Source organism: Microtus pennsylvanicus, chromosome 5, assembly GCF_037038515.1.
Source record: "Microtus pennsylvanicus isolate mMicPen1 chromosome 5, mMicPen1.hap1, whole genome shotgun sequence".
Taxonomy (NCBI): Eukaryota; Metazoa; Chordata; class Mammalia; order Rodentia; family Cricetidae; genus Microtus; species Microtus pennsylvanicus.
Genome location: NC_134583.1, coordinates 51714725 through 51858903, shown reverse-complemented (window position 1 = coordinate 51858903; position 144179 = coordinate 51714725). Strand labels below are relative to the sequence as shown.

At 47.5% G+C, this 144179-nt stretch overlaps 1 protein-coding gene across 4 annotated transcripts; it reads left to right on the top strand.

Moving 5' to 3' along the window:
- Window positions 1-26757: 26757 nt before the first annotated feature.
- Irag1 (inositol 1,4,5-triphosphate receptor associated 1) lies at window positions 26758-137244 on the top strand. 4 transcript variants are annotated; one of them, XM_075971895.1, is made up of 21 exons: window positions 26758-27304; window positions 67720-67868; window positions 80769-80869; window positions 82580-82650; window positions 84656-84829; window positions 85859-85936; window positions 86542-86594; window positions 86789-86836; window positions 87251-87862; window positions 90137-90215; window positions 104204-104327; window positions 107279-107309; window positions 109806-109946; window positions 110701-110832; window positions 114067-114208; window positions 119556-119605; window positions 120100-120207; window positions 122609-122673; window positions 129357-129476; window positions 130623-130754; window positions 135260-137244. In XM_075971895.1, exons 2-21 carry the CDS (start codon window positions 67809-67811, stop codon window positions 135501-135503), a joined length of 2565 nt encoding a protein of 854 aa, XP_075828010.1. In that variant the 5' UTR covers window positions 26758-27304; window positions 67720-67808; the 3' UTR covers window positions 135504-137244. The 4 variants fall into 4 exon arrangements, with proteins under 4 accessions (XP_075828010.1, XP_075828011.1, XP_075828012.1 ...); XM_075971897.1 differs by having other exon boundaries at window positions 27247-27304; window positions 80785-80869; XM_075971894.1 differs by lacking the exon at window positions 26758-27304 and adding an exon at window positions 55907-56111.
- The last annotated feature ends 6935 nt before the right edge of the window (window positions 137245-144179 follow it).

Below are 144179 nucleotides of genomic sequence, written 5' to 3'. Positions count from 1 at the left end.
CTTTGCATGTTTTTTTAACCTTTCAGAAGAACTTTGGAGTCCTCATTTGGACAAAAAGAACAAATAAAAGTACCAAATAATTTTTTGAGTTAATGTAAAGACAAATATAAAGATAATTAACATAAATAAACCTGATTTAAGAGAAAAAACCTTAATGTAGCACTAGTCTGTTAAGATTGCTGTTACGAAGTGCCCAGGCTGACTGGTTTAAACAGTAGAAATCCATTAGCTTTTGAATCTAAAGACTGGAATGAAAGCACTCCAGGGCTGCATCCTCCTGAGGGAAGGCTGTTTCAGCAGACTTCTCTTTCTGTCTCACTCTGAGGTGCTGTTCTCCCTATGAGGGACTCAGTGCCCACATTTCCTTTTCTTTTTTAAACTAATAGTTATTGTTAGGAATAGTTTCTAACAGAGCCTCTCTGCTGGCGCAAAGAATTCCATTCAGACCAGATTCAACCAAATTAAATGCCTGTGTTTCATAGGGTGGTCCCTGGTGGCCAGAGGCATGGCAGGGGAAAGACAGAGGAAGCACATACACAAACCCAAAACTATGTGTTCCTTCTCTGGGCCTGCCTAAATACCCTGTGGGAGGGGTCAGTGCTTGGCAGGCTGGGAGTTGGAGTCCAAGCGCTTGGCAGGCTGGGAGTTGGAGTCCGGACCAACATTTCTATTGGACCAGGGCCCACTCTAATGATCTCATCTTAACCAATTACATCTACAACTATAACAACCTTATTTCCAAATAAGGTCACATTCTGAGGTTCTGGGGACTAGGACTTGCACATGTGAATTTTGGGGTAACAGCCCAACTCATAACAGTGATTAGCATGCTCAGAAGGTTTACTGAAGCTTTGGTCACTGAAGGGACTTTTGTGGACCCCCCATCAGAAAGCCCTTCTGTTGAGCTACATGCTTGGCACCCCTCGTAGGAGCAGCTCATGCAGAAGCAGAGTATGGAGAGGGTCTTCTGTTCTATTTGTTCTGTTTTTCTCCTGACCCAAGCAGTGACAGCAGGAATGGTGATAAAGACAGGGTAGCATCCAGGGTCATGAAGGCCACACCTGAGCCAGATGTCCACGTTGGACCTCTAGAGCTGCAGGCCACCATGGTCACTTTGTGCTGTGTTGGGAATTAGAGCAGAATTTCATCATGCCAACTAAACACTCTACTACTACCTGAGCTACAGCCCTGGTCCCTCAGTATATCCTCATGCCATTAGCTAGAGCCTAATGTCATGGTTGCTTTTCCAAGGGAAGCCATCACTCTGAAAGGCAGGGATGAGAAATTTAAATTTGAAATGTTCACGATGACATCAGTAGCCAGGTGACGGGCCTTTTGGACAGTTGTTATGTGCGCCTCTTGTCAGGTCAAAGATCTGTCTGTGAACATTGCAACAATGCCCTGGCTGTTCAGACCCCTGGCTGGTGGCCCTAGGGGATTGTTAGTGAGCCTTTGGGTGTAGCCCAGCCTGGAAGGCTGTGACTTAGCCTGCACCTTCTCACCTTCACTCTTAAGTCTGTGTTGACTTTGTGGAGGACTTGGGATAAAGCTCTATCCTTTAGGGATCCAATAATTTATCGTTTAACCAAACTCAGAGTCAGCAAGTATTTATTGGCTATATCTGTCTTAGTGTTTCTGTTGCTGTAAAGAGACACCATGACCAAGAAAATTCCTATAAAGGAAAACATTTAATTGGGGCTGGCTTATAGTTTCAGAGGTTTAGTCTGTTATCATTATGGCAGGAAACATGGTGGCATGCAGGCAGACATGGTGCTGGAGAAGGAGCTGGGAGTTCTACACCTTGACAACACAAAGAGAGACTGTATACTGGGTGTAGCTTGAGCATACAAGACCTCAAAGCCCAACCCCCACAGTGACACACTTCCTTCATCAAGGGCACACCTCCTCCAAGAAGGTCACACCCCCTAATAGTGCCACTCCCTATAGGCCCATGAGTCTATGGGGGTCATACCTACTCAAACCACCACACTACCCAAGTTGTGTCAGTAAGTACACACATGTAAGACCATTATACACGATCCTGACTTGGAGTCCACATCCACCAGGGTGAAAAGTGATGTGGGAAAGGCACACGGAAGTACAGGCAGAGAGTGACAGTGATGGCCGTGTGGAGGAAAGCCAGTGTTGAGAAGCAGAGAGAAGAAATGGGGGAGATGACTCCGTCAGTAAAGTAACTTTTGTGTAAGTGTAAAGACCTGAGTTCAATTCCCAGAACCCAAGCATTGTGGCACACACTTGTAATCCCTGTGCTGAGGAGGCAGAGACACGCAGGTCCCTGGGGCTCACTGGCCAGGGATTCAGCTGAGCTGAATGGGTGAGCCCCAGGCCAGTGCAAGATCCAGGCTCGAAAACAAGATGAACACTTTAAAGCTGACCTTTGGCCTCCACTTGTACACACATGCATGTGTACCTGCCCACATATATACATGAACACATATACACACGTACCCACACGCATGCATGTGTGCCTGCCCACATGCATACATGAACACATATACACATGTACCCACACGCATGCATGTGTGCCTGCCCACATATATACATGAACACATATACACACGTACCCACACACATGTGTACCTGCCCACATATATACATGAACACATATACACACGTACCCACATGCATACATGAACACATATACACACGTACCCACACGCATGCATGTGTGCCTGCCCACATATATACATGAACACATATACACACGTACCCACACACATGTGTACCTGCCCACATATATACATGAACACATATACACACGTACCCACACACATGTGTACCTGCCCACGTACATACATGAACACATATACACACGTACCCACACGCATGCATGTGTACCTGCCCACATATATACATGAACACATATACACACATACCCACACACATGTGTACCTGCCCACGTACATACATGAACACATATACACACGTACCCACACGCATGCATGTGTACCTGCCCACATATATACATGAACACATATACACACGTACCCACACACATGTGTACCTGCCCACATATATACATGAACACATATACACACGTACCCACACGCATGTGTACCTGCCCACATACATACATGAACACATATACACACATACCCATACACATGCATGTGTGCCTGCCCACATATATACGTGAACACATATACACACGCACCCACACGCATGTGTACCTGCCCACATACATACATGAACACATATACACACGTACCCACACGCATGCATGTGTACCTGCCCACATATATACATGAACACATATACACACGTACCCGCACGCATGCACAAGAGGCAGTGAGAAGCAAGCACTTATTTTCAGCCGAGGTTTTATGGAAGAGATGTTTATTAGACTGGTGTGTGAAGACTGGATGGGATTGGAGGAGTGTGAAGAGCAGGCAAGCAAAGACAGGAAGCCAGAACCTTTAGGGATTCAGGTGAGGCAGTATTGAGGTGCTGCTTGAGCATGGGGTGGCGGCAGGCTTCCGGGAGGGATAAAGTGGGAGATGAAATCATAAAGATGGCCTGGATTGTGCAGGATCTTATCTTGAGGGGTTTAAATTTTATTCAGTAAACAATGTGGATGGCATTTAAAAAGGAATTCGTGCTATGTGGACAGTCTGATCACAACTGTGTCTTAAGGGGCCTGGAGAGATGGCGCAGGAGTTAAGTGTGCGCACTCCTCTTGCAGAGGACCCGTTCTGGTTCCCAGCACCCAGATCTGGCTTACGCACATCTCCTTGTGTGTAACTCTAGCTCTAGAAGGATCTGCTGCCTAAAGCAATGTTTCTCTGGCACCTGCACTCACGTACACCTACCCAGAAGCAGGTATACACACATATGCAGAATTAAAACTAGTAAAATCCTGTGTTTTTAAGATTAATCAGGGCAAAGGAGATGGCTCAGTTGGTAAGAGAGGTGTGGACTTAAGTTCAGATGCCCTGTCAGGCATGGCCGCATGTGCGTACACCCTGCACTGGGATCATGAGGGTAGAGCTAGGAAGACACTGAGACTTTCAGACCAGCCAGCCGAGGCAAAAATCAGTCGAGCTTCAGGTTCAGTGAGAGCCCCTGTCTCACAGGTTTAAGGTGCAACATGATAGAGCAGGAAATCTGATGTCTTCGTCTGGCGCCTACATGTGTATGTGCATATGTACACACACACACACACACACACACACACACACACACACACGTTGATTATCTAGGTTTTTCTCTTTTTTTTTCCAAGGCAGGGCTGAGGAGTGAGTGGCAACCTGTGTCTGACGGGGCTATTGCAACAGCCTCCACTCTGGTTCCCTGCATTGCACACCACACACACACACACACACACACACACACACACACACACACACACACACCTAGATATTGGGGCCTGGTGTGGTGGTGCATGTCTTTAATCCCAGCACTCAGGAGGCAGGAACAGGTGGATTTGCATGAGTTCAAGGCCAGCCTGGTCTACAGAGCGAGATCTAGGACAGCCCCAGTAAGTTCTTAGAGCTGCCAGTTAGTGAGGACACCTGCTGAACCTGAATGCTCCTGTCTCTATGTGGTCCTCCCACCTCTGAGCATCCTCCAATGGAAAGGAAGTGTTCTTGTCCTTGTTCCCCTATTTAGAACATTGTAGTAGTCTTCTGCAAGTAATTACGTGGAGTGTCTTTTGAGAGAAATTACAGCCTTCATTTTACATGAGCTCCTTAGTCGTTATTTTTGGCTTTCATGAATTGGGACCGACTTTAGATTTCAGTGGAATGCTTCTCAGAAGCCTTGTGAGAGATGACAGATGTCCATGCCCCTCCCAGCCTCCAGTTTGAAGTAGAATCCCCGAATGGCACTTAGAGCATGCGTCACAGGGGGACACAGTGACACACATTGCTGCCGAAGACATGGAATTTTCGACCTTTCCTCGATAAGATGGTGAAGGGTAGAGTTTCAGTGTGGTCTCTACAAGGGATTTGCTCAATGCAAACCAAATACAATTCCTCAATGATGGGAATTTTAGACTTCTGAGAGAATTTTTTTCGTTAAGTCTGTTAACAGCTCAATGAGGAGGGAACACACCCCACCCCCTCTCCTTAGCCTGTTTTCCTGATCTGTTCATATGCAATAGTTAGAGTTTGTTTGTCAGGCTCCAAGGGCTGAACTGCCTAAAGTCTTGACCAGTCTGGGCTGAGAAAGGACCTGGGCACTTGTGTGCCTCAATGTTTGTAGACTTGGAGGTGGTCTTTGCTTAATAGCTTTGTTTCCTGCGGAAATGGGGCCTCTTCTTCAAGCAATGCAAAGTTAATGCTATACCACCCACTCAGGACTCTGCTTCTGAGAAACTACTCCTGCCTCCTTTTTCCCCAGCCAGTCTCTCTCTCTCTCTCTCTCTCTCTCTCTCTCTCTCTCTCTCTCTCAGTCAGAGGTGGCCTCACAGGGGAGGTGGCCATTTTGACCAGTGAGGGAGGGGCACGGAGTCAGTAGTATCATAGTAGACCTCACTCATGGTTTTCCTGGCAAAACAGCTGCCATCTCCCTCGGCCGAGCTTTGGTTCTTACGAGAGTCCACCCATCAAGCCTGTGGATGTTGACATTCCGTCACAGAAGTAAGGGCAGAGGCAGTCCTTGGTTCTTCATTTGAGATTTGAGCTGCTCCTCTCAGCCATTTTGTACAATTCTGCCCTAATCTCACGTGGTGCTCTCGGGGTGGGGGTGGGGGCTAGAGCATGTGTAAGCTGAGGCGAGATCTTCATCTATGCAGCTTTAGAGAAGCCATCATCTGTGTGAAAGACTCCCCAGTGTGGCTACTCTGGGCTTCCCTACATCCCACCAGTAGCTGTTGTTAATTAATTAATTCCTGGCTACAAGGTAAAAGGCGAAGGCGGTTACGCGAGGAAAAGACACAGGCACGCGGCGGTCCCACGTGGGTGCACTTTAATGGGGGGGAGGGGCAACAGGCAGGTGAAGGAGTGTGATACACTAGGAAAAGCGGAAGAGGAAGGGCCGAACTCGGAAAGACCTTCGCTTTTAACGGGGAATGCAAAGGCTTCTGGGAAATGTCCGTATCCAGGAGAATGCTGGGAACTGTAGTTCGGCAAAAGAACAACAGTAGCCCCTTACCATGCCCTGTAAGAAAGCCCATTCATTTGATGCCCAAGTTGAGCTTCGTAGTGATCACGATGAGATTTGTAACTGGGACCTTATTATGAGGGGGTACTTCAGAGTCTACCCCAGAGCATCCTTGACCACTGGAGCTGGGCTGCTACTGGTGATTTGTTTGGTTTTCTTTTGAGTCCGGGTCTCACTATGTAGCTCTAGGGTAGCCTGGAACTTGCTATGGAGACCAGGGAGGCTTTGAACTCAGAGATTCACCTGCTTCTGCCTCCCGAGTGTTGTGATTAGAGATGTGTGCCACCATGCCTGGCCTTTTGTTGTTGTTGGTTGGATTTGTTTTTTAAAGCAGGTGTTTGGATTTTCAGGTCTAAAGATGGAGATGGGGTGTAGCAGCAGAAGCAGGCTTTAAGAAGGAAATGGATTAAAATGTGAAAGGGGGGGTGTCGAGGACAGAGTCCTTTCTATGGCTGGCAACTGGGCCCCTCTGCCACATGGCATGAAAGGAAGAGGCATGTAACAGCATCTCTTGAACGAATGAGCAAATGAAGGAGTCCTGAGCTGTGGATATTATTATTAAGCTGTGGTTTTGGATCCGACCAATTCTCTAAGAACAGTGGTGACTCTTTAGATCCCTGGAGAAGCAAAACCAGTCTCCTTTTAAGATCTTGTATCCCCCACTCTTCTGACTTCTATATAGTGACATAGGATCTCTAGGCCAGGCTGACCTCGACCTGTGAGTGCCGGCAGTACAGGCACGTGCTGCTAAGTCTGTTTTGTTTTGTTTTGTTTCTGTGCTAGGGACTTAACCCAGGGCTTCGTGCACGCTAGACAACACTGCACCCGCTGAACTCCATCCCTGCTGTCTGTTCTGGTGTGTGTTCTCTGGTTCCGTCAGCAGCTGATGCTACGTCCAGTTCTATGCTTCGTGAACTCCACCTCTCCAGCTCTTGTAGTTTGCACAGTCCCTCACAACCTCTTTGGCTTATATCATTTTTAGCCTACTAGCACCAACGCCTCTTATACTCTACATCTAAACTCAGGTAATCTCTGGGCCATAGGATGGCAGCTCACATGCAGAACCATGGTACTGCCAAAGGGACAGTGTTGGTTAGTTTCTGTCAACTTGAGATGAATTAGAGTCACCTTGCAGGAGAGAACTCCAGCTGAGAAAATGCCTCCATCAGATTGGCCTGTAGGCAAGTTGTGGGGCATTGTCTTAATTAATGATTGTTGTGGAAGGGCCCAAGTCACCGTGGGAGGTGCCATGCTTGGGCAGGTGATCCTGGGAGGTGTAAGAAAAGTAGACGAATGTGAATGTAAGCAAGCTGGTGAGCAGCATCCCCCACGGTCTCTGCTTTGAGTCCCTGCCTCTAGGTTCCTGCCCAGACTTCCTTCAAAGGTGGACTGGGATATAAAGTGTAAGTTAAAGGAACCTTTGCTTCTCCAAGTTGTTCTCGGTCTCTCATCCCAGCAACGGGGACCAGATCAGGACACACTAGGACTCGTTCTTCCTGTGGGCCCATGGTCCAAATGCCTATCTCGGGGTCTTGTGTTGTAGTGTTTCAATACCAAGATGTTTTCAACATCCAGAAAAGCACACCAGGCATTTGCTCAGCCTGGGAGACCTGAGCGGAGCCCTAGCTGTCACTGGGAGAATTCAGCCCAGGCTCAGAGGCACTAAGAAATTTGCCCTTTATCCAGAGAAAGGAAGGAAGATCACAAAGGAAGGCTCTGGTCCAAAGAATTCTTTGTCTGGTACATGGTCTATTTTGAATGTGAAAGTTCAAGGTTATGAAAGCAAACAGTTTGCCTGTGTGTTTGTGAGTCCTGGGACAGAGCTATTTCTCCATGTGTGGAGGACATGCTCAGATAATTGTGTGGTTTTTGGGCATTGCTGAAATAAAAGAGGCGCTGAGGCTACAGACCATGGCACGCAGAGCGGCGACCCTGGTTGGCACTGCCTCCACGGGACTCCAGAAGGGGCCAACACTTGTACATACCACGTCGTTAGTGTTTATATTTGAACTGTGCCCCTCATGCTCCTTTTTGAATTCTTACTCCCCAAATGCTGATGCTATTTGGGAGGCGGGGAGCCTTTAGCAGATGGGACTAGCTGGCATGTGTAGTCTCTAGGGGCTGGTTTTTAAGGGTATGGTCCTGTCCCAGTGCTTTCTGGTCCCTGGTCTGCCACACGCTCCTGCAGCCAGGAACTCTGCCATGCCTCCCGAGAGCGGTTGATCGCTCCCTCCAGAATAAGCCTTCCCCTCGTAAATCACCTCAGGTATTCCGGTCTAACTAACGTGAAAATAACTGGCAGACAGCTGGCTCAATCGAGTAAAAGGACTGGGAAGCTTCTGCCAAGAACAGAACACGTGGGCCGCCTTCTTCTACCCTTGTCGGCTCAGCCTGACTTCCTTATAACCTCCTTTTATTAACTTGAATTTAGATGGCATTGACTCCTTCAGGCATCTTTTTAAAAATCTGTTTCCCAGGGATTGAGGTCGGTCTTGCACTCTGCTTCAGCCATGAAAACTAGGCCTTCCTTTTCTTTGAAGGAGAGAGCACAGACCTTGGGATGTTTAGGCTTAGTTCTGCCACAGAGCAGCCGTGTGACATTGCATAAGGCATTTCATTTCTCTAAGCTTCAGTCTCTTAACCGGAAGCCATGCACCAAACACTTTTAGGCGTGCACTCTGAGGTGAGTTCTGTTCGGTGTGCAATGAGTCTTAACTCCTGGGTGTTTGCTTATGTCTCCTCTGCTCCCCTCCCCACTTCCCTTTCAACATCTCTAATTTCCTTCCTTCCAAGATCTGGGTTCACATGTTGTCTTTTCACACCTAAGAGATCTTTGAGTGTGAGATGACTCTTGTGTAGGTGCGAGTCAGAATACAATAGTACTCAGTGGATTCGCAGTTCTTCCATCCATTCATCCTGGAAGTTAGACAGTTCCTGAGTGTGCACCTCCCTCGGCCTTCTAAGTTAGTCAAACACGATATAAACATCCTCCAGGCGCTGTCGAAGGCACTGGGACCTGACTGATGACAAGAGGAGCTGAATATGCAGCATTTTAGTGGTGTAAGTGGAAAGAAAGCAATGGGCGGGGGCGGGGGGATGGAGAGCCACAGGGCAGAAGAGGCAGCTCTAGAAGAGACTCTCAGCCAACTTGGCTGGGGAAGGCCACGGTACAGCAGCGAGCACAGCGGGGGACAGGAAGCTGGAGGACCCATGAGGTCAGCGTATTAGTCGATTCTCTAGAGTAACTGAACTTGCAGAATGACTCCCCCCCCCTCATTATGCAGGTCCTCTTTAGGGAACCATATTGTTGAGATTTCATGGGGCAGCTTCCCTGTTACTGCTGGAGGACAGTCTCACAGTAGGCGCCCTGGTTTTCTGGCTCTTACAACGTTTCCAGCCCACCTCAAAAGAGATGTTCCTGAGCCTTAGGTGTAGATGCACTGAAGATGTGTCAGTTAGGGCTGGGCATCCCATGTTTATTTATTCTCTGCATTTTGGTCAGTTGTGGATCTCTGTAATAGTTGCAAAACTCATAATTTTTTTTTGAGGTGAAGTTTTACTATGTGGTCCAGAATTGTTCACAACTCACGCTCCTCCATCCTTGGTCTCTGGAATACTGGGATTACAGGCATGTACCAACACGTATGGCCTCACATTAGCTTTTTATGCTGAATACATGGGAAGCCATTGGAGCATTACAAGAGTGACAGGATCTAACACAATCGCATTGATCCACTCATTCTGCACTGTGGGGCAAGAGGGCAGTTAGGGGAACTGAGCTGGTCACACTCCAGGAAAGGATAGTCAGTGGTTTAGACAGGGGTGGAGTGAGGGAAGTTGTAAGAAATGGCTGTAACAATCTTACCAAAAGCAATCTACAGATTCAGTGCAATGCCCAGCAAAATTCTTCACAGACCTTGAAAGAACAATACTCAACTTTATATGGAAAAGCAAAAAACCTACGATAGCCAAAACAATCCTGTACAAAAAAGGAACTTATAGAGGCATCACAATCCCTGACTTCAAACTCTACTACAGAGCTACAGTACTAAAATAACCTGGTATTGGCATAAAAATGGACAGGAGGACCAATGGAACTGAATAGAGGACCTGGATATTAATCCACACATCTTTGAACACCTGATTTTTTAAAATTATTTATTTATTTATTACAGATTTTTGTCTCCTCCCCACCACCGCCTCCCTTTTCCCTCCCCCTTCCCCAATCAACTCCCCCCCCATCAGCCCGAAGAGCAGTCAGGGTTCCCTGACCTGTGGGGAGTCCAAGGACCTCCCACCTCCTTCCAGGTCTAGTAAGGTGAGCATCCAAACTGCCTAGGCTCCCACAAAGCCAGTACGTGCAGTAGGATCAAAAACCCAGTGCCATTGTTCTTGAGTTCTCAGTAGTCCTCATTGTTCGCTATGTTCAGCGAGTCCGGTTTTATCCCTTGCTTTTTCAGACCCAGGCCAGCTGGCCTTGGTGAGTTCCCGATAGAACATCCCCATTGTCTCAGTGTGTGGGTGCACCCCTCGCGGTCCTGAGTTCCTTGCTCGTGCTCTCTCTCCTTCTGCTCCTGATTTGGACCTTGGGGTTTCAGTACGGTGCTCCAATGTAGGACTCTGTCTCTGTCTCTTTTCATCCCCTGATGAAGGTTAATATTCAGGAGGATGCCTATATGTTTTTCTTTGGGTTCACCTTCTTATTTAACTTCTCTAGGATCACAAATTATAGGCTCAATGTCCTTTATTTATGGCTAGAAACCAATTATGAGTGAGTACATCCCATGTTCATCTTTTTGGGTCTGGCTTACCTCACTCTGGATAGTGTTTTCTATTTCCATCCATTTGCATGCAAAATTCAAGAAGTCATTGTTTTTTTACTGCTGAGTAGTACTCTAATATGTATATATTCCATACTTTCTTCATCCATTCTTCCATTGAAGGGCATCTAGGTTGTTTCCAGGTTCTGGCTATTACAAACAATGCTGCTATGAACATAGTTGAGCATATACTTTTGTTGTATGATAGGGCATCTCTTGGGTATATTCCCAAGAGTGGTATTGCTGGATCCAGGGGTAGGTTAATCCCGAATTTCCTGAGAAACCGCCACACTGCTTTCCAAAGTGGTTGCACAAGTTTGCATTCCCACCAGAAATGGATGAGTGTACCCCTTACTCCACAACCTCTCCAGCAAAGGCTATCATTGGTGTTTTTGATTTTAGCCATTCTGACAGGTGTAAGATGGTATCTTAAAGTTGTCTTGATTTGCATTTCCCTGATGGTTAAGGAAGTTGAGCATGACCTTAAGTGTCTTTTGGCCATTTGAACTTCTTCTGTTGAGAATTCTCTGTTCAGTTCAGTGCCCCATTTTTTAATTGGGTTAATTAGCATTTTAAAGTCTAGTTTCTTGAGTTCTCTATATATTTTGGAGATCAGACCTTTGTCAGTTGCTGGGTTGGTGAAGATCTTCTCCCAGTCAGTAGGTTGCCTTTTTGTCTTAGTGACAGTGTCCTTTGCTTTACAGAAGCTTCTCAGTTTTAGTAGGTCCCATTTATTCAATGTTGCCCTTAATGTCTGTGCTGCTGGGGTTATACATAGGAAGCGATCTCCTGTGCCCATCTGTTGTAGGGTACTTCCCACTTTCTCGTCTATCAGGTTCAGTGTGTTTGGACTGATATTGAGGTCTTTGATCCATTTGGACTTGAGTTTTGTGCATGGTGATAGATATGGGTCTATTTTCATTCTTCTACAGATTGACATCCAGTTTTGCCAGCACAATTTGTTGAAGATGCTCTCTTTTTTCCATTGTATACTTTTAGCTCCTTTATCGAAAATCAGGTGAACATCTGATTTTTGACAAAGAAGCTAAAACTATACAATGGAAAAAAGAAAGCATCTTCAGCAAATGGTGCTGGCATAATTGGATATCAACATGTCGAAGAATGAAATTAGATCCATATCTATTGCCTTGCACAAAATTCAAATACAAATGGATCAAAGACCTCAATATAAAACCAACCACACTGAACCTTATAGAAGAGAAAGTGGGAGTACACTTGAACGCATTGGCACAGGAGATCACTTCCTAAATATAACCCCAGCAGCACAGACACTGAGAGAAATAATTAATAAATGGGACCTCCTAAAACTGAAAAGCTTCTGTAAGCAAAGGACACAACCAACAAGACAAAATGGCAGCCTTCAGAATGGGAAAAGATCTTCACCAACCCCATATCTGACAGAGGGCTGATTTCCAAAATATACAAAAAACTCAAGAAATTTGACATCAAAAGAACAAATAACCTCTAAAATAAATTTTAGAGGAATCTAAAATGGCTGAAAGACACTTAAGGAAATGTTCAACATCCTTAGCCTTCAGAGAAATGCAAATCAAAACAACTCTATCTTACACCTGTAAGAATGGCCAAGATCAAAAACACTGATGACAACTTTTGCTGGAGAGGATGTGGGATAAAGTGAACACTTCTGCATTGCTGGTGGGCATGCAAACTGGCACAACCCCTTTGGATATCAGTATGGCGATTTCTCAGAAAATTAAGAAACAACCTTCCTCAAGAACCAGCAATACCACTTTTGGGTATATACCCAAAAGATGCTCAATTGTACCACAAGGACATGTGCTTGACTATGTTCATAGCAGCATTGTTTGTCATAGCCAGAACTTGGAAACAGCCTAAATGCCTCTTGACCAAAGAATGGATAAGGAAAATGTGGTACATTTACACAATGGAATACTATAGAGCAGAAAAAATAATGACATCTTGAAATTTACGGACAAATAGATGGATCTAGAAAATATCACAATGAGTGAGGTAATCCAGATCTAGAAAGACAAACACCATATGTATTCCCTCATAAGTGACTTTTAGACAAAAAGCAAAAAAAAGCAACTCCCCCCAAACATACAAACCAAAAAAAAAAAAAAAACCAGTCTATAATTCACTTCCCAGAGAACCTAGACAACAAAGAGAACCCTAAGAGAGACATACAAAGACAAGATCTCTTGATTAAATTGGGAGTATGGGGACCATGGGAGAGGGTAGGAGGGGAAGGGAGAGGAAGGGAGGGCAGCAGAAAAAATATAAAGCTCAATAAAAACAATTTAAAATAAAAAAAGAAATGGCCATATTCTGGCCACATGAAGATAAGGCTGGCAGAGTTTTTGGATGGGTTTCCTGAGGGGCGTGTCGTAAACAAGACACATATGGGCAGTGTTTACTTTTGCACTTGAGAACTTGGAGGATGGATTGGCTGCTTGCTGAGACTGAGACAAGGGGAGAACAGGGACTCAGGCTGAGCTTGTTTAATTTGATCCTGAGACATCCAAGAAGAGGCATTAAGTGAAAGTTGGAAGTTTGACATGGGGGTCTGAGGGACAGATTCAGGCTGGATGAAACATTCACAGAGTGTAGTGCCTAGAGAGATGGCCCAGTTGCTCAAGCGCTTTCTGTGCAAGCATGAGGACCTAAGCTCTAGACCCAGAACTCATGAGAAGCTGGGCATGGCGACAAGCAAGGATAATTCTTTCACTGAGGAGACAGGCAGATCTCTGGCACTCACTGGCCATCTAGGTTAGCCGAATCTGCAAGCCAAATTAGTGAGAGTCTTTCTTTCTTTCTTTCTTTCTTTCTTTCTTTCTTTCTTTCTTTCTTTCTTTCTTTCTTTCTCTCTCTCTCTCTCTCTTTCTTTCTTTTTCTTTCTTCCTTTCCTCTCTCTCTCTCTTTCTTTGTCTATCTTTCTTTCTTTTTCCATTCAAAAATTTCCACTTCCTCTCCTCCTCCCATTCCCCTCCTGCTCCCCCACTCACCCTCCTCCCTCTCCCTCCCTCCTTCAGAGAGGACAGGGAACCCTGCCCTGTGGGAAATCCAAGGCTCTCCCCACTACATCCAGGGCTAGGGAGCTGAGCATCCATATAGACTAGGGTCCCAAAAAGCCAGTACATGCAGTAGAAACAAGTCCCAGTGCCTTTATCAATGTCTTCTCAGTCAGCCCCCATTGTCAGCCACATTCAGAGAGTCCGGTTTGTTATCACCATAGAATCTTTGTCTGGCGATAGATGGAGATAGAGACAGAGACTCTCATCAGAGCAACGGACTGAGCTCTCAAGGTCCAGTTGAAGAGCAGAAGGAGGGAGAAGATGAACAAGGAAGTCAGGACCGCGAGGGGCTGGTCCACCCACTGAGGCAGTGTGCCTGTTCTAATGAGAGCTCACCAAATCCAGCTGGACCGGGACTGAACGAGCTTGTGAGAGACCTATTCTTAAACAAGATGGGCATCTCCTGAGGAAACAGGCCTGAGGATGACCTCTGGCATGCACATATATGTGATTCTACATACACTTGCACACACATGAACACATATGTGATTCTACATACACTTGCACACACATGAACAGGTACACATACATTTTCACAATATGGAAAAACTGTCTTCAGTGTGTAGATGACTTTTAAAATCTTGAGTTTGGATAAGGTACTCTTAACGATGAGTATATACAGAAGAAAATCTAGGTCTCAGGACTGAGTCTGAGGTGGTTCAGTATTGCTCACCAGGGAGATAGGCAGGAACAAGTTCATTCTCCCAATCTCTCTTCTTTCTCTATTTATCGTTATGAAAACAACTATGCTATTTAATTCCGTTAGCATTCACTTGAAGAAAGGTGCTTACAAAACATCTCCAGGGTTTGCTCTTAAAAAGTAATACGTGCTCTTTGCGACTTCAAAGGATTTTCAAAAGACAGCTCCTTACCCCAGGCTGGGGAAGAAGGCCGCGTGATGCAGGCAGTGACCCAGGAAGGCCAGCGCATCCCTTTCAGGATTAGTGAAGTGAGGCCTTCGTTAGTGTTCATCCTGGTGGAATGTCAGCTCGGAAACCTCAAGAATCTTCTGCTTCACATCTCTTTCACTTTTCCATCCAACAGAAGAACTATGTGAAGCCAGGAGGGAGAATCTGAGAAAGGTTGGATTGTTCCTGCGGTGAGATAAGCAATCTGTTGTGTCATGAGACCAATTTAGAAGCTACGGGAAGCAGCAAGCTTGCTCTCCGGCAGAATTTGAGTAGGGAGGTGAGCCACTGCTAACTGAGGGTGCTTGAGGAGGGCAATGGAGGAGCTGGGGAGGGGTCTGTACACTCTAGCCAAATTTATGTGATACATGGGTTATCTGGCAGCAGACTCCACAGTTTTTGTCAGATTTGCAGAGGTATGAGGCCCTAAAAGGTGCTAAGAGAGGGCTGTCTTAGCACAGCAAGCACATGGCGGCTGTAAAGACCTCTGTGGTCATTTTACACTAAGTGCTGTGGTCTTCACAGGCTCTGACATAGCAAGTTCCCGAGCAGAATGTTCCTGAAGGAAGGATGTGGACTTTGTACTTGGGCAAGCTTCTATTTACATTCTCAGCAGCTGCCTTCTACCTTTGCGATCCCAGATGCGTGCTTAACTTCCTCTAAACTTAATCCCTCCATTTGTAGAATAGGAATAATAAAATCTACCTCACTTTGTAATGTGGCTTCAGGCCGCCCAGTAAACATTTGGCATGTGGCAAGAGTTTGGGAAATGTGAAGTCCTTCCGCAAATCCTTTTCAGTGGCGTCACAGCCTAGGAAATTGGTCCACAATGCTTACTTAGATCATGGCCTCAGGTATCATGTGAACTCTTAGGGTTAGCTGCCCCCAAGGCAGCTCATGTTGTATGAGACCTGACTAAGCACATGCTGGCAGGTGAGATCTGTCCTGCCAGTTTGAAAGAAGAATTAGACAAGCCTGGAGCAGTGAGGCTGTTATGATCATAGCCAGATGGGTGTGCAGCTAAAAAGGGGGCAAAGAGAGGAGGGGTTGGGGAAGATAGCATCGTTTCTGGGAGTCAGCAATGGCCAGGGTTCTGCTTCCGTAGGGTCTGTGTGCTCTTCCTCTCCTGTCCTTGGGCCTTTGGAGTTTGATTTATCCTTGGCACAAGCTTTCTTTCCACTTGAGCTAGCCAGAGCTGGTTTCTGGAACTTCAAGAAGCCTTTGTGGTGTGGTGGCATCTGTTCTGGCCATTAGGCCCTGCACAGTCTTCTCACTCAGATGCCCCCCTCCCCGCCCCCCAGCACCTCCACAGGCCATTTCTCACTGCCCCAGACCCGGGAGCTGTCTCTTTCCTCTGGACTTTGGCAGTTTTTCTGGTCTTCCTATGCCGGCTCCTTCTTCCCATGGTTAGGCCAGGAAGATGGCTGTAAGGAGAAGGAACTGTTGAAGGTTATTCCCTGCCTGGCCTGGTGTAGAATCGGGTGAATTAGTTTACCCCAGATCCCCAAACTGGGCTTTGTTTCCCTCCCTCCCTCCCTCCCTCCCTCCCTCCCTCCCTCCCTCCCTCCCTCCCTCCCTCCATCTCTCCCTCCCTCCCTCCCTCCCTCCCTCCCTCCCTCCCTCCCTCCCTCCTCCGTCCCTCCCTTCCTCCCTCCATCTCTCCCTCCTTCCCTCCCTCCCTCCCTCCCTCCCTCCTACCTTCCTATGTGCACATGTGTGCTTGTGCACGCAGAGGCCAGCTGTTGACGACAGGTGTCTCAGTCCCTCTCACCCTTATTTGTTGATACAGGGTCTCTCGCTGAACTAGAGTTTGCTAACTTGGCTACACTGGCTGGCCAGCAAACCCCAAACCCCAGAAATCCTCCTGTACTATGATGACAACCACATCGGGCCTTTCTCGTGGGTACGGGGACCTGAACTCAGGTCCTCCTGCTTGTGCAACGAACATTTTATCACCCGAGTCATCATCTCCCTAGCCCCATGGGTCTCTCTTCTTTCTTAGCAAGGAAGTGGTTTTAATTTTGAATTCCAAATTGTTCTGGCTGCCCCGAATCCCCTTGCCATTGCTGATCTTCTCTGGGCTCCTTCACCTCCACCTCCTCCTCTTGTTTGCTCGTCTCCAGTAAGTCACTTCTGGAACAGTAGCAATAATTATTGTATACTCTTTACCTGGATACTCAGTGTTTGAAATATTTAGTTGGGGGCCCCATCCCAGGCCCTGGCAGGCATCTTTGGAATACTGGGCAGGAAACTCCATTTCAAGCCCCCTTTCCTGGGAGTTGCCTTAGTCCAAACTCCACCTCCAAGAAAGCCTGCCAAACTGTGACCCCTTCCAAGGGAGGGTCAAGACCACTCCCAAAGGCTTCTTAAACTGCCCCCAGAGAGTGAACACGTGGTCTCCCCTTTTCTCTCTTTTCCTCTATGCTTTCCTGGGACCACCAGGGGGCATTGCATTGAACATGGGTTGGGTGTCTTTTAATTTGGTTTAATTTGGTCTGATTGGAATTATTTGCATTGGCGGAGAGGCTCGTCAAACAAATATTCCAAATATTTGGAGGTTCCATGGCGGGGGAGGGGGCTGTCTTTCCCACGGGCCCAGAGCCACGTGTTGGAAAAAAACGCTCTTCTCTGCGTACTCTCCGCCAGGCTAAGACTGGTTTTGTCTCGGTGAGTCCCCCTTTTTACTTCATGCCGCTAGGGCTATGGGACCCATTTGCATTTATCTTTGTCGATTTTTGGGCTTTTCCGTTAGAGGCACAATTGTGCCAAAAGCCCCATCCAAACAGCAGCAAAGCCAGGCTTCGCTGAGGTGAGATTGTGTGTATCAGAGACATCTGCCACTCATTTCTCATGACCCCCGTTTTTGACTCAAGAGTTCTGTCCCCGTAGACACACTGTGACAGACTCGAGCCCCAGAATTTGGCATAGACTTTTAAAGGGGTTCTTGCGATTCAAAGTTGAATCCTCAAATGCCCTTGGGCTGCCTTCTACAAAAATCTTTTGAAATTGGGGCTATCTAACACCTAACATAAAAACAAGACTCAAAAAACTCTTGGTTTCTAGATTCGTGCTTCTACTCTCCTTCCTTCCCCGCCCCCCCCCCCCCCATGCTTCTCTAGCTGTTTGTCTTATTCTGGGATTCTCTAAAACGGATCTGTTTCCCCAGTCCTTCCACTCCAAAACTTTGTAGCTCTTCTGTCCTTAGGTTTCTACAGCGTCTGCTAATCAGGTCCTTAACGGGACCACCTCTGTGCTTCCCTGGCTTCTGCCGCCTGCCTACACCGGGATTTTAAGTTGGTCGCTGACACAGATCCTTGTCTCTCACTGTTTGTTCTCTGCAATGGATCCAAATCTGTTTCCCCTGTCCTTCCATTCTAAAACCGTATAGTTCCTCCTTCCTTTTGTTCTTGCTTCCCCTTGCAGTGTCTGCTAATCTGGTCCTTAATGGGACCACCTCTGTGCTTCCCTGGCTTCTGCCACCAGCCTGCACCAGGATTTTTAAGTTGACAGCTGACACAGGTTCCTAAGTGTTTTATTTATCTGTCTGTTAGAATAATGTGGCCACAGTATGTCTGTGTGTGTATGTGGGTGCGTTTTCATAGTATGCTTGCTTTATGTCTTTATGTGTGTATGTGTGCATGTTTTAAAATCTGTAAAACTTGTAACTCCAGATTACAACAGCTCTGGAAAAATACAAACACGTGGGTAACCCCCATTTTGACCTCAACATCATCTTGGGTAAGAGTACCCACATGTGCTAGTATTTTTTTACTTATTAAAATATTCCTTTTAATCTTTTTACATTTGCTAGTATTGATAAGCTGTAACTATTGGGTACAAGAGATGACTAATTTAACTAACAGGTAATAGTACCCAATTCTCAAGTGCCTCTACAGATCTGTGAGTATGGCATTTAACAAAAGAGTTTCTAACACAGAGACATGCCAGCTCCCAAAGCACCCTATGTTCCTCCAAGAAGTTACATGGTTGCAAAAGACCTTCTGCCTCCAGGCTTGCCTTTGGCTTTGGTAAAGCCACCCACACAGCAAAAAGTAGCCTTCCACTTCTTCAGCTTCCTGGATGCCACCTGGGGAATCCATCTTCTCATCCTGCTGAGACAGGTAGACTAAATTTTACCCCCTCACAGGAAAATATTTGGGCCTCTTGTATTTAACAGCTAGCTTCTAGGCTGGTGTTCTCCAAAGGCTAAGGAGAGACTTGGGATTCCTGTGCAGCTAAAAAAGCTGTCTCATTTCTGCTCATTTATTCCCTTAGATCTGTCTAATGGCATTTGATGACTTAAGGTACTGGGAGCTCATTACTTCATTTGTTAAGTTTCCTGCTAAAATACAGGCAGGTGTGCCCCTTTAACAGGCTTCATAGTCCAGGACTAACAGGTTTCAGGTGTATCTTAAAAATCCAGAGTTTCCAATTCCCTTTAATTGTCTTCTAAAATGTTCATACCTTTTAGCCTAAAGCAATAGCCTTTTGTTATGACACCAAGATGTAAATCTGTTCCAGTTGCCTTACAGATACCTACAGGTTCCTGGGAAAAAGTTCTGCTGCTGTATCAAAAATCAGGTCTGGTAAAAACTAACAGTCTCCAGAGCCTATTTTAATTCCATCCAGTTTCAAGCATATTTTACAGGTCACCCCTGCTGTCTGGGCCAAGACCAACTTACAAAGTGCTCTCCAGACAATGTCAACACCTGCAGCAACTCCTGAGACGTCACCATTGGTACCAACTGTCCTGGATCAAGGACACTTACCAACTAAAATCTGGTTTTATCTGCTATTGTGTCCCAATTATACACCTGAGCCTCACCTGTAAAACCAGGGCACTGCTCTGTCCCATTCTTTCTGGCAGTTAATCACTTCCCATGGCTAGCCCCATTCATAGGGTGAATAATAATATTTTTTTCTCCTAACCACTTGCCTTTTCATCTCCCTCAAGAAACAGCTGCCTGAGGACTCCAGGATGACAGTAAACCAGATGCTGCTCCAGCCACACCTCTTGCTGAGCGTGAGCCCACCAACTCCCAGCTTTCCCCTTGCCCACATCACCCCATGCCTGCAGGAAGCAGCCAGACTTGAGCTGATGCCCCTTTATCCAAGGTGTCTAAAATGTTTGGTTGAGGGGCTTCACCTCAGCTTGCTGGCACCTCCTTATACAAAAATCCTGGAATGTTTGAAATATTTAGGTAGGAGCTTCATCCCAGGCCCTGGCATCCATCTTTGGAATACTGGGCAGGAAACTCCATTTCAAGCCCCCTCCCCTGGGAGTTGCCTTAGTTCAAACTCCACCTCCGAGAAAGCCCCGTGACCCCTCCCCAGGGAGGGTAAAAAAGGCATGCCAAATGGTAACCCCTCCCCAGGGAAGGTCAAGACCACTCCCACAGGCTGCTTAAACTGCCCCCTCAGAGAATGAACATGTGGTCTCCAGGTTTTGCGTGGTCTTCCCTTTTCTCTCTCTTTTCCTCTCCATGGCTTCCCTGGTGCCACCCGGGAATGCTGCATTAGACATGGGTGTCTTTTATTTGGTCTGATTGGAATTATTTGTGTCGGCGGAGAGGCTTGTTTTTAAGAGAAACCCAACACTAATATCTTGTCATAGTTGCCCAGTCATTGATCCCATGTCTATGCATGCATGGGTGATCTACCCATCCATGGTCTGTTTATTTAGCATTTCTCTTTCCCCCTGGAACTGTCTGCAGACTTTATCTGGATTTTGCCACATGTCCCAGGAAGATCCCAGACCATTTGTTGTGTTCAGCCGCTAGGACTCTTGGGCCCCCTTTCCTGTGGAGGCTCCACATCTTTGGCGGTAACATGGTGGAAGCAGTGCTGTGGAGTGCCTATGTCGGTCTCTCCCGCTACAGGGGCTGCTGATTGTGTTCATGTGGCTCTGCCACCTTTCTCCGCGTGGAGCTTCTTAATTAGCAAGGCATGGCGGAAACACTTTGAGACTATGCAAAAATCTGTGAGTCTTAAACCTTCAACCAGGAATTTTAATATTCATTAGTGTCCCCTCCCCATTATAAAAATAACATGACTGCCAGATCACGGTTGTCTAGTTTTTACATTCTTCTACATTTATAAGAGATTTTGTTCCACTGCAAAGTAGAACTTCCCTTTCTCTTTGGTTTGTCTTTATCAGCATGAACTCATAATTTTTATTTTATTCAGTGGCCAATAACCCTTTACTAGCATTAGTTATTTGGCTGTCCTTTGTCTTAGTTAGCTTTCTATTGCCGTGATAAGATACCATGACCAAAAGCAGCTTGGGGAAGAGAGGGTTTATTTCAGCTTCTATTTCACGTCACCGTCTGTCGACTGTCACTGAAGGCAATCAGAGCAGGGGCTGGAGGCAGGAACTTAAGCAGAGGATATCTATGAACGAATGCTGCTTATTGGCTTGCTCCTCATGGTTTGCTCATCTTGCTTTCTTATAGCACCTAGGTCTACTTTCCTGGGGTATCCAAAGTGATCTGGGCCCTTCTGTATCATCACTCAGGAAAATGCCCCGTCGGCTTGTCCACAGGCCAATCTGGTGAGAGCATTTTCTCCATGGAGCTTCCCTCTTCCCAAATGGCTCCAGCTTGTGTCAAGTTGACTTAAACTAGCCAGCACACTCATGCTGTCTCAGATGTGGGCAGTTGGAACCTCTTCAAGAAGCTCTACATATTTTTGACATCTTGATACTGTTTGCTTTGTGACATAAGAAACTCTAGTTTCAACCTCACATTTTCCCTGTTCTAGCCCCCATCAAAAAAGTCAGGATGGTAGTAATCCCAGTACTGGGGAGCAGAAGCGGAGGCGGGGGGGGGGACTCCCTGGGGCTTGCTGGCAGCCAGTGTAGCCAAATCGGTAAATTCTATGTTCAGTGGGAGAGACAGTGACTAAGGAAGGGACACTCGGTATCCACCTCTACCCCCAGCACGCACATGCACATACATGCCACCTCTTTTCTGGCCATCTCATGGCTGGCCTTGTCACACCTGAACCTCACAGTCTCAGAGAAGATATGAGCTCCTTCTTGGATCTGGAAGCCCTTTTCTCCATATGGTGTGGAGCTCAGCTTCCATGTCCTGTTTGGTCAGCACTAGTACTCCAGTATTATTCTCTTGCAAACTTGCAGAAATGTTCACTCATGTCCCTTCCCTCCCTTTATCTTTTCCTTCCTTACCTTATTTTCTCTCTCTATTTACTTATTGTTTAAGGCAGCATCTTTCTTTCTTTCTTTTTTTAGATTTATTTATTATGTGTACAGTATTCTCAGCATTCTGTTTGGATGTATGCCTGCAGGCCAGGCATACTATCATCCTGGAAGAGGGACAGAGATTGGGATCTTGTGTTTGCGGTCTGTGGTCTTGGGTTGGTCACTTGGGGACTCTAGAGTTAGACTGGAGTTTGCAAACTGCGAGGTGGTGGCAAGGTTCCTCACTCTCCACGTCACATTTTCCACCTAGGAATCGGGGTGGGAAGCTACACATCATGTTATTTGACAATGGTGGCAGCATTAGACCTCGTGTGCACAGAGCCGGGCATGGTGCCTGACCCCGACGTCACTGAATGACACCTGTTGGTGGCCATGCCTGCTACTGAGTTGGCCTCTCATCATCCATTCATTCAGGATCTGCTAAGTACTGGGCCTTCCCAGAGCCCCTGAGTTAACAGGGCAGGGAAGTCAAGCTCCCAGAGAAGCTGTCCAGCAATCAACCCCAGAGCGGGCTGCATTCTTGGCCAGAAGCCAAGTCTCCTCCCTTGGCGTCCCTCTGTCCCAGGATGAGCTTTTGTTTTCCGGGCCTTAAAACTTCTTCCCAGCCAGAGGTCAGATGGGCCGGTCGTGCCTCCCTGAGCCGTGGGGTCGTGCCTCCCTGAGCCGTGGGCCAGTATGCCTCTGTTGGCCATCGCTTCTGTGCCGAGGACACACGGTGGCTGCTGATGGGATGAGTGATGAGCTGGAGATTTTGGTAGAGTGAGGCCAAATCCCTGTGTGGCTCCAGGAGCACGGATAAATATAGCCAGAGTAATTGCTTATGTTCTTTTAAGGATTAAAAGTCAGCTTTCGGGCAAGCTGTGAAGCTCCGTGACCAGGACAGCGAGGGACACAGTTCCTTTTTTAGAGCTGTGGTCAGCACTCCTTGTCCACTGCTGGATCCTAGGTCTTAGTGACACTACCGTCACATGACTTTGGGGGGGTCATTAAGAGGGCACAGATAGGTCACAGATGATCCTACCAACACATTCCATGACCAGCCATGGTCAGCTCACCACAGGTACTCAGTCAACAAGGTTATTTATTTATTTATTTCTGAGGCAAGGTTTCTCTGTGTAGCTCTGACTGTTCTGGAACTTGCTTTGCAGACCAGGCTGGCCTTGAACTCACAGAGATTTGCCTGCCTCTGCCTCCTGGGTGCTGAGATTAAAGGCATGCACCGCCATCGCCTGGCTTTATGGTTATTTTAATCATGTGTAGATGCGTGTGTCTGTACATGTGAGTGCAGGTGCTCATGGAGGTCAGAGGGGCTGTTGGATCCCCTGGAGCTGGAGTCACAGCCTTGTGAGCCACTCAACCTGCATGCTGGAAACTGTAGGTAGGGTCCTCCGTCGTCATAGCAACGCAGGCTCTTACCCATCTCTGCAGCCCCAACAATGAACATTTTAAGTGCATGAATGAGAAGATTACATTAAAAAAAATAGAGCATCTAGTTAACAGTAGCATCCTGATGTTGGTTGTCCAGTTCTGAAATACATTCCTGCGATATAAGTACCACCACTGAGAGAGGCTGATGAAGGAGCACTTGGTTCTCTGCTATTTTTATAACTTCCTGTATGCCTGTAATTGTTCCAAAACAAAAGTTAAAAAAAACCCACCAATAACCTTTAGTCAGAATCTTCCCGGCACTCTAGATGGTCGGAGGAGGCGGTGCTGGAAGACAAATGAGTTAAATCTCTGCTCAGAGCAATGCTTTTGTTTAGTTATTACTGTTATTGACTGTAAACACATGACTTAGTCATGTGGCCCAAGACCTTAAATGAATAAGTAAGACAGAGAGAATACATGTTAGTATTTAACGTGTTTTACTCCATTTTTATCTTGTATGTATGCATGTAGGCATGTGCATATTATAGTAGGCACGAAGAGGTCAGAGGACAGCTCGTTGGAGTCAATTCTCTCCTTCTGCCACGTGGGTCCTGGTGGGCAGGCTTGCTGGCAGGCACCTTGACCCTGTGAGCGGTCTCACTGGCCCCAGGGGTTCACTTATTCCACAACTCAGATTCCTTTCCCAGGGATAATGTTTTAATATTGTTGACTCTTGTGCCAGCTTTCGTGTGCATTGAGTGTGAGTGTATATGAATGGATACAAGTGTCTTCGCATGTGTCTAAATCTATGTCCGCATGTACTTTCCCACCCATGTGGTAGAAGGTGTTCTTAGCTAGCTCCCCATGTACCACTATATCAGTCTTCCTTATACTGTGGCCCTTTAATGCGGTTCCTCATGTTATGGTGACCCCAACCATAAAATGGTTTCTTTGCTACTGCATAACTGTAATTTTGCTACTGTTATGGGTTATAATGTAAATACCTGATATGCGACTCTGTGGAGTCACGGCCCAGAGGTTGAGAACCACTGTCTTAGTGGCTTTTTCCCATGGTTAGAGCAATAGCTCCCTCCTCCTTTGTTATGGCTGCACCCCATCTTCTTTTATGGCCCCCAAGTAGTGCTCATTTATGTCACTCCTAATCCCCTAGCTTGTATAAACAATGCTGCAGTGAGTAATCACATACATCTGTCATTTCCCAAGTGTGGGAGTTGTTTATAAAATAAATTCCTAGAAGTAGAACTGGGTCAAAGGGCACGAACCTCACAACCTTGACGGTGCTGATGTGTTCGCTCTAGACTCATTCTGTGTTGCACACCCACCAAGTGATGTTTTACAAAATGCTTGTAATTGAAGTGAGTTTGAAAAAGTCACTCGGTGACTGCTTTGGAGTCCGGTGAAAGCGTTGGGCCTCTACCAAGAGAAACAGGAATTGAGCGTTGGCTCCGAGACTCACAAGTCCATCCAGGCCCCTGGCGGAAGAGCCATGGTGGAAGGGATGGCAGATGGCGAAGAGGAAGGAGTTGAAGCTGGAACACCTCAGCTCACATCTGGGCCCTGGCACCCAAGGCGGCAGAGCATCCGAAGGTTGTTCCATTTCTTTGAGCCTCAGTTTTCTTTGCGGAAGTTTGTTAAGACGCTTGCGAAATAGACACGTGCTTTCACGAAAAGTATTTCATGAACAATTAGGAATACAGCGGGTGTTTACTAAGTGGCTTACACACATACAAGCGTGTGCACACACTCAGAAGCACACAAAGCCTTAGGCTCCATTTTTAGCCTCTGGTCACCAGGGGTTCCTGTAATACCCTTCAGAGCAGCGGTTCTCAACCTTCCCAATGCTGGGACCCTTTAATACAGTTCCTCATGTTGGGGTGACCCCCAGCCATACAATGATTTCATTGCTACGTTGTAACTGTAGTTTTACTACTGCTATCAATCGTAATGAAAATATCTGACATGTGACCCCTGTAAAAAGGTCATTTGACCCCCAAAGGGGTCGTGACCCACAGGTTGAGAACCACTGCTCTAGTGCAGCATGTCCCAAAGTTAGGGATGTTGAGAGTCACAGAGGACCTTAGTTTGGATGAGATGCCTGTGTCTTGTTTCAGACTTAGGTCTATGACATTCGAATTTCTGGAAGAGGAGTCCAGGGCTTCTAAGTTCAGGCTTAGAGATCTGAGTCATTTTGAGGTAGGCAGAGCAGCCAGCCCGGTCAGTGTTAGTAGTTTGCACGTGTGGCCTTGCCAGTGGGCTGCACATCCACAGACAGATGTGGGTCCCCAGGGAAAGAATGATTCGTGAGGCCAACGGACAGATTCGCTAGGCAGCGGGAAGCTTACTCAACACCCAGGAGAGAGGCCAGGACGGTGTGCCGGAAGCAAGCCTGGCACGGAACGGGCTGGATCCAGATTAGTTTGGGAGCACCTGCTCTGTGACTGGCCTGTGGCTAGGGGTTGGAGATGGGGCCGGTGCGCATCCTGGCAGAAGAAGGCATGAGGCCGTGGGCCTTCGAGTTCCAATTCCTCACGCTCTTGCTCAGGACTAAAAGGTAATGGCCAGTACTGGAGTTCTCAGGGTTTAGCAAGTAAAATGTCTGGTTACATTTGAGCTTCAAATGAATAACATGCAATCTTGTGGTACAAGCATGTCTCATGCAGTATTTGGGGCATCCTTGTATGAAAATAATTACATTGCATTTGAGGTTTAAATTTGAGTATCCTATGGTTATCTGCCTGAGTCACCCAAGGGCTTCGCTGTTGAGATCTCTGACTGCAGAAAGGGTGGTGGAGCCCCCATGTGGTTGTCTTAGGGTTGACAATCTGTGCCTTGGGCGCTGTTTCTGAGGAAGGTGAGGAACAAGCATGGACAGGGTGTGGACTTCAGAAGAGAGGCAGGCTTCTCCACCTGAGTGGAGGGGTGTGGTGGGGGCAAGAAATTCATTCATGCTGTTTTAGTACCTATGAGACCCTGGCCCACAGTGCCCTGATCTTTCACTATTGTTCCACTTCAGAGTAGGGTAGACAGAGGCTTTGCCATGTTAAGACTACGTCACTGTTAGGTGGACTGGCCCCTGGGGCTGCTGCCAGGCCTGGAATTAGCTAATCCCCTTCACCATGCCCTTCTTCTCTCTGGCAATTCTGAGGGTTTAAAATGGGAGTAGCCTCCACCCCCAAATCCCTGGGACAGGAAACATTCCCAGCTTCTCCTGGCACTGGGCCAGGATCTTATCTAGGCTCTCAAGCTGGCTGGACACTCAGGGGTGGGAGGCTGCTCTGCATATGTCCCCTTCATCCCCCTCTAGCGAGGACAGTGTCCGGCATCTCCAACCACCCCCCTAGGTACTACCGTAGGCTACAGGGGTACCCCTGCAAGAGCCCAGGATAAGGGGCTACCACTCAGGCTCCAAGTTCCTTAAACCCTGAGACTGACTAAGAGGCTTCTTCTGTCTTTATCCCCAGAGCCAGGCTGCAGGGGGCCTGGTGGATCTCTGATTCCCAGTCCCAGCCCCTCATCCCAGCCCCTCATCCCAGCCCCTCTCTGAGGAGGAGGCAGGCAGCCGGGGCTCTGCAGCCAGAGCTTTTCAGCTTAGAGCTCTGGAGCCAGATGTAACATTGACCTTAAATGGTAAAAGCTCCCCAGAGTGAAGAGAGGCTGGCCAGGGAGGAAAGGGGAATAACTCAGTTTTAGGTAAGTCATCGCTATTGCCTAGAATAACCTGCCTCTTCAGCCCGAGGGAAGCAGAGAGGCGCCTTCTCCTCCTTAAAGGTACAGGGTGCTGGTATGGGGGCACTTAACTTTAAGTTGCAGGGGAAGTGGCTTGGTTGGGTGCTATTTTAGCCGAGTATTTTTATTGTTGCTGTCTTAAGTTTTAAATAAAAAATGAAACTCGCGATCCTCACTAAATCCTGCCCCTTCTGCTTGCTGCTAGAAAAAGCATGTGCAGGTTGGGGGGAAGATGGGGCTTCTCCCCGAGACCCTCACCCTGGTTTTCCTGTGGGACCTTTGTGGCAGTAGAGTAACGCGGGTCAGGGTTGTGCGAGATAGGCAGGGTGGGCTTTCCTCCCCGGGACTTCCTGTGTCTCCGCTTTGTTGCCCCTCAGGTCCGTGTATGTGAATGGCCGTTAAGTCCAGCTGCCTCCATCCTTGACTCTGCTCTGCTTCTATGCGTGACCTTCCTGACCTGTGCTTTGCTCACAGCTCCTGTTTCCATCTCTGATCCCATTTCTCTTTTTGTACCTGTCCCCTAGCCCACCATATCCTGCACCCTTTTGTGGCTCTCTGTGTGTGTCCCAGCCTGTACCCCTCCGGAGATCACTGGAAGCTATTTCTAGAGTGAGTGGCACTCAGACAGGCTTTCCCAAAGGGAAGGTAGCGGAGCAAGGCTCAGGAGAGGCCCAGCTGCTGGGCTCCCTTCTGCGCAGTAAACAGTTGTAAAAGTTGGAGAGGCCTCGGAGTCTGCATAAACAACAGCATGGCCTGGGACCCCTGGCTGGCGCTCCTGCCGCCACAGGAGACAGCTGCTGCTCTTTAACACTCTTCAGGCAGCTTTGGGGTGGCAGAGGAAGCAAGGCAGCCCTGAATTTGGCTGAGCTTCATTCTGCATTGGAGCAGGAGGAAGCTGCCAGGGCTGCCAGTCTGGAGCTTAAGCGAGAAGGGACCTGGAGGAAGCTCCATCCCCCCAAAGAGGTAACACATTCCAGTTGGGCACATGCAGCTACCCATTCCTCGGTTCAGTGGTTTGCCTAAGCCACGCAAGAAGGGTCAGCGCTAGGATTTGAAAGCCGGTCTGCGTGGGTACCCACCCGACCGCTGTGAGTGCCTCTAATACTGGCCTCTGATTCTCAACTGAGCAACAACACAAACAGTTGTTACATTTGGCTCACAATTCAGTGGCATGTGTATACAGCATGTGTGTACAGTACGTGTGCACAGTACGTGTGTACAGCATGTGTGTACAGCATGTGTGTATAGCATGTGTGTACAGCATGTGTGTACAGTACTTGTGTACAGCATGTGTGTACAGTACGTGTGTACAGCATGTGTGTACAGTACGTGTGTACAGCATGTGTGTACAGTACGTGTGTACAGCATGTGTGTACAGCATGTGTGTATAGCATGTGTGTACAGCATGTGTGTACAGCATGTGTGTACAGCATGTGTGTATAGCATGTGTGTACAGCACGTGTGTATAGCACGTGTGTACAGCACGTGTGTACAGCACGTGTGTACAGCACGTGTGTATAGCACGTGTGTACAGCACGTGTGTACAGCACGTGTGTACAGCACGTGTGTACAGTACGTGTGTACAGCACGTGTGTACAGCACGTGTGTACAGCACGTGTGTACAGCACGTGTGTATAGCACGTGTGTACAGCACGTGTGTACAGCATGTGTGTATAGCACGTGTGTACAGCATGTGTGTACAGCATGTGTGTACAGCACGTGTGTATAGCACGTGTGTACAGCACGTGTGTACAGCACGTGTGTATAGCATGTGTGTACAGCATGTGTGTACAGCATGTGTGTATAGCATGTGTGTACAGCATGTGTGTGTGTACAGCACGTGTGTACAGCACGTGTGTACAGCACGTGTGTATAGCATGTGTGTACATGCGTTGGAGGTGGCTGTTTGTATTCAAGCCTCTGTCTCCTCCCATATGCGTGGTGGTGAGTCATTGCCATGCACGCACCCTTTATGACCCTCTGGGAAGGAAAACCGTGCTAATTGCCCCAACACGAACAAGACATTGTCTATAAATGTATTTTCTGAGCCATGGAGAAGTCGCACAACTCATTTACCCGCAGTTGACCATCTCTAGAGGTTCTGCTTTTGACCCCCACCCCCACCCATGTCCCATTCACCTCTGCTGGGTCCTGTTTCTTGAGAGAACTGTGGGAGGAGCACAAACCCTCATGCTGTGACATGAAGTGTCACATGACCCCACAGCCTTGCTAGGACATACATCTGTCCCTCACTCAGCTTTAAAGGTGGGGGCACTAGGGCTAGAAGGTATTTAGTGCCACCAAGTGACCCAGTATCTTAGGTAGGTTGATATTCCCATGGGATTCCCAATCCCCAATAGGCCCAGGGGCTCTTATTTTGGGATAAAGCATTCTGGGAGTTCTTGGGAGGAAACTGGATTGTTTACATGACAAATGGGCTCCAGCAGTTAAGAGACTGAGTCTATGAGACAGAGTCCACACTGTGTGTTCCATATTCAGAATGAGCCTACTGAGTGCCCAGAGCCAACTGTTTTTGAAAAAAATGGACAGGGGGCTGGAGAGATGGCTCAGTGGTTAAGAGCATTGCCTGCTCTTCCAAAGGTCCTGAGTTCAATTCCCAGCAACCACATGGTGGCTCACAACCATCTGTAAAGACGTCTGGTGCCCTCATCTGGCCTTCAGGCATACAGACAGAATATTGTATACATAATAAATAAATAAATAAATTTAAAAAAAAAAGAAAAAATGGACAGATGGAAAACGTCTAAGGTTTTCCTGGTTAAACAGCATGCAGGTTTATTGATCATGTAAACAAAGATCCAATGGTCAGATTTTGCCGTCTGGAGGATGCTGGAGGAGAAGCTCTGGCTAGCCCCCTCTCCTTCTGTGTCAGCTGAGTAGCCCCACAGGGCCACTGGGCTACTTCATCTTCATTGTGACTTGACAGTCTGTTTAATGCCCAGGGTCCAGATGGAGACATAATAACTCTGTCCCTGCAGCTTCTGGAGCTACCTGAGTCAGAGCAGGGAGATGGAGAAGCAAGTGCTGGTATAGTAAGGGCCATAAGGGTGAGGAGAAAAGGAAAAGAAACGGGCGTTAACTGAGTTCCTGTGGTGTGCTCCGACCTAGTCCAGGTGTGCTCTGTGAGTCAGGGCTTGTGTTCTAACCCAGGGTGCTGTAGTTTAGAGGCACACGGTTCTACTAATGGGGAAGGGGTGGGGTCTAGTTCAGGCAGCTTCTCTCTAGGATTGGGCTGCTTCTGCAGTAGATGTAACCCTCCCTGTAGTTAGTAACTCAGGTCCCAGGGGTGCTGCTACCCAAACAGCACCAAGAAGAGGAAACAGCAATCAAGAAGAGAGAAGGGACCACTCTCTAGGATTGGGCTGCTTCTGCAGTAGATGTAACCCTCCCTGTAGTTAGTAACTCAGGTCCCAGGGGTGCTGCTACCCAAACAGCACCAAGAAGAGGAAACAGCAATCAAGAAGAGAGAAGGGACCACTCTCTAGGATTGGGCAGCTTCTGCAGTAGATGTCACCATCCCTGTAGTTAGTAACTCAGGTCCCAGGGGTGCTGCTACCCAAACAGCACCAAGAAGAGAGGAAACAGCAATCAAGAAGAGAGAAGGGACCACCCCAGCAGCTCTGTGGACTGTGTGTTAGTATTCAGATGACTGTACTGGTCTGTCCTTGAGGTCCTGACAGGATAAGTCTCCAACTGCAGCCTCTAAGAGCACTTTCTGTTTCTGTTTGCTATATTCCCATTGAAAGGTGGGCCTTACCCACTCCCTTCTCTTTCGTTCTCTCTTTCTGCCTCTCTCTCTCCTTGCTTCTCTCTCTTCTCTTCTTCTGCTCCTATCTCCAGAGGCTGGTCTCTCTTCTCCCCTCTCTCCTTTCCCATTCACTTCCCCCAATAAGAACCCCTCCACCCTAGCTCTGTCTCATGATGTCTTTCTCTTGTGCACTGCTTTTTTTTTTTTTTTAAATTACAACACTTTGGGCTTCAGATGACAGCCCTGGTCAATCTCACATGATGGACCTTTGGACCTGGCACCTGAGTTGAGGTAACTCTTGCCTGTGGCCTTGGGCAAACCTTGCCCTCCCTGCCAGGGACTTCTCTAGGGAAGACAGAAAGCAAGTGACAGTCAGACAGGAAAGCTTCCCCAGACGGTGACAGCTATAAAAATGTGTGCCAGGGGGCTGGAGAAATGGCTCAGAGATTAAGAGCAGTAGCTGCTCTTCCAGAGGTCCTGAGTTCAATTTCCCAGCAACCACATGGTGGCTCACAACCATCCATAATGAGATCTGGTGCCCTCTTCTGGCCTGCAGGCATACATGCGGGCAAGAACACTGTATATATAATAAATAAATAAATCTTAAAATAAAATAAAACTTAAAAAAAGTATGCGAGGACTGGGCTTAGGCACAATATTGGAGCCTTCAGCATTCCATCATGGATTAGGGAGGGGCTCACAAGGTCCCACCCTTCCCTGAGGAGCTGTAGGCTGTTAAGAGTTGTGTTGGAGCCAATCTCTTCATCAGTGTAGCCATTAAGATGCCTATACTCTAGTAAGTAACCCCCCCATGCTTACATAGACAACCCTAATTAACTCAGTGGCTCAAAAATAAATAAAAATAAAATTAAAAAAACCACAGAAGAAGAGGACTAATGGAGAAGTGAGGAAGCAGGAATAGGAGGGGATAAGGGAGAGTGTTGAGGGTGAATATGATTGTGATCATGTTCATTTGTGTGTGTGTGTGTGTGTGAAATTGTCAAAACCATCTTAAATTCAACCAAATGTCTTCTCAATAACAACATGGTTAAATAATATAATTAAAGTTATTACTACAAAACGAAGTGTCTTAATCAACACTGGTTACGTATTGTTTTCCTTTATTTATAATTTTTAGTCAGTTATTTTCTGGTAGTAAGAGTAGTTTACGCTCCTGCTAAACTTTCTTTGGGAATACAGAAACTAGTATAAAAACGAAATTCAGAAGTAAGTATAAAGAGGAGAGCCACTTCAGAATCCCGTCATTCAGGGATAAATACCGCTATTATTATGGTATATTCCTTATTTATACAGTTTTACCATTCAAGGGCTGTGCAGGCCAAGACCCTGCTTAGCCATTGAGATCGTGTGAGAGGCAGCTTCAGGAGATTCTTCTATAAGCTCATCTCCACTCTCCTCTCCTCCATTGCCCTTCTTTGGAGACAAGGACTTGGGTAGCCCAGGTTGGCCTCGAATTCAACAAGTAGCTGGAGATGGCCTTGAACTTCTGATCTTATTCCTCAGTACCCACCACGACTTTCAGTGTCCGCATCACAGCTTATCAAATAGTGCTTCAAGTGTTCTGGGTGCCATTGTCATTTCTGTCAACTTAACACAAACCTAAGTGTCCCTGGGAGGAAGGAAACTCAATGGAGGAATTGCTTCCACCAGATTGGCCTGCGGGCATGTCTGTGGGCATTTTCTTAATTGCTGATTGATGTGAAAGGGCCCCCACATGGGCAGTTTCATCCCTGTGTGAGTGGGCCTGGGTTGTTTAAGAATGTAGCTGAGCAAGCCACAGGAAATAAGCCAATAAGCAACATTCCTCTGTGGTTTCTGCTTCAAGCTCATGCCTTGAGTTCCTGTTTTTGTTTCTCTCTGCCCAAGTTGCTTTGGACTTGGGTTTATCCCAGAAAGCAAGCTAGAACACTAGGCAGTCAGCCTACCAACTGAGTCAGATCCCAGACCTGTAGATTCTTTATATTGTCCTATAATTTATAAAGCTAAGACCTCGAAGGGCTTTGTAGTCTGTTTTTTTTTTAAAGCTGCAATTCCACTGTGATCTTTTCTCTGCATTAGTCACAGTTCTTCGAGCCCAATGGTTTTGCAGTGGCTTCACCGTGCAGAGTCATGTTAGCCATGGCATTTCCATCAACAGCCTTCCTGTTAGTGGTGCTTGCAATGTGGGTTTCCCTAGAGGATTACCCGAGGGACACACATGAGGTGATGACTTTCCCACGTGTTTGAGAGCTCAGTTCTCAGAGGTGAATATGTGCTGTGTGGCCTGAAACTTAGGCTGTTCTGCAAGATGGCTGCCAGTGGGGTTCTGGCCAGCCTTAAGCACAGACAAGCGCATGGTTAGGACACAATTTCTAGATCCTCTTGGTCTCCTGTGCTAAGGAGGGATTCTGTGTTTGAAGTCCCGTGTCTGGGAACGAGAGTTGCTAAAGCAGATAAGCCTGGGAAGATCAGGAAGTGATCACCCTGTGTGAGCCCAGCGTGCCTTCAACAGCTTTCTTCTGCTTCCTTGTCTCTCTTCTTGGTAAATTGAGAACAGGCCTTGGCGTGGAACCTTTGGTAAGCAATAGCTGGAATGGAATTACTGTTTTCATTGCATTTATAGCTCTTTCTCTGTGTTAACTGGTACTGACGTTTTGTCACTTTAGATAGGGCATAGAGTTTCCCCTTTAAATAAATGCAACAGTGGTTGCTGGATCACCGAATGCCTGTTGTGTACTGGGTGATAGTCAGAGCTTCACCAGCAGTGGCTCACTAAGCTGTCATGACAACCCTTCCAGGCAGCTGCCGTCGTTGTCTTCAGTGCACAGATGAGGCACAGAGAGGGAAGGGCAAAGAACTTGCCCAACAGCATGCAGTTAGTAGGTGGTAGAGCCCAGATTTCAACCTTGGTTCATTGCTTACAAATGAATATTAATAGATGAACAGGCATGGCAAAAATGATCAGAGTCATGTGCAAAGGATCCAACTAGCCGATAGCTCGTGGGACAGCAGGTACAGTGCTGGCAGTGTTGGGGAGCTCAACCCCATGAGGGAGGAGCATGCGCACTGCTCACAGCCTGCTGTGGAGGGGAGATGCAATTCCCAGAGTGGCCTCCATGGGAAGGGACACACAGCCACAGTCCGTTCGCCTGCTGACACACTGAAAAGTAGGTGGTTCCAGAGGCTCCTGGGTCAATAAAAGCAAGCTGAAGACACACAGCATAGACCTATTGTACGTGTGTGGTCAGGTGCACGCCGAGCCTCTGTGGAGAGGTGGTTCTATGTTGATCAGCTCTGCCCTCATGGTCACGTGGAGAAATGGCACCTTGTGCAGAGGGCAGCATGGTGCTCTTGGCTACGCATGTGGCTCTCTCACTGATCAGACATATATTTTGAACTCTGTTTCCTCTCCTATGGTACAGATAGTGTCTACTCTGTGAAGGTGAATTCCTCAGCCTATTGTCTGTGTTCAGCCGCCATCTGTTCCTCTCCAAAAGTCCCAAAAAGAAGACCCCTGCTTTCTATCTGAGGTTCTCACCATACTTAACCATGTGTCTTCTTCTCGCTTGTGTAGACAGTTTAAGGCCAGCAGGGGACTCACTGTCTAGAGTCCCCTTTGAACCCTGGTAGAGTCTTCAGAAGGCCCCATGAGGGCACCTCCTTCCTTTACTCCCTAAGGCCTGTTGAGATTCAGAGACTAATCTCCCTGATATGGTAGGTAAAGCTCCTATGGGAAAATAAAGGTTATGGAGGCCTGAGGCTTTCTAATAGTGCCCATGGTCTTAATCACTGTGCTATTGCTGTGAAGAGACACTGTGTCCAAGGCAGCTCATAGGAAGGAAAGCTTTTTACTGGGAGCTGGTTTACAATTTCAGAGGCTTAGTCCATTAGCATCATGGCAGAGGGCATGGTGACAGGCAGGAGTGGTGTTGGTGAAGTATCTGGGAGCTGCATCCTTATCCACAAGCAGACAAACCACACAGCCCACCCCCAGCCACATACTGCCTCCAACAAGACCACAACTACTCCATCAATCCCACCTCCCAATCCTTCTAATCCTTTTAAACAGTGCCACTTCCTGGTGACTAAGCATTCAAATATATGAGTCTATAGAGACCATTCTTATTCAAACCACCATACCCAGAGGGGAGGCAGGGCCCTTTAAACCTCAGCTAGAGGAGCTAGCACTAATTCCATAGAGAAAGAGCAGGGGAGGAGTTGAGCTGTCCACAGGAGCATGCTTCTGAGCTCCATTGGAATCCTGCCCTCGGTGGAGCCAGCTGGTAGTCTCCTCTCTCATGCAGTACCTGGTGTCTGGCCCATACCTGGTAGCAAAGCTGTTCCTTCAAGAGACATGAGCCCAAGAGATAGGGGCTGCTTGTTGAGAGACTCTGAGGTTAACACAGTCACATGACAGTGGGAACCTCAGTTCCTGCCTTTTCCACTCTCAGGGTGTTCGACTTCTTGCCTTCAAATATGCCTGGTAGAGGACTCGTGTAATAGAAACATTCCTTGTATAAGACTTGCTCCAACTAGAAGCAACTTAGACCAATTTTTTGTATGTATGTTTGTACATATATATGTGTGTGTGTGATGTATGCTTGTGTATATGTTCTTGGACATGTGTACATGTGAGTGTGGAGGTCAGATGTCAACACTGGATACCTTTTGTCACTGTCCACCTTATTTTTTGAGACAGTGTCTCTCACAATTGGGACATCTGAACCTAAGTCCTTTTTCAAATCTTTACTCAGCTGTCTCTTCAACCCCTGGTTTTTGCCCACTACAATCTAAGTTCTATATAGGCAATTCCAGGCCAGACTTAAATGTTTTCTTTAGCTCCTACTTTTGGGTTACTTCTGGGTTGCCAATTTTTTTAGCAGCATGTATATGTCATATCTGATATAACTCATGCCTCATAAAATTCATATGTTAGCTATCTGTGGTGTTTTGAGTGGGATTGGCTTTATTGGTCCACAATATGAATGCTTGGTCCCAGTTGGTAGAACTGCTTGGGAAGGATTAGGAGATGTGGCCTTATTGGAGGGTATCACTGGGGGTGGGCTTTGAGGTTTCAGAGATTCCACACTGCCTCTCAGAGTCTCTTTCTCTGCCTCACAGCTGTCCAGATGTGAGCTTGTACTGTTGCTCTAGTGTCATGCCTCCTCCCTGCTGCCGTATTCTCCATGATGCTCGTGGATGCCAACCCTCTGAAATCGTAAACTCCAAGAAAACTCTTTTATAAGTCATGGTGTCTTATCATGGCAACAGAAAAGTCACTAAGACACCATCTAAGGTTGATAGGAGCCAACTGATTCGGGAAGGCTAGATCACTTAGTCAGGACCACACATCCAGGTACTAGTCTTTGTTCTTTGAAATAGGGTCTTGCTGTGTATCTAGGTTGGTATAGTACTTTCTGTGTAGCCCAGGCTGGCCTGGAACTTGTAGCAATTCTTCTGCTTTATTATCTCAAGTTTTAGGATCATACATGTAAGCCACTAACCTCGCTACTAGTGAGAAGGTAGACTAAACAAACACCACACTCCCAAGTCTCCAGCTTGTATCCCTCTGCAGCTTACACAGTGAGACTCAGAGCAGGGGAGAATATTGAGCCTTCTGTTCCTACTTTTTCAAGAATCAATCCCAGAAGGCCCCAGTGCAGCTGATCAGAACAGAGGCCCTGACTCTTGGAGCATGAATCTGGGGTACCTGCATCCCCACTCCAGGCCTGCTTTACTCTGTCCCTCTCCTCTGTCTTCTCTCAGTGTGTGACAGTCTTTCTAAAGTCTCATCATCTTCCCCATGATCAAGCCCCTTCTATTTGGGAAGCAAACCTAAGTCTAACCTCATGAGCCTTCTACTGGCAGGAAATGCCATGTCCTGCACTGTGAATCTTGCATCACTGTCTACGGCTCATCAAGATTTTTTTCCCTGAGAGTTTATAGGCACTTCCACAGTTAACGAGGCAGTCAAAAGTAACAACTGATCAAACCCCAGCTACACAAATTGCCTTGTGTCCTTGGACAAAGCCCTAACTTCTTCCTGGCTCCTTCCCCATATAATTATGTCCATTGCTTAAGGGTCATTGTGAAGAGGAGGAGGAAATCTAAACCATTGCACATGCAAAGTCGTCGTCCATGTACTGAGGAAAGGGCTCAGAGGGTAATGTGCTTGCTGTGAAGTGGGAGGACTTGAGTTCAGACGCCCAGTTTGAGGATACAATCCACCACAGTGGGAAAACATGGCCACAGGAGCAGCTTGGGGCTGTGGCAGCAGGAGAATGAACTACTTGCTCACACCTGGGCAGATCAAAAAGAGGGAACGGGGGATTCTGGTGTGCAGTTGACAGTCTCCTTTCTCCCTTTTATTAGTCCAGGACCCAGCCCATAGGGTGGTGCCCACATCTGGAGTGGATCTTCTCTGGAAATGCCCACATAGACATAGACATAGACATAGACATCGACATAGACATAGACATAGACATAGACATCATAGACATAGACATAGACATAGACATAGACATAGACAGGTGTGCCTCACCCGTGCCCTAGGTGTTTCTTAACCCAATCTGTAGAGAGAAGTTTCTATCCCATCCGGTCCCACAGCCATTCAGTCCCAAATAAACAAACAGAGGCTTATATTAATTATAAACTGTTTGGCCTATTGTTCATGCTTATTACTAATGACCTCCAACTTAAATCAACCCATAATTCTTATCAATGTTTAGCCATGTGAATGGTACCTTTTCTCAGTAAGGCATTCTCATCTTGCTCCCTCTGTGTCTGGCTGGTGACTGAGTCTCTGCCTTTCCTTCCCAGAATTCTCTTAGTCTGGTTGCCCTGTCTATACTTCCTGCCTGGCTACTGGCAAATCTGAGTTTTATTAAACCAATAAGAGTGACAAATCTTTACAGTGTACCAGAGCATTATCCCACAGCACTAATCAATTTGACAAGAGCAACTATCATAGAGATAGAAATTGTGGTGGTCATGACAGTTATCTTTCAATATAGGATGCATAATGCCACTACTGGAAAAATAGTTATGAAATAGTAAGGAAGTTTATTTGTTTCTATTTTTTTAAATAAAAATAAAAAATGGTTTCCAAGTTTTTTCCTATGTTCTGTCAGGTTATCTTGTATTTCTTTTTTTTGTTTGTTTTGTTTATTTTTGGAGGCAAGATCTTGCTGTGTATCCCAGGTGGGCCTTGAACTCATGATCTTTTTGCCTAATCACCCAAATGCTGGAATTTACCTGCATGCTCTCTTAGTCCTGGCATGTCTTGTACTGCACGGATGGGCCAACTGTACTATGAGGACTATTTCTCTAGGGCACAAACCTAGCCTGATCAGACTCCAGTGATTCCTTCTCTCAGAAGAAAGATCTTGAATAACCCAGCATGGGATCAGCAGCAACGGTCAGTGGTCAGGATCATGGGACACAGATGTGGCTATGGAGAATCAGCTTAGGTCATCTGTGGGTTGAGACCTCTTGGGGGTTGAATGATCTTTTCACAGGGGTCCCGTATCCGATATCCTGTATACCAGATATTTACATTCCGATTCATAACAGTAGCAAAATTCCAGTTATGAAGTAGCAACAAAATAATGTTATGTTTGGTGTCACCATGTGAGGAACTGTATTAAAGGGGAAACTGTTGAAATCAAAAGTGTTTTCAAAAGAGGTTTTGTCTCGTTAACTTGCTTTGTTTTTTTTTGGCCCACCTGCTAAGCTTCCCTGCTCCCCACCTCAGCGCACACACAGAGAGCTGCATCCATCACATGTGGGAATTTTACCTTTAAGCCATTGGAGGGCAGCCTTATTTCCTTGCCCTTGTCCCTGTATGGCCAGTGTAAACAGACAGGTTTGGTGTTTCAGGATTCCCCTGACCCAGTCAGTGGCAGACTATTCCTTAGTTCTTCTGGGCCCAGGGAAAGCAGGTGTGGAGGTGCTGGGGATTTCACGTCTTAGACCCAGGAATGGTTGGCAAGTTGTCCCTACACCAGTGTTCTTAGAGTTTGGAAGGCATCAGTCATTTCTGCACACACAGCACCGTCTCAGAGCTCAGAGAGGAAGGCTGCATTTGATGAAATCTATAGGGCTGTGTTTTATATGATGACAACAAGAAGAACAACAGAAGCCCTGTTATTATTACTCTAACAGCTAGCGTTTATTGAATGTTAGCTAAATACGGTGTCTGATGCATCACCTATACTATTTCATATTTGTGCACTCTGTGAGGTAGTTAACAACATTATCTCCATTTTAAGAAGCTGGTGGAAAGTGTCAGTGCCAAGGCCACATTGTCTTTGGCTGCCAAGTGCATACAGCACGCTGACAACTAGACATTCTGCTCGAATCCTAGCACCTGGGAGGCAGAGGCAGGCAGATCTCTATGAGTTTGAGACCAGTGGGCTACACAGTGATTTTCAAGCAAACCAGGCTTATGTCACAAGACCCTGTTAGGAAGAGGGAGAGAGAGACAGAGACAGAGACAGAGACAGAGACACACACACACACACACACAGAGAGAGAGAGAGAGAGAGAGAGAGAGAGAGAGACACACACACACACAGAGGAGACAGAGACAGAGAGAGAGACACACAGACACAGACACACACAGACACACACACACACACACAGAGAGAGAGAGAGAGAGAGAGAGAGAGAGAGAGAGAGAGAGAGAGAGAGAGAAGAATAATAGCCAGGATGAGGGGGAAGGGGGAAGTTAACACTTGGGAGTTGACTAGGCCAGGAGGGAAGTATAGTTGAGTTAGTAAGGTGTCAAAAAGGTTTTCCCAGGGGGCTGGAGAGATGACTCAAAGGTTAAGAGCACTTGCTGCTCTTGGAGAAGACCCAGGTTTGGTTCCTAGCACCCACGTGGTGGCTCACAACCATTTGTAACTCCAGTTCTAGGGGATCCAACACCCCCTTCTGGTTTTTGTGGGCACTGTATACACCTGGTGCATCTATGCACATGCTGAAAAAATACTCATACCTATAGTAAGAAACAGAACAAAAGTTAGCTCATTGTAGGTTTCGAGAGAGGTACTAAGAAAGGGTGATTCTGTGGCAGGTTGTTCACTAAGAAAGGGTGATTCTGTGGCAGGTTGTTCCTGGGCCCTTGGCAGGCAGGGGATGAATGGATGAGTGAAGTCCCAGGTCTGAAGAGAGTGAGAGCTGTTCAGTGCCCATCCCTGGTGCCATTTCCTGAGAAGAAATGACGCTAACGTAGAAGAGGTGATCCCTGCTCCTAAGCCTGGCTCGCGCTGTGCCGGTGAGCAAACTTGCTCTTTTCTCCAAAGGCTGGCTCCTCACGAGTAGACTGTTTATCCTGCAAAGGCCCAGGGATCCACCCGACAGTTGCATGATTGAGGCCATCCCAGGGCAATAATTGTGACAGACACTGTGTGGGTGACAAGGAGGGGCCTTGCAGGTGTGTTTGAGAGCCAGCTGTTCAGGCTCATTCTCTGAAAGGCCCTGCAGTACCCCTGGGGACAGCTGGGCTGGCATCAGCTGTGCTTAAGGAAACATTTGCAGTTGGAGGGACGCCTATTTCCCTGTCGTTTTGTTAACAAGACGCTTGATTCATGCTTCAGTTTAGACAGCCACTGCGCAGATCAGAGCCAATGGTCTTGTTTTCATCCTTAACGGAGCTGTGAGAGCCTGGTTCCCTTTCCTCGTGCTGTAGGGTCAGTTTCCCCAGACTCTTCGGCTTTGGGAGGAGGAGAGTGCTCTTAGACCCTGGAGCTCAGTCCTGGGAAGGGATGGACCTTATAGGCATCAGAAGTGGAGGAGTTCAGCAGACTTTGGGTACACCTTCGAAGTTTCCAACTGGTGAGCCCAGGAAGACCCAGGCTATGGAGTGTGTGTGTGCAGTCAATAGATAGTCACACAACGCCGGCTTTGACTGTGTTTCTATAGCCTCCCGAGGACCATAGAACCTGCATGGGAGAGATTTTTCTGAGTTGGTTCTTCAGAGTTCATTTTCAGGCACGCGTTAGATGGTACAACCAAGCTCACCGCTGCTGGCCCTGCCCCCAGACTCTCGTTAGCATCTTGTGGACCCCAGGCACTTTTGTCTACAGGGCTCTTTTCCTCCTTCAGAAAGTATTTACGGCTAGGAATGCAGCTCGGTCGGTTGAATATTTGCTTAGCATGTACAAGCCCTGTGCTTCTTCAATCCATAAAACCGGGAGTGACGGGCCACATCTGGAACCCCAGCACTCAAGAGGTAGAGGGAAGAGGATCTGGGGTCTAAGGTCATCCTCAGCTAAGGAGAGCAAAAAATAAAACCAAACTTAAAAGTGTTCTTTTCTAGCCTTGTGGGAAGATAAATACATCTACTGAAACATGTTCTTTGACCTAAAAGTCCATTTTTTTCTTCTGATGTTGAAATTGGAACACTTTTGTGGGTCCCTGGCCCCGGTCCTTCTGTGTCTGATGAAGAAGTTAGTCCTGTCCACATTACCTGTTGTTTTGAGTATCATCAGGAGACTGTAGTGCCAGAATCCCCTGGAATTGGGGCTAGCTGCAGAGTCCTGAGGGCCACCTCAGAAGCACAGTTCTGCACTCTGAACCTTCCCCAGGCCCTGGTGACCGTCTGCAAATCTGTTGCCTGGCACACTGAGAATGCCTGGGCCCCAGAAAACACACTTTCCCTCAAACCTCAGAAAGGAGTTTCATGACAGGAAGTCTGGTATGGACTCTGAGGAGATGTCTTAGTCAGTGTGCTTGCTGTGTAAGCGTGAGGACAAGTCCAATCCCCAGGGCGTACACAGAAAGCCAGGTGTGGTGGCGTGTGCTTGGGATGCTGGCACCAGGAGGAGGAGGTGTGATGGCGTGTGCTTGGAATGCTGGCACCAGGAGGAGGAGGTGTGATGGCGTGTGCTTGGGATGCTGGCACCAGGAGGAGGAGGTGTGATGGCGTGTGCTTGGGATGCTGGCACCAGGAGGAGGAGGTGTGGTGGCGTGTGCTTGGAATGCTAGCACCAGGAGGAGGAGGTGTGGTGGCGTGTGCTTGGAATGCTAGCACCAGGAGGAGGAGGTGTGATGGCGTGTGCTTGGGATGCTGGCACCAGGAGGAGGAGAGCCAGGGAAATCCTTCGGTCTCACTGGATAGCCAGCTTAGGCCTACTAGATGAGTTCTGGGCCAATAAGAGACCCTGTCCCAAACAAACAAACAAACAAACAAAAAACCAAGGTGAATGGCTCCTGACCTCAGACTCCACATACACGCGTGCACATGTGCACACACACAGGCGCACAGGTCCAATATGGAAGGTGTATCCAGTATTCAATAGACATGTAAATGTCAAGCTTCCTGGATGACCTGTGTACCCTCCTCCTTTACGCCATCCCCAGTGGACAAGTGAGCTAGAGGGGCATTAACCCTCATCTGGGTTACTTCTCCAGCTTTTTTTTTATGAAGTACCAGTGCTCCGGAGCCATCTCTACAGGAAGTCAGTCCTCAGCCCAGGGTGACACAGGTCTAGTCACAACCCTAAGTGACTATTCCTCCTCACCCACATCCAGATACCCTCTAACCCAAAAGGCCTTAGGGCACCCCACGTTTGTGTTTTAAAGGGGCTACTTGGCCTAGAAAAAATGGCTTGACCAAATAAGGCTGGAAGACACTATGCCCTGTGTGTCCCAGAGATTTATGCTGTGCATATGTGTCCCAAGTGCTCTGGCATGTCCTCAGGACTGGAGCCTCTCAGGCACCAAGATCCTCAGATGGAGTGGCACGTGAGCGCTTGCTCTTTGGAGCTGGTATCGCCACTTTAACATGCTTTGGGAACAGCTAGGCTGGTGTTTGTGCTTGAATGGATGTGGGGCAGATCTCCCAGTACCTAAGGATCCTCAGCTCCTGCAGAACCACCAAGAATGTCCAGACCAGTTCCCAGAGCTCCTACTTGTAAGGCAGGTGGTGGGTAAGAATAGGGAAAGCATGGACTCTGAGTGTGTGTGTGCGCGCGCGCGCGCGTGTGTGCGTGTGTGTGTGCGTGTGTGCGTGTGTGTGTGTGTGTGTGTGTCCCGCTTTGGTTTTTCAAGACAAGGTTTCTCTAAGGCTTTGGAGTCTGTCCTGGAACTCACTCTTGTAGACCAGGCTGGCCTTGAACTCATAGAGATCTGCCTGCCTCTGCCTCCTGAGTGCTGGGATTAAGAGCGTGCGCCACCACTGCCCAGTGCTCTGAGTGTTCTTAACCCCCCCATAGTCTCCCATCATCTCTGAGACTTTGGAAGCATCATGGTATTTCATGGAGCCTCAGTTTCCTTATTTGGATGGCATTTGTCCATAGGAAGGTGTCTCAAGTGTCTCAAGCTTCAGGCCTGTGGCAGGCCTCCTGTGATCAGGGAAGGTTGGCACTCTGACCCACCATCTCTTGCCTGTCTTATTTTTTTGTCCCATGCCAATGTAGAATACTGGGGCTGGAGGCCTGCAGTCCACAGGCTAGCAGGGCTCTCTCATATTGCTTTGAAGGTCACTAAGACACCTTCGTTCAAGAACTGACTTCTCCCTAAGAAGGGAAGGTCACTCTTGGGACCAACAAAAGGCCAGGGAGGAAATCCGTAGAACTTTGGCTGAGCCATGGGCTGTCAGGGTCACTTTGGTAGAAGGCTGAGAAGAGATCACCCGGCTGGGATTCTAGAAAGTAGGGGAGCCCTCAGGAAAGGTGCACACAATTGTTGGACCCAGGAGAAAGGGCAGGTTAGAAATGAGATACAGGCCTGGTGGTGTAAACCTGCAACCTCAGCTATTGGAGAGGCCGAGGTAGGAATCTTGTGAATCCAAGGCCAGCCTGGGCAGCTTAGTGAGATCCTGACTTGAAAGTAAAACATTGAAGGTGTGTCGGGGATACAGCTTAGTGGCAGGACACTTGCCTAGCGTGTCTAGGGTCATGTTCTGATTCCATCTCTAGTACTACAAAATAAAATTTAAAAAATAATAAGGAGGTACCAGCTGGCAGAGTGTCCGCAGAAGCCTGTGCAGCCCTGACCAGCAGGGGCTCTATCTGAACAATGGTGATCTGAGAACCAATTCAAGAAAGGCCAACTATTTCAAAATGACCTTGGACAGAAAGACAGGTGGACAGGGAACCTGGCAATGGGGCGTAGAAAGGGCTGGGCTGGACTGTCAGTCTTGGCTGGACCTTCATGGCCATGTGGTCTTGCCAAGTCCTTTCTGTGTCTGTAGGACAGACATAACAGTGTCTGCCTGGCGGTATTGCGGTCTGAGTGTATTCAGCAGTAGACAGGAAATCCCTTGTACAATGGAAATGTTCCAAACAGAGAGACATTGGCATTGAAACAGTCCCCTTCAAGGAGCCACAAGGACAGGGAAATCATGATGAACCCCCTGAAGAGCCTTGGCCTCTCCTCTCGTGACGTCATCTAAACAGAGACTCCTTGTGCTGGTGACGATGAGAGGTAGCGAATTAAGTCACATGACTTGGAAGTTCCACTTTCAAGTGTAAACACAAACAACTGAAGATAGGTGTTCCAGCAAAAGTGGCTATGCTAATCTTTATAGCGGGGCTATTTCCAACGGCTGAGAGGCAGAAATCACCCGCATGTCTACGAACTGATATAAGGACAAAGTGTGGTGGATCCATACAATGGAGTATTACTCGGCTGTGGACAAAGAAGAGAGGTTCTGGTAAAGGCTGCTACACAGATGAGCCTCAAAACACTGTTTAGGTGAAAGAAAGCCAGGCACAAAATTACCTATTGTATGTTTCCAGAATAGACAAACCTGCAGATTCGCGCTACCTCCCACCTTCCAGAACACGTCTGTTAGAGAAGTTCAGCCCCCACGGGAGTGGGATTTTACTTTCTAACCTTCATTCTTAGGAATTAAGTCACAGTTCCATGACAGAGAACCACCTAGACCGCTTCTCCAAGGAACCATTCATTTTTAAAGATTTATTTCATCGTTTTCATTATTATTGTTATCATCATCATTATCATAATTTTTATTAAGAGTCTCATGGAGCCCAGGGTAGGCTCAGACTCTCTATGTAGCCTTGAACTCCTGATCCCCATGTCTGTACCTTCAAAGTTCTAGGAGCTTCCAAAGGGAACTCTTGCTGCTCCCCTAAGCCATGTAGCAGGTTAAAGGTCTCTAATGCAGTAACAACAAGTGGAAGGCACTAGTTGAGAATTTCCTGCCTGAGAGGCAGCTTGGGCAGTGCAGGGTAGAGAGGGCCAGGCAGGAGGGAAGCCCAGATGGAAGTTTGATCTGACAAAGGCATGCTGGGAAAGCAGGGATTTTTAGAAATAGCGATATCATGCCCGAGGGACTGGCCCGGCTTGGGATGGAAAGCAATTTTAGATGCTCTTAGGACTATTTTTGGAGCCAGAACCACAGTCGTACCGCTGCTTTAAATGGTGGATGCTTAGGGAGCCCTGTGCTCAAAGGTTGCTCCCCACAAGCAAGCACTGGTGCAGCATGCTTGGAATCTGTAGGATCTTGCTCAGGCTCTCCCTCCTGGGACTGTTTCCTGTTTCTCTAGGGTACCCAGAGCTAGAAGCACCTAACACCAACTTCTCCAGTCTGTCATCCTGGGAGATGACAAAGCCATCTCAGGCACACTGTGCTGCTTGGACTCGAGAGGAGAGAGAACAGGACAAAAAACACCCAGACACATCAATGGTCTTCTCGCCTCTACTGAGTTGCGAGGGAGCCAACACTGGGTGCGGCTCACAGGTCACAGCCACTCTTCCTGCTGAGCTCATCCATCGCCAGCAGGACAGGGTGACAGGTGATGTCCTCACTGTGATGGTCACGTTGGGAATGGATGGACAGAGAGGCGGCCAGAGCGTCTTCTGGGGAGTTCTCAGATGAAATCCCGCAGGGATGGCCTAGTGAGCTTGGAATTGCTCACAGTTCCATGTTCCTACTCTTTCCCTACAGCAGAGGATGAAACAGGTCTTGCTGTGAAATCTCTGTCTGTGGGTAAATCCTGTCTCTGTTTATTCATAGAGACTTCAGGATGAGAACTGCATGACATAGTCCCCTTTTGTGCCCGTTCTCGTAAAACTCATTTTTGTGTATGCCTTTGCCAACAGAATTCCAACTGTGTCCCATGAGAAACAATATATACCCGGAAGGAAAAAAAATCTTACGTTGGAACTGGTGTGCATGTGTGTGTGTGCATGCATAGATAATAAAAACCCAGAGACTGATATTGGGGTTCAACCTGAATATCAGAAAAACAAAACAGCCAGCTACTGGCTCTCATTTTACCTCAGACCAAAATGTCGATTCTGCCTCCACGAATCCTCAGAATGAGACTGAGCCTGAGAGCTGTCTCCTTTTGTCTTCTATTCCTCTCTAGTGCTGGGATTAAAGGTGTGCACCACTACCGCCTGGCTTCTATGGCTAACTAGTGTGGCTACTGGGATTAAAGATGTGTGCCTTCAGTGCCTGGTCTATAAGGCTGACCAGTGGGGCTGTTTTACTCTCTGATCTTCAGGCATGCTTTATTTATTAAAATACAAGTGAAATAGCACTACGTGTGTGTGTGTGTGTGTGTGTGTGTGTGTGTGAGAGAGAGAGAGAGAGAGAGAGAGAGAGAGAGAGAGAGAGAGAGAGAGAGAGAGAGAGCACACACCTGGGACCTTTTTGTCTAGACTGGATCCCAGCTTGCACTAATCCTGCTTGTACTCGCCTGTCTGCAGTAACTTTGTTGCATCCATTCCTCTTCTTTCAAGCTTTCCCTGTCTCCCCTTCACACCTTCCACACGACCCCATCAGAGAAGCAAACTGCACCTCTTCTCTCTTCTCCTCTTCTTGCATTATGTACATTTAGAGATTTGGATACTATCTTACCTAATGTCTTCTGTCATTTATGTTGGCTGAGTTCTGCAGTGCCAGGAGTGAGGACTCACAGACAGGCACTGTCACTGAACTTGGGGCCCAGCCCACACCTTTTGTTTGAGGAAACTTCCCCAGAGGTAAAATACAGATAGGGTCAGCTCGCATACTCTCCCTCTCAGGTTTTAACCCAGCTTTATTAATTTGTAATCCAGGCACCATATAACCCACTGATTTCAATGATTACAGTGTTTTTCTAAAACACATTCAGAGTTATGTCGTCATTATCACAATCTAATTCATTAAAGTCAAGAAACTCCCTTCATGTTAACAGCCACTGTTGATTCCTATCCCTCGCCCACTGTTCATTTCTTCTATCCCCCTGCCCTAAGCGTTCACAATTTACTTTGTATTCTGAAATTTCATATGAATTAAGTCATACAATATGTCATTTATGACTTATTTCTTTCATTTAGCATACTATTCTGAAGGTTCATCTTTTCATTTGTTATTTTTAATTAAGCATTGTGTGGGAGGGGTTACGTGCACATGAGTGCAGTACCTATGGAGGCCAGGAGAGGGCACTGGATCTATCTGGACCTGCAGTTATCAACGGTTGTGAGCTGTTTGATGTGGGTGCTGGGAATTTGAACTCAGGTCCTCTGCAAGAAGAGTGTGTGTGCTTAACCACTAAACCATCTCTAGCCCTCTCCCAGATGCATGCATAGTTTAGCATGCACTTGTTTTAGACTGGGAAGTATTCTGTTGTATGATTATGCCATATTTTGTTCAGCCATTAATTAATTAACAAGCATGTAATGTGTGTTCACCTTTTCACTATTGCAGGAAAGGCTGCTGTGGACACTGTACATGTGTTTTGTGTAGACATAAGTTCTATTCTCCTGGGTAAATCAAAGGAACAAAACTAATAGATCAGTGTGATTCCATTTAACCTTTAGATGCTAAAGCAGTGGTTCTCAACCTGTGGGTCATGACCCCTTTGAGGGTTGTATATCAGATTTCCTGCATATCAGATATTTATATTATGATTTATAACGGTAGCAAAATTAGAGTTTTGAAGTAACAGCAAAATTTTATGGCTGGGGTCACCGCAACACGAGGAACTGTGTTAAAGGGTTGCAGTATCCAGAAGGTTGAGAGCTGCCGCTGTAAAGAACCCCAAAGTGCTGTCCCATTTACTGTTCCTGTCAACCATACATGCGCCTTCTCTTTCCTGCATCCTCATCCAATTTTCCGCCTGGCTTTGTGATTTTTGCTACTATAGTGGGTTTGAACCAATGAAGCATTCTTTAAATTGCATTTCTTTTTGAGATTATAATATAATTATATTATTTCCCTTTCTCCTTCCAAATCCTCCCGTGTCCCTTCCTTGTTCTCTTTCAAACCCACGGCCTCTTTTTTCATTAATTGTTGTCATATATATATACACACACTTAATATATAATATTATAAATATATATAATAAATATATAACTTTGATCTGCTCACTCAATGTAATGTTACTTGTAGGATGTGTGTATCTTCAAGGCTCACCATTTGTTATCAGATAACCCATATGAATGTTCTTCTCTGGAGAGGACTCTTTTCCCCTCTCAGCATTCCTTAGCTGCCTGTACGGTGAGGCCTCATGACCTTTCCCTGTCCGTTCTGGCATGCGTATGGCTGCCATCCCTGTTTGGCTCATGTTTATGCAGTTATGAGTGTGAGCCTTCATAGGTGTAGTTTCTGCCATTCCTAGTGACAGTCCCACAGCAAACTCAATGTTCCTCTGGCTCTTACGATCTTTCCACTCCCTCTCCCACAGTGTCCCCTGAGCCTTAGGTGTAGGAGTTGTTTTATAGTATGGGACCAGGTTCCATAACTGCATTTTGATTGGTTGTGGTTTTCGGTAATGGTCTCTGTCTATTGCAAAGAGAAGTCTCTTTAATGAGGGCTGAGGACTGCACTTCTTCTTGTTTCTGGACAAATGTTTAGAATGCCGTCAGGTGATGCTGGTTTAGTAAAGTGAAGGCTATAGATGGTCCTCCAAGATCCAAGCCTCCACTAGCAGTTGGTGAGGTTTCCAGTACCAGGTGTGGTTCCCTCTTGTTGAGTGGGTTGACAATGCATTGCTATTCTGGGTTCTATTTCCTTGGTGGTTGAGCATTTTTGATGGTGAACATTTTTGCAGCTGGTCAATGAGTGCTTTTTAAAAACATGTGTGCCGGGAATCCAAACTCATATTCAGGCTCATATAGCAAGCATCTTTACCCATCGAGCTATCTCCCAAGCCCTGAGCCTTAGTTGGTCATCTGTGTATTCTCTAGAGATGACTATTCAAAAATTTCATCCATTTAAAAAGTGTTCTTTTTAGCTGGGCGGTGGTGGCGCATGCCTTTAATCCTAGCACTCGGGAGGCAGAGGCAGGCAGATCTCTGTGAGTTTGAGGCCAGCCTGGTCTACAAGAGCTAGTTCTGGGACAGGCACCAAGCTACAGAGAAACCTTGTCTCAAAAAACAAAAAAAAAACCCCTTTTTGGTATTGAGAAATAATAGTTCTTTATCCTAGATATTAGTCTCTCAGCAAATATCCCCTTTTTTTTCCTATTATGTCCCTTGACCTCCACCCCATCCCCACCAATACAATGTGAAGACACAGTGAAAATGGAAATACCTGGAAGCCAGACAGAGTTTGATCTTGACTTCCATCCCTAGGACTGTGAGGAGATAAATATCTGTTATTCACAATCTCTCTCTCTCTCTCTCTCTCTCTCTCTCTCTCTCTCTCTCTCTCTCTCTCTCTCATACACACACACACACACACACACACACACACACACACACACACACACACACACACCATCTTGAATATCTATAAATTTTGGGGCTCAAGAGATAGCTCGGTATCCAAGAGTGCTTGCTACTCTTCTGGAAGACCAACAGTTTAGTTGCTCCCAACCCCCACACTGAGTCTCTCAAGACTGTCTGTAGCTACAGCTCCAGCGAGTTCAGCACCCCTTTCTGTCCTCTGGGGCACATACGACACCCACCAACAAAATGAATCTTTTTTAAAAAAACTGTGCATGTGTGTTGGGCAGTTTGTATATAGTGTGTGTGTGTGTGTGTGTGTGTGCGTGCGCGCTCATGTGCGCGCACGTGCACATATGTAGGAATGAATGCTCCTAAGGGCATCTACCTAAGTGGTGCCCGGAAGAGGGTGTTGAACGTTCCCTCCATCACTCTCAGTGTTACTTCCTTGAGACAGGGTCTTTCACTGAACCCAGAGCTAATTGTTTTCCAGGAAGGCTGGTGGTACTCTTGTCCCCAACTCTGTGCTTTGGTTACAGCTGTGGTCATGCTTTCAAACAAACAAACAAACTCAGATAGTCATGCTCACACAGCAAACACTTTTACCCAATGAGACATCAAAACTAAAAACTAATTTAAAAAGAAAAAAACAGATAGGCAAGTGGATAAAAATAGGAAAGAATGGATTCCACAAAGTTCTCCTTTGACTTTTACACACAAGCCCCTTCCCACTGCAATAATAATAATAATGATAATAATAATAATAAGCTTTAAAAATTAGAAATAAAGCACAGCAAAAGTCACCCCAAATTCTGATGTGCAAACAGCATGACGACTTAGAACGTATATAGTAGCGGACTTTACAACATACATAGTAGCGGACTTTACAGCATACATAGTAGCGGACTTTACAGCATACATAGTAGCGGACTTTACAGCATACATAGTAGCGGACTTTACAGCATACATAGTAGCGGACTTTACAGCATACATAGTAGCGGACTTTACAGCATACATAGTAGCGGACTTTACAGCATACATAGTAGCGGACTTTACAGCATACATAGTAGCGGACTTTACAGCATACATAGTAGCGGACTTTACAGCATACATAGTAGCGGACTTTACAGCATACATAGTAGCGGACTTTACAGCATACATAGTAGCGGACTTTACAGCATACATAGTAGCGGACTTTACAGCATACATAGTAGCGGACTTTACAGCGTACATAGTAGCGGACTTTACAGCGTACATAGTAGCGGACTTTACAGCGTACATAGTAGCGGACTTTACAACGTACATAGTAGCGGACTTTACAGCGTACATAGTAGCGGACTTTACAGCGTACATAGTAGCGGACTTTACAGCGTACATAGTAGCGGACTTTACAGCATACATAGTAGCGGACTTTACAGCATACATAGTAGCGGACTTTACAGCGTACATAGTAGCGGACTTTACAACGTACATAGTAGCGGACTTTACAGCATACATAGTAGCGGACTTTACAGCATACATAGTAGCGGACTTTACAGCATACATAGTAGCGGACTTTACAGCATACATAGTAGCGGACTTTACAGCATACATAGTAGCGGACTTTACAGCATACATAGTAGCGGACTTTACAGCATACATAGTAGCGGACTTTACAGCATACATAGTAGCGGACTTTACAGCATACATAGTAGCGGACTTTACAGCATACATAGTAGCGGACTTTACAGCATACATAGTAGCGGACTTTACAACATACATAGTGGCACACAGAGTCCTTCAGTGCATAAACTTGAAAAATTCTGAATTGCAAAATCTTGCTCCAACTTTGCTCCCGTTCGAGCTCAGGGTCCATTCGGGGTGAATTGATGTTGACTGCACTTTGTGTTGTGAGGCTTTCAATAAGGAAGAGCAAGATGCTTCTGGTCTTCCTGCATCAGGGCCTCGAGACTCCGTGGGGCTCCTGGTGCTCCTGGCTCACAGGCACTGGCCCACGCCAGCTCAGGCTGTCCCCTCTTTCCTGCGCCCTCTATCAGCTGGTGTTCTGGATTGTCCTAGCCTCCCAGCATTTTTGTTGCGATCCGGCCACAGCACTTTTAGGAAGCAGGCAGTTGTAAATCACTCACAGGGCGATCCATAACACGGAGTGCCGGCTCCAGGAGAACCGATTTCCCCAGATAATCAAGACGCTGCTGCCTTGGGATTTGGGCCGTGGGGATATCTACAGGAGCGAGGAGGGAGGAGGCGATGTTGCTCCTGAACAAGTGTGGACTGCCTGATCCTGGATGATGAAGAATGGGTGCTGTTTTTCTCTGTATGTATCTTCCCATCGGGCCTCTGGGGAGAGCTGTATGCTCAGAGTCCTCCGTGTATGTGTGTGTGTGTGTAGGTAGAATTTTTGTTCGGACCACCAGCTCCAAAATAAATGTAGAGACTTAATATTAATTATAAATGCTCAGTTGTTAGCTCAGGCTTGTTATTAACTAGTTCTTACAACTTAACCATATTTCTTATCTAAGTTTTACCATGAGGCTCATGGTGCCTCATTTTCTACATGTCCTGCTTTCTCTGCATCTGGCCCAAGACCTCTTCTCACTCTGCCCTTCCTCTTCCCAGCATTTTCTCTGCCCTGAAAATTCTGCCTAGCTATCAGCCAATCAGCTTTTTATTAACAATGAGAACAACATATTTTCACAGTGTGCAGAAGGATTTTATATATATATGCATGCTGTGGAATATATATGTTACACACACACACACACACACACACACACACACACACACACACACACACATTTCCCCTAAAGATCTGTCTCAGGGCTAAAGTATGTTCCTTAAGCCTGAAGGAAGAGCCTCAGGAGAGAGTTGCCATACTTGATGGGGGGGGAGGGCTGATATGCTGAGCACAGAGCAGGGTGGTGGGAGGGGCAGGGTCTCTGTCCTGCTGTTTGTTGTCAGGCCTTTGGTCACCAGGAGAGGGGGAGACCAGGCCTCTGGCCAGCATTCCAGGAGTTGAAAGTCTAAAAACCATTGTATCAAATCTGAAAAGCCAAACCCAGGAAGGTTGGGGTGGGAGGCTGCTGGCCAAGATGATAGAGCAATTTCACACCCAGCTTGCAAATGGGTCATATTGCTTTGAAAAATTCTAGTTCTCTTCCCTCAAGGTTTGTTCAGAAAATGTGAGCTCATGGGTGGCTGAAACTAAACAAAACGTCAGTTGGTGGAGGAGACCACAAACACTGGCCAAGGGGCTGGAGAGATGGCTCAGTGGTTAAGAGCACTGACTGTTCTTCCAGGGGACCTAGGTCCAGTTCCCAGCACCCACATGGCAGCTCACAACTGTTTGTAATTACAGTTCCAGGGGACCCAACACCCATGACAAAACAACTATACACATAAAACAAAACAAAAACAAAAATAAAAATAAAAGTTAAGAACAAAAATGGGTAAGCTGAATTGGCCACTGTAAGGACCAGAGGAGTCACTGTAACATGTCTGCCACCGATGTGTGCCCTCTTGGATGGTAGACAGTCTAACTTATGTAAGGCAATCTTTTAAAAGAAGAGGTTTCTTCCCCCATTCATAAGGGAAAATAGTCTCTACCAGGGCCCAGGGTGTTGGAAAACAGTAAGACAGGGAAACTGAGTCAGCACCTCCCCTACTCTGGGGGAGGCAGTCTCAGAACAGAGGTGCTGAGGACCCCTCAGATTCACAAATGTCCTTTTGTCAGTGACCCCCTTGGCCTCGACGCTCAGGGAAAGCCTACCCGCTTTCCCGCAGGGGCTCTTAGGAAGTGAGCTCAAAGAGTCTGGAAAAGGTTCCTTTAGCACATTGCTGAGCCTCGGTACTCCTTCACAATCAGAGATACACAGACGACAGACACTGAGATGAGAAGGACACATGGAGTCTGCTAGGACATCCCTTGAGACAGCATCCTGATAACAGATATCTGTGACTGTGTGGAACAGGGCTGGCTGACTTGTCTGCAAAAAGATAGTAAATACATTGTTTTGTTTTGTTTTGGGGTTAGATGATGTGTCTCAGCTATTCAGCTGTCCCTGTAGAGGGGAAACATCCACAATACATAAATGAGTGTGGATGTATTCCAATGCACATTACTTACTGAGACAGTCACGTTTGGTGCACAGGGGCAATTTCTTCAACTCTGCTAGGGGAATGCTTGTAATAATACGGGAGCAACAATAACAAAAGCTGCCATCCTGGTGGTTGCTTTGCGCTAGATTCCATAGTAGGTATGGAAATTAGGTATGGTGTTTTTGCTTTGCATATATTTGCATACTCATTTTCATAACAATTTAAAAAGACTTGGAGAGTCAAGAGCCAGGAAGAACAAATGTAAGGCTGAAGTCTGTGTTAGCAACTAAATGATTCAAAATGCCATAAACAAACAGGGCAGAGGGTTAGAGAAGGAGCCTACCACAGGTCCCCGAGGGCAAATGTCCTCTGAACACCTGGGCAGACCTAATAAACCCTGCCAGCACCAATGACTTCCTAGGGTCTGGGGTCCTTGGGGCCCAGCCTGTAAAAGGGGCTGCTGGCCTACCCTTCCTTCCCAGATTGTCCCGTCTGTCCCCGGCTGCTGCTACCCCTGTAACTCAGGCTTTTATAGAGGCAGGGAATGCTCCGTGAGAATGACTCGGCTTAACCCTGGGATCGAGCTCCATCCATGCCCTTTACCTAACAGTTAACACTTAGGTTGAGCCCTTGCAAGGAAAACAGCGGTGGTGTGGCAGATGGAACAATGTGGATCTGGTTGCTAAAGGCAAGACCTTCTCCATGATGAATTGGTGAAGGCTTAGCTGAATAAACTGCCTCTGGTCCCCTGTCAGTGGCTGGGGTAGTGGTTATTGTTGAGGTACATGCCCCAGGTGCTCTGTTTTGTGCAGTTCCAGAAGCTGCATCACGCGATACTAAACAGAACTCTGGGCTCGGGAGTCAGACAGCACTCAGCTCAGGCCTGTTTATGGTGTGTATCTAGCAGGCATGATGCTTGGGACATGCTGGCTCATCCCATCAAGCTTCAGCAAGAGAAGGTTGTTGTTAGAACTATGTAAAACCAAGGCTGTAAAGGCAGATAGAGCCCGTGCTGGGATAAATGTCACTGTTTTCCCAAGGATGCCTGGGAATCACCCGCATAGCCTGGCTTCCCAGAGGAAAGTGCTCCGTGGTTCCTTCCTGTCTGTGTTATGAAACAGTGTACCTAATGCTTGTCATGCTATGTTTTAGGCAGGGCCATGGACAGTGGTCAAGCCCAGCCCCTCCTCTGGAATATAAGAGCTTATTGGTAAATGGTGTGTGTGTGTGTGTGTGTGTGTGTGTGTGTGTGTATGAAGGAGACATGGAGCTTCTGACAGGGTTCAGAAGGGAGAAGAGTTCTTAGGACAAGGTCATGGGATGTTCTTACATGGGATGACTAGCTCGGAGCAAGCCTGTGGGCTATAGAGCTGCTTCTCTAGCTGGGACTCTCAGGCAAGTGGCAGAACAGAGAGGTGCGGGAAGTGTCTGATGGACAGAAGGCCTCTGTACACCCAGCTTTACAAAGTCGCTGATCACATCAGGTACAGCTCTTTATTATCCGTGCTCAGTGTCAGAGAAAAAACAAAGTATTGTTTCTCAGAACCACAGCTCATCAGGATGAAAGAGGCTACCCCCTTGGGACTTGTTTCTTTGAGGCTCTCAGCTGTGTTCTGTTTCACCTTGACTTCATCCTTAAACCATTTTTGTTTATTCTCTTCAATGATTGGTCTACAGTCTAGAGTAAATTTCCCAGCATGCCCAGCAACGTCTTATTGTGTCTTGCTGGTTGTGGTTCAGCCATATGTGACCTTTTAGCCAATTTCCGTGAGCAGTGGATGTGATGTCTAGACTTCCACAGGCTACCTCCCGCCCTGGCATTGTTACCTAGGCTCCTGGCTTCTGGTCTCACGACTGCTCCTCGTGCGCAAAGTGGAGCCTGGACTTGAGGACAGAAAGTGGGCGCACAATTGAACACTTATATCTACGTTATGAGGTCATTTAGCGTGGCGGTGAGTAAGGCACTCCACACCCAAGAAGGTTTGTCCCAAACCGCCTTTGCCCCCTGAAGCCACCAGAGCTGACTCCACCCTGCAGCCCAGCCCCAAGCTACTGTAGCATTTCTGTGGTCTCTGAAAGCCAAGAGTCCCTGCGCAGAGATGGACAGGGCGAAGGAGCCTCAGCTGAGACACTCCATCCCACCTGCTCTGGGAAGGCTCTCTTGGGCTCTGAAGATCTGGGCTGCTGTTTTCCCACCCTGGGGACACTGCAAAGACTTTCAGCTCCCAGAGAAGAGCTGCATGACGCAGGGCATGTCCTAGTTGGTGATGCTGGCTTTGGGAAAGGACCGGCGACCAGAACAGTCAAGACTGAACCATCTCCCATTGCCAGCTGTTGCTGGTGCAGAGAACAGTCTGGGTATGGCAACTTTGGATGTTTTGTCATTGTTTGCTTGTTTTTATAATTTTTTTATGTTTCATGTGCACACATGTAAGTGTGCACACCATATATGTGCAGGAGGAAGCCAGAATCAGCTTTAGGTGTGTTCCTTAGAAGTCAGCCAATCTTGTTTTTTGTTGAGACCTGGTCTCTCGTTGGCCTGATGCTCACCAAGTGAGCCCCTGGGATCTTCCTGTCTATCTCCCCAGCACTGGGGTCAGAAGCATGGTCACATGACCAGCTTTTTTTTTAAAAAAAAAAACCAAGTTCTTGGTATCTAACACAGTTCAACATGCTTACATTGAGAACATCTATGTCCTGTGCGCTCTCCCCAGTTGATCTCTTTTGTTTCTTTCTGAGACAGGATCTTGCCACGTAACCCTGACTAGCTTAGCAGTCATGATCCTCCTGTTTCGGCCTCCCAAATGCTGGGATTACAGGCATGAGGCGCCATGCTGGGCTAGGAGACCCATTTTAATCCTGTATCCTCTGACTGTGTGACCAGCATCGGAACTGCATCTTTGAAGTCATATTTTTCTCATTTGTAAAATGGAGCTATAATCTCTTGCTCAGATCCTCTATCTGTGCAGGGGACACAGTGTGCCATGTGAGAGAGTCTCTATCTGTGCGGGGACATGGTGCCCTTGGGTCCAGGCCCCTCTGTCTGCAGTGAGTCTGAAATGAAATGAAGCTGAGGAAGAAGAAGGGTGGATGTGGGGGTGACGCCAGGCAGAGGCATTTATCTCCTTTCTTTTGTCATCGTAATCCATGCCTGGTGGAAGGTAACCTGGGGAAGAAGTAGTTTATTTTGTAGGTACAGTCCACCATGGAGGAGGGGAGGGAGGGGAGTGCAGGGGAAGAGAGTAGGACAGCATGGTGGTGTTGCTGCTCAGGCTGTGGTGGCAGGAGTGTGAGGCCAGGAGAGGAAGCCAGCTGGGGCCGTGAGCCGCAAGGCCCACCCTCGAGAGATCCACTTCCTCCAGCAAGGCCATAGGTCTCTACTGTCCACAACCTTCCAAAACAGAGCTACCAGTTCAGTGTTTAAACACAGGAGCCTGTGTGAACATTTTTACATTCAAACTGTCACCAAAGAGGACTTAGGCTGTCAGTGTTATCCTTAGTTGAGTTAAGAAACACATGGGGGTGTCTGCATATACCCCTTACCTGAATACGTCCTATTGTTTACACCCATGCCAGTTGTTAGAAGCAGACAGACAGTTGTTGTGACGTGGCGTGTGATTCCTGTCACTGCTGAGCTGTGTTTGAAGTGATGATGTTTATAGGCATACAGTCATTGGTTTGAGAGGTCCTTCATTGCTGCAAGACCTGGCCTCCCTGAAGGAATGAGGCCGATCCAGGGCAATCACATCTAGGCCCATACAGCAAGGAACTACAGCAGGGACCACACAGCCCTGAGAGCTCTGTACACCTGATCAGGCACCACCAGACTTTTGGAAGGACTAGCTCCGTCTTGCTCACTGGCCTTCGTGAGGGTGCTTGTGGCTGGCCCTGCTGTTGAGACTGAATTAGATTAATTGGTATGTACGGCCCAGAGGAACACACTGGAGAGCATAAATCAGAAGTGGCAACTGGTAGCTGCAGTCTAATTCCCCAGAGACTTGTGCTTGGTCCTCTGGTCTCTCTCTCTCTCTCTCTCTCTCTCTCTCTCTCTCTCTCTCTCTCTCTCTCTCTCTCGGTATTAGCTGTAACATTTCTAAATCAGGTGGTTTTATTTTTAGCACTAGAGTTTTGGCTTTTCTTGGAAACTGGAAGAGCTTGCCAACAAAAGATGGTATTTCTTCCTGACCCCAAAACTAAATAGCAGCCGCCCTAGTTAAGTGACCGTCACACCCTCTGCCACCACAGACCCCATCAATCCGCGGGGGCTCTGTCACTCATCCTACTGGCCTGACCCCAGAAGGAGATGTGTGTACCATCTCTTCATGGACCTTGTTTTCACAGAAGCTGCTTCTCAAAGAAAGCAAAGAAGCCTCCTTCTACGGATTACAGATAGAGCAGCTCTTCCGTGTTTGTCCCTGTACTGGGCATGGCTGAGATACGAATATCTTTACAATGAATTTTTATGAGATATTCATGGAAGTAGAAATGAGACAAGTTCCTGCTGTTGAGGCATTTATATTTGAACTGTGCGGGGCTCTCTGAGAGAGCTCACAGTGGAACCTTGGAGTATGTCACCTGAATTACAAAGGGGTTTCTGTAGATGGAGCCACACAGAGGATCACAGATGGAGTCATCAGCTGGTTTACCTGCAGGGACAGATAGGCTATGATAGTCACATCAGAGTTAGAGTCCAAAGGCAGAGAAATACACACATGAGGGCCGACGTCAGAGGTCAGAGAAGATGCCAGCTTCTTTGCAGGCTGGGGGAGCAGGGAGAAGGATCCCTTGAGGCAGCCCCAGCAGCCAGAGGCGAAGAGAAGCTTCCTTCCCTTGAGCCTCTGGGAGGAAGACAACTGGCGCTCAGATTGTATTTATTTATTCTGAAATGTTGATACTTTGTGTGTGTAGGTGTGTGGCCTGCATGTATGTCTGGGCATTACTTGGATTCCTGGTTTCCTCAAAGGCCAGGAGAGGACGTCAGATGTCCTACAGCTGGAGTCACAGATGGTTGTGGGTGCTAGGAGTTGAACTCAGGTCTTCTTGATAAGTCCAGTGCTCTCAACTGATGAGTCATTTTCTAGCTCCCAGCTTACATTAGAGTCTAGCCTACTGAGACAGAACTTGACTTTCAACAACAGAATTGTAAGGTAATAAATTTGTGTTGTTGTATGTTACCAAGTTGGTGGCGATTGGTTGCAACAGCAGTAGGAAAAAAAATTATAGGAATGGAATCATTTTTTCTGGGGTAAAGAGGAGGAATGGTTTAGGAAGGAGGGTGTATTTGAATTGGGTTTTGAAGGATGGGTAGGAGTTTGATGTGGAGGGATAACAACTCACGCATAGGGGAGAAGATGTGTTGCAAAGGTTATAAGAACACAGTGAATATCCCCAGGGTGGCTATTTGCTGGACACTATGATCAGAACATACAATTTCTGTGGTTCTCCAGGGAGGACATGATTAAAGGCAACTGGCAGGCTCGTAGCTAGGGTGATAGTGTTCTGTGTGCACCTGGCAAGAATGGAAAGCCAGGCTTGCTCAGTTTGGTGGTGCACAGTAGACAGGAGTAGCCAGCACTCTGGGAGAAGGGGTGGCCTTCACAGGCCATGCTCGCTCGGGTCTGTCTGCAGACACTCCCGTTACCGCTAATGGGTGTCACTAATGACAGCTGAGACGAGGCGGACAGTGGTATGCCATTGGACAGTTTCCACTACAGAAGTGCATCAAGAGCACAGATCTTAGGGAGACCCAGTGATTTCACAAGAGAGTGGCCCAGTGTTGATGTCCTTCAGTTTTAGCTAACTGATTCAGTTCTAAGTCTGTGTAACTTGATTTTGTGCATATATCTGTACTGGTGTGTGTGGGTATTCAAGGATGTGTGTGTGCAGCATGCATGTGCACTCGTGTGTGTGTGTGCGCGTGTGCATGCATGTGTGTATACTTGTACATGTAGAGGCCAGAGATCAGCCTTTAGTGCTGATCCTACAGAGCTGTTGTTTTGAGACAGGGTCTCTCCGACCTTGGGGCTCACCTATTAGGTTAGCCTAGACGACCTTAGAGCTGGCCCTTGTGAGCCGGGTGAGCAGTTCCTGTATCCCACCGCAGAAGCTTGACTAAAATACCAGGTAGGAAAGACCTAGTATTCCAGGTTCAGCCAGGTTTAATGATCCTCAGATCCCCACCTGGGCGAGGCAGGGCCAATCCCAGAGCCTGAGAAGGTCCTGACTCTTCACTTCCTCTGAGCATCCCTTGGGAGTCCTGCCCTTTATGGGGCTCTTGGAACTTGGTATACCGTGTGGTCCCTAACTCCAGAGGTGACGCACATCAAGCTGGCGTGAGTGACTCAGGGAAGTGTCTCTGGACAGCCAGGCACAAAGGGAACTGGGCAAGATTTATTTCTGCTTGGAGCTAAGTAGAAGGCTCAGATGCTTCCCTGCCATTCCTGGTGCCTTTGAACTGCTGTGGATTGAGCAATCACACATATTTCCAAGAAGAAAAAAAAACCCCATTTTTCAAGCGGACTTCTTTTTTAAAAAAAGAACTGCTGAAGAGAACAAGCTGGGGAGGAAACCTGGGGCGACCGTTTTTTGGCTTATTTCCTGTCGTGGTGGGGGAGGGTCAGTGGGAGCAGGGAGGTCTGCCCCTGGCCTGAGCATTCTTCAAAGGCCAACGGATCCAGAGCTCAGATAAGCAGGGCTGGCCCAAGCCTCCTTGCTCTTCGGTGGCATTTGCACCCAGGGCTTTCTAAGTATCAGGGCAGGAGTGAACATGGTGTTGGTCCTTACGGGCGTGAGCCTGATGGTGTGCCTTGGTTTGGCGGTGATTGACAGCTCGACTGGACAAGCAGATGAACAGATACACAGCTGAGTCCTTCTCAAGGCAGCCCCAGGTCTGCAACACTGAGACGACTGGGCTGTCCCAGTCCTGGGATGTCACCGCCTCCAGAGCATGTCTACAGGCACGGTCTATTTGGACATGCCAAGGAGCTACCTCCCTGGGGGTCTCCTCGCTAGAGTTCTGTCTGGGAAACTGGTCTAAGGCATCAGACTAGAGAGGCAAGGAGTAGGTCCCCCAGGACTCCGCAGCACCCGCACTTCCCTACTTTCCCTACCTTACTTGGAATGGTGCTTCCCCGCCCCCACCCCATACTTGTATGATCACATTTAATCATGAAACCCACAATGCGAGCTGTTGCCGTGTGAGCTCACCTTGTGAGAACGATACAGAACAAGCCTCAGGGAGCTCAGGAAATTTGCTCAGGCATACTGTGAATCATTCTGCTTTTCTTAACTCCGTGTCTGTTTGTACCACACACTGATAAATCCCACTCGTTCTTTCTTATCTGTGATTTTTTTCCACAGCCTTAGTCCTTCTCCCCTTCTGTGTCTAGCTACAGAAGCAAGTGCTTGAACTTCCTCCAGTTAACTCTTAGCTTTCCTTTTGCAGACCCGAGGATCGAAGCCAGGATTTCACACTAGTCAAGCACTCTACCACCAAACTACTTCTCATTTCCAGACAGGTTCTCACTCAGTTGCTCAGGTCGGGCTTAAATTCACTCTATTGCCCAGATGGACCCTGGGCCATCTTTGGTTTTCTGAGCTCTTTCCAGTTCTGTGTGAGACGGCGAGGCAGAGCCAAGCCCCCTCCTTTTCCTACACTCTCATACGTACACACACAGACACACAGACACTGTAGACACACACCAGAGGAGGAAGGCCCTGGGGGAGGTGACTCAGGGGCATGCTTGTCTTGGGAACTCTCTCCTATTCCCTACACAGCCGACATGTCGGTCCCAGACTCTTTAGTGTGGCCTGACCCACTCTGAGCAGTGCTTGCTCAACAGAGACAGCCAGCCCCCTGGCCAGGAGTGGCTGGTGCGGCCAGAGAAAAGTGGGCCTCAGGATGGTGTCCTGGACAAGGGCAGACCCTGGGAATCTGCCAGGCCACTGTTCTGTCTTTTAGGCCACTGTGGAGTACAGAGGTGGTGCTGGGGGACAATCCTAGGGAAATGCCTTCCGGGTTTCTACCTTCTCCATCCATCCTTACTCCCCGTTCTCCTCAGGAGAGTCAGGGAGCCATTGTCAGATTGGTAACGGTGTGAGCACTCATTCATGCATCCACTTGTCTGGAAAACCCAAGTGTGAGTGTGGTCAGCCACTGTAGGGGTGGGAGGTGGGGGAGGGGGAGGTGGTCACCTGTTGTTTGAACATGGAAGTCTTTGGGACTCACCATTACCACAGGGTTGGCAGAAATAACCAGGGTTTTGAACCAGACAGACCCGGGACTAGTCATAGCACAGACCCATAGTTGGCCACACTGATGACAGCATTGATGGGGATACCCCCAGCCACCCTCCCCCCCAAGCCTTGTGCCCTCCTCCTCAGTAATGTTGGCTGAATGTCTTGCAGACCACCCCGCGAAGCGAGTGTGGGCTCTGGCTGTGGCTGCATACCTCAGAACTCCTGTCATGTCTGATGCTCATTTGTCTACTGCTGGTACATACAGGGGGGAAGTCCTGGCCAGACCGAGGCCCCTGTGTGATTCTGAGCCACTGGGATAAGCAACAGAATCTTGGGACTTTGCTCAGGTTTTGGTGACCGAGACTGGGGAAACCCAGATGCCTGTTCAACGTGGGCATGGGGAGCTCCAGAGAGAACGCGGTGTGTTTGCATGTTGCAAGAATATACTACTCTAACCCTTACACCAACCCTAAAAGGTCGGCACCAATACAAATGAGGAACCCGAGGAAGGGAGACGGATCCAGTAGGGCAGAGCTAGGAGAGTTGCTGCTGGATCTGCTGAGCTCTTGGGTTTGCTCGCAGTACGCAGGAGGTAGACCTGGCTCACTTGGGGTGCAGACACAGGTCTGAGTCTCTGCCCAGTACCTCAGGCTCAGCACAGTCATCTGAGGACATTCTCCAAGGCCACCCAGGGTGAGGGCAGAAAAGAGCATCCTCTCCTACAAGTGGGACCACAAGTAGAAGGGGGACCAGAAGCTCTGCTCTCACGTTAGTTTTCCTTCTGCCCTCGGCCAGCCTCGCACTCACTTCCCAGGAGCAGGGACTCATGGGCCTTTTCTGAGGCTATCGTTCCCTAGATGTGGCCTTGGTCGAATCTCCGCCCTTCCCTCAGCCACAGCACCCCATCTGCAAGAGTGGGAGCAGGGGAAGCAGCCTCCTGCCCCTCTGGATTTGTGGAGGGGCTTAGAGAGATGTGTGTATAGTCATTCCAAGCAGTCTCCTGCCTCAGCCCTTTGCCCAGAGGGAGGCTAGGCTGGATATTAATAGCACCCTAATCACTCTTACATTCTTTGGGTGCTAAATGAAAGCAAAAGTCCCAAGCTGTTAGAACAAAACCCTCCCTTATGAGAAGACTGAGTCACCCCAGTGAGGTCCATGAGGCTGACTTAACCCCTTGCTTTCCTAAGGGCCTCTTGGCTCTTCCCCTGACACCTAGATTAGCAGAGACAGTGAGAACCACACAGCATGTAGGCCGTGCCCCTGGGGCACGGCGACTCAAGTGAGGGGTTTGATCTTTTCTGGTCAGGCCACAGGGCTCTGAGAGAGGCCGGCAGGCTTGGCCCCACAGTGACCTACAAAGTCAGGCAGATAACCCTGGCATGGCGGCCACTGCAAATCCTGGGTGATATCTTCAGGTTTCTGTCACCAGCCCAATTGAACTAATTGTATTACCAGTGTTGGTTCTTCCAAGACCACGGCCCAGTGAGGCTGAGAGCACTGAGGGTATTTCTGGAAAGACTATTCCTGCCTTCTCCCTGACTCCTTAGACAGCCTGGTACTTGCTGAGGCACAGCAACCAGGTGGGCCGAGTCTTCTTTGTCTACCCTAGATCCATCAGGTTCCTCAGGACAATGAGCACAGGAAGCCCTGATGGCTGGTGGGAATAGAATAAAGGAATGCAGCCTCTATTGCCAGAGCCTCCTGCCTCCCTGCCGTCCTGCCTTTCCTCAGCCCACAGGGTTCTAAGGAAGCTCTTATGGGACAGAGCCTATGCTTTTCACCTAGTGTGAGGCCTCTCAGCATGAGTGGTTCCATGAACACGTCTCTGCACGCTATGTGATTGGATGCATAAAAAGGAAGGCCAATGAAGGGGCCGCTGCCTCCGCCGTGAACACGTGGCTACACCATGTACTAGGAGCATGAAACTTCAAGCTGTGGCCTTCTCTGGGCGGATGCACACGTGTCCAGCTCATGTTTGGAGGTCAGAGGGCAACCTCAGACGTCAGTTTAGTCTTCCACCTCTTTTGCAGGAGAATCTCTTGTTCGCACTACATACAGCAGGCAAGGCGGCCTACCAGCGTTTTAAATTTTTCTGTCTTCTCCTCCTATCTTTCCTTAGGAGCAATGGGATTACCTATGCCTGCTGTCACGTTCAGTTTTATGTGGGCCTTGGAGATTTGAACTCGGGTCCTCATGCCTGTGTGGTAAGCCCTTTACCCACTGAGTCATCTCTCTAAGCTGGGTACCTTCCTTTATCTTCAGAAGATGCTTAGCCTGACAAGGTTCAGTGTTCCCTGCTCTCTATGCCTCTGGGAGTTTATACCCCAGCTCTTCCTGTTGGAGAGGGGCTTGCACAAGACTCTTTGGCTGTACCTGGGTAAGAGAGAAGATGATGCTTTGGACTCAGACTTACCAGTTACATGACCTTGCTGATCATTTCTGAGCCTTGGCGCTTTATTACACTAAATGAAAGTAATAAAACTTACAGCTAAGGGCGGGGTACAGCTCAGGGGTAGAGCACTTGCTTAGTATGCTCAAGGCCCTGGGTTCAATTGCACAAAACAAAACTAGATAACACACCCCCTCTGCCATAGGGGTTTAGCATGAAGACAGTGCTTGACCGAACACAGTAGTGTGGGACACCCAATAGGGAAACTGATAAGGAATATTATCTGCTGAACTCTCTTAGGATAGTTTGGGGATGTCTAGGCTCTTCACTTGCACAAATGACTGGATAGTTATCCCAGCAGGAGCTCTTGAGTGCTTTACCTTGGCCCAAAGGTAACTGAACCCTGTCTTATTTGTTTCTCCTCTTCGTGCCTCAGTTTTCTTCCCTGTAAAATGGGCCAGGTTCTGTTTAATCATTGGTGAGAGTCCAAAGAGCTGATTGGCTCTTGGCATGACTCACTTAACCTGACCTGGCTGGAGAAGCATCAGGAAATATTTGGAAGTGGATTGAAAAGGAGGCAGGGAAACATGACTCAGTGTTCTCTCCTTTTATGGGCTGGCACTCAGAGCGTGGCTTCCTGGAGGTTGTATTCCAAACTGTGCCCTGATGGATGTGAGGTCCACACGCCCGTGAGTCCCCGCAGACCCCTAGATGTCACCCTGCTGACTGGACTGGCTTTTGCTTTGCTATTTTAAGCAGAGAGTTTATGATAATGGGTGGGAAATAAATGGAGCCCGGGCAGCATGGGAATGGCCCACAGCAGGGCCACAAGGGCTCCCCTGGAGTCGCATGGACTGCATCTTGTCCAGCCACGGGACTGCGGGCAGCCTCCACCCAGCTGCACCCAGCATTTCTAGGTGTGTCTGACCTCACCCGTGAGGTTTTGTTTCTGCCTAATGACTGACAAAGGTCTGTCTTCAAGAGCGAACAGTGGAGGGTTAGAAATGGGGTGTTTCTGCTATGGTTTTAATCCTAGGATCTCTGAATGAGCCCTGGGCTGGGAGCATCCCTGTGACTGGTTGTGACTAGACAGAGTCCGGGACTTCAGAGTCAGAAAAGGCCACTGCTGTGGCTGGAATTCCCATGACCCCTAGAGTCAGCCAGTATTGAAAGTCCCCCAGGAACAAGAAACTCTTGACCTTGCAGGGTATTGTCCTCCATTTTTAGCTGACTCCAGAAATGGTTCTTCTGCCTTCTCACTTGGCTGACGGGTCCTTCCTTGGCCGCACACCTGTCCTTTGCAGACCCTGGGCCTCATGACTACCTTTCAGCTATCTGAGAAGAGATCGCTTTCCCTTGCAGCTTCTCTGGCCCAGGGTGAAGTCTTGTATTCGTAACTGCCAATTCTTGTCCTCCTAGAATCTTCTCTTTTCTGAACATGGTCTCGTTGTCTGAGCCCTTGTTTGACAGCACACAATATGCGTTGTGTAGATTAAGACACACACAGAAAGTGGAATGGCTGCCTCCCATACTTTGGGAACTGTTCCTATTAAGATAGGTTGGCCTTGCAGGGGTAAGGCAATGACATTGCCTGAGATGTGCAGCTTGCTGTTACCCTCAGCTACCCCGTGACAATGCACTGCTGTTGCCACTGCTGCTGATATCAATGTCTAAGTAAAGGTAATGAGATTCTCCAGAGAGCTCATTTTTTGGGGAACCTAATGTTCAGTTCATCCAGTAGTCTCTGGGGGATGGAAGACACGGTGGCTCAGCCCCACAGCTCTTAGTCTCTGAAGTCAAGATAAATCTGCTTGGAGCCCAGCCCAGCGTGGCTTCTTCCCTGCCAGCTCATCTACCCTGCTCAGCCCCGGGCTGTTCTGCAAATGGATAAGTTCCATTTGCATTTCTGTGCTATAGCTCAGCTCCAATGGCCCTCGCAACATAGAGCTAGCCTATGGAACCATGTCGCTCTCCCAGTCTGCATGGTCAGGGGCTCTTTCTCGAGGTCTTAGAATTCCTCATTTTGATGTGTTTACACCAATCAGTTTTCCAGTTGCCTCCCAACACTGGACTCAAGACCCCATGAGGGCCAAAGCTGTACCCTGTCTCTCTCTCTGTGTCACGGCACAGGACACAGACCTAATGTAAAGTTTGTGAAGAAAGAATGACTGACCCTGCCAGACATAGTGGTACACGCCTGGAGTCCTAGCCCTTGGGACGTGGAGGGAAGAGAACCTGTCAACCTCATAATGAGTCCAAAGCAAATCTGGGGTGCATCAAACTCAGTCTTAAACAACAACAAAATGTTCTGTGTATGAATGGCCTAGTTGAGATGAGATTTCCAAGATGACCAGCAGGGGTCTCCCCAAATGCTTCCTTGCAGAGTGGGCTACCTATTGGGGTAAAAGACAAAAAGCCAAGACAGTGGCCCCTTTGACTGCTCCTGGACTAAATGTCTCCAATTCTTTAAACACAAATGTGGCTTGAATTCTTTAAACCACCAATTTTTGATGGTTTTTTGAATATTCATAACAAATCAGACACCTTCCCTGCCTTGGAGATCCAGATCCAGAGGGTGGTGGGGCAGATGCCAGGTATCAGCCTGGTTTGCAGCACCCTGGTTTAGGGAACTTTCCAGGCCCTGTCTCTGGGACAGAAAGGAGATCTTATGTCATGGGAAGCAGCAGAGCTTTCTGGCCTTTCCTATAGGCTCCTGCGTCAGCAGCCACTTGCCTAGTGAGGGTGAGACAGTGGCTACTCAGTTAATGGCGTTGTCTTGTTCTCCCCATGAGGAGGAGGCAGACCCAGGAAAGGATGTGTGGTACAGAGGAAAGAGTCATGGGCACCAATGGATGTAAACACTCTGTTCCTGTGTGATTCAGGACAAGTGACTTCCACCCTGAGAGGCTCTTCCGTCACCGATAGGATGGAACGATTGATGCCCACCCTCACCCAAGGCTACCACAGGGAGTCAGTTTGCTAATGGCATCCATGCAGCTGGTAGCAGTGCAATAAACGGTGTACAGATGGTGTCTGATCTCAGCGAAGCATCCTCCCTCTGCTATAGCTTTGCGGAGCTGGAATGTTTCTGTTCTGGAATAGATATGTTTACTGTAAGGACCAAATTAGATGCAAAAGGTCACCCCTGCCTGTGTAAACAAAGTCAGGGAGCAGGAGGCGATGCAACTCCCAATGCCCGCTCCCAGCCTCGCCTTGCCTGACCTCCGGTGTTGATGTAAACCCAAGCAGCCGGTCTGCAGCTCTTGGATTTTGGAAATGGAACCCAGCTTGGGACAGGGATGGGAAGGATTTTGACTTGTCCTTTTGGCATCTCCCCAGCCTGCGGAGCCCAAGCATCTTGGAGCATCTTTGGGGTTGACACAGCAGAGGTTCCAGGCATACACAACCACTCCAGCCAGGAGGCTGCCATGCCCCACATTCCTGAGGATGAGGAGCCCCCTGGAGAGCCACAGGCAGTCCAAACCCAAGTAAGTGCCCCTTCCTGCCCATGGCCAGCCTGGCTGGGGGCCAAGCTAAGCATTCTGGGCCGAGGCCACCGCTTTCAAACTGGCCACAGAGTGCTCAGACAGCGGGGCAGGCTGCAGGGGGTGCCTGGGGAAGGTGCGTGGCTTTTGCTCTGGAGAATACACTGCCCTGGGTTTGTTTAAGTGGCCACGGTCCCATGAAGCCCAAGTATGGAGCCATCTAGACAGTATGTGACTAAGGCTTCATGAGATTTCAAACTACCTTGGCGCAGACTGCTCCCTCTTACTCTTGAGAAAGAAGTAGAGGAGACAGGGTATCAGACATAGTCAAAGGCCGCTTTCAAATAGTCTGCTTCAAATGAATATCAAAAGTTCATAGTCAAGGGTAGGAGGACAGGGTTTCAGACAAAGTTGATAATAAAATAGAAAATGGTTTTTAAAATGTTCAATAGGAGCATTCTCATTGAGGCAGGTATGGTGGCTTATGCCCGTAGTCCAGCCTTCAGGAAACCGAGGTAACAGGTCACTTTGAGTTCCAGACTAGCTTAGGCTACAGACCAAGACCCTATCTCAAAAATGAAAACCCAGACAAGTAACAAAAGCAATGGCAATAGCAAAGAAGGTACCAATGAGGTTTTATTTTGCAAATTAAATTAAGAAAAGCAATTTTTAGCTATATATAATCACAAAGTATAGGTTATATGTTTATTTTCAAATTGATCTTGATCTATATATTATTTGTTTTGTTTTATTTTTGTATTTATAGTGTATACATGTGTTTTCACATCCATGGAAGTCAGAGGCTCACGTTGAGTGTCTTCTTTATTCTTTATTATTTTCTGAGGCAGGGTCTCTCCCTGAACCTGGAGATCACCAATTCGATAAGACTGAGTAGAAAACTCTAGGGCTCTTCCTGTCTGTTTCTCACATTGCCCTTCACCCCCTTTTCTTTATGTGGGTGCTAAGGATCCAAGCTCAAGTTTGCATGCTTGTATGGTAGTGTCTTTCTGATTAGGCCATCTCTCCGGCCTCTGCTTATTTTTTTTTTTCTGTCAACCAAAAAATGTGTTCACATGATACTACATTCTTCACATTTTATTTTATAGCAACCCCAGCAAGAGAATGTTTAAAATGTAAGGCTAGAGCAATTTCCCCAAAATAGTGAAGCCATTTCCTTCTGAAGAACCTATCTTGCCATCATCCTCATTTTTTCTTTATCTGGTCACTGGCCCAGCTCTGTCTGATCCTCCTGGATCACAGGCCTTGCTTATGAAGGTCACCACCACTATTTTCTTTGACTTGAACTCTACCGTTGGTTTGCACTGAACTTGTGCCGTGGCCTTGTATCTAACCGTGGTCCATACTGATGGGCGCTGGATGAGACAGGCTTACTAAGCAAGAGGAGAGGGTGTGAGTGAGCATCGTTTTTCCAGATGGGGAGATTCCTAGCAAATATTTTCATGTTGTGGTGATATTTGTTTCTTACACATTACCGTGGGAACTAGGATAGCAAATATTTAGACGGGAATAGTCCTTGTATCTCTATATCCCAAGTTCGTGAGTTTGAGATGTGAACTTGGCAGCTTAGGGATAGGGGGATGTCTTTTCCTTAAACGTCTAAAAAAAGAAAACAGTGAACCAAACTCCCATCTCTCTGTCTACAGACCATAGCTTGAGGTTCTAGGGAATGTTTCACAGCTTCCTGGTGAGGGGGTGTCTTGAGCTATAGTGGGTACTGTTTATCAGTAACCCTCAAGGCAACTGAGGTCTGAGGACTTGGGGGAGTGAAAACGGAGTGACCACAGAAGGCAAACAGTGGTGAGTGGATTCAAGTGTGGCTGCTCCCAACCCCCTGATGGCTTTCTTCAACTCTGTCACCCCTGTGCCCTCTCATAGTGGTCATCTCTGACCCCTCAACTTCACTAACTATGGTAACACACTGAACTCACATTCACCTGGACCCCAAATCGTGGGCAGCTTCCCCAGACAGTTAACCAAAGAATAAATATGGGGGAGCCTCTGTGATCCCCACAGCCAGCAGAGTAATAGTCTGTGGGAGGCAGGAAGGTAGTCCGTTCAACATGACTAAGCAGCTGGTGTTAGCTCAAACCCCAGAAGTCTGACCCCAAGAGGTTTGTTTTAGGCATATTTAAACACAGCACAATTTGGCAAAAACTTTTCTTGTGATAATTAACTTTGTCTATGTGCACAATAAAGCACAAATTAAGCTCAATAAAGATCAGACACGACTACATAGAACTCTGCAGAACACCCCCATAAAATGTATTCTATAGATTGAGACAAACAAGCTGACGTTAAGGGTCTAGTGGAGATTCCAGGGTGGTTTCAGCCTCACATATAGCACAGAAGTCACCAGACTATTAACCATGTCCTCTCCCAGTCTTTGTGTGGACAACAGGTTATGTATCCTTCCCTTAGAAGGAACAACCCTGTGTATTTGACATTCCAGCCTCCTCTAGTGCTTGTCTGTGAGCCCAAGGACCTCCACGCTTCCTACAGATAAAAGCAACCCCTAAGGCAAAGATCCAACTTCATCCCTGGTAAAGGCTGAGTCCCATTCTTCCCACATCTGTAGCTCTCAGCACTTAGTAGAGGATGCTGCTCTCGTAGAGAATCTGAGTTCGGTTCCCAGCACCCACCCACAACTGCCTGCAGCTCCTCCTCCAGGAGGTCTGATGCCTTCTTCTGTATGCATGCGTGCATGCACACACAACATACATATACACCACACACATACGCACCATACACACACAACACACACATATAACACACACACATGCACCACACACCACACACACCACACACACCACCACACACCATACACACACCACCACACACACACACCACACACACCATACACACACCATACACACACCACCACACACACACACCACACACACCATACACACACCATACACACACCACCACACCCACACACCACACACACCACACACACCACACACACACCACCACACACACACACACACACCACACACGCCACACACGCCACACACACACCACACACACGCCACACACACCACACACGCCACACACACCACACATACACACACACACCACACACACCACACACGCCACACACGCCACACACACACACCACACACACACCACACACACACCACACACACACCACCACACACACCACACACCACACACACCACACATGCCACACACACACACCACACACGCCACACACACCACACACACCACACACACACACACCACACACGCCACACACGCCACACACGCCACACACACCACACATACACACGCACCACACACACCACACACACCACACACACACACACCACACACACACACCACACACACACCACACACACACACACCACACACACACACACCACACACACACCACACACACACCACACACACACCGCACACACACACACACCACACACACACCACACACACACACACCACACACACACACACCACACACACACACACTACACATGCCACACACACATATACACACACCACACATACCATATACACACCACACACACACACACACCACACATACCATATATACACACACACACACACCACACACACACACACCACACATGCCACACACACACACACCACACACGCCACACACACACACACACACCACACACACACACACTACACATGCCACACACACATATACACACACCACACATACCATATACACACCACACACACACACACACCACACATACCATATATACACACACACACACACACCACACATACCATATATACACACACACACACACACACCACACACGCCACACACACACACACCACACACGCCACACACACCACACACGCCACACACACCACACATACACACGCACCACACACACCACACACACCACACACACACACACCACACACACACACCACACACACACCACACACACACCACACACACACACCGCACACACACACACACCACACACACACCACACACACACACACCACACACACACACACCACACACACACACACTACACATGCCACACACACATATACACACACCACACATACCATATACACACCACACACACACGCACCACACCACACACACAACACACAAATAAAAGTAAATCTTTTTTTTTAAGTGCTTTAAAACCATATCCTCACAAGACAAAAAAGCCATTCCTCTTCTAACCCTTGTGGCTGTCAGCTTCTTGTAGGTCCTGCTATATGAGGGTCAGAGTCTAGGTGCAGGTGAGCTTCTTAGTGGCACAGCACGGGGCCCTAAATATCAGTTCCCCACAAGCTACACCCACCCGTGACCCGGAGCGAGAACCAATACTTGGAGAATGATGAGGTTTCGATGGTCTCCACAGTGAATAGAAAGATGGGGTGGGTTTTGATGGTCTCCACAGGCTTTACCAGGGCCCTGGCTCTGTCTCTGGGCTTGTAGGGGTCTGAGGCTATCCTGAAAATGTCGGCAAGTTCCAGTGGCTGAGGCAGCCATAGAACCTGGAGGAGGATGCGTGAGGGACTCAAGTCACCTGGGATCCAGGAGGCCCGGATCCCTCAGAGAAGACAGAGAACAAGGTTTTAGACTATGACCTCTGTGGTCAGACCACACTGGCTTTGAATCCCAGTTCCTCCATCTCCTCATCCAGAGACCCAGGTCTGTAGACTTTTCATCCCCGTGGTTCCCTGTGTCACTCCAAACAGCTATAGCTGTTGCCCTTCCGTTCTGATGATCAGCTCAGCCCTGCGGCAGTTCAGAGCCTTAAACAGAGGTCTAAGGTCAGCATGAGATTCAACATTCTTTTACTTCCAGGTCTGACCACCAGCCTCTGGTCCTCCCTGAGTTCTCCAGAAGCCAGATAGACATGGCTCCTAACAAGTGTCTGCCTACTGAGCGCCTAACACAGCTCAGCCTCAGGGGAGGCTCAGATCTCCCAAGCTAGCTTGGAGCCTCCAGGGGCAGTGGGAGCACAGAAGCCAGGCAGTCAGGAAAGCAAGGCTGGCCAGGCTTCAGCCGGAAGTCCTTGCTCTGTGTGAATTCCCACTCCACAAAGCAGGCAAGGGACAGAGTATCCCTGAAGCTCACAGCTCCCTGGGGTCCAGTCCTAGTTTTGAGTACTCTGGTCCCAGCCTCCCTTTCCCACCACTAGCCTGGTTCCTCACAACAAAAACATGGAAGTTGGAGGGTTAAATTGTTTCTTGGCCCAGAAACTACTCATTGGAAGCTGTGATCAAGGCCTGCAGTGCAGACAGGCTCCCAGCACTGACTCTGCAGGGTGCTCTCAGAAGTGCGTGTTCTCTGGGCACAGGCACAGCAAAGGACACCAAGTCTGTACTCAAGTGGCCCTGACGGATTGAAGCTGCCAGCACACAAGCCTAGGACATTGAGGGGACACAGAATGACAGTCTGTCAGCTGGAAGGATCCTAAATCACATATGTCTTAGTTGGTTTGCTGTTGCTGTGATAAAGATCATGACCAAAAGTTAACTTGGTGAGGGAAGGCTTTCTTTTATCATGTCCTTCCAAGTATCAGTCCATGACTGAAGCCACGGCGGGAACCTAGAGCAGAAACCGCAGAGGAACGCGTGCTGGCCCGTCTCTTCCTCACCGTGCAGCCACAGACCCTGGATGCAATGGGCTCACATCATCAGTATATCCTGAGCTGTGACCAGAAGCCGTTTAGGAAGCTGACTCCCTAGGACGAGGTGACAGCCTCAGAAGTGACTAGCACACTTGGTGTATAGGGGCTCATGTCGGTAAAAGCCCGAGTTTAACTTATCCAAGTCCTGCCCCCTCCTTGGGGGTTTCTAGAAGCCTCCAGGAGCAGGCCAGTGTGGCTCATAGATGGAGCATCTACGCTCCCACTGTTCGGTTCCAACATCTCCCACTCCATCTCTTTCTGACACAAAACCGCGTGACAGTAATAACCAGCCAGGCAATTACATTAATGCATTTCACTTTAGATAAAACATTTACTCTTTGGAAAAATCTATATATTGATACAAAGTATTTTGATCCTATCCACTCACTATTACCTCCTTCAATTCTCCATAGTGCCCACCCATCTCCCGCCCAATTTCATGTCCTTTTTTGTTATTGATAGCCCCCTGAGTCCACTTAGTGCTGCTTACTCCATTTGCACAAAGAGGCATGGTCAACCCACCAGCAGCTTCTTTCTCTCTCTTCAGTAGCTACCAACCGCCAAGAATTCCTCTGCTAAAGGTAGAGCTGCGGAGTCCCTCTCCAGCCATGCTGGAATTTGGACTGGCTTGATCTTACGCAGGTCTTGCATAGGTAAGCATAGCTGGTGTGAGCTGGTGTGAGCTGGTGTGAGCTACAGCCACGCCATGTGTCGAAGTTAGCATTTATAGCTCTTCTCCCCATCTACGGATTCTTACATTCTTTTGCCCCCTATTCTGAGATGTTCCCTGAGCCTTGAAGGGTGGGAAATTGATAAGATGACCCATCCACAGCTGAGACTCAGGTCCTTACCCTCAGCACTTTGACCAGCTATGAGTCTCGGCATTAATTATTGCACAAAGAGGCTTCTCTGCAAGGTGTAGGGTAGCACAGGCCTGCGGACATAAACATACACATTTAGCAGGGCTTAGACAGCATGATTATTTAGTGAGATGCAGCAGCAGGCCCACCCCAGGGTCTCCCTAGGTCATGGGCTTTTGATCAGGTTTATAACATCAGGCATGAAATCCTTCCTAGAGAGCAATCCTCATATTCAATCAGAAAGAGATTGGTTGCCCCAAACCCACCGGATTACTACTGCATCAGTGGGCACATCTTGGCAGGTTTGTCAGTATTATAGCATGCAGGGTCCACTACTGGGTAAGATGATTGATGATTGGTGTCTTTTCTCCCCTAACATCCTGCATAGCCCCATCCGGCGCCATGTAGGCTCCCGCATAGCCCCATCCGGCGCCAAGTAGGCTCCTGCATAGCCCCATCCGGTGCCAAGTAAGCTTGCTGGCAGGGAGAGGTTTCCTGGGCACTCTGGTTGGTTACTTCATGTCTTGTATCCAACTTAACCTTTAGTCCATTTTAAGAGTCAGGATTAAATTCCATTTTATAGTCGAGGAAACTGAGGCACGAAGAAGGTAACTAACTTCCTCTGAGTCTATGTAACTCACAAGCAGAAAACCAGAGACTCTACGCTTGGCATTCTGGCCCAGAACCCCATGTTCCTGGTTTCTACTTCATACTGAGCCCTGCTGACTTTGCCTCTGGAGACATCTGCAGCCTGAGCCAGGGTGACACTGTTTTGTGCTCTCAGAGCCATGGTCTGAGAGAAGCAGCCGAGACCCCAGAGAAGACAGCCCTGTGATCCTTCTAAGCCCTGCAGCTGTGGCAGAGGGTCTTACCAAATCCACCCCCCCCCCGCCTCCAGGAGCACAAGCGCAGGTCATAATTCTTCCAAGATACTTGTGAACTCCTCATTCTCCTTCAGCTACATGACAAAATAGCCCATTGTGGTTCTCTGGCTTCCCAAACTGTACTCTACCAAACTAAACCTGTCTTAGGCTGCAGCTCTCGGATACTCCAGCTCTCCCAAAGCAGTTGCTCTGTGCTTCAGGTTTTGACGTTCCCGGCAGACATCAGTGTCCTGTAACCCCGAGGCTTTTGTGACTGAAGATCACTGTGGTACTCTGCTGTTGAGTGGCATTACCTCCCTTTCCTGTCCCCAGTTTTTAAATAACTGAGATGAGATTGAGACGGACTCCAGAGAAGCAGCTGTGTGTGTGGCCCTGTGATGGTCGACCTCAACTGGGATTTACAGACACCTAGGAAACACTTCTGGGCATGTCTGTGAGGGTGTTTCCAGAGAGAAAGGTTAACTGATGTGGGAAGGATCCACCTTGAATGTAGGGGGCACCATCGCATGGGCTGGGCTCCCAGAACACACGAAAGGAGAAGGCAAGCCAAGGACCAGTGTTCATTTCTCTCTGCTTCCCAGGCGTAGATGCAGTGTGACCGGCCACTTCACACTCCTGCCACCATGTCTTCTCTGCCATGATGGGCTGGGTTCTCGAGCCATGAGTCATGGTCAACCCTTCCTCCCGTAAGCTAGCTTTGTCAGATGTTCTAGAATAACAGTGGACAAAAGGAACTGACATAGGCTCTAAGGAGGGAACCCTTTGCAGAGACCTGGGAACCTCTACAATTAAAGCCTCTGGGCTCCTCTTCTTGGGATCCAAACTGAAGACCCTACTAAGTGCCACCTTAGCATACCAGAAGTTCTTTCTCTGTTGGTGTCAATGTAGTCAAGACTCATCCTGTCTTCCCCTCGGGCAGTTAGGACTCAGCCCATCACACTGGTCTGCCCTCTTGTAAGAGGAGATGACCAAGTAACACCCTTTAAGCAGCCAGAAAGTTCTTACAGCTGTATGCCCGGGACAGAGAATGCTTCTGGGTCCCAGGCATATAGGTGTAAGCAGACTGGCAGAGTACCTGGGCTTCACAGTCCAAGTGATTGCAAATGATTCTCAATTACATCAAGTTGACAATTAACACTAATTATTATAAGACCTAAACAACCAATCTTCTTTCAGGAATGAGATGGAGATGAAATAGATGATGCATATAAAATCTTTGTGATCTTGGATGGACCCCCTAGAGCAGGGATATCCTCCAACAGCCCCCCCCCCCCCCCCCCAGTGAGAACCCTCATTCCATCTTCCTGCAAGCCAGCACAGTTGTATGCACTCACCACAAGGTGGCTTCCCAATGCCAGGAGCAGGTATTGTTAGTTTACAGGCATGAACACCCAGGTGAGCCAAGCACACGCTCACCTCCAGAACCATAAGGAAGTCCTCAGACACTCTATCTGGAATAATGCATCATCTTTCTTGAGAGCTTTTGTTCACTTCTATAATTCGACTTCCATAGCTGTCATTGAAATACCTGGGCCAACTTAGGGATTATTCATCTTCATTCCATGGTTTTAGAGGTTTCAGCCCATTATCCCTTGTCCCTGTTTTTCCTGGGCTCACAGCAAGGCAGGACATCACAGCAGGGAACATATGGTAGAGCAAGGGCACTTACCTCATGATGGACAGGAAGCAGGAAACTTGACAGGAAAAGGATGGGGACAAGGTATATTCCACTAGGACATTGGTGAATTGACCTAATTTCCTCCAGTTAGGCTCCACTCTCCTAACGTTTGAAGCACCCACCAAAACAGCACCACCAACTGGGTTCCTAGACTCCAACCTATGAACCTATGTGGGACATTTCATATTAGAACCACAGCATTCATTTAGGTTATCACATCCTTCCAAGATGGTCTCAATTAAGATCTAAACTGAAATATCTTTTCAGAAGTTATCAATAAGGCATTAGGATCTGGTGTAGGAGGTATTAGTAATGTTTATTGGGTACCTGGTATTCATTGATCCATGTTAGATATTATCACTCCACCTTAATATAGATGAAAATACTGGACCTAAGATGTTATGTATTTGTCAACGGTCACATAGTGTGTCACAGTTAAGTGTAGAGTCAAACTGAAGATTCCTTGTGTACACGATCCTGCCTTCTTTGCCTCTTCTTGCCACTGAGGCCATTGTACTAAGCCCCAGTGGTCTCAGGTGTGGGCAGAGGGTCCTGATGATTCACCTTTTGTGGTTAGATGGAGAGGAGGCTTGGGGGAAAAGAATCAAGAAGGCTGTCACAGCACATGAGCTATGAGACAAGCTGTAGGATTGCTTCAATCAAAGTAGAATGTATTTCAGAAATGGTGATTACAGTCAGGAATGCATATCACAATGGTTCATCCTTGGCTCCCGTTATGAACAAGAATGGCTTGTCCTGTTTCTCTTTCCCCTGTTAAACTGAATGTGAGCATTCTGGGGTCAGGGGTCACATCTTTCACACATCTATCTTTACCTTTAGTATAGACCTAGAGTATGGCAGGAGCTTAGGGAAGAAGAAAGGAGGGAAGAAGTGGGAGGGAGGGAGGTAGGGAGGAAAGGAGAAAAGGAGGAAAGGAAAGGAGGGAGGTTGGTTGGTTGGCTGGATGATTGGATGGATAGATGGATGGATGGATGGATGGATGATTGGGTAGATGCCTGGATAGATGAATGGATGGATGGATGATTGGGTGGATGCCTGGATAGATGGATGGATGGATGGATGGCCATGTGGCAGGTTGGGTAGTTTGATGGTTAGACTGAAGGGAGGAAGACATGAAAGAATCAGGGAGGGAGGACTGACAATGATGGTGGTGGATGAATGGGGCTGGCTGAATGATGTTTTGCAAAGTATGGCCAACACCCATTGTGTACCGCTTCACACTCTGAAATGTGATGGCCTGAGAGAAAGAGTAAGGCTAAAAATTCCAATGGCTGTGGATCTCCGACTTCTGAGACCTAAGCGGACGCTGGCAGAAACGGACAGAATCAGAGTGGGCCCTGGGCACATGGAAGCATACACTGGGGAGCAAGTCTTCCGGATCGTGGGGCAAAGAATGCCCTCCATGGTGTGCACGGAGGAGCCATGTGCCCCACAGAAGTCCTTCCCTCTCTCCCATGGCCTTAGGACTTGACACTGGAGTCATCATTTTCTTGTAAGTGCCCTGAGAATCTTTTTATTTTGTCTTGCGAGAACAAATTCCCCTCCCAAGGGAGTCCCTGCCTGCCTTCTGGGCTATAGCAGAGAGACTGTGGATATAGTCAAACAATGTGCACCGACCTCCCACCCCTCCCCTGCCATCATTCTTATTGTTTTATCTGTGTTTATTTTGAAAGTCCGTCTAGGGAGTATTAGCTCCATTTGATGTTTATAAACATAAAGATCAGAGAAATGAAATATCTGCCTGGAGGTCACCCGGCTGGGATTCCACTGCAGGTCCACCCAGCCTCTTCCCTGTTCCCACTGACCCAGTAGGCTCCTCCTTGTTCCACTGTCACCCAAGGCCACCACAGAAATCACACTCCCCACACTTGCCTGGACTAGACCTGGAGCTGTTCCTAAAGTGTCCTAGCCCAGACCTAGTCATGTGATATTGAAGACTCGAAGCTCAAATTCCCATCTATGACACGGTCTATATTTATCCATGCGCCCGGGAACATAGGAAACTATTGTGCACGCTTGGGAATTTATGAGTGAAATAAACATCTAAATGTTTCTATAAGATTTATTAGAGGGGAACAAAATGTGACCTGTTGCTTATGACTGAGGCGAGCTTGCTGGAGGTGGCACAGCCCCACAGAGGTTGGCTGGCCCCAGGAGAAGGGAGCTAGAGCCCTGGGGAGGCTGAGTCCTCAGACGAGGAAGAGGGACAAGAGCCCAGGCGCAGTGCTGCCCCATCCTGCTTCTCTCTTTGTAGCATGATTTCTAATTGGTCTTAATAATAAAAACCTGGAGTCAGATATCAGGGTAAATGCTGAAAGATAAGAGGAGCAGAGTAGGCAGCCACTAGTTCTTACCTCTATGAGATCCTCAGACCTAATGGGGTATCCTGTCTGAACAAGTCCTCAGACTGAATGCCTTGAGCTCCTGTCTCCTCCTGCCTTACATTCCTCTCTCCACCCAGCCATATCCCTTCCTATCTCTACCTTCCTAGTGCTGGGATTAAAGGCATGTGACTCTCAAACACTGGGATTAAAGGTGTGAACCATCACCATCTGGCTCTGTTTCTTTTTTAGACTGGATCAATCTTGTGTAGCCCAGGGCGGTCTTGAACTCCCAGAGATCTGTCTGCCTCTTTCTCCTGAGTGCTGGGATTAAAGGTGTGCGCTACCACTACCTGACCTCTGTGGCTAACTAATGGCTTAGTTCCACACTTTGATCTTCTGGAAAACTTTGTTAAATCACAAACAAAATAACACCACACCTTTTGCTGTATGTTCTCTCTCATCTGGATTTAGGGCTTCTTGGAGGAAGAGACACCCCCACAATGAAGTGTGCAGCATAGAAAGTTAAGAGAATATTGTCTGAAGGACACCAGAAACCAGGGGCAAGTGTCAATAAAGAGAAGCTGACAGACAGAGAAGCAGTGTGGCCCCGTGGGAAGGATGCTACCTGGGTGGTGTGACCCCGGGGCAAAGCAGTGTTTTCAGTGGCCAGCTGTGCACTCTTGGACTGACCTTACATCTTCTCATTTTAGCCAGCATACATCTTTTGTTCACTAGGAGACTCATATGAGATGGGCTGAAAGTAAGTAAGGCAGACACAAAACAATTTCCAGAGCTCAAATATTCAGTGTTGATCAGCTTTCCTGTGGCAAGAGTCACTTGTGAACAAGAACAAGAGAGTCAGTGAGACTTCAGACTTAAATATCATGTACACCAGAAAGGCAGGGCAGGCTGAGCCACTGCAGAGGCCATAACAAAAGTGTTTGGGTCCATAGGCTTGAATGATTGGAACAGACCAGGCTAGAATTTAATTTTTCTGACCACAATTCCTATGCAGAAATATGGACCTGAGATTGCTTAGTGTTCAGTTTCAAGGAAAGCAAAAACCGAGGGGCTGGAGAGATGGCTCAACAGTTAAGAGCACTGGCACCACATGGCAGCATACACCCCCACATAGGAGGGAGGGATAGAGAAGAGGGAGAGATGGAGGGAGGGAAGGAGGGAGGGAGTAAAAAAGAGAGGGAGAGAGAGAGAACCGAGGCAGTCCATATGTTCATTTACTTATCTGTAGCTATATCAATATACCCCACATCAAAATATCACACCTTGAATATATGCAATTTCCATTTTTCAATTACTCCTGGACGAAGCTGAAACAGAGTTGGTGACCTGTGGCCATGGCCTTGGGAGTCACACTGGGAAGCGCTGCAGTTCCACGGCCCTGCATGCTTTCCCCCAGCCCAGGCCTAACTCCATTTGTGTTTTGCTCTAAACCACCAGGACTCTCCCTCTGCAGGACCATTTCACAGTCCTCCCACAATCATCCTGACGGGGGATGCCAGTTCACCTGAAGGAGAAACCGACAAAAACCTGGTCAACAGGTAAGCGGCCCAGGCAGATGGGCCATGCTTTCTAAAATGGAGGGATCGAGAGTGTGTTTCTAGAAATGTTCTCTTCGTCTCTGAATCACCTCACTGATAAAGACTATCAAAGAGACTGGGGATGGAGCCCAACTGGTAGCTTGCTTCATGACATGTTGTGTGAAGCCCTGGGTTTGATTGCAAGGATCACATAGAGGGTATGGTAAGGTGCAACCCCAGCACTCAGGTGGAGGCAAGAAATCAGAAGTGCAAGGTCATCCTTGGCTACATGGGGAGTTCAGATCCAGTCTGAGATACAAGAAGCCTTGTCTCAAAAATAAAAATAAGTATTAGCAGACAGATTTTCGAAATGGGGAAAGAGAATTTAGAATCTTCCCTCAATATCTTTTTTTCCCCAAAATGATGTTCTTGCTCTTGGATTTGGCCCTGTGAGATGTTAAGAAAACCACAAGACATCACAGCAGGGAAAATTCCCATAATGTCAACCCAGGTATTCCTAATCAAACCTGGAAGATGTGGATCTTTGACTCTAGACTTCTGCTGTGGACAAGCCAGTCCTCCTTGGAAGATAATCTGTTATAGGGATGTCACTGTTCCTCATCATGGGTCCCTGCATTGATCTAGCTGGAATAAAGTTGTCTAGGTATCACTTTTAATAATTTTAAAAGATAATTCTCGGGGACAGGGATACAGGTCCGTGGGAAGGTGCTGGCCCAGCAAGTCCAAACTACTGGGTTTTATGGGCAACACCACAGACATTAGCCAGAGGATAATTCTCATAAGAGGGTAATTTTCACAAGAGTATGCATGCCAAACCTTCTTTATCCATTAATTAAGGGCAGAAGCAAAAGGGCAGAGTGGATGCCAAGGAGGATATAAGAAATGAATATACATGCATAATCAATGTGGGAGGGGATGGAAAAGCTGAATAAAATTGCGAAGTCATTTAAGACTGCTTCTTGGGGTTGGATTGGTTCAGTAGTCAAAAGCATACATGGTTCTTGCAGAGAAACTGAGTTTGGTTCTCACCATTCAAACTGGGTGACTCATAACTATTTGTAACTCCAGTTCCAGCAGAATCTGATGCCTTGGCCTCCTCATGCATCTGCACACACATGCACACACAGAGAATTAAAAGCAAATCTTTAAAAAGTGCTTCATGTAGCTGGGCAGTGGTGGCGCACACCTTTAATCCCAGCACTCAGGAAGCAGAGGTAGGTGGATATCTGTGAGTTTGAGGCCAGCCTGGTGTCCAATCAAGGGTACACAGCAAAACCCTGTCTCAAAAAATAAAAACAAAACAAAACAACAACATGTTTTCAGGGCAAGTGAAACTGTGTTCTGATTTTCTCATGTGTGTCTCTACCAGCCCCTATGCATGTTTCATGAGGTTTCCACAGACGACAACTCTACACAAAGTCTGTGTCCTCACACACAGTAAATACTGCAGTAAAGTTCATCTCTTGAGAGCGGGCTTGGGTACCTTGAGTGGGCAACAGAATGGCATAGAGATTTGCTGAGTCAGTGGGGCTCCCGGGGGCTCTGAGGTAAGACTGGCATACAGCCTGGGAATTCATCCATTTTACATGCTCCCAAGGTGACAGTCAGAGGGCCTGTGCCTATAAGACAACAGTGAGATACTGTAGAGGCCTCTCATTTGTCCATCTCCAGGCAGATGTTCTAACAGGATGACCATGTCCTGTCTTTCAGAGCTCCCAGCCCCCACCGCAGGCTTTCCCACCGACATCTGAAGGTCTCCACGGCTCCGCTGACTTCTGTGGGTAAGGGCTGGTTCAATATGAGGATGTGTTCGAATAGCAAGCGTGCGCTCTTGAGCTTAGTCACACTTGGCCCTGCTCCCTCTCCCCATGCCCAAAGGTAGAGGAGATCAGCCTCTCCACGTCTGGGTCCAGCTGCAATGATGTCTAGTTTCAGTGTCAGAATGAAAGAGGAAGAAGTCAGCAAAGGCAGAAAAGTGAAGCTCAGCAGTGGGCGCAAGGGGCAGAGTCACGGGGCTGTGCTGCTGGGCAGGTACACGCCCAGGTGGGAGTGCGCCCATGTGAAAGACTGGTGGCTATGATCCCTGCTGGTTCCTACTAATGGGTTTTCATACCTTCATGGGATCATTAAAGGACAGGGGTCACGTAGACTTGGTCTTTGTATTCAGTGTTGATTACACTGTTTAAGGGGGTCAGGAAGTGAGTTGGTGTTGATAAGGGCCCATTTAAGGGAGACCTAAGAAAACCAAGGTAGGAAGGGGCCCAGTTCTCCCAGCGGGGGAGGGGGGATGTGCTGTCATTCCAGGGAAAGAGATATCTGAGTTTCCCCTTAAAGATGGATGCACAGGAGGGAAAGACGGCGCACTAGGTAGATGAAGAGGTGTGGATGAAGCAGGAGTCCCACAGAGCACTGTGGCAATCAAATGCCCAGATGCCGTGCTGGGCCTATGTGTCACAACCACGGCAAATGATGGAGCCCAACACATAGTTGCTTGTTCTAGGACAGTGCAATCCTCTTCCCCTCCCCTCCCCCTTCTCCTCCCCACCTCTCCTTGCTTTCCTCCACCACCATCTCCTCCTCCTCCTCCATCAGAGTCTATGGCTCCAGGAACTGTGGGGTCCAGGTATTCGATTGTTTCTTAGCTATCGTACCTTTCCATCTCATCTCCTTCAATGTGTGAGTCTTCTTCCAGAGAAGACTTTCCACTCATGGGGACAAATGGCTGGCTGCACCTCTATTCTTCAGATTCATCTGTGAAGCCCTTCTTTCCTCTCGGTTCCCACGACTGCTTCTCATGAGCCTCATGTGGTCATCACTAGCCCATCCCTCTGGCTGCCTGGATGGCATTGCTTGACTGGCCAAGGCTGGTTTGCGACCCACCCCCGCTCAGTCTTGGCTCTTGAGGCAGAGTTATGGCTGGGGATGGATTTAGAGGGCTTCCCCTAGTGAAAATGAAGAGCTTCTTCTGGGAGGGACATGAATGGAGAAAGGGGAGACAGACTAGGAGCCAACCACAGAAGGGCTGAAGTTGGGACTAGGTCTTGGAAGCAGGATGTAGGACCAGCAAAGTTGGTGACCTGTTTAGATGTGACCCCGGGAACTCTGAGTAGTTTCTATGGGGTGAGGCAGGAGGACAGCGTGATCAGACATGGCTGCTAGAAAGGTCACTCTGTAGGCAACAGACAGTGGGGCAAAGAGACTGGCTTGAAGGCAGAGTCTTTTCAGGGGACCGATGTAATTGTTCAAGTAAGAGCTTATGAGAAGGAATAGAAATGGGGACAGGTTCCAGGGACACTTATAGGTAGATGCTACTCTTGGGCCAGGTCTTAGACAAGGAAACTGAGGAAGGAAAAGGGGATGCCTGGAGTGACCATTATCCCTGAGTGCCCAGCGAGAAGATAGTGTCACCCACTCAGCACCCAGGGCACTTCTGGAGAAGGGGCAGTTTGGGGAAGGATGAGCAGGAGAAAGGAGACCATGGGATTGCAGCTGGGGCTTGGGACAACAGCTCTGAGCTTCGTACCTAGCTACACAGTGACTAACTAGCTTGTAAACAAACAGAGTGTTAAGGCAGGACCCCTTTTAGAGCAGAGTTAGGACAACTCTGGGAACCAAAGTGTACTTCATGAACCTTTCTGATAGCCTCAAGACAGAGGCAGGACTACTGAGGAAGTCACCATCTCTCCCCATGCCCTCCACCCTGACATGGGCATATAGCTGAGTTCTGAGGCCGCAGGGCCTCTCAGGAGAGGTGACTCTCACTGGGAGCCCATTCTCTTTCTACAGACTCCACGGGACACGTCATTGACCTGGTAAATGACCAGCTGCCAGACATCAGCATCTCAGAGGAGGACAAGAAGAAAAACCTGGCGCTTCTGGAAGAAGCCAAGTCGGTGAGTGAGCGATTCCTGGCCCGCCGCGGGAGGAAATCAAGGAGCAGCCCCGGAGACTCCCCATCAGGTAGGGCAGGACCAGCACCAGACAGGTGGCTGTCTGAGCCCCTCTGAGGCCAGGCTGAGGGGAGGGAGGGGAAGATCACGTCCCAGCTGCAGGGGGACCTTGTTTCCCAGAGGGTGGGCTTCAGGTGGCCTGTCCCCTTTGCCTCCAGGTTCTAGAAGGCCCAAGCCTTGCAGAGATGACCCCTCAAGAAGCCATTGCACTCAGCTTCCAGAGTTCCAAAGCACCTAACCATCTCTACTTCAGAACTCTCCTGTGTTTTGCTTTTAGGCCTTCCCCCATGTGTGGACAAATGCCATTCCATATGATGCCAGTGTTTTTATTTGGTCTCAGCAACTCTCCTTCATGAATGCCTAGATCCTTAGCACTCATGCGGAGAAACCCTGTGTGATTCCCATATGCACAGACCCTTTCATGGCCTTGCACAGTAGAGTCTGCCTAATATTCCCACCCTCTCTATGAAGTCCCTGTTCTGTGGTGGGCATCTCCCCAGCAAAGGGCTGAGAAGATTGACCAGGGCCCTGATCTCCAACTCTGGAAAAGAGACAGACTTTGAGGGAATTTCTGGGCTAGAGAGATGATTTTTCCCGGGACCCTCTGCCATGCTGTGCTGTGGTCCCTCTCCTTCTGTGTGTAAAGATGACGTGGGTTTTAGACTAGTCTAATGGCCTTGGAGGACAAGGAGAGCATTGAAATCAGAGTGGTCTGATGGCATCCAGAAAGTGCAACCTTGCATGCTTTTACTGTCAAGCTATGCCAGGTCCTCAGTTTCTGGAAAGTTCTCTGAGGTCAGGTCAAGCAGGCTAAGGGATGTGACCTCACATACTGGAAATTACCTGAGAGACCCTCAGCTGGGCAGGCCATAGCAAAAGTTGGGTTGTAAAAGGAGCCTTATACGGCAATCCAGAACCAGCCCCTGACCCTGACAAGGCAGTCCGGTTCCCAGAGGTGAAATCTCCCTGGAAGAATCATTTGTTAGGTGGCAGAAGTCCTAGCCCTTCGCGAATGCCAGCCAGGTGTTTGTTTCCACAGCGGTTTCCCCAAACCTCAGCCCTGGAGCTTCTCCTGCACCCTCTAGAAGCTGCTCGCTCACCATCTCCACACCACCAGGTGAGGCTGGCCTCCCAACCCCCTGCAATGAGGTTCTGAGGACTGGAAACAGTACAGCAGGCAGCAAGAGATAGGCTGAGTGAGCGCAGGGCTGAGGTCACAGGAAGGGGCCTATGATGGGTGCTCTTTCTTCAGAGACACGTCATCACAGATTGTTTTGGATCCTCTTGTTTGGACCATTATAAGTTTGGTTTGTTCTTGTGGTCCTGGGGTCCTCACACATGCATTCTGCCACCGAGCTACATCTCCAAGCCTCGTGTGCGTTTCGGTCTCTTCCTTTCTGGGCTGGGCCCAGCCACACCCTCAGGCACCAGAGTACCATGTGGGCAGCCTGCCCTTGTCAGTGCTGGAGGACAAGCCCAGAACCCTATATGCACATATGCTTCCTGGCAATCAAACCTTCAGGTCCCCCGTGACTCAGTTTCCTTATTTGATTTCTATGTGATTCAAAGTTGGCAGGTGAGCAACAACACTGTTTTTGGCTTACAATGGATGGCTCAAGGAGGTTTTGGAGGGGACATGTGAGGAGGGCCAGGGGTTGATGGTAAGGTGACAACTACGGAGCTAGGTGACCGGCATCACTTACCTTTGCTGGCCCGTTGCAGGTTTCGACGCGTGCAGTGGCCCGCAGTCCCCTTTGCCGGGAGGACCACCACAGGTAACGACACACCTGTGCTCCTTCTATACCAGTAGATTTCTTGTTCCTAGCATCCTAGGACTCTCTGTAAGCCCCGAATGAGGGAGGTGGCGGGGTGGTGGGGTGGGGGGAGGGGCGGTACAGTTACATCCTGCCAAGCTTCAAGAGGGAGCAGGCCTCTTCCCACTGCTGCTGACCTGTGTTTTCTTTCTCAGCAAAAGGGGCATGAGGCCGACATCTCCTCATCTCACCTGGGAGAGCCTGTGAGTTTGCGCTTTGGTGCTCTGCAATGATCTGAATGTGGGAAATGTTGTCTCAGAAACCTAGGCTGGCCCCTGGGCAGCCTGCAGATGTGGGGGCCTGGGTGTGAGTAGAGGATGGGTGCCGGGCAAGCAGAAGGTGCCTCTGTCTTCTGAGGTGGAAGTGTGAGAGGGAAAGAGGTAAGGCGCACACCCCAGAAGGGTGATTCTGCACCCCCAAATCCAGCCACAGTCAGACACGAGCTGTTCATCTCAACTCAAGGTGCAGGAAAGCTGGGACTCTCCTACAAATACATAAATAGGCCTCCTGTCCAGGTTCTGAGTCTCCTCAGCCTGCCCCCAGGGTCCTCCTCAGCATGCTCCCAGGGTTCTCCTCAGCCTACCTCCAGGGTCCCAACTCTACCTTGTCTCTTTCAGATTGTCTCCAAAGGGCTAGCCGACCGGAAGCAGAATGACCAGAGGAAAGTGTCTCAAGGCAGACTGGCCCCTCGCTCTCCCACACTGGAGAAATCCAAAGAACTTAGAGTAGAACAAAAGGAAAACTTTGATCCCCTTCAGCATCCGGAGGTGACGCCCATGGCTCAGGCTTCAGGAGCAAGCATCAGTGGGAAAATGGCCCTGAACAGCCCCCAGACTGGCCCTGCTGAGATGGAACTCGGGAGGCAGCTCCAGAAGACAGCCAGGGAAGGCGGCCCTCTGCCCCGAAGTGGAGTCCAAGGATCAGGAGGAACTGTTTCCCCACATCCGCAGGGACAAGGCTCTGCAGGAGAGCCTGTGGGGCTTAAGGCTGGTCCCAAACCTGAGCTGCGGCCCCCTGTGTCCCGCCCCCCTTTGATACGGGGAGTCTCTTGGGACAGCAGCCCTGAAGAACCTGGTCCCCTGCTGCAGAAGGTACTTGCCAAACTGCCTCTGTCAGAGGAAGAGAAGCGGTTTCCAGGCAAAGCCAAGCTAGCCAAGCCGCCTGGGCTCAAAGACTTCCAGATACAAGTACAGCCGGTGCGCATGCAGAAACTGACCAAGCTTCGGGAGGTGGGTTCCTGCCCCGCTGCACAGTGTGGCCATGCCAGGTCCCCCATGAGCTACAGACTTTCGCACTCATGCTGAATTCTGGAATAGGGCAGCTTTGACTTCAAGGAGTCCCAGACTCTTGACCTTGAGAAGCTGGTGCCATCAGTGTTACGACTCTATAGTAGCAGCTTCAGGTGCCTTTTGCTCCTGCTTATAGATAGAAGTCAGCCCAAGACATAGTGGTCACACTTAGCCACACTTCAGGGGAAGTTGGTCATATGGACTCCTTATCCTGAGCTGTCTTCCTCCTCTAACTAGAACTGGTGACAGGAGCCTTTGATGGAGCATCTGGTCATGACCAGGATAAGCAGGCTTTCCTTTTGTAATGGTATTCGGCCTGACTTCTTGGTACCTATTAACCAAGGGCCTTAGACCCAGGAACCACCACGACATTGTCGACACAGGACTGCTCCTCCATGGTGAATTTCTTCCTGTGTCCATGGTGTCCTCAACTTCCACTGGTCATCAAGCTAGGGACAGTGGTCAGTCAGGGGACTGCCCTACTGTACAATGAGTGGTTGTGGAGTGGTAGAGGGAGGCCAGGTTGCAAAAGGGAGGGGTTAATTGGATAAACAAGTCCTGATCCAGTCCCTTCTCTCTCAGAAGGCCAACCTCAATCCAGGTCAGGGACTGGGTTCCTATAGATTAGGGCCTGGAATAGGACAAAGTGCCCTGGATCCTCTACTGAGGGAGTGAGGGAGAGGAAGGAAGCGAGGCTCTTAGCACTCCAGCGCAAATGAGAATATCTGCGTTAGCAAGGACACAGCCTAACAGGCCACTGTGCTGTTCAGACGGCTTCTGTGAGGCTGAGGAAGTGGCTCAGTTGGTAGAGCGTGTGCACGCCAGCACGTACAAAGCCCTGGGTTCTCAGGATCACATAAAACCACGTGTGGTAATAGCTCAGGCCTGTTATCCCAGAACCAAAGAGGTGGAGGCAGGAGGATTAAAAATTCAATGTCATGATCATAGTGGCTTTGAAGCAAGTCAAAGATATATATATATATATATATATATATATATATATATATATATATATATATATTTGTATATAAGATAGATAGATAGATAGATAGATAGATAGATAGATAGATAGATAGATAGATAGATAGAAAATCATCAGATCATTTCTAATGTTTTGGGGTCAAGACTTAGGAAGATTAACAATTCACATAGAACCCCCATCCTCTAATCCAGAACTCAGGGTACCTGGTAGCTTAGAACAAGTCCAGGCAGAATCACCGACCCTGGGCCACATCCCACATCTGTGAAGGCAAGTGGAAATGAAGGGGCAGACATCTCGGGATTCACCTTCATGGATTTCAAATGCTGGGAGAGTAAGCCACCACCCCAGAACTCCCCACCCCCTTTAGGTCACACTCACTCAGCAAAGGAAGTTTCAGAGAGCCTGGCAGTTCATGCCACTGCTGGTCTGGCAGCTGAGCACACACACACACACCTCACGCTGTCCAGTGTGAACACAGCTGATCTGAACCTCTGGCTTGCTGAGTATATCAGCACAGGATGGCCTCGGTTCTCTTTGGAGCCTGAGTATTTTCTGCTGGCATTTTTCTTCCTCTTTTACCCAGAGGCCAGTCACTCAAGTGGCTTCTGTCACCTGGGAGGCTGAAAACCCTTGGATAGCACTAGGGACCAGGAGAAAACTCAGGCATCCCACTAGAGGGCCCTAGTCTGACAGGAATTGGCTTGGAATGAGGATGGCCTACTAGGTCCACCCTCAACCTAGGTCTGCCTGCTTGCTCAGTTCCCCAGGCAACGGCTCTCAGGCCACAAGATCATTGAGGAAGGAGTGTCACTTACATAGAAGAGCAGGGCAGGAAGCTGCTGCCAGCTATAAGTTCTTCAAGACTTACACAGAAGCGGTTGCATGCATATCCAGGACCTTACTGTCCCCAAAGTCCTACACAGTCCCTACACACTTCCCCCACAGTCAGGCTGGGCAGCTCATTTCCCTGAGGCCCAGAGCTCCTTTAATAAGCAAGTCATGTGGGAGGTAGTTCTTAACCCAATGGTGGCATTTCAGGCCCTTTTATGGACGGGGAGAAGACCTTGTGCCCCTCTGGCCTCACCATACCTTGTCATGCCAATTCACCCACTCTGGTCACTGTCCTTGGAAGCCCATATAAGGCTGAGTGGGTACAGAGCCACTGGGGACAAAGAAAAGTGTCTAGCCTGGTGGCGTCATCTGAATTGTGTTTCTTCCTCTTCTCACCAAAGGAGCATATCATGATGAGAAACCAGAACCTGGTGGGGTTCAAGCTTCCCGAACTGAGTGAGGCTGCGGAGCAGGACAAAGGTAGGTTGCTGGGGCCTGCTTGCCCTCCCTCCCTGCCTACCCTCTCTGCCGCCCTCCCTGTCTGCCCTCCCTGCCTGCCCTCCCTGCCTACTCTCTCTACTCTCCCGCCCTGTCTGCCCTCCATGCTCACTCTCCCTGTCTGCCCTCCCTGTCTGCCCTCCCTGTCTGCCCTCCCTGTCTGCCCTCCCTGCCTGCCCTCCCTGCCTACTCTTTCTACTCTCCCGCCCTGTCTGCCCTCCATGCTCACTCTCCCTGTCTGCCCTCCCTGTCTGCCCTCCCTGCCTGCCCTCCCTGCCTGCCCTCCCTGCCTGCCCTCCCTGCCTGCCCTCCCTGTCTGCCCTCCCTGTCTGCCCTCCCTGTCTGCCCTCCCTGCCTGCCCTCCCTGCCTGCCCTCCCTGCCTGCCCTCCCTGCCTGCCCTCCCTGCCTGCCCTCCCTGCCTGCTCTCCCTGCCTGCCCTCCCTGCCTGCTCTCCCAGGACTGGTTAGCCCACTGAGTCGAGAGCATTTTAAGTGTGAACAGTGGATTTCCCATCAGTATTTGTGCACAAACTGAGGGAAGCCGATTGACTAGCCCACTGAGGCAGAGCATGCCCAAGTCTGTCTCCTTCCTGCCACTACCACCCCTAGGCCTGCTAGTGACAGTGGGTCTGGAAAGCGCCCGAGGTTTGAACTTTTGACATTGCCTTTCCCCTCGCACCCAGGAAGCCACCCAAATAGTTCGGTTCCTCTTTTCAAGACACCAGAGCTCCCTCTTTCTAATCTGCTGTCACCACCAAGTCCATAACCCAGCCCTGCCCTGCTGGGTGGCCTCACATCCCTTCCTCCAAGGCTTTGCTCTCTGCTGCCCCCACACTCTACCACACTTCTCTGAAAATGAGGCAAGAGGCCGGACCCTCCCTGTTCCTGCCTTAGTCTGTTCCTCCTGAGCTCTCGAATGCCGCAGTATGAGCCACAGCTGTTCATCCTGCCTCTGCCGCTGGCCGAACAAGCCACCTGGTGTCACTGGACCCAATCCCAGCCCTCACCCGCATCCCCACCTTGTAACACGGGGCCATTGTAGTTGCTGCAAACCTTATCAAGAAGAGCACATGAACTAAACTCTATTTACAATGTGCCTAGAGCAGTACGTGGTACATCAGGATCCCTAAAGGAGGGGCCCCAAGAGCCAGTATTTCTGTCTGGGGCTACATCTCTGTGTACACATGTGTGTCTGCACACATATTGTAGGTGCCATGCTTACAATGGTGCTGGGCACTAACAGGCCCAGAATAAGCATTTATGAAGGAACAAATGGATGAGGTTGTAAGAGTTCACAGAGGAGTTTCTGAGGCAGTTGCGTAAAAGCAACCTTAACCAGAGTGCTTCATGATGGTCAAAAGAATGAAGGTGTTCGGAGAGATGCTTCTAGAAGGGCGGGCTCTCTGTCCTTCCCTCTTCCCCAGGCCGGTACCCCCGTAAACACTCACGGCCTTGCCTCTGTGCTTTGTATATGCTCTGTTGCCATCCCCTTCCCCTCTGAATCCGTGTAGCTGTGGTGAAGCAGCGGGCAAGTCCGCCTGCTCTCAGATGCCCCCTTTCCTTGCTTATTTGGTATTGATGTTTACAGCTCATCTTTGCTTCCATTGGTATTTGTTAAGTGGTGACATATAGAATGTTATGTATAACGTATACATAGAATTAACTTTTCCATTTTAATAATTTTCAGCCCGTGGTTCAGTGGCTTTCAGTCCAGTCGTGGTATACTGTGCAGCTGTCCTCACTGTCTAACCTTTTCATTGTCCTTTTCATTGTCCTCAGTTGCAATTTCACACCCATGAGACGCCAGCTGCCCATGCCCCCTCCCCCAGCCCATTGCTACCACCATTCTGCTTCCCGTTTCCGTGCCTTGTGCCTTCTCTAGGTCCCTCACATAAATGAAGCCATACACTGTTTGCCCTACTTCTTTTTAATGCCATTCCAGTGAATTCTCTCTAGCATTTTGCAGACTCAAAGTCATTTGAGACTCAGATTTAATCTTCTCCCAGGAAACTAAGAGGAGGAATTTTTGCTTTCATCTTACCATTAGAGAAGCTGAGGCCCAAAGAGCTTCTGACCTTGTCACATGGTTTTGCCTTCACAGGAAAACTTCTGAAACACGTTTTAGCTTCATTTCATTTTAGACAAACTAATCCAGAGGAGGCCAGCTTATGGGGAGCAGGGTGGTGACTCCTGGACCACTTTCTGGAAACTTCTGCCTTTCTCCTGTGAGCACTAGTGGGCCCAGGCTTCATGGAGCGCCTCTGGAAAGGCACACTTCCCCTCACATTGTCCATGGCTGGTGTCTGTCATCTAATTGATTGCCACATGAGCTTATTCTGGGTATCACTGCCAGTGAAAAGTTCTGGGCTGAAACACCATGACTAACACCTACTCAATGCTAGCCAGGCTCCCAGCAGTACAATCTCCAGGAAAACAGTTTTAAATGACTGAATTACTTTTTAAAAAAATTAATTAACCATCTTGAGCCAGGTGTGGTGGCAAATGCCTTTAATCCCAGCTCTTGGGAGGCAGAGGGGGAAGATCTCTGTGAGTTCGAGGTCAACCTGCTCTACAGTCCTCAACCAGGACAGCCAGGGCTGTGTAGCGAGACCCTCTTAAAAAGCCAGAACAAACAAACAAGCAAACAAATAAACAAACCATCTTGGAACTAGGGAGATGGCTCAGGGGTAAGCGTGCTTACTCTACAAACATGAGGATCTGAGTTTGGGTTCCCAGCACCAACATAAAAAGCCAGTTGTAGCCACAGCGCATGCCTGTAACAGCAGAGCCATGAGGGGTGGAGACAGGAGGACTAACGTGGTTTGTTGACTGTCATCTCACCTCCAGAAACCATAAGGTGTAAGGCAAAGAGCAACAGAGCAAGAGCACTCGGCATCTTTCTCTGCCCTCTGTACATATACATAGGTATAAACCACATAAATTTATAAATACACATACCACAAAACATTAACCGTACTTAGAGGTATCCTTCTAAATATGTATTTCTTCACTTTTTTTTTATCAAAACACTAGAAAAACCTCTGAAGATTTTTTATACATGATGCTGGAGAGATGATTTAGCAGTTAAGAGTACTTGTGGGTTTATCTGACAGCTCCTAACTGTCTGTAACTCCAGTTCCAGGGCGCCAACACCTCTCCTAGCCTCATCCAACACCAGGCACATATATGGTCCACATGCATGTAAACCACTCACACACATACAATAAAGAAATCCTTTAGGCAGCTTTTATACATAGCCCATCACAGCTTTATTATTCTTTCCTGTGTTTATCATTTTTCCAAAGTCAGTTTGATGGTAAAGATATAGTTTTGTATCTAATTTATCTTTTGATCATAACTAAGGAAAGCTATAATTATAACTACCTAGTCTTCAACTCCATCAAAGACTCCAGAAGGATATGATATTACCTAAGTAAACAGGAAGTGCATTGAAAGCAACTTCCAAAACTCTAATAAGTGACAGAGACATCTTGCTGCCCGAACAGTCACCCAAAGTTCTTCTGTAACATTGGGACATCCATCTTCATCCTATAGGCCTAGAGTGTCTGACAGACTTCAGTGAAACAGAAAATTTGAAACTCTCCTGCCTTTATTGTCAGTTTGTCAGTCATTTTCCCCTGTGTCCTGCAGAATGTCTGGCAGACTCTTTCGTGAAGCAGGAACTCTGAAGGACTGCCTCACCTTGTTTTGGCAAGTTCAGCAGTCATTTTCCTGTGGGTCTTCATGTTCACTGTATACAGCACATTGCCAAGCAGTCCAGTCAAGAGCAGTTTCTTGCCAAAATGGCTAGTCTTGCAACATTGAAAGCAAACTCCACAGAGAGCTTCTTTGATGCCCACCATCCTCTTGAAGCAATTGGTACTGCCAGGAATGGATGTCTCACATCCAAAAAATTTTAAGTTATTAAAACATTTTAAATGGCCATATTCTGTAGGTCTTTGAAGTGTTTAAAGATTATCTATTCATCTGAAATATATCTCTGTATATCTAGAAAACCTAACTAACATGACTATAAGTTTGACTATTAGAGAAAACTATTAATTTGTATTTCTTAACTATACATTACATTTTAAATGCCCTGCATAAGCATAATACCTTAACCAAGAGTAGAATATATATATTATAACAAAATTGATCTTAAATTTGTGTCAGTAAACCAAAATCCATACCTATTTATTTTGAGATCAACAGTTGTTTTTTGCATTAAAGTAGATTCAATAATCTACCTTTCTCCATCATTTCTATCTCTTTCCTGAGCCGTCTTTCCAGTCTCAAATGTTTAAAAACTTTTGAGCTTATTATATGTGTGTATGTGCATACATGATATACTTGTGTTTATTTTGCTAATACCACTGACTTCATCTTTTTGTTGCTGTTGTATTTTGTTTTTTTGACATGAGCTCTTACTGTGTAGCCTGAAACTCTTTATTTAGACTGATATTATTAGAACAGTGGTCTTGAATGCCCTCTGAGCTTCATTTTAAGATATAGGTATTTTAAGACTTAAGAGTTCATTACTCCAAAAGCACTTTAACAGTGTTTGTATTTCTTTGTTATATATATGCAGGAACAGGGGTCCTATTTGTTGTTGTTGTTATGTTTATTTTCTTTTGTTTTATATTGTTTTAGTGGGTGGTTTTGTTGTTCTTTTCATTCCTTCCTTCCCAATTTTCTTTTTGTGATAAAGTCTCATTCTATAGCCTGAACTGACCTGGAACTAGCAATCCTTAAGCCTCAGCCTCCTGAATGCTGAGATTACAGATATGTGCCACCATACCCAGCTTGGCTCTGTTTCGTTCTGGTCAAGATGGCACATTTTAATCATGGCTTTAATGAGACTACGCTCTATTGTGTAGTGGGATTAGTCTTCCCTTGCTACTTTTCTTCTACAATGTATTTGTTAATATTCTAGACAGAATCAAATCAAAGATCATACAATAAGCAAGGAGCTAGGAGATAGGAATCTTATGCACAGGAAGTTAATGGGGTTTTACGTTCCTGACATCTACATGCCTCCTCCACATTTGAATTTCCACCATCTTGTACACCTTGCATGCTGGACTCAGCAGGACAGTCCAAGTTTTATTTGCTTTCCTATTTATAAACCATTAGTTTACTAACACTCACTTCTCAATTGGATCTATTCAGGTATTTCTTTCATCTCTTCCAGAGTGTTTAATGTTCTGTGCATATGGCTCCTGCTACATTCTGCGTTACTTTGTTTCTCTTGTTTCTTGGTCACCATGACTCTAAGTTCACTGGATTTTCTGATTGATCACTAATGGTGCAGATGAATGTGGCTTGGTGATGCATACTTCCTGTACAATAGATATTGCCATTGAATGATAGAATGCTAACTCCAGCCATTGTTAGAGTGACAGAAACTGGAGTGATCGCTACACGTTGGACGCTATGCTGAGTATCTGACCCTGTTAGACTCAGCGCTCACAATAACCATGAGAAGCAGCCTTACTCTAGTCAAGGGACAACACAGAGGTTGAGGCTTATGAAGGCCGTGGTGGTGTCTTTGAACTGCAGAAGCAGGATCAGAATCCAGATGTGTCTAACTTCTAAGACTTTTGACCCCTTTGCAGAACAGCTTTCCTTTTTGAATTTACAGCTCAACCTCCTGTTACTTTTATTTTCTCTGGTTCACCACGTCTTAGTTGTCCTCCTGTGCATGGGAGGCGACTTGCGTCTCTGCACCCCCGTGTGCATTAGTAACTTGGCAACATTCTCAAGCTTGACAATAGAGATAACGAGAACATTTTGTCTTGTTTCTGTTTTTGAGTGAATTTTAGTGTGCTTATTTTTCTCTCAAGAGTCATGCTTCTTATTAAATAAATGTACTATTTAAAATATATTTCTATGATCTGATATAAAGTATATGTAATAATTATAAAGCATGGTATTGTCTAGGGTCTCTCTGTCACTGTGATAAAACACAGACCAGAACAACTTGGGAGCAGAAAGGGTTTATTCAGCGTCTATGTCCTGATCACAGGCCATCATTTAGGAAAGTCTGAGCAGGAACTGAAACAGGAGCAGAGGCAGGAACCATGGAGGAAAGCTGCTGGCTTTGTTAAGCTTGTTTTCCTATACCAGTGAGGATCACAGTGGGCTAGACCTTCCCACATCTACCATGAATCATAAAAATGCCCCTCAGAGATGTCCGCAGGAAAGTCTGATAAAGATAATTTATCTGCTGAGATTCCCTCTTCTTAGATATGGCTCATTTGTGTTGAGATGAAAAAACTAACCAGCCCAGGTACTATTTAAACCTTTTATTTTATATATAATTATATAGTTAAAATTATTATATAATTTAAAAGTTTTACATATGTTTCTTTCCCAAGTCTTAAAATTAGTGTTGGAATCTATCAAATATATTCGTTGAACAGATTACATACCTAATTCAATTTATTTAGTGATTTTCCATTTCTTTCTTTTTTATGGGTATTTTTATATTTTCTTTTATAGACACCACCCAGGTCTGTGTCTGTGTTTGTTTTGAAATATCTGCAACTTTTCTTGGATTGGTTAAAATAAAATCTAAACTGTTGGTGCCCAGGAACTCCAGACTGTATTATCATCCTCTCTTCAGTTGTAATTCCAGAGTATTACAACTGAATGGCTGGCTTGGCTCCACCCAGCCATCCGGGGACGCTTTTCTGCTCTTTTCACTGGGCTCTTGGGCAGCCTTGGAGTCCCGTGAGAGGAGAAAGAGCGGGAGATTCCAGATCAGGGCGTGGACTGTAATGCCCTCTTCCTGCTTCAGCCCTGTAGTGGCAGCACGGACAGCAAAGGAAGCTGGGAGTGCGGCTGCCAGCCTGGTAGCTGTTCCTGTGCCACATTCAGACTCCTTCCATGTGGACAGATTTAGTGGCTGGCTAGGCACCTGCCACAGCATCCTGTCAACTTAACCACATACCTAGACAGTTTCTCACTTGATGCCTATGCAGCTTTAAATCTTTAAAGTACAGATTAAACTGATATATACTTATTTCGCATCTTTTCTCTCTACTATAAACAATGGTAAACGGATGTTCTCTTACATATTATAGGAATGCTTATTTTCTAGGAAAAGTCATCCTGTAAGTAAAACGAGTAAACTAAAAGGTTTACACATGCATGTGTGTGAGTTGTGTGTGCCTAGTCAAACTTTCCCACAAATTATGTTAATCTAGATATACGCAGCCTGTAGCAAAATCTCACTATCTAATATTAATGGTCAATCACTGAGTTTTATGAATAGGTAGTGAATTTAACTGTTGTAAGCACCCAGTTTTAAAAAGAAAACTATGCTGGAGAGTTGGTTCAGTGGGCAAAGTGCTTGCTGTGTAAGTGTGGGTACCTATCCCCTGTCATTCGTGCACACACACACACACACACACACACACACACACACACACGCATGCATGTACACACACATTCATGTACACATGTACAAAACATTTTAAAAGGAAAACAAAATTAACCCCAGTGGGTGTTCAATAAATGAACACCTCCTTCTGTGTTCTCTCAGGCCTAGGGTGTGGGTGACTAGAAGTTTTGGTTCCTTCATTTGCTGGTGCTATGCTTTGGGTGGCTTTCCTATTCTTTTGGCACTTCAGTTTGCCTGCCTCTGCAGTAGGGATAATTATGGCCCCTGCAGCTTTCACTACACAGGTGTCCTGTTCTGTGGATCCTAGTCTTTGGTTCAGTTAGAACCTGACATTTATTGTGATGACTGTTGCTGGCCCATGGAACTCTATCTTGTCAACCATGTGGGACAGGACAGCGTTGGGCAGCAACCATCTACAGACCCCTTCCCACCCTCTACCCAGAACAAAAGAATTAGGAGCGCTCTGAGCTCTGGTTCAGAGAATATTTCCAGGCTCGACTTGAATCTCTAATGAGGCTTGTTGGCCGTTCTTGGGAGACAAGATAGGTCCTTATCAGAGCATTCTGGGGTTTTCAGAAGCTTAGCTCTTTCAGTTTCTGAGGATTTCTTTTCCTAATAAATCCAACCTTCCCAACTATTCAACCTGTTCCCTTCTCAGGAAACATTCTACACAATGCATTGCTCTTTGGTCATTATTCCAAGACAAAGATAAGAGGCTGCTATGGGCCACTCCTTGGTTATTGTCTGGGGGTATGATACAAAAGTGGGAGCTCAGACCATACCAACAAGGAGATGGCCTTGTCCCAGCAGCCACTAGTGTTTCAGGTGTCTCCTAGTGGGACCTTTAGTCCACATTCTCCACTCCTTGACAGCCCACACCACATCCAGAGTCTCTGAAGCACACTTCTGATGTGGAGGCCCCACTCTGCTTGCAGGAGGAGCCCTGGACCCTCGAGGGCCCTCACGGCTCTGTGGTTAGTGCCTCTCACCTCCTGAGCATTGTCTAGAGCCCTCTCTCCAGCTGTCCACATTGGCCTTTCCTTCTGCAGCTCCTCTGTCCTCCATCTCTCAGCTGAGAACACACGTTCCTCTCTTTATGGAGGGTTTCTTCTCTTCTTTGTCCACTGAGCTGCCATCTTGAATTCTCCTCTAATTAATCTCCATCCTCTTAAGCAGTAAGAGGGAGAGCCGTATGATGGTTTTGCTCAGTAAGGACTCTGTCTTTAGCTCCAAGCCCTCCTTGCCTGGGACATAGTAATTATTCAACAATTAGGGAAATAACTCATGAATGAATGGACTTACCTTCACTATCTATGCGAGGAAATCCAAAGGTCGACAGAGTCATTAGAATATATCACAACACAACTTTAACATTTGATGCTATCTGAGGGGTGGTCGGATGTCTGAATCAGGATATCTGGATGGTCCTTCTGCATACCCCGAGGTTGGGCCAGTCTGATGTCTCACACAAGGAAGATACCTTCCTGAGAAGACAGATGCAAAGAAATTCATTCTAACCAGTGGCTTTAGCCTTGGAAGATAGAAGAGAGAAAAAATTACCTTGTTGCACCAAAAGGCCATTTTCCACAAATACAGAAGGGGTAGGGAGGAAGGGGAGAGAGTATACTAGAGGTACCTTTCAAAATAAAAATATTACAATTTAATTGAATTTGAGTTAAAGTGAAGTGAAACTGTGCAACTTGCTGAATCTCTGTAATTACTTCCTCCAAAGAGAAGAAATTAGTTTTGACAATGTATTAGGAAATACATACATTAAGGGTTTAGAGTTGTGGTGGATTTTTCTGGCATTGATGCTTTGGTTTTGAATAATAACTGTTCTAAATTCTTTACCCAGCATAGTTTGGGTCACATATGGCAAGACACGCAGACCCAGAAATAATTGTCAGGAGAGAAGTTTATATCATGGATTCCCTAGCATAGAAGGAACAGTATTACCAGGGTCAAGAGGGAAAGGACCAGGGTCAGTCCGGAGGTAGAAGGTGGACAAGAAGTGATCTTGCTCCTTTACTGGGGTTTTCATGGTAAGGGGTGGGCTAAGCAGAGTCGGTACCCTGAGCAAGCTTAGGATCAGATTGTCGGAGTAATCTTAGCGGACTCTGGAAAGGAGAGAGGTGTCTGAGTGTTGGATGCATGGTGAGGTAGGGCGAGGATGAATATTGACCTGGTGTATGAGAGATGGAGAAAGCAGATGGCTGGGAATATAAGTCCTAGACTGGCTGGATTGGTTTAGATGTCAAAGGGACACTCAGAGGAGAGGATTCCCTGGAATGAGATAGCCTGGGAGAGGCAGTCTTTCCCAGATTAAAAAGACCTCAAAAGTGGAGCACCAGAAAAGCAACAAGAGCAGAACATCTCGTTAAGCATTTTCCTTGTCTGCGGTATCTTCCTGCTTTCCTGTCTCTGCCTGTCTAAATGTTGAATTCTTCTTTGTATGTCGTCCAGGTTATAAGATTTACATTCTACTCTGCAACCAGTTTTGACAGTGGTCCAGCTGTCCAGCTGTGGACTTGATTAAAAGGGTTTCACGCTTACCACTAGTTCCTTCCTTGTGGCTGACCATGCCTAAGCATTTTATTTTGATTTATGTTTGGTTTAGCTGTTGTTCATCATCTAGTGGTCTCTCTGGGAAGCACCAGAGGTGTTCTGTGTCCCCAGTTGTAGCACATTTGACAATGCTGTCTTATTTAGCAATAAGCTGCATAGCTATAGAAGGCTTGGTCAACTCCTTCCTGTGCACCGTTGTCATCCCGCCGTGTTCAGTGCTGTAGAGACGTCCAACGCTAGCTGGTTTCCGGTGTCCCTTGGCCCTCATGGTCCCTGTAGGTGTCTTTTTCTGTTAAGAATAACAGCAGTAGCATTTCTTTATAGACATGACTTAAAAACAAAACATCACATGCATAGTCAATCTCCAAGTTCATCTCCGCTTCACTGAGGACAATTTTTTCCCATTATGTCTTTGAATAGCTTATTGAAATGGTCAGTAGGGCTCAACTTAGGATCCACCTCCTTCCATCTATCCTTTATGATAATTCAATCCCTCTTAACCGCCATACTAACTCAAGTAAAATCATATATATTTCCTCATTTTTCAATATACTGACTAGTTCTATTTTCAATTTCTTATTCATTCTGCGCTTGGTCTCTTTGTTTCCTTAAATAGGAATTGTTTGATCTTCTTGTCGTGTTCTGGTTTTTTATTTTGATGTTTTCTTCAGATTCTAATTCCTCCTAGAGTTACGCATTTACAGTATGTATTTTTGCACAGAAATGCAGTTTTGCATTTTTCTGTGTTTCTTGCATCTCTGAGTCCATCCTGACATCTGCCTCCTGTGTGTTTCCATTCTTCCTTCCCTTCTACCTTCCGTCTTTCCTTCCTCTTTTAACCCTAGTATTTTTGTCTGGTTGCCATGTCATTGATTTTCATTTCAATTCTTTCTGATCTGGTCATTTCTACCTGGGTTTCCCCTCTCCTCTTTATGTGTGTGGCAGGTTAATTTCATTCCCTGCCTCCTGCCTCTGCTCGGCTCTCTGTCCTCCTTTTCCTCGGGAGTTTAGTAGCACACTGGGTGCTCTTGTGTGCGTCTGTGCTGCTCGGGTGGGAAGGAAAGAGAAGCGCAGACAAAGCTGTGAGTGGCGGCTTTTGTAGGACTGGCTTTCTGCTTCAGAGTTCAAAACTTGAGTTTATTGTGCCCAATTGGGATATTTCTGCTACCACTGCTGGGGATTGGTGGGGTTTGGAACCCAATTTAGGACAGAATTATAGCAAGAGTTTAAGCAGGTGTCTATACTTGACCCAACCTTTTCCAGGAGTCATTCGCTCTTCTGCCCAGCAAAGGGAGGGAAAGACAGACAAAATCCCCAGACTTTGGCCACTCTGCTGTTTTCTAGAAGTAGGACCTATAGGCATGGGTAGCTTCGTTAGGAGCTTTCCATGTCTCCTGCCACTCACTCACTCCATCAGAAGAGCGTCAAAGGTGAGGGCACCACATTCATTTCTAGGAAATTCTTGTTTTTAGCCATTTTTTTAGCACTGACTTTTCCTGTATTTGAATGTTGTTGCATGTAGAGATGGTTTTTTATTTGTTTGTGTGTATGGTTGTTAATTTGGTTACATTCAGGAAGATGGTGTTTAATTCTGGTATCCAGTTATGGGACTGCTTTTTTTTTTTTTTTGGTTTTTCGAGACAGGGTTTCTCTGTGGTTTTGGAGCCTGTCCTGGAACTAGCTCTGTAGATCAGGCTGGTCTTGAACTCACAGAGATCCGCCTGCCTCTGCCTCCCAAGTGCTGGGATTAAAGGCGTGCGCCACCACCGCCCAGCTGGGACTGCTTTTTTACAGGGGCTGGAAGTCTGAATTAATTTCTTTACCCCTTTCCATCTTCTTTCTTCTTCTTCCTCCTCAACTTAAAGGCCTTCTTTAGAGGGACACCTCGAGTGTGTTCTTCACGTGACGTTAGAGTTGATCTTTTAGTTACCCACACTTTCAGGTGCGCCTTGCCTGCCTGGTTCTCCACTGTGCATGGTGGAAGTGCGTGAATACATACATAAGACCACAGGTGGCAGCTTTGCCACCTGACACGTGGAACTGTCAGTGAGCAATAAATGCCAGCAGAAAACCCGAGCATTGACTGAGAGCTACAGGAACATCTAGTCTAATGTTTTACCTAGAATGCACTGCTGGCTGTTCTGTCCCCAAAAGATGGCCCTGTAGCCTTCATTTGAGTAACTGAAATAATAGGCATTTTGTTATTGAAAGGAGCGAACTGTTTAAAACTTATTTAATGGGAACCTAAGTGTGCTCTTCCCCTCCCTGCTTGGTCTCCCTTAATGATAGGAATCCCAGCCTTAACTCCCATTTAATTATTGCTACAACTCTGCTTTCAGTCCTGATCTCTAGCCTGACCTGCAATTCTGAAAAATGGACAAACAAGTTTGGAACACTGCTAGGCCTGGAAGACAGGAAAAAACAGGAGTAGATTGCTGCCTGTAAACCCAGAACGCTCACTGTACAGGATAGGGATCCTGCACTGGCACAGATGAAAGAGACCCGAGGCTTTGACTTCACTCTGAACGTGCTGTGGGTACACAGTAGATCACAGCCAGTCTGTCTTGTGTGGATGTGAAGGTTAATGCCAAGGGTGTTGGCCATTGTCCTGTGTTGACCTTGCTGGAGAACATCCGGGTCTCTCAGACAGCAACACAGCAGATGTATAGACAAGGGATGGTGCCTGGAGACCATGCATATGGGATTCCCTAGAGAGCGATGGGGAAATAGGGGACAGATCCAGGAAAGGGCTGGTTTGCTGAGGTACAAGAGCTGTTCAAGCAGAAGAGAGATTTATGGTTTGCTTTCTCTGTTTCCCGGATACAATCCTGCATCATTTCAGAAGGCAGCAAAGGCTGTTTGTTGACTCTGTTGACTAGCAGACATCCGTAGTTTTCATATCTGTGACAGGGCTGACGACCTTAGCCTTATCCTGGAAAATACCCGCTTCTGTTACTATCTAGTGGCAAACCAGATATTGACTTCTAGGTAGGAGCTAGATGATAGTGCTTTTGAAATTATTCGGGAAAAAAAATATCAGTCAAGATATCCCCTAAAGAGCCTGCCAAATAGAGAGGTTTTTCCCAAACATCATAACCAAAGAGCCAACCAGTTTCCAGTTGCCAGAAACCAACACTAAACACTGACTACAATCCTACTTGTCATAGTGGAGAGTTATGGGAAGAAGCAACTGGGGAGAGGTAGACGTTGGTTTGCAGTCAGGCTGTGCTGTTCACTATGCCTGTAATCTCCGACAAGTTACCAACTGTATTGAGCCTGATATTATCCACCTGTAAGAAGGGATGGCTGACGTGCCACAAGACACGTGCTCAACTATGTTCATAGCAGCATTGTTCGTCATAGCCAGAACCTGGAAACAACCTAAATGCTCCTCGACCGAAGAACGGATAAGGAAAATGTGCTACATTTCCACAATGGATTACTACACAGCAGAAAAAAATAATGACATCTTGAAATTTGCAGGCAAATGGATGGAACTAGAAAACATTATATTGAGTGAGACAGTTCAGACCCAGAAAGACAAATATCTTATGTACTCACTCATAAGTGATTTTTAGACATAAAGCAAAAAAAAAAACCAGTCTACAAATCACAATCCCAGAGAACCTAGACAACAATGAGGACCCTAAGAGAGACATACATGGATCTAATCTATATGGGAAGTAGAAAAAGACAAGATCTCCTGAGTAAATTGGGAGCATGGGGACCAAGAGAGAGGGCTGAAAGGGAGAGGGGAGGCAGGGAGGGGAACAGAGAAAAGTGTAGAGCTTAATAAAATAAAAAAAGAAGGGATGATTGAGAAGCAGCTCTTCGGGTCACTGTGAGGGTAAAGTAAGATAGAAGACAATTATAAGGGCTCTAGCAGACAGCCAAGTGCTTACATGGAAGCTGCCTGTCTTCCTGGGCCCTGAAGCCAGCTGCCAGCAGCACTAGCTTGATTTCAAACAGGCATCCTAAAGGAAGCACTTTTATTTTCCAGGGGTCTCTTCTGAACTCGCCCCAGCAGCTGAGGAAGAAGAGTCGAAGAGCAGTCTGGACGTGATGCCCAGCATTTCTGACATACTGCTGCGCAAACTGAGGGTGCACAAGACGCTCACTGGAAGGTAAAACCACAACCTCAGCTTTTGAAGACCTTTCAGGGGCACCCATGTTAAAGCCTGGGTGGAACACAAAGGAGCATCAGTCTTGGTTCTTATCCCAGAAGGGATCCAGTCCAGTGGTCCAGGCAGGGCTGATATAACCAAACACCAAGTAGGAACATGGGCCGGGTTGGTATTTCCAACTCCAAGAGTATATGGAATTCACAGGCAAGAATCTTTGAGGATGTAAGGGTCACCAGAGCTATGAGTGGTGGGCTTTGGGGCAGGGGACACATGGTTCAATCGAGATAAGCCATTTTACCTGTGGGATGCACTGTGTATGGAGAGATGTACAACATTCAAAATCGCACAAAGAACTAAGTAGAAAGCCCCAGACATCTTCCTGAGTCTTAGCTTCATCACCCTCGCAGGAATCATAGTGTTCTGCCGACAGCAGGGTGTGCCGAGACCATCGTGGGCAGGGACTTGGGACAGTGTCAGCACGGGACACATCCTTGAGAACTGGATGGGAAAGTACAGCGTAGGGATTTGAGATAAGGAAGTTGCTAGGAAGACCATGGGACGGAGCAATAGAAAGAATGGCACAAGAGCAAGGCACTGGGGAGAGCCAAGGAAGACCTTTATGATAGGATAGAAGGGAATCCAGGACACAAGAAGAGGCCACTCATGCAGAGACTTGGTGAATAACCTTCAGGAAAAAGTAGTTTTAAGAAGTGGCGGTGAGACAACTGGCAAATCACATGCCAAAGAGTGAAGCTACCGTAATCCACAAACACCCAGCTCAAAATGGACCGCAGACCTAAATATTAAGGATAATACTGTGGAAAGCTTAGGAACTGCAAGAGGCAAGGCTCAGGAGCTATGAGCTTAGGCTAGCCCATGACTTTAGATAAGACAGGAAAAGCACAAGCAGAAGATTTAAAAATAGGTGAACAGTACATCACCACAATAATAATAATAATAATAATAATAATAATAATAATAAAGCCTGTGCTGTCGATACTGTCTAGAAGGTGAAAGACAGCACACAGAATGGAAAAAAATATACCTGGTAAAATACTCTTTATAGACTCTATAAAGTTTATAGACTCTATCAAGAATTCTTGTAATTCAATTAGATTTAGATAAAGAGTGTCCCAAAATGGGCAAAGGTTTAAACAGGCATATCAACACACCTGAGAAGACACTCCATTGCTCCATTGGTCCACCTCCTCGCTGCCTATGCAAGTCTTGAGCTGTGCCGTGTGACCACTTGGCCTACATCGCACCGCCCTGTTCCTTACCGTATATATGTTGATGTGTTCTGTAGCCCAAGGCAGAACGTGCCACCAAAATAGAAAACCAAGCTTGCTGAATTAATTATGGAAAGATGTAGATTTCATGTAATACCCGAGTGAACCCAGCTGTCAGAAGCACACTGAGCTCTTTGGTAAACCCCCAGACAGTTTCTGCCTGCTCTACACAACAGCAAGAGAGTGTTGACCCTCGGAGGACAGGGCCTGTGGGGTGGGGCTGTGACAAACACCGCAAGCATCAGACATCTTTGCTGTTGTTTGTCCCCATGCTCTGTTTCCTGGCAGCTTGATGGCCACAGGGTCTTGCTGTCTCATCCTGACAGGAAGGCTCTCGATGTCCCATGTCAAAGGTGAGGACCAGCCCTTTGCAGAGATGGCTGGTCCCTACCCTTGCTCTCAGGGTCCCTCCGTACCCATCCAAGGGAGGAAAGCTGTGTTTCCTGAGAAGTTTATTGATGGCCTGCTTGCTCGCCAAGTCCTCTGAGGCGAGCTGGACCCCTCCTGGTCTCCCCGCCCAGCACCGGAAAGCGCCTGTGTGGTATTTACGTTATCGGGGCTTCCAATGGGGCCAGCTTTAGTTGCTAAACATTGCACTGGAAGCCACATGGAGTGGGTGTGCAGATAAGGAGTCTGCCGACTGGGACAGGCTGTGGAAACTGTGCAGGAACCTCTCGGGCTGCCTCTATGGCAGCTGGTACTGATCCCAAGCTTTGGCGGTCTTGCTGCAATCAGCTCTTCCAACCCTTTTCTTGTCTTGTAGTTCTGAACCAAATAGTTGTTTGTCACACTCCTCAGAGTCTAGGAAGGAAGGAGCAATCTTTGCAGAGGTAGAAATCCCTCAAAAGCTACAGTTCACCCCACAGACACATAGTTAGTCAGTGACAAATGCATGTGTGTGTTCTGATTCCTCACAGCGTGCGGGTGAACAGTAATAATAGCCAAGATGTTGTATATGGCTAATCTGAAGTGGGCATTGGTTCCAGAACGCACACATACACGCACAACACAGAAACCAAACTCCAAATGCACAAGACCTTGTATAAAATGGCACAGTACTTACATATAGTCTATACAACCCTCCCATACTTTAAATGACCTCTACATGATTTATGATAACCAATGCAGTATAAGTTCTATATAAATAGATGCTTTTCTGTGTTGCTTAAAGAATATGGCCAAACAAAGTCTGAATAAATTCACTATAAACACAATTCTTTTCAAAGTTTTTAATATATATTGTTGGTTGGTTCCAAGAGTATGGAACTGGTGTATGTGAAATACTGCACTGCACACACACACACACACACACACACACACACACACACACACACACACGCTACATACATGATCATGCATACATATGTGTGTATGTGCAAACATAGAGGTTGTTATTCTGATTTAACATATGAGCAAGCTGGGATGTAGAAGGTTCATAGTGGTTGTCCTGGAGGGCTGACCTCAGCATCTAATGTTTTCCATTAGTTTCCTGTCAGTGTCTCACAGATGACAGGAGACGAAGAGGATTCTGCATCCTCGTCCTCTCACAAGCTCGGCTTGCTCCTCTTCTGGTGTGCGTGGCTTGCTGGTCATTCAAAGTCCCCTTCTGCGTCATTGAATAGGTTGGATAAGGTTCATTTGTGCATTTTTTCTTCTTCACAGTGCCCCTCCACTCACTGAGAAGGAAGTTGAGGTAAGTGACTCAAGGACCCTGGGAAATGTAGTAACTCTTTGACGGGTTTACCCAAACCTCCCTTCCTCCAGGGGGTGATCCTGACATTTTTACACAAGAGCGAGAACAAGTGACTGTGGAACATTCTGGATATTTGTTCCCAGCCCACTGCTGAGTTTCCTGTGCCTGCCTCCATTGATGGAGGATTTTGACATGTCTTGTTGGAGGTGAGAAGGTTGCTGGTGCCTCCACCTTCAAAGACTGTCGAGGTGCCATGATGGCAAACTCATCCAGGAAACTACACCAGATTTATTTCAATTTTTTAAAAAATGTGGCCAGAATTCAAACTCCAGACTTTGGTCTGGAGGACAAAGTTGCAGCTAGAAGGCCAGCACAACAGATAGCATGAAAGCTGTTGGCACGGCCTTCCCTGATCTGACCATGATGACCCTGTGGGCTCCTTGTCCCAGTGTTGGGCGATGGGTGAGTTGAGAAGAACTTTCATCCTGGTGAAAGGACAGATGGACAAGAAACAGCAGAGGTGAGACAGGAAGGATCGTGAAGTGGACCAGATAAGCAAACAAAGGAAGACAGACAACCCGAGCTGTCTACCCTTAGGTAGCACAATGACTTTGAACCAGATGTTGTTACTGTAGAATGCTCACAGCCCTCCATGAAACTGATCTCCTAGTAGCTCAACCAAGTGGATAGAGTAAGATTTAAAGCAGAAGAAAAAGCGGGCAAAAAACCAACTCACTCAAGGTCTCAGACTCAGGATTTACCAAGATCAAGAGCTGGAAACAAATATTCCAACTGACTTCAGGACCCTTTGAGTCAGGCATAGCTAAGCATTGAGACTTGGTCACAGATTGAGGCTGGATAGTAGAGAATTCCCATCACCGGGCTGTGAGTCAGAGCCCCTCTCTCATCTGTGGAGACTGACCATGGCAGGTCTTTAATGCCAGATCCTGTCCTCAGATATGCTCTAGCATAGCCATCCACAAGCTGGAAATAAGACAGACTTGGGAATCAGAGCATCGAAGGCCAAGCCCTTGCGCTGCTACTTCTTCTGTCAAACTGAACAAGTTAACGATGTCTCTAGTCTTGGTCTCTTTGCCTGTAAAATGGGTGTAGGAGTCCTAACTCCAGAGAGATGTTGTGGGGTTAAATGCAGCAATCACAAAATTCACAACAATGTGATGATCAGTAAGGGCTCATTTCCAGTAGAACTCATCATCTAGGGATCAGTTTTCATCTGGAAATAACTGCCATTGGCCATGTTATATGAACTTCAGAAGCCAGGCAGAGTCAGCGACCACCGAGTATGAGCAGGTGGGGTGGCTTAGTGAGCAGAAGTGTATGCTGTGCGAGTCTGCCAACCTCATGACCCATGGTACGCAGAAAGAACCTCTACATGTATGCTGTTACACACACACACACACACACACACACACACACACGCACGCACACGCGCACACACACCACAAAAGAAGAAAGAGAAAGCAAGCAAGCTGTTCCTACTTGCTTCAGGCAGGACAGATGAAGTGATTGGAACTGAAGTCTCTCCTTCACTCCCTTCTTATTTCTTGCGTGGAGTCCGTCTATTTTTCCTCCCCAGTAGTGATGTGTTATGGCGAGAGCAGTATTAATAGCATGAGCCTGGTTCTTGGTAGCCCCCTTTCCTCTAGGAATTCCACAGCTGAGCAACGCCACCTTTGAAAACTTCATTCTTGGAGGCTGGAGATGGCTCAGTGGTTAAGAGCACCAGCTCCAGAAGACCTAGGCTTAATTCCCAGCACCCACATGGTAGTTTACAGTCATCTGTAACTCCATTTCCAGGAGATCCAACATCCTCTTCTGGCTGCCAAGACCACCACACTCACTTGGTGTGCAGATGCGCATACAGGCACACACCCATGCACACAGAATGTTTTAAAAATTAAAAAAAGAGTTTCCGTGTGGTGTGTTTCATCTTGGGCTAGGATATTTATTCCTGGAAGTTTATCTTAACAGATCCATGCCTGACTTTGTCTAACCTGGAAGTTACTTAAAGCTGACATAGGAATTAAAAATAACAAGGCTAGAGACTCTTTGAAATTTGCTTTAAATCCACAAGCCTGAAGCTCACCTGCTCTTCTTTAGATACAGAGGTTCCATGCAAATCTCCCAACCTCTCACCCACCCCCTTGCGTCACAATAGATCCCAGTATTAATCCAGACTGCTTCCATAGCTGGCTGCACTGGACTAAACCCATCTCAACCCAAACACTCATGCTCTTGATTTGGGGAAAAGTAGGCTGCTATTGTCTGATGGTTACACTTGTGCTCTGGGCCTCAAGGGTTGTCTTTTGTGCCTTTGTGTGTGTTTCACTGTGAAGGGGGTGGGTTTGTCTGCACGTGGAGGCCTTGGACTAGTTCCAAAGACCCTGGTAGAGGGCTTGAGCAAGAATCCCACCATGGCCTTGCTGGCCACAGTGACTCCTCCCAGCACCTCTACCGCACTCTTGTTCCCAACAGAACGTGTTTGTACAACTGTCCTTGGCCTTTAGAAATGACAGCTACACCTTGGAGTCTAGAATTAATCAGGCGGAAAGGGAACGCAACCTGACGGAAGAGAACACCGAGAAGGAGCTGGAGAACTTCAAGGCTTCCATTACGGTAATTGCGGGCCCAGCTTAAGGAGTCCTTACAGAGCCATGGCTTCTAAGGGTGAGGCCCAATACCACACTTCTTTCACTAACCAAGTGGTCTCTGGAAATGAGAAGGGAGCCAAGGCCCTGACAGTCTTCCTCAAAGGACAGGGAGGAGCTGAGGCACAGATCCTGAGGGTTTGGCCTCAGACCCCAGGCAGCTCCTTAGGAGGGGGCTGGTTGGCTTGGCTATGACTCCTTTCAGGCCAGCCAGCCAGCCAGATGTAACCTGTCTCTACTGGGCTTCTCCAATATCTGGAAGATACCGTGGCTTGGGCTTTGTAGGAGTTTCTTCTCCTAGCCAGGTCTTGTCTCATGAAAATGAATCCAGGTTTGGCATGGGTCATCTTGTCAGCTCAAACCGCTCTAATAAATTACCATTGGCTGGGTGATTTAAGTAATAAACATGTTGTTTCTCTTTGCTCTGGAGACTAGAAGTCCAGGCTCAGGGTTCCAGCATGGTCAGGTCCTTCCTGAGGTCCTCTTCAGACTTGCAGACCACCAGCCCCTCACTCTAGCCCGACATGGTGGAAAGAGAATAAGAGAAATTTCCGGGGCTCCTGACGTATACGCACTACTCCTGCTTACAAGCGCTGCACTGGGGTGATCTAGTCAACTCCCAAGGGCCCATTCTCCCACCTGCACATTGGGGTTAGGTTCTCAGCATGCACAGGTGGGAAAACAGTTTGAAGTCTCAGAGTGATGCCCTTGTCATCCCTCAGTCCTCATCCTCCATCTGGTACCACTGTGAGCACCGAGAGACCTATCAGAAGCTTCTGGAAGACATCGCGGTCTTGCATCGTCTGGCTGCCCGCCTCTCCAGCCGGGCCGAAGTGGTGGGGGCTGTGCGCCAGGTGAGCCTTGCTGGCTGGCACTGTTCCAGCTTCAGTAATTAGCACCATGACACAAATAGGGGCAAGAAGTGGTACCACCCCTTGATGACTGGCATTCTCTGTAGGTTGTTGAGATATTCCAACATACTTGGGGCCTATTAAACCTTTGAAGTATTCCTTGAGGAACTGTTTTCTGTGGACTTTGAAATCTGAGGTAGACTGTGTACTGCCTTCCTCCCTTAGAGCTGGTCCACCGTAGCTGAGCTAGAGAATTTCCTATGATAGACATCTAATTAGCTTTCCCGGTGTGTTTTATAAGTATATGTGACTGGGGAGCCCCTCTCTCTTGTTGTTCTTATGAAATACATACTCAGCTCCTACAGAAGCAGTGTTGGGCAGAGCGTACTTTAGGTAAACATGCTGTTTTTATTTAACCCACCCAGTAACCCTGTAAAATGGCCTCTACCTCCCAACTCTATCCCCAGTGAAGTTGCATGTTCTCAGAAAGATAACTTCCAGAGAGAGGAAAATCCCAAAAATTCCAAACATTTTGAGTGCCTCCATCACATTACAAGTGGAAAACAACTAATTTTCTGCAACAAGACACAGCCAAAATGCACTAAAAATGTGCAAAATTCTCTCTGGGCAGCATGTATAATAAGATGAAGAATGTGTTTAGACTTTGGGTCCTATTCCCAAGAGACTTCATTGTATATATGCGCTATTTCCAGACCTGTCAAAACCCCAGACACTCTCAGTAAGTCAGGGATACTGAAGTCGTTCTAGCATCAGTGAGTGGCGGGTGGAGCTGGCGCAGGCCAGGTTAGACTCCTCACCTGCGCCACGCTGAAGCTTTGAAGTACATGGAACCTCCACACAGTGTTGCAGTGCCTGAGTTTCTGTCCAGCCTCCACCCCTCATTCACACCGTGGCGGGAGCTCATCACACTCACACTTCAGAGTCACTTGGGGCTGCAAAGCAGGGGTGCTTATGACGGCTGCCATGTATGATTGACTCAACGCATAGAAAGCATTGATCCATGAGACACCGTTGTAGCCATGTCCTGCCACACTGCTTGTGTGAGTAGATGCTCTGAGGGTGTATCCCCAAGCACCGCCTGGGAAATGAAAGGAAGCCAGGCCACCAGGCTGACCCACCCTTGTGTGTTTCCGGAGAGAGAGCTCCTGACTCAGCACTGTGGCCTAGGAAGTAGGTCCAGCTGGGAGCAACACCAGAAGAACACTAGGGAAAGGCCAGGTCTCCATCCCACATGGCTGTGGGGACCTTTATAGGGAAACCCCTCTATTATAGACAGTGCCTAAGCTGGGTCCTCTTGGGGACTCTGGGGTGTGGGGGAAAAGACACTTCCACTGTATGTAACCTTTCCGAATATATTTCCACGTTATCGCCTCTCTTTTCACTCTTCTTTAATTTTACTTAACTATTTTTAAATTTTTGTTTTTATATGTGTATGGATATTTTGCCTGCATGTAGATCTGTGCACCATATGCATGTCTGGTGCCAGCAAAAGTCAGAAGAAGGCATTGAAACCCCTGGGGACCTCTGTAACTGGAGGTACAGTTATGAACTACAATGTGGGTGCTGGGAACTGAACCTGAGTCCTCTAGAAGAGCAGTCAGTATTCTTAACCACTGAGCTATTTCTCCAGCCCCCACTTATTTTTTTTTTGAGGTGGGATTTCAGTAGATTGTCTAAGGTGGCCTCAAACTCATGACCCTCTTGTCTCAACTACCTGAGAACTAAGGTACAGACACGCACCACCAGTATCCTTCTTAAAGTGGTCTCCATCCCGCCTTGTGGTCCCTGTCCTGCCTTGTGGTCCCCATCCTGCCTTGTGGTCCCTATCCTGCCTTGTGGTCCCCATCCTGCCTTGTGGTCCCCATCCTGCCTTGTGGTCCCCATCCCGCCTTGTGGTCCCCATCCTGCCTTGTGGTCTCCATCCCGCCTTGTGATCCCTGTCCTGCCTTGTGGTTCCCCGTTCTGCCTTGTGATCCCATCCTGCCTTGTGATCCCATCCTGCCTTGTGATCCCATCCCGCCTTGTGATCCCATCCTGCCTTGTGGTCCCTGTCCTGCCTGTGGTTCCCCGTTCTGTCTTGTGGTCTCCATCCTGCCTTGTGGTCCCATCCTGCCTTGTGATCCCATCCCGCCTTGTGGTCCCCATCCTGCCTTGTGATCCCATCCCGCCTTGTGATCCCATCCTGCCTTGTGGTCCCTGTCCTGCCTTGTGGTCCCCTGTCCCTCCTTGTGGTCCCTGTCCTGCCTGTGGTTCCCCGTTCTGCCTTGTGATCCCATCCTGCCTTGTGATCCCATCCTGCCTTGTGATCCCATCCTGCCTTGTGGTCCCCTGTCCCGCCTTGTGATCCCATCCTGCCTTGTGATCCCATCCTGCCTTGTGGTCCCTGTCCTGCCTTGTGGTCCCCTGTCCCGCCTTGTGGTCCCTGTCCTGCCTGTGGTTCCCCGTTCTGTCTTGTGATCCCATCCCGCCTCCTGTGTCTCAGTGCTCAGTTCCCTCACTGGCTCCTTTGGAGCAGCTCCGACCCTTGTCCTCTGATGCTGTCTCTGCCACCAGTCCCATTTACCTCTGTGCTGTCTCCATCATACTTGATCATCCTGCTTTAGCACTGTCAGTAATCCCTCTTTCTCTGCAGAGGAAGTCAAGATCCCTTCATCTAGCTTGTGAAGTCCTTCATGACCCAGCCCTGGAGCACTTCCTCCCAGCAAACCCCAGAGCTTCTTGATTTTCGATATGAAGCGGGCTGTCTGTGCTATGCTGTCTTGCAGAAGACCTGGGAGAGACTCAGTTTCCCACTGTGCTATGGGATGGTGCCCACTTTCATCCTAAACGATTCCTTTCTAGAGAGTAAATCTTCTACATACAAGTCCCATGAGGAGCTGCCTCTGCCTCCAGATGCCTGCAGTTCCCTGGCCTCGGGCCTTTGTCTGTCCTTCCATGTCCATGCGCACACACCCCACATCTGTGACTCCAGACCATCTCCACGAAGCCATCTCCACCTCTTCTTTCCTAGAGTAAAGCAATCCCTTCCTCCTCTCACTATACAGTGTGTGGCTGCCTGTCTCCTCGCTGGTGGGCCTGTTTCTGCCTGAGAGGCCACGTCTCAGCCCCATGTCACCTTTGTATTCTGGCAGCCCAGGGCTGGGCTCAGAGTGGTCACGTGTAGACGGTGCCCTTTCCTCAGCTGTCCGTCATGCACCGGTGTCCTCCTTCCCGCAGGAAAAGCGCATGTCAAAGGCGACGGAAGTGATGATGCAGTATGTGGAGAATCTGAAGAGAACGTATGAGAAGGACCACGCCGAGCTCATGGAATTTAAGAAACTCGCAAATCAGAATTCAAGCCGCAGCTGTGGTCCCTCTGGTAAGGAACTGGTCCCTGTTGTAAGGCCAGGTCCCCAATGGTTTACAACCTGGGCCACAAGGATCAGGACAGCTTCAGGGCCTGTTTCTACTGGAGGACCCTGCACCTCTGTTCAGAGCTACTCATGGGGCCTTCACAGCAGCTGCTCCAGTGAGGCTGAGGTCCTAGAATCAGAAAGCATCAAGGGTACCCAGGACCTCCCAACTCCTAACAGTTAACCAGAGTGGCCGATACCACGCCCACTTTATGAGTGACCCCAGGCTCCATACGACTTTGTGCTTTGGGATCACCCTTTGGGCATCACATGCTAGGAAATCTGGACTTTACTCTGGAAAGCATTAGGGATCCAAGGATTTCCATCAGGAAAATGGATAAACACATTCCTGGCCGAGGCAGCACCCTCTAAGTGTAGAACATCAGTTACATAACCGGAGCAAATCCGTGTTCCCAGTCCAGACTGGCCTCAAACGCGCGTGGCTGCGTATCTCTTCGTGTCCAGCAGAAATGTTTACGCATTTCGGCCAAAGGATATTTAAGCTTTTCAGTCACTCAAAAGAGCAGAACCCGAAAATATTCTGTATTTGTGAGGATATTACAGCAGTCCAGGGGAGGGGTGGAGTCCAGGCAGTGGGGCACAATGAGAGCCTCGCTAAGTGAGCTACTGCAGAGACAGACAGCAGATGCATGGGTCAGACACATAACTCAATGATTCTTCGTGTTTTAAAAGTTCTCTACAAGACGACAGAGAAAGACCCACCTGTTTCTGCTCAAGGGAGTCAAGGATGGATGTATCCAGGGAGGTCGCCTCTGCAGGGTTTTAAAGTAAAAATTGGAGGAGGAAGTCAGCAAACAGGTGGAGGAAGTGGTGTGTGTGAAGGTGTCGAGGTGGGGGATGGGAGCAGGGTGAAGCAACCTGTGTGACAAACTTGCAGTGCCGGAGTCACGTTGAGAGGCTGAACATAAGACCTGTCAGACCAAGGCCACCTTCCAGGACACGCTGGCAGCTAAACCATAGTCCTGTAGGAGCAAGGAGTCAGTGGGGAGATGTCATACGACAGGTTCACATTTTATTATTGTGCTACTCTGACTTCAGTAAGCACAGTGCATGAGTGGTGTCAGAGCTGAAAGCTGAGCTCAGAGGCTTTTGCTCAGTCCAGCAGGGAAATGACAGTGCCTTGGACCGGAATCTCTCCCTGGGTGCTGCCAGGGCTTCGAGTCTGGTCCAGGAGGGTGACTAGCTGGAGAAAATAGCTTGTCACATCAAGAATCCCTGCGGAATGCAAACATCCGTGTTACCAAGAGCAGGAGGAGGGAAAGTATAACAGATGGAGAAACCTTTATAAACAGGAGGTTTCACAAGCTTCCTGGGGAGTATCAACGACACTTCCCAGAGTCCAAAGGCCACGCACACATACTCAGGGCTGTCTGCTTTGGATCTCAGCAGTCAGGTTCCTGACCCGCAGGCATCTGAGCCCCGAAATAACTGCTCTTGGCTACACATGGGGAAGGTGATTCCAAGAAAATCCTAGTATGTTGGTTCGGTAATTATTTCTCCACAAGGTTCAGGTCTCCTGCACACCAATGTATCTAGGATTTATGGGTAAAGTCAATGTCATCACAGTGGATGCTTATAATGCCAGTGCCTGGGAAGTAAAGGCAGGATTATGGTGAGTTTAAGGCTAGCATGAACTATAGAACAAGAACCCGTCTAAAACAAAACCTGAAATACTCATGGGGTGGTGAGTTACCCAACGGTCTCATTCATTCATTCTAGGATGGTTTTTGAGTACTTTTGGTATGCCCCAGATGACACAGCCCCAGTCCCAGTGCTGCAACAAAAGCAGCAGACTTCTTGGGCTGGGGCTATGGCTCAGTGGGTAAAGTGTTTGCTGTGCAAGCCTGAGGACCTGAGTTCAAATCCTAGCATCCCATGTGAAAAGGCTGGATGCAGCCACACTGATCTGTAGCCCCGTGCTGGGCAGGAGAGGACAAGTGGGTTCCCGAAGCTTGCTGACTAGATAGCCTAGCAAGCCGGTGAGCTCCAGGCTCAGCGAGAAGCCAGCCCCATCTCACAAAATAAGGTGAAGATCAATAAAGGAGGATGCTGACTTCCGTGTGCACATAGAAATCATCTCACGTACACTCATAGTTTTCATTCACAGTTGAATGCTTTTCCATGCATTTGTTAGGTATTTATACTTCTATTTTGTAAATTCTCTGATTATCCCACCTGTGAGATTAGAATTTTATTGGTGTATTTAAACTCTCACTTATTAGAGTAATTCTGCTCTTTGGAGTGACCAGAAAACTTAAAAATCCTTTAACCGAAATGCTTACAACTTCCTGCTGGACAAAATAAAACAAGTCGTCTAAAAGAACAGCTGAGCCCACAAGAAATGAAATGGAAATAGCCAGAAACAAGAAGAGAACTGAAACCACGCTGACCTTGCGACTTGCGGGGGCCAGAGCCACCCTGCTTATCTGGAGCTGTTTGCCTCCTATTTGAGACGAGCCCTTGAGCCCTGGTGGCAAGGCAGACGCTGTGCCTTATGTGGAAAGCAAAGCCCTTCTAGGGACTGCCTTGAGATAGACTCTATACAAGGAAGGAGAGCTCTCATCCACCAGCCAGCAAAGAAGCAAATCCGGAAGCTTGCCTGTTCCACCCCGAGCCTGGGTGGAAACAAAATCTTCTCTCCTTCCTCCTAGGAAAAGTACATGAGTGGCATCGGCAGTGGTGCAATCTGTGGAGATTCTGAAAGAACAGCAGGATGGTGCCTCCAGGAATACTGTCAACCCCCACAGAGAGGCACACCCTGCACCAGGACACCCAGATTCCTTAGGGCTGGGTGAAGACAAGCCACAGAGTAAAATACACAGTGGAACAGCCCACTGGGAACACAAATCATTAGCCCCACCAAATAGAAGCTTACACCCCGAGAACATTATCTAGTAATCAGAATTTTAAAATCAGCAGAGACATGAAAAGACAATGAAAACAGAAGATCAAAGAAAAGTTATAAAAAATGTAGAACTCATCAAAATGAGAAATCAGGCATGTGGGAGACTTGGTAGGTGTGGGGGTGGTACCCACGGTAGAGGGGGTTTCTCAGTATTCTGAGCTCATCCCCCTGTCTTATTTTCCATACCCTAGAAGATAGACCAAGCATTGTAGGAGTCTTCTTGGGCAAACCATGTCCCCTCTGGCCTGAATCCCAAAAGAACTAGTGTGCACGTGGCTCTGGTGTTTTTCTTCCTGGCTGATGACTGCCAGTCTCCCAGACTGCTCATCTTGACTGGGATATTTGAGATAGTTATCCAAAATGCAGTTGAAAGAGACACAGTGATTAAAATATATATTTAAAAAATGTTTTTGGGACATAGGTCATGGAGAAGAGTCTGCAGTCCATTTGCCAGGTGGTCCCACAGGGGAAATTAGGCACAGAAAACCTTGAGAGAAATAGCCTAGCATCTTCCACAGCTAAGGAAAGACACGAATCACTGGAGTCAGTGGAATAGTGAAGTCTATGGGGAAAAATAAATGCACATGAAATGGAAATGTCAAAACAGAGAAAATAAGGATTGCAGAGCTGGCTCAGTGAGTAAAGTCCTGGCTGCACACGCATGAGGACCCGAGTTTGGATCCCTGACACCCACAGAAAACTCTAGAATGGTGGTGCGCACCTGTCATTCAGTACTGAGGAACTGGAGAAAGGCAAATCCCAGGACTTCTCTGGCCAGCAAGTCCAGCTGAAACAGCAAGATCCAGCTTCAGTGAGAAATCTCACCTTTCAAAGTAAGGCTGACAGAGAAAGAAAAAGACATCCAATGTTGACCCCTGGTACATATGAGCATACATGCAGGGCACGTGTGTGGGTCCCCCATCTCTCACACACATATAGAAAAGAAAAAGATATGTAAAGATCTTAAAAGTAATGAGGAGAAAATGTACCAGTAGACGGTGCTTCTCAAGAGCAGCCACTGCACTAGAAAGCAGAGTGCTCTGACCCCTGAAGAACTAAGGAGGAATAAATGGGTGGCGTGCAAGGCTGAGGGCTAGGGAAGGCGAGAATAAGAAAATGGTCCTTTCGTAGGTCCCTCTGAAAGGACAATTAAAAAATGTGCTGGGGTGAGGGTGGAGTGGAGCGCCAATCAGTAGGATGCAGGAAAGGATGATGATCAAGGCTGTGTATGAGCATGCGGATGGAGCCAAATGAGCATCCGGTAATAGCTAATGGGATGAATAATGCATAACTTGGGGATACACAAGGTGACCCCAAAATGATGAGGGCTGGAGAGAGTTATTGTTCTGAGCTCTATTTAGGAACAGCCTGGAGATCTTGATTAATTTTAAATTTAAAGCCGAATAATATCAGAAGTTAAAGTCGTGTCCCAAAGATTAGGACTAGAATGGGTAATTTCTCAATTGATATTAAGAATGGAAAAAATAGAAAAAAATTAAGGACTAAATCAAGGTAAATAAAATATGGATAATAAGATGATAGAGATAATCACAAGAATTATAGACAGTGTAAAGCTGATAGTTGATAAGATCCTCAGATTAAGGGAAAAAAACAAAACAAAGCATACAGCTCTGTGGTTTTCAAAGGTCATAGATAAAATATGGTGTTCTAGAGGACAGACAGACATACAGACTACAAGATGCTGGCAGGGCCAAATCAAACTCAACTGGCCTGGAAGATACCTTTCTGATAATTTTTGGGCAAATCATACTTGGAAATATATTCAAAAGGACAAGATTCATACTTTTGGAAACTAAAAATATTTTTCATGTATCCAATTGTTTTCTGGCTGCACTCTTATGCAGGTACAGTGCTGAATACTGAGTATGAATTGTATCATTTAATATACACAGTAAGGAGAGAAAGGTCTTGTGTGATAGCTTCCTTTGCACTTAGTCATAGTGTGGGTAACACACTGAAACTACTTTGATCAGCAAACTTTTATTCTGAACACCAAATATTTGTTTATAGTGTTTCCAACTGTTGTCCTTTGAGTGAACATGGAATGAGCCTATGTGCTGAGTCCTGTTCACACACTATCTTGGATGGCTCCAGAGCCTACAGTGATGTCAAATGAAGCCCAGAAACCCCCAACTGAGGCTTCCCATAGTGTCTAGTAGAGTTAGAATAAACCGCCTGCTGCAGGTGACTTTCTGCGAGGAGAAAGCATCAGACAATGAAGGATTCCTGATGCTCAGAACTCTGAGCCATCCCTGCAAAGCCAGCTATGATGCATGGATAGTTTGGTGTAATTTCTGTCTGTCTGTGGCCTTTTGGACCCCAACCTGAAACTCACACCCATTTTCTTCTGTTCTCTCCTACTATAGAAGATGGGGTCCCACGCACGGCGCGATCTATGTCCCTCACAATGGGCAAGGTATGCACGGCCAAGGAATTCCCGGGCTCCCAGGAGAAGCATGACAGAAGTTTTCATGGTCTCTCAAGTGTTTGTTGAGTCTTGGACCCATGGTGACCAGCAGAGTATTTAGCTTTCACACTTGCTCATGTGGCCCCTGATACCCCTTCTTCCTTCCTCAGGTGTAGTCTTCCCAGCTCTTCAGTAAGAGACCCTCAAATGATGCCTCCACCATGGCTTTGCTATGGGCATCTTTTACACACAGTCTAGGATGCTACCCAGAGAATGGGGTCTTAAGACATAAAATGGAGATGTGTTGAGAGATCACTCATGACCAACAGAAAATTTGGGTTAACTTTGGTTCACTCTTTCCACATTGATTTCTAACACAATCATCACCCCCAAACCAAGCTAACTACTGAATGGTAGAGACTAGCAAGCTTTTCCAATACCCTCAGAACTATGACTGTTGTTATTCCCAAGACAGAAGGCCTGAATTGCTTCTCTTCCCATAGAACATGCCTCGCCGGAGGGTCAGTGTTGCCGTGGTTCCCAAGTTTAATGCCCTGAACCTTCCTGGCCAAGCTCCCAGCTCATCACCCATCCCCTCCCTACCAGCTCTGGTGAGTATAATGTCACCTGCCTTCTGTCGTTTTCTACATTTTTCTCACACCACTGCTACAGAGAGGATGCAGATGGGGACAGGGTCAACAGGGACAGGAAATTTCCAGCAGAGACTATGGATGGAGGTACACAAAGCAACCCAGCGTAAACCTTGCCACTGTTCTGAGACTCGCAAGCCGAGCACAGAGGGCTCAGAAGGTGTACTTCAAAACAGCCACCCCTTTGAGGAGAAATGTAATTCTTTAAGGAGGGGGTGCTTAAAGAAACCAGCAAAAAACTTTGCAGGGTTCAGGGGGTCACGTCAGCTTTATCTGAAGCTCTGGATTGCAGAGTCTGAGTTAGTGAGTTGGGTCTCATCCTGTCTTACCCATTGCAGCATTGTTGACGGCTGTGAAACCCCCGAGGGCAGCCCAGGGCTTACCAATAGGAGATCGGCAAGCAAACTAGGAATATCATCATAAAGAATTTCTATAGATTGTTGCTCATGATTTATTAAAAAGAAATGAAAGTTTATATATATATATATATATATATATATATATATATATAATAACACATATATTGGAGCATATGTAAAATAATTCTGTCTTATACTTTTAAAATATTTATAATTTATTTTTATGTTCACTGATATTTTGCCTGCATGTATGTCTGGGTGAGGGTGCCAGAAGCCCTGGAACCGTAATTACAGACAATTGTGAGTTGCCATGCGGGTATTAAACCCAGGTCCTCTGGAAGGACAGCCAGTGCTCTTAACAGCTGAGCCATCTCTCTAGCTTCCTGTTTTGTATTTTTAAAAATGGTGTCTCTGTGTAGAACACAAAATATTATGGAAGAAATCATTTGAAATTTAATAATTGTTCTAGGTTCATTTCTGTTGTGATAAAATATCCTGACAAAAGATTAAGTTAGGGAAGAAAGGGTTTATTTGGCTTAAATTCCAGGTTATGTCCATCAGTAAGGGTACATCAAGGTGGGAACTCAGCCTTCACAACCACAGACCAGAGCTGGGTACACCGGCGATGGCCTTGGCCTTCCCGCATTAGTGGGCAACCCCCATAGGCATGCCCAGAGGCCAAGCTCATCTAGACAGTCCCTCAACTGAGGCCGTCTTCACGGCAACCCTAGGCTGTGGCAAGTTAATAATTAAAAATTAACCATTATAATAATGGTTATTTCTGGATAGTGATAAAACAAATCACTTAATTTTCTTCTTTGCTTTTTTTTAAGTATTTCTATAGGTTATAAAAAGAAAGGTAGAGAAAAATGTCCATTTCATACCAGATGACGGCAATTTCTACATATAAGCAAATATTTTCTATACCTACAGTCTTACTGGGCCTAATGACTTCTCTCTAACACTTCAAACCCCTTTCTCCAGTGGTTTCCCTAGTCACTGTGCACACTAGCACAGCTGTACAGAGAGAAGTTAGTGTACAAGAAACCGGTCAGGTCACTTCAAGCTCTACCGTACCCATAGCTAACGATCACTGTCAAGTTTCTATTACCTTGTAAGTATTTTGTCTGTGAAGTGAACTTAAACTCTGAAATCTTTGAAACAAGGAAACTTGAAGAGCCTGGAGAGATGGCTCAGCCATTCAGAGCACTCAGTTGCTCTTCCAAAGGACCCCAGTTCACTTCCCAGTGCCCACGTGGTCGCTCCCAACCATCTGTAACTCCAGCTGCAGGATGTCTAGCACCCTGTTATGGCCTCCATGTGCAATGCAAGTCGATGGTGCACAGACACACATGCAGTCAAGCATTCATACACATAAAAGAAAAATTTTAAATGTTTTTTAAGAGACTAGAAAAGGTTAGTTAGCCACAAACCTTTTTAATAGAACTACAGTTTGCAACTGTGTACCTTTAGACAACGTGATTGACGAGAACCTGTTCTCTAAAATCACAAAGGCTGCATTGAAAGCATTCTGACCATGGGTCCCACCCCAAATCTGTACATCCACCCTCTCCAGGTGATCCTAGTGTAGGTACAGAGCTGAGAGCCTACGCTTTAGCCAAGATTGCTGCAGCAGGGCAGCACGGGGGCCCAGGAAAACTGTGCAGAAATGTCTGTCAGCTTGAGGACATGTAACGTCAGGCGTCTCCTGGCCTTTGTACTTAGGACAGTACCTGTGAGAACAGTGATGTTTATGTGAGTCCATCTCAGGGAATTCTAGTCCCTCGTTTGGCCGGAGGCCTACTGGCTCTCAGGAAATGGGACAGGGAAACTGAGGCTCCCTGCTAGGATGGAGCCTCAGAATGCAGATTGGAAAGCAGTTGGGGAAAAAGGATAAAAGGAGAAGAGACAGCAGCCGCCCTCCCCAGCATCACCTGGAGCCTGGCAGCCCTGGCTGCTTCCTTCATCCCTCATCCTCACTTCTGGCTCCTGTTTCCATCCAGTCTGAAACGCCCAACGGAAAAGGCAACATTGCTGCCCCCCCGGTGCTGCCTGCACTTTTGGAAAAGTAAGTTTCTCTATTTTCCACTTAATTTTGGGGCTCCAAAGCCACAGAGAAACCCTGTCTCGGAAAAAAAAAACCAAAAAAAAAAAAAAAGAAAAGCATCCCCAACTTCCTTTCTTTACTCTCATCCTCAACCCGAAAATGAAATAGAAAGAAAATCATTTCCAGGGGAAAAGAATTGGACTCTGAGGCCCACAAAGATTGCAGATCGTACTTTGCAACATTCTTGGACCAGGAAGATGCTATGACTGAGGCCAGGTACACCCTGCCTAAGATCCTCAGAGAGGCAGACGCATCCTCGTTAGCTGAGGATCTTTGGGGCTGTGGACAGAAAGCAGCTGCAATCCCACAGGGCTAATATAACAGGCCCAGTGTGGCAGCATCCATCTCTCTATTGTTCCCTTCACTCGGGTCACGTCATGCTGATGCCATCGTCCGGATTGTAGCATATAGCTGCTAGTTCCCGGGACCCCAGACAAGAGTATATCTCGAGGAAGATGGATACATCTCTTCCATTTGGGGATAGAACAATTACATGGTTTACACTATCCTGGAAAGGGGGAGGGGCCCCCGAAACATGGTGACTTTGGACAGAGTAAATTCATTTTTTTTTTTTAAAATCTTTCTGTCAAGAAGTAGAAAGGAAGATACACATTGGCTCGAGAGCTGAGAGGGTCTCCTGGGCCTGACTTTCCCAGGCACCCTTGCAATGGGCAGGCCCTCTCATGCCAAGCCAGAGTGCTAAGGTTCTTCTGTACCGGGGTGGGGTGGGGAGTGAGGGGATATGGGCAGCTTATAGTTTACTTTTTGAACTTTCTTCATTTGCTTGTTGGGAAAACATGTGGATCACAGCTGCCACCTCTCAGGACTTTCTCTTTGTGTCTTTCCTCTGTTGGTGGAGCACAGACCTCATTTCTCTTCTTTGCCTTGGAGCAGCTTGAGCCTTTGATTTCCTGTTGCTCTTAGTAGCCTTGTGTTGTCTGGCAGACAAAGTGACTGCTAAGCCCTTGTCAGTTCAGAGATGGTCTCAAGCTCCCTACCTCCACACTCGGCCTGTGTTCCTCATTCTCGGTGTGTGGGATTGCCAAGTCCCCACTCTCTCAATGTTTGTCCCCGTTGTTATCCTTTTCATCGTGGGGTGTTTCCTCTTCCTTCCAAATTCATCACCAAACATAAGTATCTAAGTCTATAAAACCTTACCACATAGAGCCACGAGGCCTAATCCATGGCTGTGATCTACCTAGAAATAATCACTTATACTCTCTGAAATTCTGTCAGCCTGCACTTTGAGCTCCTCAGTCCATTTCAGAGCACTTCCATCAAGGGCCTCTCCCCAGCTTTAGGCTGACAGACCCAGCCAAGGCAGAAGATCTAGGTCCATGCTCTCCTTGGTAGACTCTTTTAGAACTAATGTTCAGGCCAGCTGAGCACTCCAATCCAAGGCACTGGGAGTGTTAAGAACTGGAGATATCCTCTATAAGAGAATCTGAACGGCAGCCCCAAATCTCTGTGTCGGTGAGTGAGGGTCAGGGATGGTGACACTTTTCACAAGTTTAAAATCAGGAGCTAAAAGGCCAAAGTGAGACTCAGAGTCAAGCCACAGGATACCAGGATGAGTTTGTAGTCTCCCTCCACCCATCCCCAGGCTAGCTCGAAATTGTCATTGGCCATGTGGTTGCTGTGGTTGACTCACCTACTGGAAACATATCCAAAGAAAGATGGCTGCAAAGAGGGGAGGGAGGTCTAAAGGAAGGAGAAACACCAGAGACTCCACACAGTAGCAGCTCTTTCCTGTAGGGTCAGAAAAGATATTCATTGATTTTTATTCCTCCAAATGCACAGACCTGGAAGCGTCATAGATCCCCAAGTGGCCAATAGTGGAACAGTGTGCAGGTGAAAGTGAATCCACGTCCTCTCTACTTGTATCCAGATGCACCAATTCCAGTTAGCCTAGTCACGTTGTTGAAGAGAAATCGTTTATCAGACACACGTAGTTGCATTGAGCTTCATGTTAAATGATCCCATTTCCTGAGTGTTCCAGACAAGGGAGGGGAATGGCTAGGCGTGTGACAGCACAAACACATAGCCTCTGGTCAGTCCATAGTACAGAGCGGCTGACTACACTGTCTGTCCCCTGTGAGCTTAGAGCGAGCCAAGAGTCTTGCTCTTGTAGGTCATTTCATAACAAACCGCTCTTCAACTCAGCAAAGGTCCAGAGATCTATAGATTTAAACGTACGTTAGAGAATGGTTTTTAGTTATTCTTATACACATAGGGAAGCTGTGTGTCCATGACCTTTTATTCTTTCCTTCTTTTGACAAGTGCTTTCAGGGTCAGTTTCTCAAGGAGCACTAGTCTAGTGGGAAAGCCAGACAGGAAGCAGCCTATTTTTCCACGGTGCGATGAATGTTGTCAGAAGGAAGTGCACGTTGCTAAGGGACCAACACATGAGAAAATGTGCCCCTAACCCTGTGTGGGTGTAAGATGAGGTGGGGCTCAAAAAATGTTTCCACCTAGAAATCTGCTTTTAAAGTTAAGCTTAGAGGTTTTATTATCAACGAGTTGAATGGGAGGTTAAGGGCATCCCAAGGTAGTGGGGAATTCAAAGAAAGAGGGTGACTGTGGTAGTGGTGATGACGACTCTTGTTCTCAGTCAAAACTCATTCCTTGTGTGCCAGGTGCCTTTCCTCTTGCTTGCTGTCCATTCCTTGTCAGCCCTGCCAAGGACCTCATTAGTAGATACATTATTAACATTTCTGTCTTATTGATGAGGAAAATGATACCCAAAGATATGCTCCCTGAGCTTGCACAGCTGGAAGATGGCCTGGCTCAGGCTCTTAACCTCTTAATAGAACAGAGGACATTCAGAGGGGCTACAGAGGAAGGGAGGAAAAGAGGACTCTCTGGGGGAGAACCCGGTGATCAGATGGGCATAGAGAGTGGGACAGAGCAGGGTATGAGAGGGTGTATGCAGAGTCACTCACAAAGGGATCAGCAAGGCTGGGGATGGGGGTGTTAGTGGGTTATTTTTATGATAAAGCCATGATGCAGGTGTGTCATGGTGAAGCGCTAGCTATTGGTTTAAAAATCATTCTCTTCTGTGCTTTTGAAGCAGCCAGGGTCATTGAATTTGCACAGCAAATAATCTATCCCCTTATTGATTGTATTCTAAAGAAAACTTTACCTCAGGATAATTATCATCCAAGAACCTGGGACTGGGTGCAAGCAAGCAAGGAAGGTTCTATAGCTCAGGTTCTCTGGAATGGGCTTATCAAAAGAAGTCACTGAATTGGGATGATTTAGCAACATTGCTGAGTTCAAGAGGCAAGATCTGCCCTTTGGAAAAGATTGAAGTCACTTTCAAATACTGCTCACCAATAAACTGATATCCAGCGTGGCCAACAGTTTACTTTGGGCAAACAGACACCATGTGACTGGGAGCTGGGCACAGTGATAAACACAGTTACGGTTTAATGGCTCGCTCAGAAAGAAGGCACAGGATTCCAGGCTGAGGATAGATGCCACAGTCCACGAGGCACAGATTGTGTCCAGCTCTTGTTTACAGAGATGAATGCAGATTCTCTTAGCCCAAGCCGAATTCTAGGCTAGCAGGAAATCCTCATTTACAGATAGGATCTGTTCATTTCACTAACTTCTTGTGCAGGATTAGACAAGTCACTGTGAAGCTGGAGTAATGAAAGCACTCTAATCTGTACCAGGCGCCTTCCAGACCCTTCCAGGCAGCCCTCTCCGTGATCGTGATCAGAGGGTGGGATAGGCTCGTGGAAAGGCATTCTGCCTTTGCACAGAGGGGAGATGACAGATCCACTTGTGAGGAAGGAACGCCTCGCAAGGACAGTAGACAGCACAGTTAAAGCATGAATCAGCATCAACCTGCAACAGGGCCGATTTGAGCCCTCCCACATACAAATTATTACTGCAGTTAAGGTCAGAACCCAATCAGCCAATGAAAGGGGCCAAATTAGTAGTAGAAAACATAAAAGGATTTATTCAATATAGTTATATTGGGAAGAAGAACAGAGATCCAGTGACCCTCTGTCTAGTATATTTTCAGTTCCAACAGGAGGGCTGGGTTTAGGTAGAAGGCCAGAGATGAGCATAACTGGACAGGCTGGTCAAGGTGTGGTCCCTCCCATCACTGGCCCGCCAGAGTCTCAGCTTCACTCTGTCCTGCAAGGGTAATCTGGCAAGTTGCAAGTCTTTTGCGGGGCAGACGAATTTCCCCTCTGGCTGGCCTAGGCCTCTAGCAGCATGAGATCCCCGAGGGGATTTCAATTTCTTGGGGTACAATGTTCCAACAGTCTGATAGCCAAGGGGAGGCCACATGTGTCTTTTCTATTAGAATATCCTCATTCCTGCCAGGCAAGAGGGTTACAAGATTTCACAGCCTTAGGATGGTATTTAAGGTCTCTGAGCCTGGGGCGCTGGAGTTTGAACCAGGTCTGTCTCAGACACATTCTCTTCATATTTGTTTAGCTTTAAGGACCCTCTAATATGGACAGCTATGGAGAAAAAAAAAACTAAAGGCGTGGTGACCATATTTCACTTCTAATGTATAAATATGCTTAGTGAGATAAGGGCCAGCCCCACCCCTGATTCTAGCTGTGTTTTTCTCTGCTTGCTCCAGTCACTGAACAAATAGGAAACTGCACACTAGGCTGAGGTCACAAGGAAGGGAGTGGAGAGTATAGTTTGCAGGCAGAGGACTGTTATGAATAGCTGGTATTTTTAGAGCGTTATCTTTCTTGTTCGTGATGGGGTTTGGTTTTTAGCCTAACGAAACATATATTTTCAAGGTCTGAGGGAAAGCTAAGAGATAGGAAGTTGATACCAAGAGTAGGGAGCAAGCTGAAGATTTCCCTCTGCCTGAGGGAAAGCAGCCGCAACCCCTTAGCTTCCTGCTAGGAGGCTTAGCTTGCAATGTGGTCTTGTTTCTGGGTTCCTCCATGACGCCGTTGCTTCTAGTCAGGTTAGGGGCACCAAGATGGCTGCAGAATCCATCCTATTAGGTTATTAGGTTGCTTCCTCTGAACTTGTGATCCTACTCATGCATTAGAGGGGCTCCAAGTGTGCCCACTCATCCTGAGGAGGTTTGCTACTGTGCCTGTTTTCATACTTTGCCACACAATGCTTGTACTTCCTGCTGTTTTGTGGCCTTCTCAGACCCTCTGCTTTCATTCTCTGCAAAAGACCTGGCCTTAGCGTTTCAGCTTCACCATTGGGATAGGAGGCAGCTTGCCTCTGTTCATCGGGACTCCATTCCACTGCCCTCCTCTTCTGCTATTTGTCCAGTTAAGGAGAGGTTTCTGTTGCCTTTTAAAGGTCTTGGTTCCTTCAGTCAACGGTGCTATCCCTTTGGCTATCTTCTCTCATCCCCTCTGGGTCCTTTGGTCAAGGTACCGTCCCTTGGCCATCTTCTCTCACTCTCTCTGCCAGGCCCTTTCTACCTGTTTTTGAATAGGCTTGCACCCTTGACCCATTTGTTCAGCCGAGCCGTCCTGTCAATGCACTCACTGCTCCCCTTCCCAGCCCAATCGTGGCTGTACTGTTCTCCCTTCCCTTTCCTTATTACCTCAAGGCTCCATGTGACCCTTGCATCATCAGACCCCACCAGGGACCCAGACTTTCGGAAAACGCAGAGAAGCACAATGAGCCCTCTCTCCCTGTTCTGTCTTTTTAGCCTCTTCCTCCTTCTTTCCTCCTCCTCCTCCTGAGAAGAGCTTGACAATAATGGGGAGTTGTCCTGAGATCTCTGCTCTTCTTTCCTCGTGTTCTTTTTTGAGGCCATCATCCATTCTTTATATTCTTTATATTGATATCAAGTGGTTATCTCTGCCTCCCTTGGATATCTCCAACTGTCTTCAGCATTTCTTCTCAGACACCTCATATGCATGGCAGTTTATTCTGCTCCAAACTTCACTCCTGCCATATTGATTGTTCTCAGCAGCTCAGGTTTACAGCACCCGTTGCGTCCCAAAGTCTTTCTAGCCTCTGTGCTCTGCCTTAGCTGTCTTTCCATACATAGCTCATCTTTGACACTGGGGCTTCAATATCAACACCTCAGAGAGGCCTTTTTTGACCATCCACTCTAAACACGCTCTCTCTTTTTCATTTTCTGTCACCGAATGGTTTCTTTCATAAATACTATAATTCATAATTAATATGATTACTTTTTCCTTCTACGAAACTCTACATTGGCGAAAATGGGGACCATCTTTTCCTCTTTCCAATTCCACATTGCCTTGTGCCTGTAGCGTTATCATACTCAATGCACAGTTGAAGGAATAGTTGAAAGTCACAGACATACAGAGACTACAGAAAGAAAGGATCTAGGGTACTTCAGTCTGCCTCCTTGTGGTAGTGTCCTGTTGCCTGTGACACTTGCCTTTCTACTCAGCACCTTCTGAAATAAGAATAAACTTGGATTTGGGGACATCCAGCAAAGGGAGCTGGTGTAGTGTCTGCCTCCTCAATGGTCTGGGGAAGATTCATGAAGTGCGTCTTTATAAAATCTTGTCTCAAGGTAGATGTTTTAAAACCCGAAAACCCGTGAAAGAGCCCAAGTTTCCTCTTTGAATCGGGAACCAGGCCAAAGATAGGGTTTTGTCTTCAGATGTTCAGTCTCTCCCTGCAGTGACGCCCTGTGCTTCCCTCCCCCTCGCTAGTGGAAAGACAAATGCAGAGGCTGATTGTGAAGCTTGTGCCCCCGCCTTGCTCCCAAGCTGCCCGGAGGACATGAGCCAGGAGACCAAGGCCAGGGCAGAGGAAGAAGTCTACAGCAAAGGGTGAGTCAGACCTCGCCACCCCGAAGGCACCTGGCAGGTCTTAGAAGTGAGCTTCCCACACCCTGGCTTGCTTCTGAGGAGTTTTGGGGAAGCAGTCAATGGGCCGAAAGCCTCTTTAAGTCAAGAAAGCAAGACACAGGACGTGCTTAGACAATGGCCGGCTTCAGCTAGACTCCTCTCTTTTTCAGGCATGCTGCCACTGCCTAGAAATGTCTACACATCAGCGGCCTGGGCTGGGTTTCCCTTGGTGCTGCCTGAGGCTTCCTGATGAATTGTCATGTTGCAGCCAGCAGTGCCCAGGGGCACCTTCAGCTGTGCTGCCTGCAATCGCCCTGCTGTTCCCTATAAGTCAGAGCTCCTCCTCTTGCCCTTGCCCGCCGTTTTCACCCCTGCCTATCTCTAAATGAGTGGCATTAGCAGCCAGTGCCAGCTCCCAGCCCCTGGGAGAGAACACTGAGCAGGGCCAAAGGCCCAGGACTCAAGATAGAGACTCACCTTTAACCTGGCCTGGCGCCCCATGACTCCTGAGGGAGGTTCAGCTGACCATGGGCACAGAACCCCGTGGTATCTGTGTGGCAGTCACTCAGTGGTGGGTGGGGTCATCTCAGCCAAACTAATAAAGTTAGCCGCCTGGCTGTCAGACAAGTGAGCAGATATGTTCAGGGAAATATTGATCTCGAGAGAAATCATGGGGGGCTTTTACAGGAGGGTCTTCTCAGAAAACACTGAAGCAAAGTCCATCCACTGGTTTTGTGAATATTTTCTGGGTACCTCCCTATGTCAAGGCCTGACATTTCTGAAAAATACCCCAGCATCCTGAGATGAGGTTCTCCCTAAAGCCGAAGCTTCTAGGTTCCACGGAAAATGCAATATTATCTTTGGGGAATGTTTTGTAGGATGGTGATCAGCAGTAGATCTTGTCCCACATTTTCCTCAGTCAGTTTGTCCCCCTGTCACATAAACAGGAAGGATGGCTGAGGAGTGAGGGCAAATGGTCCTGACATGAGCGGTGTTGGGGCTCAGCAGAGTTTCCCAGCTTTTTCCTGTTGAATGGAGCCACAGGAAGTGCGCAATGACTGGAAGTTCTTGAGTCCTCTCCCCCGTGTCTGGTCCTCCCTGACTCAGCTGTTCCCTTTTGCCCTCCAGATATCAGGAAGGGATAAAGAAGACGGAAGAACTTCAAGACCTGAAGGAGGAGGAAGAGCAGAAGACAGAGAGCCCCGAGGAACCAGCGGAGGTAGAAGAAACTGAGGAGGAAGAGAAGGAGCAGAGAAGCAGGTTGGAAACCTACACTTGGATACCAAATGGGTTTTAGGTCATTTACCTGTTGAATCGCACAGAACGGACGGAAATGCCCTTCCTGGATGGCAGTAGGTCTGGTGGCCAACAGAATTCAAGAAGGCACTGACTCCAGAAAAATTAAGTTAGAAATGACACATTACAAAAGCTGAGGCATCAGAGGTGGTCGTGGGCACGGCAGAAAGCCACTGATAGCTCTTAGGAGCCGAGAAAGGGAAAAGGACTTTTGGTGGACTCCCAGTCAAGCTGTGGTCAGCCCATTCCACAGCCACCACCATAGAAGAGTTCAGATAGAAAGGGGCTGACCTGAGTTCCTAGAGAGGGGCTCAGATGAAACCAAGAACAGTAGAGGGAAGCAGAAGGAACATGGAAGGCAGGGAACAAACTTAGCTCAGTGACCAAGTTCAATCTCTAATGCTGACCAAGCACTTGGTCATTTGCATGGTGTCTCCGCTTCAGGTTGGAAACAAACTCTTTTGTGTTTCAAGCTATCTTCTTCTAATGAGTGGAAGAGGAGAAGGAACACAGAAAGTCTGTATCCTATGACTTGGCCCACTATAGCCGAAGGTCTCACTTTACCACACAGAACAGTAAATTCAAAACCAAACAAAACTGGCACTAGGGATTGAACCCAGGACCTTGCAAATGGCAGACAAGCACCCTTCTACTAAGGTGCTTCTCCAGACCAAGAACAATAGAAATAGCCTTGTCTTGTTGCAGGGTATTCTGTGTAATAAGGTCACAATCCTATCCCACACAGGAATGTGTTTAAGGACAGAATCAACTATTCCTCAGAAGAGGCGTGCACTGCTTTGTCAATACAAGGACAGAGCAACACCCTAGATTTTCAAAAAAGCCCCAATTTCATGCATTATACCCAATTATCTCTATTAGTACATCAAAACTATAAGTCTTGTTTTTGTTTTGTTTTGTTTTTCCCCTCAATTTTAGTTATAGTAACCTTGGAATACTTCACCGAAATTTTCTTTTAGATACCCTCAACTATCCTGGGGTTCACAACATCTCCAGGCAACACCATTAGCTGTATGACCACCTGCCACTGATCCCAGACACAGTGTCTGTAGCTGAGTCTCCAGAACCTGCTCACATGTAATGAATAGGTAGTAAGTGAAGATTAGAGAGATGGTAACTCTACTTCTAAGCCTTAGATGCCATCAACGCAGCCCAGTGGTAGAAGAAGCAACCAGCAGGAGGGGGCTTGGCCTGCCTGGGTCAACCCCATTGCCAAGGGAAGAGCTTTCTCAGCATGCCAGGGAAAATGCTTCCTCCAGGTAAACATGCCCTCTCTGGTGAAAGAGCCTCAGGTTTAATCATGGAAGCACAACCTTGACTCCAAGCAATTGCATCCGGTCCTCCTTACATCTCACCTCCCTTTTGGGGGTCATCTGCATTTAATTTTCAGACCAGCAGGCTGCCTTTGCCAAATCCAAGCCTGCACAAAAGCCCTTCCTTTGGCACCTTGATTCATCTAAGTCAGGCTAGAATTTCTAACACTTCCACACACAGCAAGAGAACAAAAGAGAAATAAACAGAGAAAGCACATGACTATAAACAGTCTGGCTTACAAAGCCTTATCTAGCTAACTCCATCTCTGGCACTTGGCAGCTCCCTCCTGTCTCATGAAAGCCGGGGGAAGCAAGGTTTTGCCTGGGTCCTTTTCTGCCCACCTTGTGAGCAATTCTGGGCACTGGCCACTTGCAGCACCTGAGCCTTTAGAGGCCCCAGTGGGACCCCCATCCTTCACACCTGATTACAGCTGCTTTAGGTTCTGAGGAAACAGCATCCTCCGGTGACTGACACCGACCTGAGTAGTGCCCTCCAGAGGGTCCTCAGCCTTCAGCACAGGGGTACAACTTCACTTTTTTAGGCTCAGTCCATCTTCTCAGGACATTTATCATATAAACTGCACGTCTGCTGTCAGAAAGTTCTTCTCTCCCCCATAACCCCAGCCAGACTTGTCCCAAGAGCTGTCATGCTTAGTGCCAGATGATAGTCAGCCAACTATGGAGTCCCTTAGGACCAGAGTTGCCAGCAGGAGACTTCACTTGAACAGGACTCCCCTGTGGAATGTTGGCACCTCACTAGTAAGCAAAGTCTGAAGTTATCAGAAGTTCCATGGGCTGGAAAAATGGTTTAGTTACTAAGAACACTTGCTACACAACCACAAAGACTGGAGTTTGAATCCCAGCACTCATCACATCCAGTGAGCACTTCGTAACCCCAGCTCCTGGAAAGGCAGAGACAAGAGGATCGCAGCAGCTTGCTGGCTTCTAGCAAACTACCAGCATTAGCTTCAGGTTCAAGGAGGGACCCCTGCTCAAAAGCCCAGGAGAGGGGATCGAGGGGAGCATCCAATGCCCTCTTTCTGTGTTCATGTGCAGCCATGGGTGTATACACTTGCACATGTGCACACAGGTGCGCGCACACACGTGTTTACACACACACACACGCACACACACCACAGAGAGTGATTTTTATGTCTTGTTTCATACATTTTTGGAAACACTGGGGCTAGAGAGATGACCCGGTAATTGTTACTCTTACAGAGGACCTGGATTTAGTTCCCAGCATACACTTCATAGCTCACAAATATCCTAACTCCATTTCCAGGGGATCTGATGCCTTCCTCTGACCTTTATGGAAACCAGGCATGCACATGGAAATATATATATAGGTGCACATATATACGTTCAGGAAATATATATATATAGGTGCACATATATACGTTCAGGCAAAACACTCATACATACAAATTAAATAAACTAAAAAATAACCCCCAAAACAAAATAAAACAAAAAAATAAGTTAAAAAAATGTTACCTAAGTAAGCCCAGCAACTAGACCCTTATTTGTGTCTCAACATTGAACTCTAAGTCCTCAAAGTTTCTTCTTCTTTTATATGCAATGAAGCCATCTATTAGAAATATCGATCTCTGGAAGAACTTCAGGCAGAGCAACCCAGCACCTTCTTAACGTGGTCCGTGGCATTATGTAACACAACTGAGATTCACACTATGTCCTGTAAAACTGGCTCTTTTCTCTCACCACTGGCTCAGACGTACTCTATGGGTGTGAACGATAGTTAAGCAGGTCCAATACTACTTTGAAAACAGAAGGGTTAGCATCAAACATTGACCCAAAAGGAATTCTATTTCTAGCTTAATTTTGCTTCCAGTTTCTCTTTTAGGCCGAAAACCAGGTGACCACGTAGGGATCATGTACCCAGATCTTGACCACCTCTTTTGTAGACTGAGGATGGATGTAGGGGCTGGAAAGATGCCACTCTTACAGAGGACCTAAATTCACAACCTCCTATAATCCAGCTCCAGGGCACCTGATACCTCTGGCCGCCACAGACACATGCGCACTGGTGGGCATACTCCTCCATAAGTGTAACTAGAGAGTAAGTCTGTAAGTGTGGATTTGGAGTGGCCTTCTCACCACACCAGCAGCCTGTTTTGGAGCACAAGAGTATAGCTCAAAAAATGACTCTATTTTGGATTCCAATTATATCCCACTAGGATCTCAAGATGAATAGGGCTGGAAGGAAGGAAGCTTGCACTTCACACCTGTCCTTCCCAGCAGTCACATAAATAGTCAGTGATTTCTTGGAAGAAGCTGTCTGTAATTGTATAGCTGAAATTGCTGGTGGGGTTCCTGCACGGACACGAAACTAACTTCTGTCCGTCCCTGTGGCCATGGCACCCAAGGCAAGCACTTCAAGGACCGGGTCCCTTTCTTAGGAGGGCATTTGCTGAGGATTTTGCCCATGGCAAGCCATCTACTTCCCACCAGTTCTCTGATCAAGTTTCCATCTTGAGCCAGGGGCCTGAGCATCCCAGCGTGTTTGTGAGACATGTTTCCTTCAGGAAGCCCTCGGTGACTCTCCCCACCTCTATGGTGTAGTAACCCTCAGTCATCTTGCTTTGTAGGTCGTTGAGTTGGAATTGGACACAGGAGAAAAACATAGCTTGCGTTAAATGCACAGGACACCTCCGGAAACCTCTAGGATGGGACTCCGATCAAATGTCCTTTTACTAAACTGAAAAGAGAGAGCATGGGCTGAGAGGAAGTTGGGAAACAAGCAAGGGGGAACATGATTAAAGTAGAGGGGACAGATGCAGACAAAGAGGAAGACACAGAGAGAACAGTTTGGAGAGAGTGGGGAAAGAGAAGGAGGGACAAAGTGGAGGATGGGCATAATGAAGTTGACAGACATCAGCAATAGCCTCTCAGAGTATGGACCAGTGGCACCAGACCCACCCGGGGATTCTTAGGTCATTGCTGGGATTCTCATTCAGAAGACCAGGGATATTTTGGATATGAGCTGCCAGGCGATTTTCTGTGTAGCCGAGCTTAAGAACCTTTGCCTTAGACAGCATAGAAGGTATCCCCAGACAGGGAAGTATGGGTCTGGGCATTGGATATGTGCTCAATATACTAATCTCTTTATTCTATTGACAGCAAACTTGAAGAACTGGTCCATTTCCTACAAGTCATGTATCCCAAGTTGTGTCAACACTGGCAAGTGATCTGGATGATGGCCGCGGTGATGCTGGTCTTGAGTATTGTGCTTGGGCTCTACAACTCCTATAACTCGTGTACAGAGCAGACCGAGGGGCCCCCTGGGAGATCCACCTGCTCCGCGGCCCAGCGGGACTCATGGTGGAGCTCAGGACTCCAGCAAGAGCAGCCAGCGGAGCAGTAGGGCCTCAGACTCCTTAGCCATACCCTCCTCTAGAGCATTCACCCCACACCCTGCCCCCGTGGACAGTGTGCCAGGCCCAGGTGTGCCATATGGCCACCCATCCCATCGGGGAACAAGGAGGCTTTCTCTTCCCCCTCGTCACCTCCGTGGAAGCTACTCACACACCATAAGCTGATGTTTTGAAGGGATCAGCAAAACTTCTCTGGGAAAGCATCTGGTAGACAAAAAGTGACCTTCACGAAAGACTCTGACACAAGGGAAGAGCCCTGCCCCTGACCCAGAGGGCTGAGAGAACTGAAGGCCCTTCATTCAGGGGACAGCGAGAAGCCTGCTCTCTCTTTTCCTCCCTATGTTTCAGAATCAGGAAGAGTTGCAGTTAATGGCCAGTACTGACCATAAGGATCAGACCTGAGACTTGGAGTCACAGCGTGGATATCTTCCCACTTCATTTGCCACGACCACTCTTTAGCCTTCTCTCTCTCCTTCAGAATCACCATTTCTTGTCAGAGCATGGGAAAAGCTTCCTCAGAAAAGTACACAGGCTAAAAGTAGCCCCATGCTCGAAAGGAAGCAGGAAGATGTGAGTTCATATATAACGTATCTTTATGCATCCGGACTGTACACACAACATGTTTGTGCACAGACACCCACTCTCTGGAAGTGTGCTCTGCTCAGTGGCAGCCATGTTGTGCCAAGCAATTGGTTTTCACTGGGTATGGAACAGTAGTCACCAGGCATCGATACAGGGAGCCCTCCACACACTCTGAAGATGTTTGAAAGCCCTAAGAAATCACGTCTGCATTGCACGTCCAGTACCAGTTTGGAGCTGCTCTTCTGCACGGTCTGTTCCCTGGTTGTGCAGTGCCTTTGAAAGTGATCCTACATAGCTAACCCACCCCTTGGGTAAGAAAAGGTGTGCCTTCCACTCCGGACTCTCACTCTGCCTTGCACCTCAGGGCTGCCGTTCTCACGGTGTTTCCTGCCCAAATGTGTCCTTGGGAAGACCCGCTCAGCATCAAACTGAAGGAGCGCACCCCACCTCCAGCACGCGTCCTCCCCCTGTTCAGCTCATTTGGCTCTCATCAGTTAGAGATAGGACTTCTGTGGTGGTTGCTGTTCATTGTTTTTGTTGCTAACACTCATGTAGACCTTTATTGTGAGTCAAAACTGTCTCAGTGTTATATACGTAGCAATTCATTTAGTCCTCAGGAAAAACAAAATCTGAAATGGTGGTTTCTCTTTCTCTGTTTATAAAAGGAAACAGAAGCATAACTGATGCAAGAATACACACATACACACAAACATACACACACACATACATACACACACACACACTGATACAACTCGTCAAGCTTATATAGCTAGTAAGTAAGTCATTTAAACTAGAGTGGTCTGGCTCCAGGGCTGTACCCCTGACCCTTCTCCTATGGTCTCTCAGCTCGGTGCCTTTCAGTCTGATCCCACCCCTGCCCCAGCTGGCCCTTCTGCTTCAAACCTGCCATGGTTCCCAAATGAAATTGCTTCTCCAGCTGTAGGTCAACTCATGAGCATCTCTCCTGCCCTTGTCCTCTTCTCGCCACTCTTGAGGACCAGTCACAAACACTACCCCTCCATACAGGCCTCAGTGACTGCCTTCCACGTTCTCACCCTGCCCAGCATCCTGGGGGCATCCCACTTAGTGCTTCCGGCACTGGTGAAATTTCAACCCTTGACCTGTATCTACGGTCTAGCTTATTTATACATCTGCCTCGCCGGGCGATGGTGGCGCACGCCTTTAATCCCAGCACTCGGGAGGCAGAGGCAGGCGGATCTCTGTGAGTTCGAGACCAGCCTGGTCTACAAGAGCTAGTTCCAGGACAGGCTCCAAAACCACAGAGAAACCCTGTCTCGAAAAAACAAAAAAAAAACAACAAAAAAAAAAAAAAAAAACAAAACATCTGCCTCCCTGGACATTTTCCCTCAAATATTATGCCTTACCATCTCTTGGGTAGAAACCTAACATGGCAAACACTTTGGAGGGAATCATTTCAATGTTGGTTGAAAGAATAAGTGAGCATTGAAGGTGGAGAGCAACCTAGAACATGAGGTTTCTCAGTACCACAACCCTCAGGACCTTCCTGTCTTCATGAGAAACCTGTCATGATTGATTCCTAATCTCAGCTGGTTTTTATCTTTCTCTGTTTACTCTGAGAGAACAAGAATGGAACCAGACTACAGTACCCTTTTCCCAAGTTCAAGATTCCATGCAATCACTCCTTTTAGACAGACATGCCTGTCCTCTACCAATCCCGACTAGGTCTCACTTTAAAATGCTGCTTTTGAAGGGACGTCCTTTGTGGTGGATGGAAATGGCAGAGTGGGGAACCTGGATGTGCTGTTAAAGGTAATGAGATTCAGAGCGAGGCAGTGGGGTTTTGCAGGCATAGGTAGATTGTTTACCTGGTGTCTTCCATAGAACAAATACAGCCAAAGGAGATTGAGTTACTAAGCACTGTATAGCCAAAGACAGGGTGTAGATGGAACACAGAGAGAGCAGCTGCTAGGATTCTAGGGGGTCAACGTCTACTCTCAGTCCACCCCCACACCAAAAGAAGGCCCAACTTGAGCGAGCCCTTTGTCCTTTGGGCCACAAATTCCCATCCTGTTCTAGGTGAGACAGAGTCAAGGGGAGCATCTGCAAATTGCTTCAGCATCATCGCTGGCCTCTGAAGCCTGCAGGAGCCTGGGCCCTAGACCAGCAACCACACTACTCCAGCTGTGAGGACAGCTGAGGAAAAGAACATCTCCAAAGAGCATAGCCATACTTAGAACAGCGTGGCTGAAAACACCCTCGCTGGGCCACCTTTTCAAGAAAACGGGGATAACTTGAAGCAGGTACAGCTGCTGCCACACACGGCCAGTGACACGGAAGCCAGCCTTATGTTTCCTGACATCACAGTAAAATGAAATAAAAGTTTCCATTCAAGATGCCTCTGAAACAGGACATTTCTGCTTAGCTTCCAGCGTCTGGTTGCCAGCCTTCTGCTGCAGAGGAATGTGTTTGCGGCACCACTGATGTCACTTCCTAAAGGACCTTCACTTTCTAGCCACCTTGAAGTCTGTCTCCTTTGCACAGCCTGGAAGAGGGAACAGCAAGGGGGACGCTGGACCTATGTCACCGGCTGTCAGTCCTTCACGTTAAGCCCCGCACAGGTAGGTGTGCTAGTGCTGAACTTAGAATGTCACGTAGCTGAGTTTGAAAATAAACGCACATTTCCAAACCTTTGGCAGAAGTCAGACGCCTCTTTGTTATATGGAGCTGAAGCCTAATCTTTCTCCAGTGCTGGATTAGATCCCCCAGAGAACTGGAGAATCAGGGTCTAATCTGTAAAGATGGGATCTCTCTCCAAAGATGTCTGTGACTTTTACCGTTGCTAAAATACCCTGGCAAAAACAACCTCACGGGGGAAGGGTTTGCTTTGGCTCACAGTTAAGGGTACAGCCTGTTATGGTGGGGAATTCTTGGCAGCAGGAGCTAGAGGCAGCTGGTCACCTGCAGCTCAGCCAGAAACCAGAGTGGTGAATGTGCACCGCTCACTTTCTCCTTCTCATATAATCCAGGATCCCTTCTAGGGAATGGTGCCCCCACGGCAGGCAGGCCTTCCCACCACAATTAGCCCAGTCACCCACTATAGGCATACTCAGAAGCTCAGCTCCTAGAATCTAGGACCTACATGATTCTAGCTTTGATAAAATTGACAATGGCCATCCTCCAGCTTTTGGATATGAGATACGACTCTTGTTCATATGTTATGTTTTATGGGACTGTCAGCCTTAAGATAGAATCTCCAGTTTTTCCTTGTAGCAATCAGTTCTCTCTTTCCACCCTATAGGTCTTGGGGACTGAACGAGGTCATTAGCCTTAGGGAGTCATACCTTTTCCACTGAGTCACCTCAACCGAACCTAGACCCTGGTTCTCTTTTGTTTGTTTTGAAGTTGATTCTCACTTGTAGTCCAGGCTGGCTTTGAACTTGTGATCCTCCTGCCTTCACCCTGTTAGTGTAGGTGTGTCCCCACCACGTTCAGCTTCAGAAAAGCTTCATTTGGTTCACGATGCTGGAGTTCAAGCCCATGGTGCCTTTGCCAGCTCATTTCTGACAAGGAGCTCCCAGTGAGGGGCAAACGGTTGTGACGGGTGTGGACGCTGGAGCGAGTGGCCATGTGTCAGAAAACCAGAACCAGAGCTCTTCCCGCTGTCTTCTGAAGAGGCAAGCAGGTCTCTCTTTCCCTGCTCTCTCTTCTCTCTCCCTTTCATTTCCTAACTCCCTTTATTTCAATAAAACTTCCCACGTAAGCTCTGTCTGTATGGCGTATTAGTCTTTCGCCCACTGTGAGGCCTCTGCACCCACCAAGGTCCCTCTGGCACATAATCATACCATTGGTGTTATGACTCTGCCAGGCTCTCCCCATGGTCCTTTCCACCAGTGGGCAGGTGGCCTGAGGCATGCAGAGACCCTGACCTGGACTGATAGATCACTTTCCAACTACCTGTCTGTTGGGATTACAACACCCGCTACTTCAGTCGAGAGACAGGTCAGCTCCTGGCAGCACTCCTCTTTCCTCTAAAGAAGACGAGAACAGAAGAACCTCCAACCAGAGTTTGCTTCACAAGTGGCAGTACTAGCCACTGAGAAAACCCATCCTTCACCTCAACTGCTGCAAAGACCCTCCTCACACTGTGGACAACAGGGCACTGGGGAACCAACTGCCTCAAGTTACCTAAGACGAAGGTAAAGCTCTCCCATGAGTCCTTCCTCTGCAGACGCCTGGGGGTTATTCCGGGGCCCTGCAGGCCTACCTCTGCCATCTGGAAGACGATGTTGCCCTAAGACCTGCCCTCAGCGACCATGGAGGACCCTGGGGTGGCTGTCTAGGTAGCCAATCAAGTAAGTCTCTGACATTTTTAATCATTAACCCAGGTAAAATTTATCCTTCTCCAGAACTCTGATGCAGTTTGAAGACCAATAGCTTTGCCTGCTTGACAGCAGGAACCAAGGCTTCAGCCATCTTCTCAGTTCTCTGTGTAAAGTTCAGATCACAGGCTTCACTCTCCTGGAGCCAATACAAGGTCTAGACACAATTTACCTCATTTCCAGACTCAAGAAGGGACAACTCACAGGACAGATTTCTCCTGAACGTTAAGATGATGCCACAATGAAGGAAAGGAGCAGGTCCTGCCAGGAGCTGACCCGGTACAGAGCTTGGGATGTGAGGATCTGAGATGCTTTAGGTCTAAGAATGTGTTTTAAGGTGTGCAAATGCCAGATATAAAGGTCTGAGGGAAAAGGCTTAAGTGTCGATAATCTTGACACTACTCAATAAATTTCTGATAAGCCATTAATCTAGCTCTGGCAGAGTGCCAGCACTATCATCACAGTTACAAGCTCAAGATTTTAAATTCCCTGTGGTTGTTTTCTAAATATAGACCCCAAAGATGCCTTTCATTGTGCAAGATCATCTGTCACAGTTTTCTGGATAGAAGAAAGATTGTTAATGTTTTAATCAAAGCCATTTCTGGCACAAATATACTGCCATTTCTAATGTGTCTAGACTTATGTTTCCACACACTCAAAGAATTCTTGTGAGTTCCAGGAAGTCAACTTGGGTTCACCTCGAACAGGTCAGATGCACCCCTCCCTTCCTAAGCAGCCTAAGCCTCCCCACCTTTCCCTGGTCTTGACATCCCCTTCCTCAATTATCAGAACCTAAGGAAAATATTTTTCCTAAACTTAACCTTTTTCTCTGCTCTGCCAGCATCTTGCCAGGTTCAAGAGGCGCCAGACAGTTCCACATAGCCTGGACAGCAGTAAAACAACCAGATACCCTAGGATGTGACCAGAACCCCAGCTTTCTCAGGTCCCCCAAAGATGGTCAATGCCCCAGATCAGCAGGAACTAGTCTTGAGAACTCAATACCCTCGTTTCCCCTACCTGCCACACCTAACTTCTGACCTTTTTTAATAAATAAAGAATAGAAGAATGTTAGCATCCGTCCCTTGAGGGCCTGACAGAGTGCATCATGTATGTCCTGTGTCACACCTGCATGCAGGGCAGGGGGTACCCTGTCTCTTTAAACGTGAAACTCTGCCTACTTCTCTCTTTTTCCTTTTCCCTTTTCTCTCTCTGCATCTCCCTCTCTTTCTCTCTTCCTTTCCTTCCCCCACCCCTTTTATCTCAATAAAGCTCCCCACTTGAAAAGGGTGGCCGGTATAGGCTTCCTTCCTATACAACAACCATCTCCCCAAAGCTCCCAAAGGAACTGCTTCTTCTTCCTCATATGGTACCACCCCGGAGACCAACCGTTTAACCACAACAGAAACTCAAGTGACACTCAAACTGCTTCCCGTCCATAGCAATGATCTTCATTGCGGCATTTCTCTGGCATTCCTGAACATTATGGCATTTCGCTGGCATTCCTGAACCGCTCTAGCCTGGTGATGGCCATGACGTCCATCTTTCCCCTTGACAAGTGAAAAAACTTTCACTGAGGTCCTCAGATCCTGCCTCCTCAGTACATTGGGGAGTGGTTCCCATGGGTCCAAGTCTGCAAATGGCCATAGGTATACCTGATCAGAATACCGGGGATGTAGTGGCTTGAATGGGAACGGCCTCCACAAGTTCATCTGTTTGAGTCCTTGGTCCCCAGTTTGGTGCAACTGTTTGGGAAGGACTAGAAGGTGTGGCCTCATTAGAAGAGATGTATCGATGGGGGCAAGCTTTGAGGTTTCACAAGTCCCAAGCCATTTCATTTAGCTCTCTTTGCCTCACGCCTATGGATCAGAATGTAAGCTCTCAGCTACTGCTCCAGCACCATGCTCCCACCATGATAGTCATGGACTTACTGTCTGAAACAATAAGCCTCTGTTAAATGCTTTCTTTTGGAACTTGCCTTCGTTGCGATTTACCATAGAAATTGAAAAATAGCTAAGACAGGGCATGTCTCTGAGATCTGGAATTCTGCAGGGTAGGACCTTGGGTGGTCTCGCTGAGAAGATTATTGTGTTCTGCAGAAGGGGGAAATAGTGAGCCCCATACTGGGTGGCCAGGCAGGGACACTCAAGCCCAGACCTTTCCATGTTCACCAAGTCATTTTTCTTTTTCACTTTTGGGTACATACCTGAATTAAAACTCCTTAATCAGGTTAGATGGGAACATGTGACTAAGTTCTGATTGCTCATCTATGAACAGGAATGATCTATTCCAGGCTTAGCCTCAAAAGCAATCTTTAGCATCATTATCTACATCTGCTGGTTCACTGGGAAGATCCTGGAAGGGAACTCAGAGAGATTAGAAGGCAGGAGTGCCACGGGAGACAGGTGGAAACAGCTTCAGTCTGTGGAAACATCATGCTGTGGATTCCTCAGTGTACGCACTATTACTGCCATCAGCACCTGTCAGTCATTGTAATCCCACGGACATTTCAAGTGTGCCGTTGAGTTGTGGAGTTGTTGGTTGCAGTAGTTAGACTACAGTGACTAATACACTTGCCTACCTGTATGTTTCTTTCTTTCCTCACCTTTTTTGGAGACAAGGTTTCTCGGTGTAATCCTGGCTGTCCCAGAACTCACTCTGTAGACCAGGCTGGCCTTGTACGCAGAGATCTGCCTGCCTCTGCTGAGTAAAGGTGCTGAGATTAAAGGTGTGCGCCACCACCCAGCCCACCTGTACGTTTCTTAAGAATAACCTGTATTCTTGCCATAGAACCACTATTATTTCTAAGTTCATGCAGCTCTGTCCTATGACAGGCAATGAAACTGGGGCCCAGGGAGTTCAAGTGCTTCTTAAAACATGCTCAAGGACACATGGATTATTGGTGTTAGTAAGATTTTTTGTTTGTTTGTTTTTGAGACAGGGTTTCTCTGTGTTCCAGCCTGTTCTGGAACTCGTTCTGTAGACCAGGCTGGTCTCCATCTCGCATAGACCTGTCTGCTTCCTGAGTTCCGGGGTTAAAGGCGTGCACCACCACTGTCTAGCTAGTGTTAGTAAGATTTAAACCCAGGTCCGGACACTGTCCTCAGCCCAGTATCTGCACTGTATTTCTGTGCTGTCACTTTTCAAAACCTCCACTCTATTTAAATGGCAAGTGTTGAATTTAGAAGACAACTCAAATCTTCTTCCGATCAAAGCCCATGATCTCGGAATTAAGCTCTGTCTTTGATGTCGGGTCCAGCTATGGCAATCTGTGGTCTGCTGACCTATGAACTTTTACTCCTGGTTTTATAACCATGGAGTGACCCTGGCTTGCACATTTCACATCTGCTTCTGCCCTTTGGCGTTCAATGGATAATCACTTCATTTAATTTTACAGGGTCTAATTGTACACATTTCTCCTCCCATTGTGGTTCTCTTTGGCGATTGCAGCAGCTGTTACTTAGAAGCTGACAGCGCTGAGGGCTGCGTTTCCTCATCCCGATCATTCTCAGACATTGTAAAGCAGCGTGCCTCTATTGCCTCTGCTTCAGCTCCTGCCCCAGGTTCCTGCCTCCAGTTCCTGCCCTGGCTTCCCTCAGTGATGGGCTGGGACCATGTAAGATGAAATAAATGCCTTCCTCACCACGCTGTTTTTTTCTCAGTGTTTCGTCACAGCGACAGAAAGGAAACCAGAGTAGTTCCTTGCAACAAAGCTTCTCACATGGA

Coding starts and splice junctions, on each gene's coding strand:
- Irag1 (XM_075971894.1), top strand. CDS start 56,021: ATGCTGGCTTTGGGAAAGGACCGGCGACCAGAACAGTCAAGACTGAAC. Junction 114,209..119,555: donor CCGCAGCTGTGGTCCCTCTG/GTAAGGAACTGG, acceptor CTCCTACTATAG/AAGATGGGGTCCCACGCACG. Junction 129,477..130,622: donor GAAGAAGTCTACAGCAAAGG/GTGAGTCAGACC, acceptor TTTGCCCTCCAG/ATATCAGGAAGGGATAAAGA.